General features: G+C 41.8%; 1 protein-coding gene and 1 long non-coding RNA gene across 2 annotated transcripts; both read right to left on the minus strand.

The window, feature by feature from the left end:
* Nucleotides 1-2,316: 2,316 nt before the first annotated feature.
* On the minus strand, nucleotides 2,317-50,509 carry POLD3 (DNA polymerase delta 3, accessory subunit). Its single transcript, XM_002754820.6, has 12 exons — nucleotides 50,364-50,509; nucleotides 48,951-49,006; nucleotides 36,064-36,166; nucleotides 31,897-31,936; nucleotides 30,430-30,562; nucleotides 24,786-25,053; nucleotides 23,564-23,636; nucleotides 20,704-20,869; nucleotides 16,820-16,926; nucleotides 11,810-11,922; nucleotides 9,937-10,015; nucleotides 2,317-5,621 (listed from the first exon to the last, which is right to left on the minus strand). Exons 1-12 carry the CDS (start codon nucleotides 50,421-50,423, stop codon nucleotides 5,419-5,421), a joined length of 1,401 nt encoding a protein of 466 aa, XP_002754866.2. The 5' UTR covers nucleotides 50,424-50,509; the 3' UTR covers nucleotides 2,317-5,418.
* A 14,954-nt stretch (nucleotides 50,510-65,463) lies between these two features.
* On the minus strand, nucleotides 65,464-85,589 carry LOC103796175 (uncharacterized). The gene is made up of 4 exons (XR_004730926.3): nucleotides 85,480-85,589; nucleotides 76,219-76,414; nucleotides 69,794-69,866; nucleotides 65,464-65,590 (listed from the first exon to the last, which is right to left on the minus strand). It is a non-coding gene; the product is annotated as an uncharacterized LOC103796175 (long non-coding RNA).
* Between the last annotated feature and the right edge of the window lie 32,677 nt (nucleotides 85,590-118,266).

Here is a 118,266-nt window from a genome sequence, read left to right on the forward strand (position 1 = left end):
TTGCCTTCAAATTTGACAATCTGGGATCAGAACAACTAGCTATACTTTCACTTATGAAAATGAACATCAGGCTGGGCGTGGTGGCTTACACCTGTAATCCTAGCACTTTGGGAGGCTAAGGCAGGCAGATCATCTGAGGTCAAGAGTTGGAGACCAGTCTGGCCAACATGGTGAAACCCCATCTCTACTAAAAATACAAAAATTAGCCAGGTGTGGTGATGTGTGCCTGTAATCCTAGCAACTCGGGAAGCTGAGGCAGGAGAATCACCTGAACCTGGAAATCAGAGGTTGCAGTGAGCCAAGATCGCACCAGCCTGGGTGACAGAGTGAGACTGTCTCCAAAAAAAAAAAAGAAAAAAAAATCAATAATCACTGGACAGTATGGAAATGTGAACTAATATATAGCCAACAGGCAATATAGCACAGTGGTTAAGACTGTTGATTGTGAAGCCAAATGTACAAAATGGGAATAAAAGTACCTATCTTACAGGGTTGCTATAAGGATTAAAAGAGGTAAATGTGAGTTACTCTGCTTTGCATAAGTTTAATAATACGTGTCAAAATACTGGTGACTTTCCATGCATTATTTCATTAAACCCCTAAAACAACCCTTTAAGGTAGGTGGGTAGCTCATTTTTAAAGATGAAGAAACTGAAGTTCAGAGAGGATGCATACCTTGCTTAAAGTCAGTGCCTCAGACAGGGTTTGCATCCAGTGCTGTCTCCCAAGCCTGTGAGGCATCCTGCCTCCCTAGTAGGTCAAAATTGTTGAGTGTGTACTAAACTGAGTGAAGCCTATGCTGACTTTTTATTGTATAAACTGCCTTTTGAAGTAATCCCCGGTAACTGCTTGCTTTCTCATCAATACTCTCATGCTTAAAGCACAACAGAAATAATTCCATTAACTAAAGATTCACACTAACATGGTTCACTTATACCATGAATGTATAAGTGACAAGAGAAGTTCAAATAGCTAAATAACGCCCAGTAAAATGGTGAGCCTACCTTAGCCTGTTTCTTTCCTCAATTTGTTTTTTTTTTTTACATAGAATTATAACATTTTGCCCATTAGGATTATTCTAATTCTTTCCTGAATTATTATCTCCCTAGTCTGTGACTCATCTAAGCTTTGTATCAAATGCTAAATGCTATTTAGTATATTTGTCTTGTCACTCCAAAATGGTAACTTCTGGGCTCTTACAATCCCCAAACTATCTTATCCAGGACTAAACACAACTAGCTTCCAATAACTGCTTTATGCTTTGGATCTGACTGATGCCAAACAGACACTAAACAAAGTAGTTTTTCCATTCTTCAAGAGCAGTTCAGTAAAAGACATGCCATGAAGAGCCTTGAGAAAGCCTAAAACACCAAAAGAAAGAAGTTGAAGAACTAGCCATGAAGAACTTTGAGTATTACAAAAGAAGGTGGGGGAGTCAAGGTGAAACCTCTAGAAACATGGAGTCTGGAAAGAGAAAATGAAAAAAATTACGGGGAGTGGGTGTTCAGAAAACAGGGTTTGAAGGAGAAGGGGAATTGTAGAGTTAAGGTGGATTCTGATCCAATGGAAAAATATTGGATCACAAGCCTTACCAAGTTTCTCTGGCTAAAGAGCCTGGGTGGCAATCTGTGGGTGGTCCGCACTTAAGAACACAAAAAACTGGACACAGATACAAGTGGAGAGAAGGATCATGCAGCAGGGAGTGGTAAGAGTCAATCCTAAATGCAGTCATTTGGGTACAATGTGCCCTTCAGAGAGGGCATGGTGACAGCATGGGCTAATTTACAGAGCTGCCAGGGCAATAACTCAGAAAGCAATATTGCCTTCTCACAACAGAAGGAGGCAGCCCCAGAATGTTTCATGATGGTAAAAGCTGTATTACAGCATACTGAGATCCTGGAACCAATGAAAGGAGACAAGTTTACCAAAACGAGTCTTGACACAGAGTACGTTTCTGGCAAATACATTATTAGGCACTCATTCTACTCGTGTCCTGGAGAAACTATTTAGTTTCCTTATATGGCCCTTCTCTTCAGCTCTCTCCTGTATAATAACTGATGTCTTCTTAAAGAAACAAAGATAGAAAAGGAATAGAGAACTGTTTCACTCGTTTACCAGCCCCCTCTGCCCCCAAACTCCCTCGGTTTTTTTCCAGGGAGGTGAGTGAAGGCTCATCACGGACAGTGTCAAAGAAGAAATATCAGCTTTTGAAATCACTTTAAAAAATTGATTCTGCTACAGAAATCTATGTTGACGGGAGAAGACAAGGGAGATGCTGCAATTGTCTATGCTGACTGCCAGAATTAAACAGCCTTGTTTTAACCATGATGGTTTTCTTTAATCCTGCTAGAATTTTAAGATACAATGTGCATATGCAAGGGTAGAAATACTATCATGGATACAAAATCAAAGTGAATACTAGCTGTCACTCTTAACTGAGAACCAATTCCTAATGTTACTCATCTTCTCACATTTCTTCAGTTGGCCTCCATTACCTACAAATCAAATCCAAACTGCTCAGCAAGACCCCAATTTCATTTCTCAATACATTTACCTCCCTATTCTCAAATTCTACAGTCCACCTCTCCCAAAAACCATGCTCCTCTGCCTGGAAAATCGTTTCCATTCTTTGCTTGGTGAAATCCTGCTCATCATTCAAAGAACTGCTTGCTTTCCTCTCTTCTAGGAGGACTGCCTTGATACCTTCCTATCCTCCTATGAACTCTTGGAGGACCCTGTACCTGTCACTGCATTCACATATGGCACTGTCATTTCATTTTACTGGCTTTCCCTTCTACTAAACTGTGAGGATCAAGTGCCAACTTCTATGGTTTCTATTATATCCTCTAGTGCCCAGTTCAGGGGCTTGACACACAGTAGATAAACAATAAATGAATAGTAAATATAGCCACCCATAACTCTTTCAACAGGAAAATACTCTCTTTAAATCTTTCGTGAAATAGGACAACTATCTTCCCCTTTTTACCACATGTACAGCCAGAATGACTTTGAAGAGCAAACTACCTGGGTTGTATAACTGACAACGTTTGAGGAAGTTGCTAGCTTACATCACGTATGACATCAGAAAGGAAGCCCCCATTTGTAGAGCACCTATGTGACTGCCATCAGGTACTGAATTCATGCTACATACACTTGACTTTAGTCTTGACAACCCTTGGTAACTCATTTTAGTTTTGATATAGAACCTGAGGCTCTGAAACTTGCCCAAGGTCATACGGCTAGCAAGTGATGAAGCCAAACTAATACAATGTGCTAGATTTTCTTCTAAATGAACTAAAAAATGAGGCTGGCTGAAACTAAGATTTCCCCAGGGCTGAAAAATGATGAAGGCAGCAAATAACTTGTTCATCTCAGACTATGGGTATGCAGTTTTAACAATATAAACTGAAAAGCAGCCTTCTTCCCATTCAGAGTTCAAATAACTGCAGCACTGTTACCATCTGTCAAATAATAGACTCATCAGATATTCAGTTGGAAGCACTGTTTTAAAACAACTTCCAAAATTTATTTAATTCCTGTGGATAACATGGTATTGTATAAAAAGGAAAAAAAACCCCACTACTCAATACTTACTAAGCCTTGCAGACAGCTCAGAGTTGAGGCAGTGTATTGGGCATTTGTGTTATCCCTCAAAAGATGGAACTCCAACCAGCACCAGAATTTTCCAATTCAAATTCAGTTTTAATCGAGACCCCAGCATAATAATTAAAAAAAAATTTGATTGTTGCTTTTAATTTTCCATTCCTATTTAGACAAATGACCAGAGGCAATGACAAAAATAACCGTTTAAAGGGGATTTATCTCCAGAAGTTTTTTTGTAAAGATTTAAGTCCAGGCTTTCCATCCTTCTCTCCATCCTTTTTCATTTTAAAAAGAAAGGGTTTTGGAGCATGTCAACCTTTACTCAGCTTGCTATACGAAGCCACTGCTTTAGTTCTAGACATAATGCCAGGACTCACCTCCCAAACTTCTGGTCTTAATCAAGTTCAAGCTTGGTTGCTAAAGAAGCTCATGTTAATCCCAAGGTCAGCACAATCCCAGACTTAAAGCAGAGACAGCTGACTGCATGACTTACGACATAGACCAGCCTGAGGAGGAAGGAGTTGGTCAGACACCCCTTGTTTGCTATGTGAGACACATCAGCAGTGGAGCCTGATCCCTTCCACAGAGCTCACTGTGCAAGATCACCAGCACACCACCGCAAACCACTGAGCTCACTACCTGTAGAGCCATAATGGAAGTCACTTGAAGATTATCATTGGAATAGATGATTTTCCATAAGTAACTAATAAAAATGTTCTCTTTGTTGTTCAGACCTACTAACAATTCAGTCCATCTCCTCTTGGGGAGCCTGTAATTTAAAGCAAATAGTGGAGCTAAAAATACAAAGGAGCAACATCCATGTATAAATGTATGCCTTATCTTCCTCGGTAACTTCCTAGAAAAGTGCTGGTTCTGAGTATTCTGTTTTCTTGAGGAGGAGAAATTTTATGTAAATGTAGTACACTGTATAGGAAGGGATTTCTCTATTTAGTCTTTATCTCATTGTATGGGTTTCACTCTCTAGGTATTGAAAGTGGGGGAGTGGGGACCAACAAACCACAAGGAGCAGCATAAAGCACACCCCGTGTGAGCAGCACAGCAGCTCCTTCAACGTCGTCAATGCTGACTCAAGGTAATTTCTGGTGGAGTTTAACATATCATTAAATTTCTATTTGTGTTCTGCCTGAGGCTTTTTCCTAACCACTAATTTCAAGTGAAGGTCCCAGAGAGCTTTTGCAAAAGGGACAGAACACAAGCCATGTCCTGGTCTGTAGCCAGGAGTCCATGTACTGCAATAGTGACTGCAGGATTTTCATTTCAGCCTTTAGTCCAACCAAGACTTAAAAGACTTACAGAAAACAGCTTCAGGAGGTTAAGGGACAGAAGTGTGGTACTGGAGGAAGACAGGGAGGGGTAAACACATCCAATAAAATTTAAGGATAAGAAACACCCACACCAATTCTCAGAATACGGAGGAACAAGAAAGAATTGTTCCTGTGCCATATGTGGACCAGGGCATAGGGTGAGTGGGGCACAGTGGATTAGCCACTAAATGGCTTCAGTGAGGATTCGAAACCTGTTCCAGTATAGTTTTATGGTAAATCCTTCTCCTGGACAGGTCAAAGATTGTGCTTTTTAAATGTCCTTAGAAGGTTACAGCTTTTTGCCTCCTGCTTCCAGATGATTTCCCTTTGGTTAAAAACCAGAAACAGTATAAACCTCACAGGATGAAAGAACAGTCTTTTGCTACAGGTGAGGTGGAGATCTAGATGAACTTACATAGTAAGTGAGGAGTACACTTCTTGGTCTTCTCCCTTGACCACTCCAAGTCTCTGATCTACCAGAGATGGCAGTTTATTTCCTCTGGAAGAAGCCAGTAATGGACACCTGTCTGTTGGCTTTGCCCAGAGCAGCAGTCCCTTTCTTGGGGCCCTTTCGTTCCTCTTTGGGTTCTTTTTTCACAGTCATGGCAGGGGGTCTGTGTAGTGAGGATGTCTTCATCTTAAGTTCCTCTTCACTATCTGTGCAGGATTCACTCTCGTAGACTTTTTCGGTCACTGGTAGGACAAGAAAAAAATGAAACATGGGTGGGGTTGAATAATTTACTCTAACAAGAAAATGGAATGTCTTGCTAACCCCAATCATTTCTGACTCCGATCAAGGTAAATATGGTTACTTTGGACTGAATCTTTCTCCCACCGGGAGATCAGATCTAGACTGAGGTAAGTATGTGGAATCCTGAGATCATGCAGCCTCTGTTTGATACTTAGAATTAACTAACATTCACTTTTCTCCCGCACTGCTATGTCCCAAGCCTTTAATGGCCCTTTATCAGTTAACTGCCTAAATCCTTTATTTGGGTCCTGCCCTATGCTAGCTAACTTCTGAACTCTATTATCAGAATTGTCAACATCTCAAACACTTACTTCTAATTCCATGCTTTGACTAGCTTCGTAAGTCTCATCTCTCCGACCTACAATGCCTGTCCATTCCCACTGCTGGTCTTAAACCTCTGCCTGACTCCCTTCTGTCCAGTCAAGCTCACCATGGACCCTCCTGTCTAGCTCTATCTTGATGCCACCCACTCTCTGCAAATCCCAAGTATAGAGAATTGAAGATCAGTTACTCAGCTGTTCAGTTCCTATTTCTTAATGGCTGCAAATTAACCCAAGATTTAGTAGTAGTCTTTATCATGAAGGTTAACTATCTCAAGTAAACTCTATCAGATGACACACTTGTTAGTTTTAAGGAATGACAGTGATAAAATGAGAAACAAAGTTACCAGTTTTCTTACTCCCTATCAGCCAAAAGCGTAATTTGCCTTGCCCCTTCTATTAAAACTCATTGAACCCTTCCCAAGGAAAACCTGCAAAAGAACTATACCAATAAGCAGACAATATGAGGAAGCCCTGAAGGGCACAGGTACAGATAGTGGCTTCTAGCCATGATGTCACAAAACGGAGGAGGGTCTACTTCACACTACTGCAACACACACACCAACCATAAGAAACAGCACGCCACCTTTCTATAATTTTAGAGAGCTGTGGGAGCTGTATAACCAATACCATCTAAATTCTTTCTCAGCCTTCCTGGTTGCAGCAAGTGATAGAGAAATACGGAAGGAAAGATCTCATTCTCAGCTGAAAAGAGTAACCTAATATGCATAATAAATGCTCAAATGATTAAAGTAAAAGGTGTTTTTTTTTTCCATTAAAGAACAATGATAGTCTCAAGCTCTTATTGATAATTCTTTCTAATAAAATATATCAGTCACATTGCTCTAGAAGCATAAGCTTTGGAAATCAATTTTATCTGTGTCCTAATAACCTACTCTGCTACTTAGATATCATCTCAAACTTGAGTGTGCATCAGAACCACCTGGAGGGCTTGTTGAAACACAAATTGCCAGATTCTGTTTCCCAAGTTTCAGATTCAGCAGGTCTGGGGTGGGACCTGAGAATCTGCTTCTCTAACATGCTCCCAGATAATGCTGATGCTGCTGGTCTAGGACCACACTCTAGGAATTAATGTTCTTTCCTTCTCTGTTTTAAATGTTAAAGTGCAATTGCCACTGGAGTATTCCTTCACTGTTATCCAGCTAATCCCATTAAGACTGCTAATCAACAGTTCCTTCCCAGAGAGTTCCGGGAATTTGTTTTTAATTTTGTAAGAGCCCAGAATTCACTTAGATGCTCACTTAGAGGCTAAAAAACACTGATGAACTTAAAATATATAGTAAGTGTTTTGAAAGGCCTTACTACTCAAACTGTACTCCACACACCAGAGGCATCAGAATCTCCCATGAGCTTATTAGGAATACTCTCTCAGTTCCCACTCCTGGCCTACTGATGCAGAATTTCAATTTTAGCAAGATCTTCAAGTAATGCTCATAGTCGGCAAAGTTTGAAAAATGTTGTTCTAAGATACTTAGAGAATTCCCATGGCATACCTATTCATTCAACAATTAGATCTCAAAACACCACATCCACCGCACATGCATCTTCAAAAGCATGTAACTGAATTAATGGGACAAAATTACAAGCTGTTATTTATTGAATATCTTCAATAAATTATCTTCAATTAGAAAAGCCTGAAGAGCCATCTACAGATAAAGGAAATGACTTTCTACTAGTTGGTGATATAAGACTTTGCTCCTTCATAAGCTATATTCTGTATTCAAATAGCAGCATGTCTACAACATTACACTTTAGCATCAATTAGCTCATTATTTCATTACTTATTAATGAACCCACTGGCTGTCTCATTGCCAATTTTGTGTAATACACTGCTTGGGGGAGTTAAAAAAAAACAGGGCGGCACCAACAAAATTTCTTTAGCAGCATATTCAGTATACTATAATAGCTAAACGAAACATTTTTCTATATTCAAAGCTATAGCTACCTCAAACCCCAGGACAAAGGAGGTTTCCATTAAAAATATAGGTCCTTTATTTTAGCTGAACAACATGTCACTTTCTGGGTTGCCATGAAAAAAAAAATCCAAACACCTGGTTTTCACGGGTAACATCAGATATCTTTTCTATTCAACTGCTTTGCTCTTAGAAACCCACCGTTTTGTCCAGGAGTCTACTCCAAACTTATCTCAGGGCCTCAACTCCCCACTCTCTGCTGCAAACTCACAGAGGGAAAGATGAGCTTTCTAAACCCACAGAACAAATCTGATCCAGCACAGGACAGGGCGAGCCTCCTATGCTGGTACATTTAGAACAGTGTGAGTAGAGAGGAAAGCAGAACTCCTTTGTTGGTAACCAAAGCCAAGACTCATTAGGTTGAGCTTGGACTAAAAACCTTAAAAAAAAAAAAAGTGCAATGTGAGCACAGTTTTCACTGCTGCATCCAAGGCTCTTAACAGCCCTGTCTGGAGACAGGAGTGCAAAAAAGTCCACATCCCACACCTGGCCAAAACTCGAGTACTATGTTCTAAACAAAGCAGTAAACAATTACCCACAAATTCCCAATGAACTCTCACAAAGACATCTGACTTTTTTTCTTTTAGGGCAGAAAGAAGTGAAAAAAAACTGGCACCAATGCTTTTGTCCTCTTAAATTAAAAAAATGTACTGTTGAATTAAGAAATTCAACAGTAAATACATATATTACCACCCATGGCCAAACCAAGAGGCTTGCCATTTTTGAAAAATGGCAACTATTAAAAGACTGAAAGCCAAAAAAAAAAAAAAGAAAAAAGAAAAAAGAAAGGAAAAGAAAAAAAAAACCCATTCAAAGTCCAGAATTCACAGGTTCACAAGAAATCTGGCATTGAAAAGACAGAATTCCCACATGTAAAGAATTCTACTCCCTAATCACATGCTACAATTAAAATGGCAGAGGCCTTTTCAGAGGACAGAGACGTGGGGAATAGTGGGACAGGGAAAACAGCCGACAGAACGTCTGCACTAGTTTTAAGAACCAGGAAAAGTTGATTCTTCAGAGCCAATCTTTTAAAAACAGAAATCTGAACTAGGAAAAAAAATTGAGAAGGGGGAAAATAACCTTCTCTGAAGATCCAACCTGTGGCAAGTGCCACAAAAGGCAAAATGACAACCATGGACTATCCAATAACAAAGGTAAGAGCCTAAACCCACAACTCTTTTCAAATACAAAAGCACAATACCAGGATCTGAGCATCCCATGGAACCTCAAGTGCTAAATCTTAAAAGCTCCACAGAAGTCTGGTTTGATTATGGAAAGGGTAGAAGAAGCTAAAACATGGCTGAAGAATCAGCCAATGACTCAAAGTCTGAACTCTAATTCCTCCCTAAGCCTTCATAACAAGCACATGCTTTTACCTAACATGGCTTACAAATAGGAAACATAAAGGAAGCAGTCTGGATGAGTCATACCCTTCTGAAGAAAAAATGGAACCAAATACCAAAGATGATTCTTGATACACTCTAATCATCTGTAGCTTCTTTTCCACTGTTCAAATTTATAAAAACATTCTTAAAAAAAATTTAAAAAGCTTCTCAACCTCTATGACATCTTGAGTCTGTACTGTGGTTTCCATTTTGAAAGTGTTTTTAGATATATTTATGCCACCTGACTCTTCATAACAACCCCACATATAGGCAAAATAGATATTCCACAGATAAGAAACTCCTCAGCAGAGACAACATAACTTTTAGCCAAGATCTCACCGCTTATTTTCATAGTGTATGACCTAAACAAGAACCAAGGTGTTCCGACTTATACTATGCTACTCAAAGTGTGTGCCAGACAAATAACATTAGTACCACTTGGGGATGATTCTTGTACACTAAAGTTTGAGATGTACCTGTTCTATAAGGGATTATGGTGCCTCTATGGTAATAAGAGATTCTATCTCTGGATTTGGAGCCAAATATTTGTCTTACCTATGCAGGCTTCCTCATCCACGTAAGTTTTAGATTTTAGTACACGTTTTCGTTTTCTTTTGTTTTCTCCACTTGAGCTCTAAAAGATCAGAGGATACAATGTTAAGCTGACCAATTATGTTATACAGAAAAATAACAAAAGCTTTTAAATCTATACTAATCACCCTCCAATATTCTATTATGATAAAAAGTTGAACAAGAAACACTACATTAGTTTTAGAGAACCAACCCCATTACACAGACAAGTTATGTATACATAGGCTTGATATTTCATTAATCATAAGAAGGAAAGTAACATGCTGAAGAAAGAACTATGTTCCGTTCATTCAGTCAACAAACTTTTGTTGGGTAGAGAAGGCAAAATGGTTAAACAGTAGGATAGGATAAGGACCTTAGTGGAAGAGAGAGAGAAGGAAAGCAGACATTGCAATACGATGTGGTAAGGGCTTCAATGGAGGGCTGAGGCAGATATTATGGGAGTACACAGGGATGGCCCCTAAACCAGACAAGGAGTTTCTGTGGTATATGCCCTTGCTGTAGACACCTGCTATATCAGTCTTCACATTTCTTTTTTCTTTTTCGTTTTTTAGAGACAGGATCTTGCTCTGTTGCCCAGGCTGGAGTGCAGAAGTACAATCATAACTCACTGCAGCAGTCCAACTCATGGGCTCAAATGATCATCCTGCCTCAGCCTCCCAAGTAGCTGAAATTAAAGGCATGCGCCCCACCCTGCCCAGATTTTTTTGTTTTTTTGAGAGAGAGTCTCGCTCTGTCGCCCAGGCTAGAGTGTAATGGCACGATCTCAGCTCACTGCAACTTCTGCCACCTGGGTTTAAGTAATTTTCCTGACTCAGCCTCCCCAGTAGCTTGGATTATAGATGCCAGCTACCATGCCTGGCTAATTTTTGTATTTTTAATAGAGATGGGGTTTCACCATATTGGCCAGGCTGGTCTTGAACTCCTGACCTCAAGTGGTCCACCTGCCTCGACATTCCAAAGTGCTGGGATTACAGGGGTGAGCCACCACATACCCAGATATTTTTAAAGTAGAGACAAGGTCTCCCTGTGTTGTCCAGGCCAGTCTCAAACTCCTGGAGTCAAGCATTCCTCCTACCTCAGCCTTCCAAAGTGCTGGGATTATAGGTGTAAGCCAACACGCTTGGCCAGCCTTGACGCTTCAACATTACACCTATCTAATTTGGTCTCAAAAGGTATTACTAATACCAACTTCCTTTTATCTCCACTGGTCTCTTTCATCCCATTTTCTCTTCAGCTAATGAGTAAATCAGTGTAAGATTTAAATGACAGTCTTAACACAATGAACTAAGAAAAACTAACAGCCACAAAGGAAAAAAAAAATGTCAGCACTTATTTTTTTCAACTCTTCATTATCTACACTAATGGATGTAGATAAGATGCAGCTGAAGAGCGTTCAAAGCTGTATTTCCCCATTGATTGCCAGTTTTCTCATGAGCCCTTTTCCAGAATTGCTTCTGAAAAGCAACAAACATTTGTAAGTTGTTTGTTCCCCTCTGTCTTTTATGTATTGCTCTGATGGAGAGGGGATCTCTTTTTGCACCATTCTAACAGGAGGTGTACAGCACAGCAGAGATGCTAAAGGTCATGAAAACAGAACAGCTCCCAGGTTCCACTTCTGCAGCGTTCCTGAGACTATACCCTATGGCGAAATCTCCCTTCAGGTGAGAATGGAGGGAATGTCATTATGTACAACCTGTAGGAGAGCAGAATGAGACAAGAGCCATCTACTGGCATTTGTGAAGTATACAGCAAGGGAACTGATTTAGCACAGTGGTTGCAGGTCCTTCAGACATAAAGGACACATGGATATGCAAGCATCCCAGTACAATTTTACCTTAACAGAAGGAGGTTCAGGCTCAGTCTTTGACACTGGTTCAAGAGGTGGAGACATAGGAGGAGGTGGGGATGGTGACTCAGCTTCATAAACCCCAGGAGAGTCAGGGAAGACTGAAATAATGAAACAGACTTAGATCAGAAAACTACAAGTGCTCTCTAGTATAATGCTTTCTCCACTGGTTCTCTAAATTTACATGTCCAGCAAAGGGCATTTCGCAAGCGGTAATTCCTGATAACAAATAAATTTGCAGTTATATAGTTATTTTTAAAATATATATTTTAATAATTTTATACAAATAAAATCAGAGAATCAAGAATTTTTACAGCCAGAAGTATCTTAGCTAAATGTTTTCTTTCATAGCTAAGTCAGGTTATGAAGTTGGTTTATGAATATCCAATCATCATCTTCCATATGCCATGTATTTCACTTTATTCTTATAACTCTAAGAGACAGATTTTCTTACTTGCACATTAGAGTAAATAGAGGTTCAGAGAGGTACCTAAACTTGCCAAGGTCACACAGCTTATAACTGACACAGGAGTTTTTAAGCCTACGTCAATCCAATTCTACAGCCTTGCTATTCCAACTATACTATGCCACCTTATCATTCAGAACAAGACATTTTCTCTCAAGATCTAAGTGTAGATAATTCTCAGGTTATTACAAATCTTCCATGGCAGAGTCTTTCGCTGTGACCTAAGGATTACTTTTAAACACCTAGATGCTTGTTAGACTAAAAATTTCCAGCTGATATTAAGAGTATAAACTTCTAGGTGGGGGAAATCATCTTTTAAATGATTATCATAATTAAAGCTCTAACAACTAGGACCTGCTTAATATTTTGCATGGAGACTATTTCTAGTGACTGTTCCACTGATAAGGCTTGTTCTGCTACACTGAGGTTAATAGGAAAGCACACTTTTAGGAAAAAAATACTGCTGTGGAAGTGGCATCACCCAAGGAATGAGCACCACCAAAGGGATCCCATCATTTCTCAACCATCACAGAATTGGTGATCTTAGTAAAGGGCCCATGAGAGGGGAAGTGAAAATCCTCAACTGACCTATTACTCAACCATCACAAAGAAAGTGCTGGTCAGGGGACTGGGCAGCAGCTTAGCCTCACCTGCTCCCTAAATCTCCTGGCTGTATTCAAATTCTTAACACAAGTCTTGGATCTGAAATTCTCCCAACTGATTAGGTCAGTGTTAAAAATTATGACAGTGAAGAGTTCAAGGCCAAATGACCTAAAGAGGTGAAGAAGAACAAAAAGTCAGAAAGAACAATAAATTATACACTTTAAGTATAAAATGGGCCCCCAAAACTTTATAAGCTCTGAGAAACAAGAGAGAGAAACATAAAAGGAAAGCAGTCCAGCTATTAGCCCAGCTCTGGGAGGCTAGAACATGATGGGAGCTCAGGCAAGAGAAAAGTCAAACCCCAGAAGCAAGCCCCCATTGTTCTGAAGGAACAGCTATGAAGAAAGCCGGGCCACAATGGTAATGTGTTATACGGGGAGGAGGAAAGTTTAGACAGTGAGGAAGACAAAGGAATTTTGAGATTCGCAGTAATAAACTGAGGCTTTCTTATTCTATTTCCAGTTCTGAAACCAGCTGGCTTAACCAAAGAAAACAATCCTAGTGACACTCTCCAAGATCCCTCTCACAGCACTGTGTGTGCAAATGCTTATCTAGAGCCCCACTCAGGACTCTAAGCTCCAAAAAGGCAGAGACACCACAATTTCCCTGGCATCATGAACACACAGTAAATATATATATATAAATAAGGGAAAACCACCACTTTCTGAACTAAATTTGGGATGAAGAATGTCCAGGTCAAGGAAGACAACATGTATCTCTCTCTTCCTTCCACACACTCCCTGAGAGAAACACCGTGACAATAAGAGTAAAATGTTATAACTCCCCCAAACAGGGAACAGAACAGTAGAGGAGTCAAAAGCCCTTAATGATTAAGGAATTTCAACAAATCCCTGGAAGAGAGAAGACAGATGGGAGAAAGTTGACAAAAGAAGCATCAGTTAAATTAGATGAGTCAGATAGTAGAGATTAATATCTATTGCAAAACTGCTATTTTTATCTGACTTTTAAGATTGTAAATATCTATTACTTTGTTTCACTTGCCCCCGTTCATGTACTAGAACATATGTCTGTCTGCCTTAGCCTTTACCAAACCAAACATCCTGACTCAATACATTTTTACAGACAAAGAATGTGCGATGCACTGGTGTATTTTAAACATATTTGTAGCAAATCTGCAGCTCTTCAAGCAAAAGTTAAGTATGAAACATCACTTATTCCAGGAAAGCAACCTTTGTTGGGACGGAATAAAAGTTGTAATAAAACTAATTTCAGGGATCTAGTGTGTCAAAGAGTTCTCTGGCAGAGACAGGTGATTAGAGTTCCTGGAAACAATTCACAGCTTCCTAGGACTCAGTATTTTTAAAAAATACCTATCTCTACCTAAAAACAGGGATAGTTTGCTTAACATTTTCCATAAGCAACTTACAAGGACTGAAAATATTAGCAAAGACTTAAATGTATCCGTTGAAACTACATTTCTTCCTAGCAATATAGATATTATTCTTAATGTTACTTATTTCTGGGTCTGGCCTTTTTTTTTGCTTTGCAAAGAGAATATGTAGAACTACTAATGGTGCTAATCACTCTGCAGGGGTAAAGGAGAAAGGAACAGTCCCTTGGGTAGAGAGTTACAAACAGAAACTGAAGGGAATTTTCTGAGAAAACTAAAGGTACTTGCAAGTATGGGCACCTCAGCTAGAAGAGTAGAGTAATACAAAAACTAACTGAACTTGTTTCCAGACACAGGTAAAAAGAACAAACAAAACAAAACAAAACAAAACAAGAAAACTATGTACCAAGCACTGTCTTGGCACATCATCTTATTTCGTGTTCCTAAAAAGCCTATACCATTTGTGATAGAAAGATCCCATTTTAGAGATGCAAAAACAAGGAATGAAACAAGTTAACTGATCTGCCTAAAGCTACACAATAGGTGATCAAGGTAAAATTTAAACCCAGGTCTGCCTGACTCCAAAGTTCTTGTATTTTCTCTACTCCTGCTGTTCCTCTTCTAACTTCTAGCTGAAGACAGCATATTGAACTAATATGACATTCACTGTAACAGAAATAAAGCAATAATAAGTTAGAGACTGTGTAAAGGTTTAAAATAAAATCCCACTGGCTTTGAGACAAAGATGAAATTTAAGAATAAAATAGCCGAAGTTTATAAATTAAGTTAAATGCCAAAAACTATCTTTGCCGGAGGAAAAAAAATCTAAGAACTTCTGCTCTACATCATCTGTTATAGGCTGTGCACCTCTATCACGTTTCTTCACATTCCTTTCAAAACGAAATAACCCCACTCATATTTCTAATCACCCAACAGTATTATTTTTGTAGGCTACAGATCAGAACTACAGAGACTATTTCAGAAGGATAAAATGAGTGCTCAACCAACCACAGTAATTCCTTAACTTAGAACTGACTCCTTAGCTAATACTAGAGTATCTAGCTTACCTTTTTAATGTATGTTAGGTTGATGGCTTCAGACACCTTTCCAAAATCTTCCCAAGGTCTTCTACTGATTGGATACAGGGAAAACCGTTCCAATTAGCACCTATTCCTAAATTTACTTTCTAATTATTTCCCCATGTGTCCACATGGAGTTGTTCCTTTCAGTAGCCTTGGCCAAAGCATTCTGATAAATGACAAGGGAATGAAAACACAGCATTTGCCTCTCTGGGATACTCACAGGGTCTTCCTCCTACCCATTCTAAAGAGCCACTAAAAACCATGAAAAACATTGTACTTCTCACAGGATATCAGAGGCTGTAATCCTAAACACATAGCATGAATGGTAGACTCTAAATTCACAGAAGTATCAAAGATTTTATACCTCTATCACAGACTCAACTTCCTGCTACTATTTCTTGTGTTTGTTCATTTCTTTTGCATTACTGTCATATGTATATATAATTTGGATTTTTTTCTTTCCCTCACTTGTATAGTTGAGCTAATATCCTTTTTTTGAAAGCCTCTCTTACCATTTTCAATTCCTCTTAGAGAAGTTTCTGGAAAGAGTAGAATCTTAATTGTGTCCTTTGATAGCACGGTAGGTTCATTTTTTGCATACAATATTCTTCTTTACCCTCCCTTTTAGTGTCTGTTTGTGTTTGTCTCTGTATCTTCATGTGATACTGAAATCCTTTGGATAGATTTCCCCTCATTACCTAACATGTTTTATACCCATTATGCCATGAATTCATGGAGAATTGATTAGAGCAGTTCAACCTTTTCACCACTGTTTCTCAAAGTAGGCTTTTCAGGGCAGAGTCATCTGGCGCATCAGTTCAACCCATTTAACTTTCTCTTTAGCCTCCTTCTTTTTCTATATACTTTATACAATTTGGGACAAGACCTTGGCTCTTCATTAAACTTGATATTTTTTAAAAAGCATATTAATGTTCCTGGTAAGACTCTTGCCCTTATTAGGTTTGCTCATCTTACAACATTGCCCACAGCCTAAAACTAGAAGGGTCCACAGTGTCATTCCCTTCCAACAATGACAATGCAGATTGTTCCAGTTAACCCTAGTTTTACCTGTGTGGAATGCCACCAATAATACCCTGGCTGCCTAGAATGTCACAATTCTTAAAAGATTCACATGAAGGTAGCCAAAGGAATATTCCCTTCCCTTAAAGGAAAAAAAAGAAAAGAAAATGCCTTTGATAGCATATTAATATTAATTCTTATCCTCTTTCCCTCTGTGTTATTTTGACAAATTGCTGAAAGATCATGGTTCTGGCCAAAAGGCTAAAGCAGATTTCAAACAGAAAGAGGTGCTATGGTGTCTCTCAATGCTAGAATTACTACTCTCATTGTGATCCTTAATCCATTACTTCTTTTAGCTTCTTGAGCATTAAAAGTAAAATTGATCCCCCTACCCAAAAATTAATGGTAATGCCCACCTTCATCTTCACTGCTATCAGACTCAGGAAGTTTGATTCTTTTCCTCTTTTTCTTCATGTTTTCAGTTTCCTTTGTCTCATCATCAGATAACGCTACTCGCTTCCCCCTGTTGCCATCCAGAAATAAATTAAGTATGTTGTACAGAACAAAAATGTAAGTATTCACATGCTCTTATGGTTTTGCTTTATAACTCGTGGTCTTAATTTCAGAGGGTAGAAAAGAATAGCCAAATAGTCTAATAAGGACTCTTGTTAAGGATACTCTGCTACCTGACCACAACTAGGTTACGTCACAAGGTGACTCGAATAAAAAAATTCTGTAGTTCTCTAGAGACTACTGGAAGCTACAACCAGGTTACCAAGAATCTTTCTAGATTCCTTCTTACTTCCCTGATTGGCCTGTCAATTATTCAACTATCATTAAATAAGCAGCTACTACATACATACAAGGCTCTTTGCTAGCCACTGAGAATGCAACGATACAGAAGAAAAGTGTTTCCAAGAAGCCCTGTCAAGCACCACTGGCTGTAATACAATGTGGTAGATTTAACTGGACAAATAAAATGCTATAGAATATAATTCATTTATTCTATAGCTTAAAAGCTAAATAGAAGTTCATCATGTAGAAAGGGGAAACAAATATTTTAAAGAGAAAGAACATAAGCAAAGGCATAGATATTCTTTTAAGGTGATTCTAATGACATTAAAAAAAAAAAAACCTAGACTCCATCTTGAAATTATTTAGCTCCTCTGGATGGATGGACACTCCATCACACTCCTCATACAACCAACAAGTAATTTATCAAAGGCCTACTGTATGTTAGAGACACAAATAAAAACAAGACATAATCTTTACCATCAAGTACCTTATGTCTTATATAACTTTAAATATCAACTCTTCTTTCTACCTTGAACTAGAAAGAGAACAACTAAACCCAAAGTAAAAGGAAATAATAAAGATAAGAACAGAAATCCATGAGATAAAAAATAAAATTAACAAAGCCAAAGTTGTTATTTTTGGAAAAGAGATTAATAAAATAACCTTTTATAAAACTCATTTTGAAAAGGGAAAAATATAAATTACCAATCAGGAATGAAACAGTGAAGAAATCTGCACTGAGTACAGATTCTATAAACTCAAAGAATAGGGTTATATAATGAACAGTTTTATGCCAATAAACTCAACAATTTAGATCAAATAGACATATTCTTTTAAAAACACAACTCAGTCAAAATGGATCCAGGAAGTACTAGAGAATTTGAACAACTCTAGTTAAATCCAAGTCACTATTAATAAAAATCATTCCCACAAACAAAATCCAGCCCTGGTATCACTGGCAAATTTTATTAAACATTTAAAATATATATACATATATACAAACGCCTTCAGAAAACAGAGGAAACTTCTCCCAACTGTGGTCATGGATCAAGTGACCACGTCATCCAATGACAAGGACACATTTTGAAAAATGCATTGTTAGGTGATTTCACTGTGTGAACGTCATGGAGTATATGCACACAAACCCAGATGGTATAGCCTATTGCTCCTAGGCTACAAACCTGTACACCATCGTTACTATACTCAATATTGTAGGTCATTGTAATATAATCGTATTTGTGTATTTAAATATCTAAACATAGAAAGATACAGTAAAAATACTGTATAAAAAAGATTAAAAATGATACACACATATAGGGCACTTACCATGAATGGGGCTTTCAGCACTGAAAGTTGCTCTGGATGAGTCAGTGAGTGAGTGGTGCGTGAACGTTAAGGCCATAGGATGTTACTGTACACTACTGCAGACTTTATAAACATTGTACACTTAGGCAACACTAAATTTATTTAAAAGTTTTTCTTCAATAATAAACAGCTTACTGTAACTTTGTTTTCAATTATAACTTTTTGACTCTTGTAATAACACAGCTTAACACAAAAAATTGTACAGCTGTATAAAAATATTTTCTTTATATCCCTATTCTATATGCTATTTTCTATTTAAAAATTTTTTTTTTATTGCATTTTAGGTTTTGGGGTACATGTGCAGAGCATGCAATACAGTTGCATAGGTACACACATGGCAGTGTGTTTTGTTTGCTTTCTTTTCATTGACTTTTTAAACTTTTTTTGTTGAAAACTAAGACCCAAACACACATTAGCATTGGCCTACACAAGGTCAGGATCATCAATTATCATTGTCTTCCACCTCCACATCTGGTCCCATTGGGAGATCTTATTCAGGGGCAATAACACACATGAAGCTGTCATCTCCTATGATAAGAATGCCTTCTTTTGTAATATCTCCTAAGGACTGCTGAAGGCTGTTTTACAGTTAACTTTTTTTATAATTAGAAAGACAACCCTCTAAAATGATAAAAAGTATAGTGCAGTAAACACAGTAGCAGTCATTTTTATTATCAAGTATTATGTACACATAACTATTAATATATATGCTATACTTTCATATGACTGGCAGCACAATAAGTATACCAGCATCATCACAAACACATGAAAAATGTGTTGCACTATCCTGTCATGACAGTAATGCTGACACTAGGCAACAAGAATTTTTCAGCTCCATTATAATCTTGTGGAACCACTGTTGTACATGTGGTCCATTGTTCACCCAAATTTCGTTACGCAGTGCGTGAGACTAATCTTACGAAGTTAGCACAATTTTGACACAGCAACTTGATAAAGACATTATCAGAAAAGAAAGTAACTGACCTACAGTCCTCATTAACAAGCAACAGATGCTTAGTGTAATATTAATAAATCTAACCCAGCAATATATAAAAAAGGATAATATATCATAACCAAATGGAGTTTATCCCAAGAACACAAGGTTGGCCTAACATTTTAAAATCAGTGTAATTCACCGCATTAATAAAAACACCATTTGAGCATCCAATAAATGCAGAAAAAGCAGCTGTCAAACTTCAACACCCACTCATGATAAAACCTCTTAGTAAACTTGGAACAGAAAACAACTTCCTTGATCTGGTTAAGGGCATCTACTAAAAATCTACATTTAACATCACATTTAGTAGTGAAATACTGAATGCATTCCTGGCAATAAGCATCAACAGTGAGTGCTGTACTACTCATGGTTGCGGACATTTTAATCCACCCAAGTCATATGTTCCTAGGAGGTGAGGTCCACTGGACAGAGCTTTAACCCTCTGCAATTTCACCATTTTGTTGATGTTTTCAACAAGAGTAGTCCCAACCTTGCCACAAAAGTCGTCTTTCTGGGCCTATCAGTGTTGACAGTGTCCTTTAGAATTTCTTTCAACAGACTAATTCTACCAACTATGAGGTAGTGTCTCCAATTCCTGGATCTAGTTTTAATAGCTTATGTGCTCTTTATTTTCTTTTCTAATTACATTTTACCACTTGAAAAATAAACTCATTGATATAAAAAAAAAAACAAAGAACTTTTTCTCTTAAATTTGACTGGAAACAGTAACCCTTCATTTGGCAATTTGAAGTGAAACACACACACACACACACACACACACACACTCTCTCTTAGGCATACTTATGCCACATCCACAAATTTAAAACAAAAAGTATTGAAAGTGCTAATAACAAAATAACCAAAAAATAATAATAATAATAAAACAAAAAATAATCAATTTAGAGCTATAAGACCAAAAAAATGACTTTTGTCCTTAAATCATCCAAACTGGCTGATTCCACAGTCCTACTTCACAAGATAAGCTACGGGGCTTCTCTCACCATTTTGCTTGTATAGTTGTGTCCCTAAGGCATTAAGTGGGATTTAGTACTTAAGTGAAAACTGCCTGCTGTCAATAAGCCCAAACAGACCTTCTCACCCTGAGTAGAGACTTTTCCCCAACAAGCAACAAAATTTTCCTACCTTTTTTTTTCCTTCTGCAGCATCTTAACAGGCTCTGCTTTTTTGCTGGATTTTTTCAGGCCTGCGGGAGCTGCCAGCTTTGGTTCAGTGACAGACACTGTAGGTTGCTCCACTATTTTTTCTTCTTTCACTGCTTGTTCTGAATCCAAACTGACTTTAAGTTTATCTATAAATAAAATATAGCAGATGACATATGACCCCATCATGCAATATTAATACATCATTCTCTTGACAGTCTACCATGTGCCAGGTAATACGTTAGGACCAGGGGCAAAAAGGAGCTCATGGACTATTCAGAAAACATTTCTCCTTTCCAACCACCACTCTAATTGTAACTTTTCATTTCTACCTCCTGCTAATCCCTCATTATATCACAGCCCCAGGCTAAAGGATAGTAAAAGGAAGGCTTAGAAAAAACAAATACAATGTTATGAGGTATTATCCTTCTTCTTTTTCAGATGAGGAAAATCAAGAATCAGAAGTATTACAAGATGTTTCCCAAGAATACAGAGTTTACAAATGGTAACAACAGAATTGTAGCAAGACCTTTACTTTCTATTATATTCTATCTTTTAATGCCTGGCAGAGTATGAGGGTTCAATTTCTCCACATCCTTGCCAACACTTGTTGCTGTCCAGTATTAAGTTTTAAATAGTTCAAGTCCCCACAATAAACTCTCTTCATCCAACTCTCAAGCTTGATTTTCATTGTAATGATCTTGTCTTGTGTCAAATACAATAAAAAAGTCATAATTTTACTCTTAACATTCAGCCTTCAAGAAATGTCTGTTAAATAAATTAATTTTGTAAGCAATTCTTTTTTTAGATGAATATTTAATAGTATTTTCTTTTATCCAGGTTTTCACCCTCAGTGTATTACATGCTATCGTAACACCCTATTACTCCTACCTAGCAATTAACGATCATCCACTATTTCAATGTTTTCTTTCTCCTTTCCTTTTTTTTTTTTTTTGAGAAATGGGGATCTTGTTTTATTATAGCTGGATCTGAATTCATGGGCTCAAGCAAATCTCCTGCCTTGGTCTTCTAAGTAGCTGGGATTACAGGCATGTGCCACCATGCCTGGCCTCTTTTCCATTTTATTTGTCTCAGTAGAATATAACGGCTTGAAGGCAGGGACTCTGTCTTTTTCTCTGTTGTATCACCAATGCATAACATTGCCAAGCACGTGGCAGGTGCTCAATCTATTTGCTAACTAAACACATGACTTAAATAAGCATACTTCTATATAGTTTTATTTTTATTTTTTTTAACAATTCACAAATAATCACTGTTTTATGTATTTTAAAAATAAGAATTTAAAAATTCACTGGGTTTTTAAAGTTACAATTGCATTAAAATATACATATCAACAAACAGGCAGGTCTCATCAAAGTTGCCAAGAAACCATAATCTGATTGGGTACAGTGGCCCATACCAGACAGGCCAGTGACAGCATGATGCTTTAACACAGCAGTCCCCAATCTTTTGGCACCAGGGGACCAGTTTCATGGAAGACAATTTTTCCATAGACAGGGGTGGTGGTGGGTGGAGGGGTGGTTTCAGGATGAAACTGTTCTACCTCAGATCATCAGGCATTAGATTCTCATAAGGAGCCCACAACCTAGATCCCTCACACGCACAGTTCACAATAGGGTTTGCAATCCCATAAGAATCTAATGGCACCACTAATGTGACAGGAGGTGGAGTTCGTGCGTAATAACGCATGTTCACTCCCTGCTCACCTCCTGCTGTGCGGCCTTTCCCAATGGGCCACTGACTGCTAGCCCTCAGTGGCCTGTGGGTTGGGCATCTGTTTTAACAGAAGTAGGAATCATTCCCTGGGCACCGATTGTGCCTGCAATAATACAATAATGCTTCCCAATAACCTTTAAGTAGCACATTTTCCATATACTTTTCTAGTTACCTGTGCTTTTCTAGTTACAAATTCTGAGCTGGAAGAACACAAAAATGTTCTCCGATAGCTTTTATGGTAAACACAAAAACTGTCACCCTTCCATAAGCAGAATATGAAAAAAAAAAAGCCACTCCAATCTCTCCCATGACCACCAATTTAGCCATCATGGAAAGGCAGAATTCTGGCTAATTTTGCTTGCATAGGCATGTAACAAAATGCCTCCTTTAAAAATCTTTGTAAAACGGATGCTCCAAGAGAGTGTGCCATAATTATCCTGCGGCTCCTGCATTCTTCCTGGTATTCCACCACATACTCTCTGGGGATGTCCATTTGATATGAGAAGTATGAAAATATGTGACTACTGGTTCTTTCCATATGAAAGAATTCTTATTTAAACATCTTTTTAAAAATCAAGAAGATTTTTGCTTTCTCAAAAAAGATTTTAAAATATCCATTATTACTTGAGCCCTTCTAATTCACACTGGAAGTAATCTGCAAAAAAAATTTGAAGAAAGGCAAAATATTTACTTTTGTGGCCTCTTAAGAGACAGGAGAAATAATGGTCACACTAGGCAAACTGACTCTAGCATCCATGTTATTAACCTCAACACTTTACTGCTTAGTCAGGCAGCCTTCCTTTTATTTTAATCACCCATTTGCAAGGGCCCTATGAAGCAAACATTTCATTCTCTTTTCAAGGCAGGAAATTAAACCAGAAATAATAAACTGCTCTCAAAGTGATCTTAACTGAGCCTAACTCATCCATAAAGTTCCAGCTGAGTTACTTTCATCGATATATTGGGCAGTACACTGCAAATTTATATTAGATGGAGGTAGTCTCCTGGATAGGCAAAAACTAGACAAAGTGGCTTTCACTTCAGATATAATATGTTATTATATTAACATTCACTCATTAGTCAAAGTAAGGTAAGAACATGCTTACTCATAGCAGCTTTTCCAAAAAAGTTGCTCATCACATTCCCTTTTCCTGGTGCCTTGTTGCCTGCTGAAGATGCCTACAAGCATAGAAAACACATATAATTTTTTGCTAGCATTTAGGCTGTTCATGAAGTAGCAGTCTCAAACAATCTCTTCAATAGCATAGCACATGTTGTGAAGGTATAGTCTCTATATAATCATAGCAAAATGTGTAGCCATTAGATAAAAGAACAAATCTAAAACAGTAATTGAGACCAGATAGTAACTGGTGTTAATCTCTAAAGCTTAGTTTCTTACAGATCCTAACTAAACTTTTCTTGAGCACATTTTAAAACTATTTGTTTTGACAGACAGATCAGAGGCAGTATGTACACAAAGGGGGAAAAACCTAAAACATTACATTTTTAGTCATCAGAAGTAGATCTGAATTCCTGGTTCCACCATTTCACAGCAATATGGGCTCCAGGTAAATTACTTAAATCTAGGTTTCAGTTTTACCACATGCAAAGGGAAATAGTTAACATCTCCCTCACAGAACTGATAAGAGGATTTAAACAAAGACCAACTATTGGCACACAGTTGAAATTCAATAAACTTTAGTGTTTTCCTCCATCCCTTTCTCTTCCCAAGGCAGAAGCTTGAAAATGACAGTGATAATAGTAACAATAATTACACTCTTCTGGATTTAAAAAATAGTATCTTAATGATACTTTTCTTAAGTCAATGCCCTTAAGTTAGTTCAGATGACTGAACAATAAAAAGTTAAGGGGAGCAAATGAAGCAAAAAAACAAAACAAAACAAAAAAATGCATAAAGTAGAATAAGAATGGGAAATAGTCTAGGAAGGAAGGTATATATTGCAAAGCTTGAAATATAAGATGTTCCTCAGAATGATATATTGCAAACAAACATTTTTTTGAACATAACAATTCTCAAGGTATTTTCACATGCATTTTTTTCATTTGGGTCTCACAACAATCTTGTGATGTGCACAAGGTAGACATTACCATTTTACAAAGGAAATCTAAGGCTTGGTGAGAATAATATCAAAAGCAAAAGAACTCTTTTAGATAACAGTATCAAGTATTAAAGGGTTCAAACTAAAGTAGAAAAATCAGAACTGAATATCAGAACCTTATATAAATAAACTAACACTGGAACTATTAATGCTTTTCTAGTTACCCACTCTGAGCTGCAATGAAGGGGTATCTTCAGAGAAGACTTACATTTGTTACTTCTTTTGCCTCTGTTTTCGCTTCCTTGTTGATTTCTTGGGTTTTAGCACCAACTTTGGAGGCAAACAGTCCCATAATTCCTTTGGGCTGCTGGGAAACCTGCTTGGACAGAGTGGGGCCATGACCATTGGTGGTCGGCTCATTGTTGGCTTGTGTCTCACTTGATATGTTAAGATGTGACTGCTCAAACTTTTTGGAAGATGAAGAGGATTCAGCAGGAGATCTAGGGACTGCAGATGCACATTGTATTGCACTAAATCTGGGGACAAGAATGTTGCATTAAGTTAATGTTAGTATATGCAATTCTTGGGTGGTTCAACAAAAAAAAGAAAAAAGAAAAAAAAAAACTAATGTCAATATAAAACCTTATTTTCAAACTCTTGCTTCTGCCACACAATACTTAACTCTAATATTGTTTAAAATCACTTTTAGAAAAATGTTGTACAAAACTCTGTATTACCTGAAGAAACAAATATTGGAGAGAAGTGAGTCACTTGTACGAGGTCATACATCTAGTTAGTAATTGATAGGGTTGGAATTAGGCATCTTCTACCATAACAAATTGAATATTCTTGCTTTTTTGAAAAAAGTATCCTAATCAAAAGAGTAAGAATGCAACCAACAATTATAAAAGATTTAGTAATTTTATTATCCTTGGGAAATGAAATAGCCCTTGTTTTTAAAGGCCTTCCTCTAGTAGGGCTAGATTTGCAATAAATATTGACTGAATCAAAACTAAGCTTTAAATATTAACCAATTTCCTGGCAACTCTCTTGGCCAGAGTAAATCATGCTGTAGGATTAGGTGCATTGGGTCACGCTTGTAATCCCAGCAGTATGGGAACCTGAGGTGGACAGATCACTTAAGCCCAGGAATTTAAGACCGGCCTGGGTAACATGGTGAAACTTTGCCTCCACAAAAAATACAAAAATTAGCTGGGTGTGGTGGCGTATGCCTATAGCCTCGACTACTCGGGAGGCTGAGGTAGGAGGATCACCTAAATCCAGGAGGTCAAGGCTGCAGTGAGCCATGAGCTCACCACTCAACTCCAGCCTAGGGGACAGAGTAAACCCTGTCTCAAAATAAATAAATAATGCTTTAAAACATGGGAGAAGCTGGGAGCAGAGCCACTGGCTCCTATAACCTATAGTCCTTCACAGCAATTTGTTAATAATTTCTAATAATACTAACGGCACCAGACAAGTAAGTATGCCCAAGGCCAAGAGAAGAAAGTTGGTGGAACAGCTTGCGTGGCATATTAAAGGAAACATACATCTCTTGTCTAATTGTTACAGAAGTGCCCTTTCACACAAATCCATAATGTAACATTCCACATTGTGAATGGGTAATTGATTTAGCCTTCCCAAAGGATTATACTTAAAGCAAAGTTCCCCAGCTTTTTCTAACAAAGAAAAATATTTTCTTTTTCCCAGTCTTGCTTATTGAACATAGGTAAGACCTCCTTGAAGTCTTATTTATCTTTTATATTTCAGGCGCCCAGCTCAAGACCTGGCACATAGAAAAGTGTTAGGAACAACATGTTAAAAGAATGACTAAGTGAATGAAAGTAAGGCTTCTGGCTTCTCTCCCTTCTTTAGTGTATCACCTTCAACTAGAGATTTCTAAACTATATGATTATAGTCATTATCTTAGAGATCAACTAGGCACAACTTCAAGATTAACTGCTAGAACACCTGGCTCAAGGAAAAAAAAAATCCCTGATACATCATCTCAGAAGTAACTTTAGACTGGGCAGCCCCAAAGCTAGAGTCAAAAGCTCCCAAAATCTTCCACTGATTTATTATGGTCTTCATCAGAAAACTCTATTTACACACATCTTTTGTGCATCAAAGTTAAGAACAGACGGAAATCATTTTCTTTCACCCACTGCTCTTCCTCTCTGGCCTTGCAGTGCTTCTACATACAAGAAAAAGGGTAATGTTTTATTTCATTGTCAACGTCTTAAAGTTGGCCTTAAAACAACTCTTGCTCCTTCTGGTCTGCATTCCACACCTTAGGGTCAGGACCAGGAATTGGCATGAGGAAGAGACTGAGTTTGGCTTGGAGCATGTCTAATGACAGATCTTTGCTCAATCCTAAAATTTTAACTTTCTTCGTGTCACAGCACTTCTTAAAACACACAAAATCATGAGTGAGATCTCAGTTGGCCCATAATTCTCAGGACCAAATACAAACTCATTTGTTGGAGATAAAATCACTTTTCTACTGAGAATACTTTAAGTATTTAGGTAGTTTCACTGAAGTGCTTCCTATTACCATATTTCTACTTGCCATGTTTATTTTAGTGGGTCTGGCAAATTTCATTTTGAACTTTTACGTCACTTTTTTATTCTTGTTTGCTTACTTACTAGATACAACAAAGGAACTGATTTTTAGAGCCTGAAACACCCAACTAGATTCTAAGACACATTAGTTTTGAAATCTAGTAATGTATTTCAAATAAACTTATCAGGGTGTTAATATTTTCTTAAAATCCTTCCCTAAAAGAAAAGAGACTTGTAAATTATTACTCTTTGGCTATGTATTTATTTAATAAATATTTATATGCTTATTATACTCAAGATCTTGAGCTAAAGAAAAAAAAAAGAACTTATGTCTGTTGTTAATTTACTCAATAACTACTTATTGAATCCTTACCATGTTCCAGGCACTATTTTGGGTATATAGCTAACAAAATAGACCAAATCCCTATTCTTATGGGACTTACAGAAAGTATGGCAATTCTGTATCTCTCTCTCCTTGAGGACCCAACTTTATCGGTCATCTCACCTCCCCATGATCTTCAACCTTTTCTTCTCTATGATACCTTCCTAACAACCTAAGTTCAAGTCATTCTCAGCTTTAAAAATGCATATATCCTTCCCCGTCTCAATCCCTCCTTAGCTACCACCCTCTTTTCTTTCTTTCTTTTTAAAATTATTTTTCTTAATTCTTCTCTTCAAAAAATTCATAGTCCACAATGATCACCATAAGATATTTTTGCAATTTTTTTTTTTTTTTTTCCAGTTCACAGCTATCAGTGTTAGTGGGTTTTTGTTGTTGTTGTTTAGAGGAAGTCTTGCTCTCGCAGGCTGGAGTGCAGTAGTGCAATCTCTGCTCATTACAACCTCCCCGTCTCCCAGTTCCAGCGATTTTCATCCCTTAGCCGCCCGAGTAGCTGGGATTACAGGCTCGCACCACCATGTCAGCTAATTTTTGTATTTCTGTAGAGATGGGGCTTCATCATGTTGGCCAGGCTGGTCTCGAACTTCTGACCTTGTGATCCACCATCCTCGGCCTCCCAAAGTGCTGGGATTACAGGTGTGAGCCACCGCACCGGGGCCGTACCACCCTCTTTTCTGCTTTGCAGTCAAATCTCCTGGAAAGAGCTGTCCATTTTTGCTGTCTCACTTTCTGTGTCCCCATTTACTTAGCTGACCAGAATCTGGTCACTCCACTGAAAATGCTCTTACCAAGGCCATCATTAAATCCAATGGACAATTTTCACTTCCTAACTTTTTTGGCTTCTCAGCAATGTTTGACATTGTTGACCAGTTCCTCCTACTTGAATCTCTTTCCTTAGAGGCTGAAACCCCATATATTCTCGTGATCTTCTTCTTATCTCTGGAGGCTCCCTCTTGGGCCCCTCTTTTTCTGCTCTTCCCTTCAAAAGAAGCTGTCATTAAATAGTGCTTACTATGTGCCAAGTGCTATTCTAAGTGCTTAACATGTATTAGTCCATTTAATCCTCTGCAACCCTATTTGGCTGGTATTATTGTCAGTTTTAGTGATAAGAAAATTGAGGCACTGAGAGGTGAAATAATTTGCCCAAGGTCTGTAATTTGATTTTACTTTCAGCCCTTCTTTCATTCTATACATGCTCTCTGCTTAACTCTATGGCCCAGTTACTAACCTATTCTTTTTGATTCCAAAATCTCTACCTTAACCTTAGATTTCTCTCCTTAGCTCTAGCTAGATTCACCTATATTTTGTGATGGACATCCTCACTTGGATTTCTCACAGGCTTCTCAAACACAACATGTCTAAAACCCAATTTGTCATTTTTCTATCTCTCCTACAGCCTGCTCCTCCTGTTATAATCCCTTTCTTAGTACCCAGCTGCCCAAGCCAGAAGCATGGGTATCATCCTTTTAATATCAAGAAAGGCTGTCTCCCCTCATCCCCTACCCCCACACACCTTGTCCCCAACCATTACCATACATCAAGGTTTTTTGATGGTTATGCCTCATTAACCTTCATACCTCTCCATCCTCAAGAGCACTACTTTACATCAGAAAACTCTCATCTCCACCCTAGATCACTGCCACATTCCTCTTCCCTGATGGCTTTGCCTCCAGATTATTCTCTTCTGATCTATCTTCAATACTGCAGCCAGAGCAATCTTTCTAAAATGCAATTTTAATCATTTCACTCCAGCTGCTTAAATATTTTGAGTGGTTCCCCAGTACTCTCAGAATACAGTCTAAATTTTTACCCTAGTAGTCAAATAATGTAACTCCTACTTGGCCTTTTTAGTCTAATTTTTTCCTACCTTTCACTCTAAGTTGCAGCCATAGAAAACTACCATGGTCCTGCAAAAACATGTTTTCTTTCTTAGCTCTGTCCTTAGTCTCTCATTTCTCCTTTGCCTGGCTATTTCTACTGGGCCTTCAGGCCTCAACTGAGATGTCATAACCTTCACTGTCATAAGTCATAACTGTTTTGACCCCTCACTCTATCCATCCAAAAGTCAGAGAAAAGTGCCCCCACCAACATCTTCCCACACTATTCCTCCTATTACAGCACTCTTACACTATACCATAACTGCCTGTCTCCCAAGGTACCATAACTTCCTGTTCTATGAAAAGGTACACGAGCACATTCACTCTATACTGTGTGGTATGTCATAGGTACTCATGAGATATTTACTGAATTAATTTAAATAATTTTGCTCAGTACCTATCAATAAAGTAGGTGCTCAATACATGTCTAGGGAACTGACCTGAACTCTCAATACAACCCCATGAAGTAGGCATTATTACATCTAATTTAAAGGCAAAGAAACCAAAGCTCAAAGAGTTTAATCTGTCTAATGCCACTGGGCTATAAAGCAGCAAAGCCACAACTCAAGCCTGTGACCACCAATTTCCAAATGAACATGCATTATAGTCCATTACCTCTTTGTGCTGTTAAGGATACAAAAGATTTAAAAAAACCTGTTCTTAGCTATGGAAGCTCAAGAAAAAGTTGCTTTTGGATGAAAAGTAGAGGGATATCAAATTAGGAATTGTTTTTCAAAGGACAATATTTGAACTGGTTCTTGAAGGATGGGTAGGATTTAGACAAGCAGAGACTGGGTAAGGGAGTTAGAACGGGCACAGCAAACATTTCTGGTGGCAGTGACAGGATAAATATATGAGAAATAGATTTATGGGGAGTCCACTGGGGTTTTCAATATGGGTTGTGGCTGCTATTTTTCACCTTATGATGTACTAATAAAACCAGGCATGTGTCTTACTGCAAGATAAATGAGGTTTTACTAGACTTGGCATTCACTCTTAAGAGGCAGCCACTGTGTAAACATCTTACAAAATCAATTCGTAAAGAAGCCCACAAGGAACATTAAGAAGCTTACTTGCTGCAGTTCTGCAAGTTGCTTTTAAGGATGTCATAGTCAGTATTGAACAGAGGCCCACTGTCCTTTAGCATGGCTTTCTGGATGCTGTACACATGGATGCTGGCAGTCACAGCTAGCTTGGACTTCACTGCTACAAGTCAACAGGAAAAGCAGTCTGTTAATACATAAACTTCATAACATGTAGGGACTTTAACAAGAAACCCTTCTGCATTAAAGCATTTGTAATCTGTGGTGGTCTAAAAAACTCGAAAAGGCCAAATAGCCACATATACAGTAAAACATCAACCCTTCTGTCTGCAATGGGGATATTATGACAAGGTAGGTGGTGGTGAGTCATTTCTAAGTACAGCACCTGTGAGGGTATCACTCATCCACTGGACACTCAGTAAATACTAATTAATGATTGATGACAACTATAACGATCTTTTTCTTTTTCTTTCAGTCAAAAAAGAGCCTTACACTATAACATATAATTAAAGAGGAGTAAGTAATTTCTATCTGAGAAGACTCATTTATATATTTCAATTTTAGTTTAAAGAAAGCAACTCTATAATGAAAACACTACTAACTAGCTAAGTCTATGGAAGAAAAACACAAGAGAACAAATGTTAGATTCTGTGAAGGAAGGGATTGTGGCTAACTTATTCCATGTCCCCAGTGCCTAGTATAGAGCTTGGCACATAGTAGATAATCATTACATATCTATAGAACAAAGAAATTTTGCTTTGCTTAACACTGTGGGAATTCCAAAGGTACAAAGTGGACAAACACACCACTCTGTAAACTTCAGAGTTACATTTGGTAAGAAAATATCCCCACCCCATTGGCAGGAGCTCTTTCTTTTTAAAATAGATACATTTTTTGTGTGTCCCTGATGTGGCTGCCCTCCACCCTCCTCAGGGCAATGGGGCCTTCAGGCCAAGGAGCCTTTATATATGAAGTACAACAGTACAGGTTTTGTCTTGAGATACGGGTCCAAGATCATGAGGACCCTAACTATAATTAAATTCCTTTGAATTGGGTTTTTAAACAATAGAACAGTAGCACTGATAGTCTTGAAACAGTTAGACAAATTTAATTTAGAAGTAATTTAATTTAGAAGTCTTTCTGACTTCCAGAAAAGCATTCTTTAACTTGCTTCCTAAAAAAACTGCCACTGTCTTTTTACAGTTGATGAGGTAGCTCACAGAGTATTCATAACAGTTTTTGCATGTGTCACGAGTTTTGAAATTCCATGATAAAAGTGCTTTATAAATGTCAGCAGCTATTGGCCCTAAAAATGGGAAGTTAGGCAGATGTAGTATCATATTTTAAGATGCTTCAAAAACTACTAATAAAATTAATATTGGGCTATTCAGTTAAATAGCTAAGCATATTATGTGCAGATGTTAGAGGCAGATTTTTTATTGAACCTAAACTGATGCCATTAAGAGGAAAAACTTGCTAAGTCACTAAAACACTTACCTTCCAATTTATCCTCTCTCACTACTGCAACCTTGTGGCACTGTAAAAAAATAACACTTTATTAGTGTTTAATGTAAGAATTTGCAGTTTTAGTTTTCTTGCCCCAATAATTCAATTGTGCTTAGATGTGAAATTGGAAAAACACCAGGCACTCCTTAAAATATGTTATAATTTAATAAAGTCAGCCTCACTTTTAATTTGCTTACCTTCAAGAAAAAAGAAAAAATAATAATTTGCTTATTTTAAAACATCTCAGTAAGGTTAAGGAAAGTGATCTAGTACAGATTTCAGTACCACAACTAAAAAAATACAGCATCTCAAATAAGTGTGAGCAAAGGCTTTTTAGTGACTGATTTAATAAGAATTACTCTATAATCACATGAAACCAGATAAAAATTGGATCTGTTCCTCATACCATATACCAAAGTAAATTCTAAACGGATCAGAGATTTAAATGTAAAAAATGAGGCTGGGTATGGTGGCTCACACCTGTAATTTCAAAACTTTGGGAAGATGAGGTGTGTGGATCACCTGAGGTCAAGAGTTTGAGACCAGCCTGGCCAACATGATGAAACCCCATCTCTATTAAGAATACAAAAATTAGCTGGCTGTGGTGGCAGTGCCTGTAATCCCAACTACTCAGGAGGCTGAAGCAGGAAAATCGCTTGAACCTGGGAGGCAGAGGTTGCAGTGAGATGAGATCATGCCGCTACACTCCAGCCTGGGTGACAGAGTAAGACTCGGTCTCAAAAAAAAAAAGAAAACATACACGCACATAAAAACATATGTGAATTCTATAACCTGCTATAACTCAAGAAAGGGAAAACATTTCCTAAGTATAATTCAAAATCCAGAAATAACTGAAATAATGTATTAAGAAAACCAACTTTTAGATGAAAAAAAAAACTTTAAGTACAAAAACAAATGATAAAGTGGAAAAAAATCTGCAACTTATATCACAAAGGGTTAATACACAACTTCTAAAAATAAAGAAAACAAAGACTAACAACTCTTTAGAAAGTGGGCAAGACAGGCTGGGCACAGTGGCTCACGGCTCATGCCTGTAATCCCAGCACTTTGGGAGGCCAAGGTGGGCGGATCACGAGATTAAGAGATCGAGACCATCTTGGTCAACATGGTGAAACTCTATCTCAACTAAAAATACAAAATTTAGCTGTCCATGGTGGTGTGCACCTGCAGTCTCAGCTACTTGGGAGGCTAAGAATCTCTTAAACCCAGGAGGCAGAAGTTGCAGTGAGCATCACTGCACTCCAGGCTGGCAACAGAGCGAGACTCCATCTCAACAAAACAAACAAAAAGAGAAACAAACAAAATGGGCAAGAGATATGAACAGTTCACAGAAAAAGAAAGATTTGAAGGAAGCTTTCACTTTCTTTATATTGTTAAACATTTTTTATAATAATCACTCAAAAAATAAAAATTATTTCCATTAAAAAAAATTCAGGCCAGGTACAGTGGCTCACTTCTGTAATCCTAGCACTTTAAAAGGCCAAGGAGGTAGAACTTAGAAGTTCGAGACCAGCCTGGGCAACATGACAAAACCCGGTCCCTACAAAAAATACAAAAATTAGCTGGGCGTGGTGGCAAGCATCTGTAATCCCAGCTACCTGGGGGGCTGAGGCAGGAGGATGGCTTAAACCCAGGATGTCAAGGCTACATTCAGCCAAGATTGTGCCACTGCACTCCAGCTTGCGTGACAAAGTGAGACCCTGTCTCAAAAATAAATAGAAATTTAAAAAATAAAAAATTCCATATGAAGCCTTGGCCTTTTTTCTTTTTAGACACACTAAAAATTTAAAAAGAAATTATTAACAGAAGAATTAAAAGAACAAAGCCTGATCGTAATGCTTAATAATTTGTCTTTCCTTAGGAGGATTCCCTTTAAGGAAAAAAAGCATGAGTAAGCATCCACATTTGGTCAGTTAATTCTACAGGGTTCCACAGAGCTTCCCAGCAAGGCTATTAGGAGGGCAAATCCAGGACTTGGAAATCCTCACAACCACTTTAACCACAGCAACCCCACTCTTAATACATTTTATATACAGGACTCTAGTAAAGATTTTGTTTGAAGAAGCATTCTCCTGCTAAAAAAAGATGGGCAGAATTTAAATCCCATCTTACACTTACAAACAGAAGACCTTTTTACAAGCAAGCCATGGCTGAGAAGTTTTTAACTGACTATAGGTTACACATCATTTTGAAAAACAGTATCAGAAATATGTACTGAGGAACACTATTTGAACTTTCAATGTCATCCAAGAAAACCCTGGACTCTGAAGACCAACCATGAAGACCATCTAAGAATCCTAAATTAAGAGCCCCTGTTATAATGGGTCAGTTTGAGTAAAAATTTACATTATCTTAAAACATAAATTCTTTCGGATCCTATTCCAGAAGATCTGTGAACTCAAATTTTATGAATGTCAACATATGCATTTTTCTTTGATTCTCAAGGGGATCGATGAACAAAAAAAGAATAAAAATCACTGCTTTTATGACTCCCAAGTCTTCAATATGACTACATTGAAGGTATTGACATAACTAAAGAAAGAGACAGAAGGTTAGTTGACCCTGGTAACAGAAGAAAATATGACAATCAGCTATAAACTTTGACAGTATCCATTCAAGGGCTCTACAGTGGCAGAACTCTGGAGGCAGGTTTATCTCTGCAAGTAAATGAGTCACATCTGTATAATTTTGCTTCAGAGACATAAATGACATCTTATTTTACACTTGCAAATATCTTGGTTATCATTTGGCTTGCCAAATAGCTTGCAAACAAGAAAAGAATATGTTAGCTAGAGAATATAAGGATCTGATCCCACCAGTAGTTTTGTTGCTCCTTGTAAATTACTAAATTGACATTCCAGTTTTATTTTGTATCACCCAAGCTGGAGTGCAGCGGCACAATCATGGCTCACTGCAGCCTTGACCTTACAGGCTCCAGTGATCCTCCCATCTCAGCCTCCTGAGTAACCAAGACTACAGGCGCATGCCACCATGCCCAGCTAATTTTTGTATTTTTTGTAGAGATGGAATTTTGCTAAGTTGCTTAGGCTGGTCTCAAACTCCTGGGTTCAAGTGATTCTCCCAACCCAGTTTCCCAAAGGGCTGGGATTACAAGAGTGAGCCACTGAACCCAGCCTGACATTTCAGTTTTAAATCTCACATGCTTAGGTACTCAATTGCTAAAAAAAAATCCAGTCAATATTTTGACAAATCAGGGTACCGAACTTAGGATTCTGAGGAAAAAAATCAAAGCAAAGAGGGAAACAGTCAATCTCTGAGAAGGGGCCCCCTGACCGTTGGGCCAATTCCCTTGGGGCTTTTTATGTCCAAAAGAACCTTCAGATAGGAAGTCTGAGGAAGTGAGAACAGAGGAGCTATGCCTTACTTTTGGGGGGAAGCAACAGAGGGAGGATTATTAAAGTTCCCAAGGCCCAGTTTGGTGCAGGAGAAGGAACAAGGTATCTCAGCAGAGCTTCTGGTCCCCAGCAAGGCATGAGAATAGGAGAGTGATCCCTGTGCCCAACAGAACATGAAAATAGCTAAGAGAAAAGTTAAGCTGACCTGAGAAAGCTTTACAGTTAGGATGACGAAATCCAGCAGTCACCTGTATGGCCAGATGACCAGATACCAGGTAGGACTACAAAAAGAAGAGGAAGGAGAATAAAATGTTCCCAGCCTATGCACTGCATCAGCTATGCTCCTGTCAACAACCCCTACCCTTCGAGCACTTAGACATAAGCCTACCAAACAAATGTTCAAAATTAAAATGAAGTTCAGTTAAAAAAATTATAATTTTTGAACACTTTTATTTGCGGTGTGAAATTTGAAGAGGTGGAAAATTAAGCACCATTGTTCTCAATATACCTTCAAGAAGAAAAAAGAGGTATAGGAAATAACAGAAGCAGTCTCCTAACATGTGATTGCGTAATAATGATACAGTCGCTGCATCACAGCCAAGATACCACCCAAACTTCTGTTTTAGATTTAGACTAAAAATCCAAAATAATGATCACCATCAAACAGCTCTTTAAAACTACTATAACACAGAATCTTGGTTTTTTCTCTCCCTGAACTATGTTATAATACTCTTCATAACACAAACACATTTAAGCTCATTATAAGATTCTGAGAACTTACGGAATGTCCATTCTGAATGAGACTGCCAGACACCAAATAGGTGACATGCAGTTGGGCTCCTGAATTTTCTTTTCGTTTCCTTTCAACATAATCGTACAGCATCCTATTCCAAAAAAAGAAGGTACAAGTAAGTCATCAGTAAGAGTTTTTACATGATCAACTCTTAATGACTTAAAAGATATATGAAATCTGATATTCCATCAAATTTTCTGAACAGTAGCATTATTGTTTGGCCTATGGACAGAGTTAAAAAAAAAAGATGGACTTTAGACAGGACATCGGGATTAGAGTCAACTTGTATGGAGCTGACACAGTGACCAGTACATTAACTGAAATAAGATTAATAATAAACCAAGAGGGACTGAACTTGCATTAAAACAATGGCAATGATACATAATGAATAGAACACTGAATTAAGAAGTAATTTGATAACTGTCTGAGCTCTGGATAAATTAATTTCTAGGCCTCCTTTTTTTTTGTGACGAAGTCTTACTCTGTTGCCCAAGCTGGAGTGAAGTGGTGCAATCTTACTCTGTTGCCCAGGCTGGAGTGAAGTGGCTCACTGTGACAACCAGGTTCAAGCAATTCTCCTGCCTCAGCCTCTCTAGTAGCTGGAATTACAGGCATGCACCACCATGCCTGGCTAATTTTTTTGTATTTTTAGTAGAGATGGTGTTTCACCATATTGGCCATGCTGGTCATAAACTCCTGACCTTGTAATCCGCCCACTTCACCCTCCCAAAGTGCTGGGATTACAGGCATGAGCCACCCTGCCTGGCCTTCTAGGCCTCTTAATTCCCAAGGTATAAACAGAAGGGTTATACTAGATTAGTGATTCTGTTAACCTGGAATTCACGTGGCCATCTATAACCCTCCAACCGTAAAGTTTCAGCAAATGTTTACGTGCTTGTTTGGGAGGAGATGGGTGAGGGTTTTCAACTGATTCTGAAGAGTGAATTACTTCAAAACATTAAGTACTACTAAGTATATGATCACAAATGTCCAGCTCTGAAATTCTAATTTTATGATTACTTAGATTTAATGCTAGTTCAGAATTGCAGAATCTAACAGCTTACTCACATTGCCCAGTATTCAGAATAATTCATTAACCTGAGATAGTCAAATACTAAATGCAGAAATAATGTTGCTTTTAGTAAAATCTCTAAATTCATGTTTACCCTATGACCCAGCAAGTATCAGACATTGGCTCCCTTCAATAATCTAGTTTAAAAACACCAAAAAGAGAAATAACATTTGTGTCTTTTATTTCGAGAAACATTTGCAGTTTCTCTATAATATCATACTTCTGCCAAGCACAGCTAGAAACTAAAAAATCCCCAGAGCAGCTCAATCTACATTGCTGTTCACTCTCTTCTTGAAGAGCTTCCCCTCTCAGCTTCCATAAAACCATGCTCCCCTGAGTCTCCTGCTATCCTTCTCACTGCTTCTGCTTCACTTTCCGAAGAGACTTCTCTACCTTGGTGTTCCTGTCTTCAGCTACCTTTACTCTATGTATTAGAGTGACTGACTATCCCAGTCTGCCTGGGTCTGAGGGGTTTCTTGGGATGTGGAACTTGCAGTGACAAAACACAGTCCTGGTCAAACCCAGGGTGGCTGATCACCCTACTACATATTCTCCTTGGTTTATCTCATCCATCCCTGACAACATCATCATCTGCTCAAACCACCCAAGCCAGAAATCTGGGAGTCATTATCCTTCACTTCTTCCTATCCAGTGAGTTGCCAAGTCACATCAGCTCTCCTTCCCAAGTAATTCTTGACTCCATGCCTTCCAAATGAATCTCCTGACTAGACTATTTCAATTCCAAGTATCAATTCCTCTTCTCCTCCCCACTTCATCTTTATTATCCATGATGCTGCCAGAGTGAAGTTTAAAAAATGCAAATCAATTCATCCAGTCAACAAAGCTTTACGGAGTGGCTACTTTATGTTCTATGCCTTGGGCAAGAACAGTAAATAAAGCAAAGTTCCTACCATCTTAGAGCTTACATTCTAGAAATGAGGCACACAATAAACATATAATATATAATCTCAGATGACAATAAGTCTATGGAAACAAAATTAAGCAAGGTAAGGACGACAGAGGGTACCTGAGAGAGAAGTTTTGCTGTTTTATATAAAGTGATTAGGGAAGGCCTCATTGGCAGAACCCTGCAGGAAGGGAGAGAGCCAGCACGGTGGGTATCCTGGGACAGAATGTTATAGGCAGACGGTCCAGCAAATGCCAATGTTCTGAGGCAGGAATGTCAGCGAGGTCCAAGGAACAGAAAGGAGGCCACTGTGCTGCAGTGGAATAAGGACAGTAGTAGGAGAGAGAGGGCAGGTGCACAGGGCTTTGTGGCTACCACAGGACTTTAAGAAGCCATTAGAAAGTTGTGAGCAGAGGTAATGTGATCTCACCTACCAGAAGGATCCCTGACTGCTATGTGGACAATATACTGTGGAAGGGAAAGGGAGGAAGCAAGGAGACCAGTTAGGGGGCTATTGCAATAACTCAGCCTAGAGATGATTGGTGGGGTGGTAGCAGTGCAGGTAGCAATTAGTGGATGAATTCTGGGCATATTTTAAAGGGAGGAACAACAGGATTTGCTGATATACTGTGGTGAGGTAAAGATAAAGAAAAGTCAAAAATGACTGGACTAGGCAAGTTAAAGAATGAAGCTGTAATTCACTGAGATGGGGGGAAAGCAGGAAAAGCAGGTGTTGAGGGGAGAAGTCAGGAGTTAGGTTTTGGGGCATGTTAAATGTGCAATGCCTGTTAGTCACTGTTGATGTTGAAAAGGTCGGCGAGTCTTGTCTGAAGTATAATTCCTTGTTACAAAGCTTTCAGGAGCTTCTCATCCCCTAAGGATCAACTTAAATCTCTAGCAATGATAGATAAGACCCTTCTTTTTCTGGGCCCTGTATCTCTGACCATTCCCCAACATACCTACACTACTATCATCCTTATGAAACATTCTGCAATTCCATTTATTCCTTTGTATATGCCCCTCCTTCTGCCTAGAAGGCTCTTCTCAGGCCTCATCTACCTAATTTCTCATCAAGACAGCAGCCCAGTTATAACCTCCTCTATGAAGTAAGCACCTTTCCCCAACACCATCGGGCCACCAGGAAACTCTAATCTTTTTTTTTTTTTTTTTAAGAGATATGGTCTCACTCTGTTGCCCAGGCTGGAGCGCAGTGGCAGAGCTCACTGTAACCTTGAATTCCTGGGCTCAAGCCATCCTCCTTCCCCAGCCTCCTGAGTAGATAGGACCATGGGTGCACACTACCATGCCTGGCAATTTTTTTTTTTTTCTGATAGAGACAGGCTCTTGTTATATCTCCCAGCCTGGCCTCAAACCCCTGGGCTCAAGCGATCCTCCTGCCTTGGCCTCCCAAGATGCTGGGATTACAGGAGTGAGCCATCATGCCTAGACAATGAGCCTCTAACTTCTAAGCGCTAACAAAACTTGTCCCATATCTATTATTACAGCACCTATAACCCTGTATTCTAACTACTTATTTTACATATGAGCCATCCCCTCCAGACTGTTAACTCCTTGAGTACAAAAGGTATCCTATTCAGGATTTTTGTTGATTCTTCCTCCTTGCCCTCTGTTTCTTTCCATTGCAATGATTGTTAGAAGGACAGATGAGCTAACAGATCGTGAACATTCTGGTTTACTGATGCTAGTTTGGACCATGCTAAAAGAAGACATGATAGGCAGGTACCATGCCCAAGATGCTCTCAAGCTTGCTGGCCAAATGTACTATCTTTTATCCACAACTAATAGCCCTGCCCATATCATCAGTCATTATCCTCTATTCATGTGTCTCCCCAATTCTTCTCTCTTATATTATTAACATAAAGTTCAAAGCAAACTTTTATTTTAGAAAAGAATTCCTGCAGCCAGGCACAGTGGCTCACACATGTAATCCCAGTACTGTGGGAAGCCAAGGTGAGGGATCACCTGAGATCAGTAGTTCAAGACCAGTCTGACCAACATGGAGAAACCCATTCTCTACTAAACATGCAAAATTAACTGGGTATAGTGGCATGCGCCTGTAATCCCAGCTACTCAGGAGCCTGAGGCAAGAAAATCACTTGAACCCGGGAGGCAGAGGTTTCAGTGCGCTGAAATCACACCACTGCACTCCAGCCTGGGCAACAAGAGCAAAACTCCGTCTCAAAAAAAAATAAATAAAAAGAATTCCTACCTACTTTTTGATTCTTTAAAACATGTTTTATTTAAATTAAAGCCAAACTTTTTTTGTGTGTATGGAGATGGAGTCTCACACCCGGCTAATTTTTTTGTATTTTAGTAGAGATGGGGTTTCACCATGTTGCCTAGGCTGGTCTTGAACTCCTGAGCTCAAGCAATCCGCCTGCCTTGGCCTCCCAAAATGGTAGAATTACAGGTGTGAGCCATCACGCCTAGCCTGAACCAAACATTTTTTAATAAACAAAATGTAAAATATTCTTAAATGAGAATGACAACAGGCCAGGCGCGATGGCTCACGCCTGTAATCCCAGCACTCTGGGAGGCCCAGGCGAGCAGCTGAGGTCAGGAGTTGGGAGATTAGCCTGGCCAACATGGTGAAACTCCCGTCTCTACTAAAAATACAAAAAATTAGCCAGGCATGGTGGTGCACGCCTGTAGTTCCAGCTACTTGGGAGGCTGGGGTAGGAGAACTGCTTGAACCTAGCAAGTGGAGACTGCACTGAGCTGAGGTCACGCCATTGCACTTCAGCCTGGGCGAGAGAGTGAGACACCGTCTCAAAAAAAAAAAAAAAGAATGACAACATACATGACATCTTACAATATGTACTTTCTACACATATGATTAATTATAGCTTCTCATTTTAATTCATTAATCTTTTCTCCTGATCAGTTCCACCCATAATTTTCCCCAGGATGAGTACAGTGTGTTGTCCATACTGGTTTCTCTAACCCAATTTAATTCCTTCACAGCATTTTCACAATTTCAAATTATCTTGTTTAAATCAATCAAGGGAGGGACCCCATCTGTTAGATTTACTGTTGTATGACAGCCTGAAATAATGCTAAAAAACAGTATGAGGTGCGGTGCAGGGGCTCACACCTATAATCCCAGCACTTTAGGAGGCAGAGGCAGGAGAATCACGAGGTCAGAAGTTCAAGATCAGCCTGGTCAACATGGTGAAACCCTGTCTCTACTAAAAATGCAAAAATTAACATGGCATGATGGCATGCGCCTGTGGTCCCAGCTACTCGGGAGGCTAAGGCACAAGAACTGCTTGAACCTGGGACTCAGAGATTGCAGTGAGCCAAGACCACACCATTGCACTCCAGCCTGGGCGACAGAGCAAGATCATGTCTCAAAAACAAAACAAACCCAGTATGAATTGAAAAAACACTTCTTGAATGAATCCAAGAAAATCATTAACAACCATGCCCAGTCACTGCCCTTAGTGCCAAGAGCGATGAAAGTTTCCATTATATGTAAAAACAAAACAAAAAAGGGTACAAGAGAATCTCTAAGTCTGTTTTCTCATGTTAGTAGAAAGTTGATAATACCCATCATAATGGATTGTTATAAAAATTATGTGAGAGAAATGTTTGTGAAGATACCATAGTGAGGCCAAGCATGGTGGCTCATGCCTATAATCCCAGCATTTTGGGAGACTGAGGCAGGAGAACTGGTTGAGCCCAGAGGTTCAAGACCAGCCTGATCAACACGGCAAGATCCCATCTCTATGAAATAAAAAAAAATCAACTAGCATGGCGGCGCATACCTGTGGTCCCAGCCACTCAGGAGGCTGAGCCCTGGAGGTCAAGGCTACAGGAAGCCATGTTTGAACCACTGCACTCCAGCCTAGGTGATAGAGTGAGACTCGTATCTCAAAACAAACAAATATAAACCATAGTGCTTAGTATTCATTCAATAAATATGCATTGGCATTCATTGTGTGCCTGACACTGAAGACACACTAATTGTGGCATATTGTATTTTCCAAAGATGGCTGAGACAGCATCATCCACTCCATATGCTCTTCTACATACTCTCATTGAGAAGTAGAGTCCACCCCTTGAATCTGGTAGAGCCAGCAATTCAATGCTTGACTTCTGAGGCTAGTCAAAAAAGGCAACTGGCTCTACATTGTACTAGAACACAAGCTTTTGCAGCCCTGAGCTGCTATGTAAGCATTCCGAATACCTGGAGACACTACGCTGTGAGGAAGCCCAGGCCACATAGACAGACCACATGCAAGCACTCTAGTCCATTGCCTCAGCTAAAGTACCAGCAGATGGCCAGAATCAACTGTCAGACATGTGCATAAAGATGCCTAGAGATGACCAGGTTCCAATTATTAAGACTTCCCAGCAGGGCTGCCAGACATCATGAACAGACATAAACCATTCCCACTGTGCCCTATCCAAATTCCAAACCAAAAGAATCTATGTGCATAATAAAATGATGTTTCTAGGCACTACATTTTGGGGTGATTTCTGACATGGCAATAGTAATAAGAACAGTGATGAACCTGACAAATATCCTGCCTTCATAGAGTTTATATTCTGCGGGAAAGATAATAATAAGCAAAGAAAATGCCAAGACAATAATATGAATTAAAAATGCTGCGATACCTGTATAACCATGTGCAAAAAAATGATGCTGGACCCTTTCCTTATACCATAAACAAAAAATTAAATCCAAGTGATTCCTAGAAGATATAGTCAATATTTATACATGTCAGTGATTGATTGAAAAATTAGCTTGAATTAACACCTAATCTGAAAGCTTTAGTATAGTCTTACTGTAGGGACTAAAGCATTTCTTTCTTTTTTTTTCTTTCTTTCTTTCCTTCCTTCTCTCTCTCTCTCTTTTAGAGACAGGATCTTGCTCTCTGTCACCTAGATGTGATCATAGCTCACCACAGCCTTGAACACCTGGGCTCAGGCAATCCTCCTGCCTCAGTCTTCCAAGTAGCTAAGACTACAGGTGCACACCACCACTTGTGGATCATGTTTGAAAAAAACTTTTTGTAAGGATGGGGGTCTTGCTATTTTGCCCAGGCTCCTCTTGAACTCCTGGGCTTGAGCAGTCCTCCCAACTCAGCCTCCTCAAGTGCTGGGACTACACGACTACACAACTGAGCCACCACACCCAGCCAACTGAAGTATTTCTAATGTTAACAAGTACATGTCCAGGTGCAGTGGCTCATGCCTGCAATCCCAGCACTTTGGAGGGCCAAGGTAGGAGGATGGCTTCAGCCCAGGAGTTCAAGACCAGCCTGTGCAACACAGCAAAACCCCATCTCTAAAAAAAAAAAAAATACAAAAAGTAGCTAGGTGTGGTGGCATGAGTCTGTAGTTCCAGCTAGTAGGGAGGCTGAGGAGGGAGAACCACTTGAGCCTGGGAGGCTAAAGTTGCAGTGAGCCAAAACTGTACCACTGCACTTCTGCCTGGGCAGCAGAGTGAAACCCTGTCTCAGAATAGTAGTAGTAATAATGATGTTAACAAGCACGTGATCTGTAGAAAACTAAAATATAATGATAATGATTTTTTAAAACTCCAAGTGTATTATACAATTAAATATAAGTGCAAAAACTAAAAAAAAAAAAAGAAAATCTTAGAAAAAAGCACAGGAGTAAATCTTTACAATCCTAGGTTAGACAAAACCTTCTTAGATACTACGTCAGAAGCACAAGCAAAACATAAAAAAGAAAACACAGCAAGGATATGGAAAAAAGAGAATGCTTACATACTGTTGGTGGGAATGTAAATTAATACAGGCATTATGTAAAACAGTATGGAGGTTCCTCAAAATATCAAAACTAGAACTACCATATGATCCAGCAGCCCCACCACTGGATATATATCCAAAGGAAATGAAATCAGTATGTCATAGATATTTGCATTCACATGTTTATTGCAACACTATTTACAATAGCCAAGATATAGAATCAACGTGTGTCCATTAATGGATACATGGATAAAGGAAATATAGTATATATGCACAATGGATTACCATTCAGGCATAAAAATGAATAAAATCCTATCACTTGCAACAAAATGGATGAACCTGGAAGACATTATGTTAAGTGAAATAAGCCAGACACAAATACCACATGATCTCACTCATTTGTGGAATCTGTAAAAGTTGATCTCACAGAAGTGAAAAGCAGAATTTTCTTTCCATAGGCTGAGGTGGCTGGGAGAGGGGAAATAGGGAGATGTTGGTCAAAGGATATATAATTACAGTTAGACAGGAATAAGTAAGTTCAAGAGCACTACTGTACAGCATGATGACTGTAGTTAATAATGATATATTTTTGAAAAATGCAAAGATGGTAGACATTAAATGTTCTCACCATCAAAATAATGTGTAATACATTTATTAGCTAGATTTAAATATAAGTATATATATTTGAATGTATATATACTTCAAAACATAATGTTGTATACAATAAATACATACAATTTTTATTTGTCAATGTAAAAAATCTTGGCTGGGCATGGTGGCTCATGTCTGTAATCCCAGCACTTTGGGAGGCTGAGGCAGGCAGATCCAAGATCCACTTGAGGTCAGGAGTTTGTGACCAGCCTGGCTGGCATGGTGAAACCCCATCTCTACTAAAAATACAAAAAAATTAGCTGGGCGTGGTGGCATATGCCTGTAGTCCCAGCTACCTGGGAGGCTAAGGCAGTAGAATGGCTTGAACCCCGGAGGCAGAGGGTGCAGTGAGCCAAGATCGTACCATTGCACTCCAGCCTGGGCAACAGAATAAGACTCCATCTCATAAAAAATAAAATTTTAGTGGCTCACATCTGTAATCTCAGCACTTTAGGAGGCTGAGGCGGGGGATCACTTGAAGTCAGGAGTTTGAGACCAGCCTGGGCAACACAGTGAGACCTTGTCTCTACTAAAGAAAATAATAAGGTTAAAAAATTTTTAATCTTTTTAAAATTTAAACTTAAAAAAGCACAAGCAACAAAAGAATAAATAAATAAATTGGACTTCCTCAGCCATAAAAACTTCCATGGGCCAGACACGGTGGCTCATGTCTGTAACCCTAGCACTTTGGGTGGCCAAGGCGGGCAGGTCGCTTGAACCTAAGAGTTCAAGACCAGTCTGGGAAACATGGCGACACCCTATTTCTACAAAAAAACTTTAAAAAATTAGCCGAGTGTGAGGCCGGGCATGGTGGCTCACACCTGTAATCCCAGCACTTTGGGAGGCGGAGGCGGGTGGATCACGAGGTCAGCAGATCGGGACCATCCTGGTCAACATGGTGAAACCCCGTCTCTACTAAAAATACAAAAAATTAGCTGGGCACGGTGGTGCGTGCCTGTAATCCCAGCTACTCGGGAGGCTGAGGCAGGAGAATTGCCTGAACCCAGGAGGCGGAGGTTGCGGTGAGCCGAGATTGCGCCATTGCACTCCAGCCTGGGTAACAAGAGCGAAACTCCGTCTCAAAAAAAAAAAAAAAAAAAAAAAAAAAAAAAAAAAAAGAAATTCAGTCTCAGGTATTTCTTCATGACAGCATGAGAATGGACTAATACATATATCCAGAATAACTGAAAGTATATGTTCATATAAACACTGATACACAAATGTTCCTAACAGCATCATTCATAGCAGTTAAAATATGGAAATGACCCAAATGTCCATTAATGATGAATAAATAAACATAATTTGTTATATCCGTATTATAGACTGAATCATGTCTCCAAAAAGATATACTGAAGCCCAGCCCCCCAATACCTTAAAATGTGACCTTAGTTAGAAATAGTTATTGCATGGCCAGGCGCGGTGGCTCAAGTCTGTAATTCCAGCACTTTGGGAGGCTGAGGCAGGTGGATGATGAGGTCAGGAATTTGAGACCAGCCTGATCAACATGGTGAAACCTTGTCTCTACCAAAAATACAAAAATTAGCTGGGTGTGATGGCACACGCCTGTAATCCCAGCTACTCAGGAGGCTGAGGCAGGAGAGAATTGCCTGAACCTGGGAGGCGGAGGTTGCAGTGAGCCAAGATCATGCCACTGCACTCCAGCCTGGGTGACAGAGTGAGACTTCATCTCAAAAAAAAAAAGAAAGAAAGAAATACTTATTGCACATGTAATTGGTTAAGACAAGGTCATATTAGAGTAGAGTGGACTCGTAATTCAGTATGACTGGTGTTCATATAAGATGGCCATGGAAAAATACAGATACACAGGGAGAATGCAATGACAATGAAGGCAGAGATTGGCACTATATAGCTACAAGCCAAGAAATGTCAATGATTGCCAGCAAACCACCAAAGGTGGGAAAAGGCAAGGAATAAGATTCTTTCCTGTAGATTTCAGAGGGAGCACAGCCCTGCCAACACCTTGATTTTGACTTCTAGTCTCCAGTACTGTAAGATATTAAATATCTTGTTTTAAGTCACCCATTTGAAGTACAGTGTTATGGCAGCCCTTGGAAACTAATAAAGTGTATAATGAGATATTATTTAGCCAAAAGAACAAATTAAGTACTGAAAAAAAAAAAACAAAAATAGACATTACAAGACTATATATTATTCCATTTATATGAAATGTCCAGAATAGGCAAATCTATAGATAGAAAGATTAGTAGTTGTCTAGAACTGCAGGGGTTGGGGAGAAATGGTAAGTGACCGATAGTAGGTACAACTCTGTGAATATGCTAAAAGCCACTTAATTATATACCTTAATGGGTGAATTATATTTCAATAAATCTTTTTTAAGGGAGAATTACTAAAGAAATTAACAGAATGATATGACAGAGTTAGGGAGAGGTAGAGATACTTAAAATAGAGGATCATTAAGACTCCTTACAAGTGCTATTATATAAAATCTGAGCTGAAATCCGAAAAATGAGGACAGCTGAAAAAGCATTCCAGGCAGATGGATCTCAGAGTGAGAAAATAAATTTGATATATTCGGAGAACAGAAAGGCAAATATGGCTAAAATATAGTAAGTGAGGTGGAAAGTGGTATGGGATGAAGTTGGGTAGATAGGCAGGAGCTAGACAGTGCATTAATGCTACAAAAATGATCGGCAATCAGGGTAGCTACAGTATAATTGCAGGCATCTTCATTTCACATTTAGGGACTCTAGTCCACAGTATGCATTTTTAAATCCCAACAGGCTTAGTAATAAATAGTTGCCTAATTTGACATTTAAACATCTATAACCACAATGAACAACAACTCACAGGCGTCCATTCCCAAAGTTTCCTGAATTTCTTGGATTTGGGCCAGGACTGGTCTTGGGCAAACTTAGTAAAAACCAGTCCCAATCTATCCCTAAGCTAAGACTTTCAGGTTTGAAAGCCTAAACATCACCGCCAAAATCAGACTCCTAAACCTGTCTAACACTAACCAGATAAAGTCAAATCAACCCATTCTAGAGACCAGGAACTTTCTAAGACTTATGGAATGTTCTTACGGCTCAAAGGAAGTTTTCTAGGACTCCTCCAGGCACGGTGGCTCATGCCTGTAATCTCAGCACTTTGGGAGGCTTTGGCAGGCAGATCACTTGAGGTCAGGAGTTTGAGATCAGCGTGGCCAACACAGTGAAATCCCATCTCTGCTAAAAATATAAAAATTAGCTGGGTGTGGTGGTGGGCACCTGTATTCCCAGATACTCGGGAGTCTGAGGCAGGAGAATCTCTTGAACCTGGGAGGCAGAGGTTACAGTGAGCCAAGATCGCGCCTCTGCACTCCAGCCTGTGTGACAGAGCGAGGCTCTGTCTCAAAAAAAGAAAAAGAAAAAGAAAGTTCCTATGACTCAAAGGATAGCAAAAACTCAGACCATCCTTAGGAATGAAACAAACTACATGAGCATTTAACCCAATATTTGTGTCCTCAACCTGTTCACCAATTCCCCTTTTGGGATACACATGATACTGTCTGTACCTATGCAGGTCAAAAAATTCTAAAGTTAATTCAAATGCTTGCCTTTTCCCCTCTGATCTCAAGTTGGATCACAGGTTTCAGTAAGAAAAAGTGACATGGCAAAATTCAAGAACAACAATGTTTTGCACCATCCTAAACATACTCTTTTTAGTTTTACTTAAATAGTTCTCCAATGTCTTACACTGTCATACAGCTTGTGTCAAACACCTGTTGACCTCATTATGGAAATATTTCAATAACATCCAAAACTGGGTCTAAGGAGAACATGTGAAAACATAGTGAAGATGTAAGAAACAAACATACAAATCTGAGATGTAAACAGAACTGGGCAGTCCATTTAATAAATTTGAATTAACAGGCTGGGCGCGGTGGCTCACGCCTGTAATCCCAGCACTTTGGGAGGCTGAGGCGGGTGGATCACGAGGTCAAGAGATCGAGACCATCCTGGTCAACATGGTGAAACCCCGTCTCTACTAAAAATACAAAAAATTAGCTGGGCATGGTGGCGCCTGCCTGTAATCCCAGCTACTCGGGAGGCTGAGGCAGGAGAATCGCCTGAACTCAGGAGACGGAGGTTGCGGTGAGCCGAGATCGCGCCATTGCACTCCAGCCTGGGTAATGAGAGCGAAACTCCGTCTCAAAATAATAAAAAATAAAAAAAAATTTGAATTAACAAAGAGATGTTAACCAGAGCCCAAGGCTGCAAATAAATCCAGTAAATTTGCCATCACACATTCATATATTTAGGTTGGTTCAAAAGTAATGGCAAAAACGACGATTACTTTTGCACCACCCTAATACAAGTCCACCAATCTTTCAAACGATACAAAAAGTAGTAAAACCAGTATTATTTTCATTTACCCAGGAAATCAGTTCGGCCTAGAGGCTATCTGTAGAGTTAAAAGCAAAGCGTAACAAAAAAACAAAAAAAAACCTCAAATGTGATTAAAATTGGTAGTAAATTGGACTTACTGTTTGGCCTGGTTTACATGAACCCCTAGTGTATAGCTCAGCCATTTGTACGTCACCTGTAAGAAGAAGAAATTTTTTTAATGTTTTATTAGATGACTCCAGAGTGCAGATCAGTCGTGAGGGCCTGTTCCTAAAGATTCCTATTCTTAGATAATTATGCCTTATAAATAACAATAAATGCCACTGCAGTTTTGCCAAGAACCATCTATGTAGGTAGGCAGGACCAAGTTATTTATCTTAAAAATGCTAAGCATTTGTTTCATTAACTAGTGAAAAATAATCTAAAAAGACAGACTAAACGTACATAACAGAAAAAGCTCTCATTTTCATCACATTCCTCGTTTTACTTAGGCCCTTTCCTCATGGAAGTCTTTTTTTTGGGGCCACCAGCCAAAGCTATCCTAAAACTCATCCAGAAGCTAGGTGACTTTGAAGTGTGATGTCTCAGAAACTTCTAAAGAAAGTTGCAGTCACGTAAACATTAAAGGGCGCAGGTGGTGCAGGTGTCAGGAAATGAATGAACAAAGTGGGTAAATATTTTTATAAGCGATTGAACTGGGAACTACCAGCATCAAGCCTTCATCCTTCCTAGACCCAGGATGCCTGCACTCTCTTCTCTCAAAGTCTCTTCCAATTCTAAATGCTAAGCTTCCAATAGTTGTAAGACTTGCACAGGTTAGGCAAAGACAGTGCAATGTAGAAGAAAGCAGTAGTAAGAGAACAGACCTAGGTTGAAAAACTGCCTATCCCTACCAACGGCAAATAAACAAGTTACTTGGCCCCTCAGCTTCCATTTCCTCCTCTCGGAATACCACCACTGACCTGGGATGGGGTGCGGGGAGGTTACTGTAAAGATTAAAGTGCCTTGGCACACAGCAGGCCCGCAATCATCACGGTCTGCAAAGCGCACTCATATCCATCATCTCGCTCGATCTTTACCTCACCCCTGTGAGGCGGGTCAAGCCTCTATCAATGCTGGAAATTTATTCCAGGAAGAGGAAACAGTATCTGGAGGTTACACAGCTTGTAACTTAACACAGTTAAGACACGATTTCCTCAACTGTAAACCTGAAACTTTAAACGCCAACCACCTAAAAAGATAGGTGTAGGGACGCCTTAGAAATTCTCTCAGCCAACGGCCCTCCCTCCTCGCCCGGTCTCGGCGGCTCCAGCCCCCGGCTGTGTTCCCAGCACTCCCACCCAAGGGACACGGACTTCCGTGTGTGCCGAAGGACCTCCCCGGCTAGTCCTCGCTCGTCCTGGGGCACACAGCTAGCCCAGGTCCCCTCAGCGGGACCTGTCTCCCCCTGGTCCCCACGAAGCCACAAGCAGAGAGGGAATCAAGGTCCCACCGCCCTGGCCGGGCCCAGGACCCCGGTCGCACGCCCGCGTTCCCCAGTCGTAGCTGCTCACGATCTTGTTTTGGTCCGTGACGAACTCGTCTATATTTTCCAGATAAAGCTGGTCCGCCATGGCGCTGCACCGCTGGGACCCGACTCTAGCCCCTCTCTCAACCACAGCCACAGCTCCCGCCGGCGGGAAACGTCTTTGCTCCCTCCCAGGTCCGGGTCGTTTCCCCGGCAACGGAGGCGACGCACTACGGCGGCCCTCGGAGGGTCAAACTAGTCACGGAGACGGCGCAGGCTGAAGTAGGCTGAGCAAGTAGGAAACACGCAAGTGAGGGGCCTCCTGGCTCGTTTTTTCCTATACCTACGTACCTATGATAAAGTTTAATTTATAAATTAGGCAAAGTGAGAGATTAACAAAAATAATTAACGATAAAATAGAACAATTATTATGAAAGACTGTAATAAACATTAGTGAATATGATCCCTCTCTCAACATGTTATTGGTTATAATATTTCCCTACCGAAATTGTTCGCGGGTGACTGAAACCGGGAAAGCCCCGATACAGGGGAGAGTACTGAAAACAAGAAATTTTAGTAGCGCTGCCAACTGGGGAAATGTACTGCCTGTTATAAGCCCTCAGAGTTGAGAAATTAGGGAGGGTTTTCCCAGAGGGGATGAGAGAGTGGGGCTGCTGGAAAAGAGTTCATTGTATCGCTGGAATGTTGGAAGAGGCGCATGAAAGAGATTTGGGAGAAAGCAAATCGTTGTGCCTACGAGACTGTGCAGAGGTGCATGAGCTGTGTTCTCAGGAAAACTTGGAGAAAAGTTGTCAGGTTGGGGAATTTCAACTCAAATTTCTCCTAGTATCACCACCCAAAAAATCTTTAATAATTAACTTCAGTATAAGCCGGTGCAGTTCAGTACCGTAGCCGTAGTGCATAAGTGAGCGGGCTCTAGAGTCAGACTTACTGGGTTTGAATCCTGATTTTGCTATTTGTTGTGTAACCTGTCCTTATCTATAAAATGGGAATAATAACAGTATCTACTTCAAAGGCTTGTTGCAACATGTATTCATTCAGGGCATAGCAAAATCCTGAGAAAGGCCAGGCACTTTTCTGAGTGCTGAGGTGCTGGGGCTGCAGCTGTGAGCAATAATAAACCAAACCTGTTCACATGTAGCTTACTTACATTCTGAGATATTTAAGTGAAGGATAGTGGTGGTTTAAAAGAGGGTAGCAGGCCAGGCACAGTAGCTCATGCCAGCTGTTTGGGAGCACTTTGGGAAGCCGAGGCAGATGGATCCCCCGAGGTCAGGAGTTCGAGACCAACCTAGCCAACAAAGTGAAACCCTGTCTCCACTAAAAATATAAAAATTAGCTGGGCGTGGTTGCACGTGCCTGTAGTCCCAGCTACTCTGGAGGCTGAGGCAGGAGAATCGCTTCAATCCAGAAGGTGCACATTGCAGTGAGCCGAGATCATGCCACTGCACTTCAGCTTGGGTGACAGAGTGAGACTCAGACTAAAAATAAAATGGCCAGGCGGGGTGGCTCACGCCTGTAATCCCAGCACTTTGGGAGGCCGAGGCAGGCAGATCACCTGAGGTTAGGAGTTCGAGACCAGCCTGGCCAACATGGCAAAACCCTGTCTCTACTAAAAATACAAAAAGTAACCAGGTGTGGTGGCAGAAGCCTGTAATCCCACCTACCTGGGATTCTCCTGAGGCAGGAGAATCGCTTGAACCTTGGAAACAGAGGTTGCCGTGAGCTGAGATAGCACCACTGCACTCCACCCTGGGCAACAGAGTGAGACTCCTGCACAAAATAAATAAATAAATAAATAAAAATAGGGTAGCAGTGCCAGGCATGGTACTCACACCTGTAATCCTAGCATTTTGGGAGGCCAAGGCGAGTGGATCACTTGAGCCCCAGGAGGTTGAGATCAGCCTGAGCAACATAGTGAAACTCCTTCTCTACCAAAAAAAAGAAAAAATAAAGCCATGGTGGTGGCTCAAGCCTGTGGTCTATGGTCCCAACTCTAAAGTGGGAGGATAGATTGAGCCTGGGAGGTTGAGGCTGCACCACTGCATATAGCCTGGGTGACAGGGTAAGACCCTGTCTCAAAAAAAAATAATAATAAATTTTAAAAAATAGAGTAGTGGTAGTGGAAACTCAGAGAACTGAGTGACTTGAGTTTTCTTTCAGAATCAGCAAAATTTGCTGATTAATTAGATGAGTGGAATGTGGAAAAAACAGGAATCAAGGAAAATACCTAGGTTTTTGGAATATAAATCTTTAGGTAAATGGTGATTCCCTTGAGTGAGATGTGAAAGATTGGAAGCAGATGAGAAAATCAAATAATTCTATTTGGCCAGTTACAAATGAGATAATATACATAAAACCCTCACGCAGTACCTGCACACAATAAAATCTATAATCATTGGCTATTGCACTATTATGTACCCAACACACTGTACCAGGTACTTTGAAAGTAATATTTCATTTAGTCCTCATAGCAAATGTATTATATTGTCCATATTTTATTTCATTTTATTATTTATTTTATTTTTTGAGATGGAGTCTCACTCTGTCGCCCAGGCTGGAGTACAGTGGTATGATTTCTGCTCACTGCAACCTTTGCCTCCCAGGTTCATGTGATTCTTGTGCCTCCACCTCCAGAGTAGCTGGGATTACAGGCGCCCACCACCACATCCAGCTAATTTTTGTATTTTTAGTTAGAAAGGGAGTTTTGCCTTGTTCGCCAGGCTAGTACTGAATTTCTGACCTCAAGTGATCTGCCCACCTTGGCCTCCAAAAGTGCTGGGATTACAGGTGTGAGCCACTGGGCCTGGTCATTGTCCATATTTTAGAGACTAAATTGCTGAAGCTCAAAGAGAGTAGATTTTCCAGGATTATTAGGTGGTTGCTGTGGGATCAGAACTCAGACCTCTTGTCAGTGCTCCACAGAAGTGGGAAGTAAGTCAAGATAATTGGCCAGGGAAAAGTCTTGATACTATCCCTATGCCAAAGGGAGCAGATGACAATGAAGTGGCTACGTTTTCTGGGGTATATACCCTGGGGTTCCTCATCTGGCACCAGGAAAATTTAGGACACTGACACACACAAAGAGATTAGGAGAGAAGGGTTAATAGCGAAGGTTTAATAGAGAAAGAGAAACAGCTCTCTTTATAGAGAGAGAGGGGTCTCCTAGCACTGCTGGCAGATGCACTAGACTTTATAGTCCAGTTTAAGAAGGTAGTGTCTAATTTATGTAGGGCTCACACATTGCTTTGATCAGGTATGACATTTACATAGCCCAGGGGGAAGGCTGGTAGCCCCACCCTAATCTTATGACGCAAATAAACTCTCATTGGCCAGGGCCATCTCGTCTGCTCCTTACTGACACAGAAGGGAAGATGGTGTCACCATTTTGAACATATCGAGTCCCTGGTTCCTGTTGCCATTCACCCATCCAAGCTCCCAGCTTGCTTGTCTATGTGTGCAGCTCAATTTTACAGGCTGTTCTTTGTTAGAAATGATTTGGGTCTGCTTTTCATTAGAAAGAAAAGTCTTATTGTGGACTCTCATACCCTTAGTATCTGCCTAAATGATTTCTTCTTAACTCCTATATCAATCATACTGTTTAGAGTACCCAGCCCAATCCAATGGCCATGCCAATATTAGGGTTGCATAAGCTAGCTGGAGTAGTGGTTACCTTGGGAGAGTAGAAACTGGAAGGGAGTTGCAAGGTCTTTTAGGCTGACTGACTGTGCCATGGATGGCATTATAACTTCTGTGACCTGCACGTATACTCCAGATGAGCTTCTAGAATTAGAGAGTCTGAAATAACTGGAAAACCATAAAAGGAGAAGAAATGATCAACACTTGTGGCATCTAATTAACTTTGAGACATTCTTCTATTGTTCTTTATTCCCACCTCAACTGGCAAAGCAACCGGACTTTGTAATTGACCTTGGTCAACCTCATGACTCCAGACCCTATGACCCCCATCCAGCTTGCAAAAACTGCCCTGAACTGTAACTTCTGTAACTTTCCACTGCCTACCACAAACCTATAAAACCAATTCCTATCACTCTGCTCTCTGCTAATCTCCTTTCAGACTCAGCCTGCCCGTACCTGCATGAATAAACAGCCACAGCCATGTTGCTCACACAAAGCCTGTTTAAGGGGTCTCTTCATTCAGAGCACGTGTTTTAACACATGGGTGTGTTGAGTTTGTGGAAATGATTTGGGGTATATACTTTTGATATGTACATGTAGTTTTCTATATGGATGTTTGCATTAATCAAAAGTTTAAGGACACTGATCATTTGAGGAATCTTAACTACAGTGTCAAGCCTTCTCAAACTAGGAAAATAGAAAATTGGTAGAGGTATTAGAAAGAAAGGGTTTAATCTTAACCTTGGACAAAAGAAAGGAGATTCTGGGAAGAAGGGATAATGGGCAAAAGTGGGGCAAAGCAAGGCAGTAATTGGATGATCAAATCAAGATAGGTAATGAAAGGTATCTCCAAATCTGGGTTAGGATAATGGGACTAGAAAGGAATGACTACAGCTCTGCACAGGATTGGGTAGGCTGGGGGTTGGGTGTGTATGTTAAGGCGAGAGAGCTGGATGGGGAAGAGAAGGGTTAGCTTTTCCATTTCTGTGTCTAAGGCCTACTCAGTTTGATTATTCCTATTCCAATTTGGAGGGTAATTGAATGGAAAGCATGTGGGCTTTGGCAAGTTTTTCTTTTAAAAAGCAAGCAAGCAAACAAAATCTGGGCCTGAATCCCAGCTTTACCAGTTACTAGCTGCGTGGCTTTAGGCAAATCATTTAATCTCTTTGATCATCTTAAAAGAAGAGATAATAATATCCAGTGATGTACAGATAAATGTGAAATAACAAATTTGCTAAATAAAAAGCCCTGATTTGTAGCGGTTGCATTTCTGTTGTATAAATGCTGCACATAGCAGAATTCAAGCTACTGATTTTGATGCCATAGAATGCAGAGTTAGGAAGAGATTCACAGTATCACCCCATTATTTCCACCATACAGGCACAATAAACATAAATAACCTCAAGAGAATAGATAGGCCAGGCACAGTGGCTCACATCTGTTATCCCAATACTTTGGGAAGCAAAGACAGGAACATCCCTTGATCCCAGGAGTTCAAGACCAGCTTGAGAAACATAGTGAGATATGTCTCTCTCTAAAAAAAATATAAATAAACAACAACAAAAAAAGAGCATAGATAGTAGTAAAATTCTTAGGAAGTGATGAAATTTGAAAGTTTGTTGTCTTTGTTTTTAATATAATTTGTACATTTGTATAATTTAACTTTTAGTAATGGCTGTTTAACTGACTTGCAAACTTTCTGATAATTTAGCACTCAGCTCTCATAAGCAAGTACCAGCTCTTGCCCATCACTGTAAATAATTTATCTACCTTGAATGATTGAGAAGGTTGAAAGTAACATGTTCTGTGCCTTGGAGATAACAAAGCACTCCATATATGACACACTCCATTTCAAGTGCTCTACAAATATTACCCCATCTATTCTGCGTAACAACCCTAGAAAGTAAAGCCTGTTATTATTCCCTTTATTCAGAAAAGTAAACTCTGTCACAGAGACATTAAATAACTCGCTCAAGGTCACGCAAAGCAACAGAGCTAGAATTATAACCCAGGCAATCTGGCTGCACCAGCCATGATTTAAACAGTGTGTTTTGCCATCTCATTAGTTTACAACTGTACATATGAAACCAATAATAAGTACAGGGAACTCTAACATAATTTATTGCAGAATTTTGGGATTCCTGGGCACATCAGTCGGGTGAGAATTGCTTTCAGTAGAAACCAAGTAACAAATAGGATATGTTAAGTATCACATGATATGACAACACAGAGTCCAGGCAAACAAAAGTTAATCTTGAAAGTTTTGGAGTCAGGTGTTGGAGGTAAGGGAAGGTAGTGGGGAGTATAGACATTTGATTAGATTAAGAAGGGAACTACAGGTAGCAAATGCCATGAAGATGCCTAGTACTGTGTCCAGGAGATTAGTATTTTATTTAGATAATGCCTGAAGGTTTCATGTTAGGGTCAAAAGTAAACCAGGAAAGAGGATTCCTCTGTACTTTTACTTCCATAAATTCTAGATGAAGAAAGTCTTTCAGATCGTGTATTTTGCTTGGATGATAATAACTATCATTTATTGAGCACATACTGTGTTTTGAGCACCTCACCTAGAGTGGCTCATTTAATCCTCAACCAATCCTGTCAGTTTCAATTATCCCTTCACCAAAAAAGGGCCCAAATCTGAGAACAATTTTACATTGTTAGTGAAAAGAGTGAATAGAAAACAATTCTATATAAGTTCTAAGACAAGATTTGCTTAAACAAATAAGCAGGACTTTAAGTAGGCCTCTAAGTAGGACTTTAAGTAGGACTTTAGAACTAGCCTCATCCATGGCCAGGGCTGTGGCTCACACCTATAATCCCAGCACTTTGGGGTGCCAAGATGGGTGGATCACCTGACATCAGGAGTTTGAGACCAGCCTGACCAACATAGTGAAACCCCATCTTTACTAAAAATACAAAAATTGGCTGGGCATGGTGGTGGACACCTGTAATCCCAGCTACTTGGAAGGCTGAGTCAGGAGAATCACTTGAACCTGGGAGGCAGAGGTTGCAGTGAGCCAAGATCATGCCATTGCACCCCAGTCTGGGCAACAAGAGCAAACTCTGTCCCCGCCCCCCCCCGCCAAAAAAAAAGAACTAGCCTCATCCTAATATGATAATAATAATGACAGCACCACCACTAGCATCTAATAGCTTCTTTTAAATGTTTATTGACTTGAGACTCTGTCTCAAACAAAAAACCAAACAAAATATATTAAAAATATATAAAAAACAAACAAAATATTAAAAAATGTGTGTGTGTGTGTGTGTGTGTGTGTGTGTGTGTGTATGTATTTAAGGCAGAGTTTTGCTCTTATTGCCCAGGCCTTCAGGGTTACCACAGATTTATTTGAGGTAACATTCCAAGCAGGGTAGCAGGTCAACTAAGGAATGAAAGATTAAGAAGTAATCTTAAGGCCAGGCTCAGTGGCTTATGCCTGTAATCCCAGCACTTCGGGAAGCCAAGGCAGGCGGATCACTTGAGGCCAGGAGTTTGTGACCAGCTTGGCCAACATGGCAAAACCCTGTCTCTACTGAAAAATACAAACATTAGCCAGGTGTAGTGGCTCATGCTTGTAATCCCAGCTACTTGGGAGGCTGAGGTGGGAGGATGGCTTGAACCCGGGAGATGGAGGTTGCAGTGAGCCCAGATCCTGCCACTGCACCCCAGCCTGGGCAACAGAGTGAGTCCCTGTATCAAACACAAAACAAAACAAACATAAAAAGAAGTAATTAATACAAACATATTTCTTGTTGACACAAATGTATTTACTAATTATATCACGCATTCATTCAACAAACATTGCTAAAGGCCTCTTGTATTCCAGGCTCTACATGATTAATGGGAACACAGCATGGTCTTCATCTCTGGGAGTTTACAGTCTGTATAGGGTAAACAACAATACAGTGTGAGGGAATCACAGGGTGCCATGAGAGACAACAGGAGGCAGTTCAACTAGCCCAAAGATCAGAGGAAATTAGGGAAACACTTGGGACTTGGGTATCCAGGCATACACCATGTAATCCTTCCTTTCACATTAGACAAAATATATAAGAAATGAAATCAGAGCGCTGTTTTTTTTGTTGTTGTTGTGTTTGTTTTGTTTTGAAGACAGAGTCTTGCTCTATTGCCCAGGTTGGAGTGCAGTGGTACAATATCGGGTCACTGCAACCTCCACCTCCCAGGTTCAAGTGATCCTCATGACTTAACCTCCTGAGTAGCTGGAACTATAGTTGTACGCCACCACACCTGGATAATTTTTGTGTTTTTGGTAGAGACAGGGTTTCATCATGTTGGCCAGGCTTATCTCAAACTTCTGGCCTTAAGTGATCTGCCCACCTCAGCCTCCCAAAGTTCTGGGATTGCAGGCGTAAACCACTACACCTGGTCAGAGTGCAGTCTTTATTACAGCTTTTAACAATCCATCACAAGCCTGTATTTCTTCTTTTTCAAAAAGAGTTTAGGCCAGGCACAGTGCCTCATGCCTATAATCCCAACACTTTGGGAGGCTGAGGTGGGAGAATCGCTTGAGTCCAGGAGTTTGAGACCAGCCTAGGCACACAGGGCAACCCCATCTTTACAAAAAAAGAAAAAGAAAAAATAGCTAGGTGTGGTGGCTTGTGCCTGTACTCCTAGCTACTTGGGAGGCTGAGGCAGGAGGATCATTGGAATCCAGGAAGTCAAGGCTGCAGTGAGATATGACCTTGTCACTGCACTCCAGCTTGGGTGACAAAGCAAGACCCTATCTCAAAAATAAAAGCATTTTTTAAGGTTCTCATAAAGTTTTATGAGAACATGTGTATCTTGCAGTCTATGCAAGATACACACACATAAAAAATCAATGTAAAATCCCTCAGTTACAAAAATGAAGTGGGTGAGCCAAGAGGACACTGCAATACTGGTTTTCCTGTTCCACACCTACATCACCCCATCATACTCCCAGCCACACTCACATCCCAGCCTGTTTATTCCTCAGCTCGCTCACCAGAGGTTCACATTTCTACCTTTGCTGCCTCAGACATTCAGAAAAAGAGCAGGAGGACCTCCCATCCCCACCTTGCATATGCTTTGTATTTATTTTTTCCTTTCTCCCTTCCCTTGGGGGCTGGGAGGGTGCTCGGGGTAGTGATGTTAAAAGTGAACATAATGGGAAACTGGCTATGGAAAGTTTTGTCACAAGTGCATCATTTCTTTTCTTTTCTTTTTTTTCAAACAGTCTTGCTCTGTTGCCCAGGCTGGAGTGCTGTGGCGTGATCTCGGCTCACTGTAACCTCCATCTCCTAGATTCAAGTGATTCTCCTGCCTCAGCCTCCCAAGTAGCTAGGAATACAGGCACACGCCACCATTCCCAGCTAATTTTTGTATTTTTAGTAGAGATGGGGTTTCTCCATGCTGTCCAGGCTGGTCTTGAACTCCTGACTTTATGATCCACCCACTTTGGCCTTCCAAAGTGCTAGAATTACAGGTGTGGGCCACTGCGCCTGGCCTCTGAATTCTTACAATGTGTGTTAGGTGGAATTGGCATTCAGGGCTAGAAAGAAGCTTATGATCCTTTTTTCAGAGAACATTGATTTCTGCCTCCAAACACTGCTGGTCAGGGAGACTTCCTGAGGAGCTGCTGTGTGGGCTCAGCTTTCATGTCAGGTAAAGTAGGGCAAGGGCTGTTCCAGACACAGTCTTTGATGGAGTAAGCTGCTCTCTTTGCTTCATTGTGTCTTGACATCATTGCTTCTTTCTGTATAACTGCTCTATGTTCTTCTCTGCTTAACCACAGTTTCTGTTTCCTCATAATTTTCATGTAAACACAGCCATAGTTGCTATGGCGCATCTCAACCACCATGTCCAGCTTTTGGCCCATCACTAACTACAGATTTTCTTAACAGTTCCCCATTTTGTAATTCCTAAATGGCTCAGTCTGATTTGCTCAACTTATTTCAGTTCTTGTGTTTTTTAAAATCTGAGATAATCTATCACAATTTCTTTTCAGGATACTAAGCAGCCCGTGGACAGGTTCCTCTTGGACAAGTTCTCATTCATTCATTCCTCAATTGTTCACTGAGTTTCTGTTTAGAGTTCACTATGAGATACAATAGTATACAAGAGACCTATGGCCTGGGTTGGAGACAGATAAGTTAAAAGACCATGTTATAAGTGAGGAAATGAACAAGGTATACCCAACTGGAGATGTCCAATAGGCTATGGGACATGTCTGTGCTTAGATGCAGGCTTAGATTGGGGATCCACAACTTATAGGTAACAACTGAGGCTATGTTAAGGTGGAGACTAGATCACCCAGGGACAGAGCTGAAGGCAGAACACTAGGGAACACTAGCAGTTAAAGGACATGCGTGGGAGAAAAAGCCTAAAAGGGGAACTGAGAGGGAGAGGGGGCACTGGGAGAACTCAGTGTGGAAACAAGACATGAGTCTGAAGGAGGGAGTTATTAACAGTGTCAAATGCTTCCCCAAAATGGTGTTGGGTAGGCATTAAAAGGATTGCATTGAGCTGGGTGTGGTGGCTCATGCCTGTAATCCCAGCACTTTGGGAAGCCAAGGCAGGTGGATCACCTGAGGTCAGGAGTTCAAGATCAGCCTGGCCAACATGGTGAAATCCCATCTCTCCTAAAAAATACAAAAATTAGCTGGGTATGGTGGTGGGCGCCTATAATTTCAGCTGCTCAGGAGATTGAGGAAGGAGAATTGCTTGAATCCAGGAGGCGGAGGTTGCAGTGAGCCAAGATCGCACCACTGCACTCCGGCCTGGGCAACAGAGTAAGACTCCAACTCTCTTTGTCTCTCTCTTTCTCTCTCTCTCTCATACACACACACACACACACAGACACACACAGACACACACATGCACACACACACACACACACACAGAATTCATTGAATTTGGTCTTCATAAGCTGCAGCAGTGATGGGCACTCAGAGTTCAGTCATTTAAGGAGTAAAGAGTGAGAACTGAAGATAGAAGGTGAAGACAACTGGCCAATTAACTACGTGGAAATGGAGAGGTGGAAGGGGTTGAGGATGGTCATGTGGAGTCTGCTCCATCTAGAGTGTTGTCAGGCAGGAATGCCCGACTGGAGGAATTGAAGGCTGGAATCTGCAGGAGGGGATATGGAATGGGAATTCTTCAAAGGCCTTTTCATCCTTGGTTCCCAGCACCCTGCTTGGCTAACACTGGAATGGACAGGTCCTTAGCAAATATTTACTGACTAGAAACTGAATACCTGAATGAAAAGATGGATGGGTGGATAAATTGAATTAAATATTGTTCTGCTCTATAGTCCCTTTTGTTGAGCTACAGAATATTGTTTGTGGAAGGCGTTGTCTACTTTTCCTTGCACCACTGCAATGACTATTGTCTGTTATCAAATGGTCATTGCAGATAAGCTAACGGGGAAATCCAGCTCCCTTCAAAGGTCCAGTGATCAGAAATGAGGGCAGAGAGGTGACGAGCCCAGGTCCTAAACAGGCTTGAGAGCTGCAAAGAGCACTGCTGCTGGATACCCCAGAGGGAGGCTTCACACATTCCTGTACATACAACCTTGACACACAGTATTTTGGTAAACACTTCATATGTTTGGGGTTGACTAATTTGAAATATCTTAACTTTCAGTATTTTCTTCCAAAGACAGAATCAGATAGCGGGCTTCCCCAACTGACTTCCCTCATTTCCCCTTGCTCTATGATGCCTCCACCAATCCGCTACTCTCCTTGTACCTGCTCTATTTCAGGCCCTCCTATCATTAGTCTTTTCTTTTAAGTTGTTTTTCTGCTAATAAAGCAAATGCCTGCTCGTCCTCATCTTTTCTAGCCTCATCTCTCCTTCAATCTGCCCTCCATGGCCCTGGTTCATCTTTTTACAGCAGTTCTAGGATGATGTTTCTTTTTTTCTTTTTCTTTTCTTTTATATTATTTTTTGACACAGAGTCTCGCTCTGTCACCAGGCTGGAGTGCAATGGCACGATCTTGGCTAACTACAACCTTCGCCTCCTGGGTTCAAGTGTTCTCCTGCCTCAGCCTCCCGAGTAAATGGGACTACAGGTGTGCACCACCATGCCCAGCTAATTTTTGCATTTTTAGTAGAGATGGGGTTTTACCATGTTGGCCAGGATGGTCTCGATCTCTTGACGTTGTGATCCCCTTACCTTGGCCTCCCAAAATGCTGGGATTACAGACGTGAGCCACCACTCCTGGCCAGGATGATGTTTCTGAAACACAGATCTGATGATTACTTCCTGCTTAAAACCCTTCAGTGGTTCCCTGTTGATTTTAGGATCGTCTCAATTTCTTTCTTTCTTTTTTTTTTTTTTTTTTGAGACAGAGTCTCTATCACCCAGGCTGGACTGAAGTGGCACAATCTCAGATCACTGCAACCTCTATCTCCCAGGCTCAAGCGATTCTCTTCCCTCAGCCTCCCAAGTAGCTGGGACTATAGGCATGCACCACCACACCCAGCTAATTTTTTAATATTTTTAGTAGAGACTGGTCTCAAACTCCTGACCTCAAATGATCTGCCCACTTCAGCCTCCCAAAAGGCTGGAATTACAGGTGTGAGTCACCGTGCCTGGCAAGTCTCAATTTCTCAGTAGAGAAGACAGGAGTGTTCAAGGTTCTTCAGGGTCTGGGCCCTCTTTCATCTCCCTCTTCAGCATTGTCAAACTGCAGTAGCGCCAGCATCATCCTACAGCACATGTTCTCACAGCCACATGCCTCGCTTGCTGCTTCTGCTGCAGCCTGAAATATTGTCTTTGACTCCGCTCCATTCCTTTGTATCTGGAAGCTTTAGAGCCTCCTTCCTGGCATTTGTCTCACAGCCTTCTGCTGATTGTACACGGTCCAGACAGTGCTGCTGCTTCTCATCTGGCTGGGTGAGATTCTGTTTCAGCTTCTCATTTTCACAAAATATCCAATCCCATCAGGCATTTGGGGATTTGGGTAGTATAATAAAGATGTGAGGAGTGTGGGGGGAAGGGGTACACCACACAGTTCACATAATTTACACCTAAGATTTCCTACTTGAGGTCTCTCCTCTCCAAAATTCCCTTGTTTCAGCCAGCTTCTCAGCCCAAGGTATTTTAGTCTTCCCCCTTCCCCTTGTTAGGAGCATACGCACACAAGTGTGTGTGCATGCACATGTGTTTGTACATGTGTGTGCCTGTGTGCTAGTCCATGTGTGTGCACGTCCGTGTGTGTGCAGGTGCACGTGTGTGTGCATATGTGTGTATATGTGTGTCTCATACAACCCAATCCCACCCTTTCTCTACCCAAGTACCAGGCGGCCATAGGGCAGTTTACCATAGATTATCCTAATTTCTTCTCAGGATACTTTGACACCAGTTGCTAAAAGAATTAAAGAGGCATCCATACTTTACATATCACTCTCACTGGGCTTGCTGTGAGCTCCTGAAGACCAGGCTCATGTCTAATTCATGTTTGTACATGTGTGTGCCTGTGTGCTAGTCCATGTGTGTGCACGTCCGTGTGTGTGCAGGTGCACGTGTGTGTGCATATGTGTGTATATGTGTGTCTCATACAACCCAATCCCACCCTTTCTCTACCCAAGTACCAGGCGGCCATAGGGCAGTTTACCATAGATTATCCTAATTTCTTCTCAGGATACTTTGACACCAGTTGCTAAAAGAATTAAAGAGGCATCCATACCTTACATATCACTCTCACTGAGCTTGCTGTGAGCTCCTGAAGACCAGGCTCATGTCTAATTCATCACTGGTCCCTGCTCCAGCTGGAGCCTGGCACAGACATGGCCAGAAGGGGCTGGAAGTGCAGGATACCAGGGCAGTGAGGAATGCCTTCATTTTTTCATCCTGGAAGGTTAGGTTTCTGATGAACGCCCCTACCCCTCATTGTTCTCTGAGCTAATTCATACCCAGAAATATATCCTCTGCCCCTGTCAATACATCTCGGCCTTTGAGAAGCACATTAAGCCAGACAAAGTGACCATCCACCTGTTGGGCACTTTCTTTTTCAAGACAGAATCTTGCTCTTTAGCCCAGGCTGGAGTGAAGTGGCATGACCTCGGCTCACTGCAACCTCTGTCCCCTAGGTTCAAACAATTCTCCTCCTTCAGCCTCCTGAATAGCTGAGATTACAGGCGCCTGCCACCACACCCGGCTAATTTTTGTTTTTAGTAGAGACAGGGTTTTGCTATGTTGGCCAGGCTGGTCTTAAACTCCTGACCTCGGGTGATCCACCCACCTCGGCCTCCCAAAGTGTTAGGATTACAGGTATGAAGCACCGCACCCTGCCTGCTGGTCACTTTGACGAGGCATTTCCTCCTCCAGGAAGCTGGCCTCCATCTGTGGCAATTCCCAGAAACCACATTTCCCACAGATCACCTGTCTAAGAGCAGGTGCCAAGTCTGCCCCCATCCTTACTGCCTCTCGCTGAGGACAGGCCTGGCCCTCTCTCAGCCTCCCCGCTGGTCTTCCCGTCTCCAGTTCTACCTCTTTCAATGTGTCTTCCACATTCATCACTAGAAAGATGGTTCTAGGCTGGGCACGGTGGCTCATGCCTGTAATTCTAGCACTTTGGGAGGCCAAGGTGGGGGGATCACTTAAGGTTAGACTTCAAGACCAGCCTGGCCAACATGGTGGAACTCCATCTCTACTAAAAATATAAAAATTAGCCAGGCATGGTGGTGCATGCCTATAATCCCAGCTACTTGGGAGGCAGAGGCAGGAGAACTGCTTGAACCTGAGAGTCAGATGTTGCAGTGAGCCGAGATTGCACCACCACACTCCAGCCTGTGAGACACAGCAAGACTCCATCTCAAAAAAAAAAGAAAAAAAAAGAAAGATGGTTCTAAATGCTAAACTGTCCTTTACCACACCCCACCCCAGGTGAAACTCCTTCCATGGCCCCCCTACTGCTTTATTTTAATAACTTTATTGATAAATAATTTACACACCATAAAATTTACCCATTTTAAGTATACAGTCAGGTGCATTTTAGTAAATTTATACTTGCGTACCCATCACCCAAATCCAATCTTAGAACACTTCCATCATCCCCAAAGTTTCCTTGTGCCTCATTCCCCACTTATGCAGTCAATCCCTACTCTCGCCCCTTAGCCCCAAACAACCACTAACCTGCTGTCTCTATAATTCTGTCTGCTCTAAAAATTTCATGCAACACACTGGGCATAGTGGCTCATACCTGTAATCCCAGTGCTTTGGGAGGTCAAAGTGGAAGGATAGCTGTGTTACCCAGACTGATCTTGAACTCCTCCAGACTGGTCTTGGACTCCATGAGTTCAAGATCAGTCTGGGTAACACAGACCCTCTCTCTACAAAAAATTTGAAAAATTAAGCCGGGCTCATGCTTGTAATTCCAGCACTTCTGGGAGGCTGAGGCAGAAGGAAAGCCTGAACTCAGGAGTTTGTGACCAGCCTGGACAGCATGGCAAGACCCCGTCTCCACAAAAAAAAATAAACAAATTAGCTGGACATGGTGGTACATACCTGTAGTCTGATATACTCAGGAGGCTGAGGTGGGAGGATCACTTGAACCTGGGAGGTCGAGGCTGCAGTGAGCTGCGATTGTGGCACTGCATTCTAGCCAGGGTAACCAAGCAAGATCCTGTAACAACAACAACAAAAAATTAAAAAATAAAAACAGGAACTTCATGCACATGGAACCATAACACATGTAGTCTTTGTTTATGACTTGTTTTGAGCTGAATTTTGTCCCTCTCAAATTCATATGTCAAAGTCCTAACCTCCAGTACCCGAGAATATGACTGTATTTGGAGACAGTCTTTAAAATGGTACTTAAGTTAAAAATAGGGCATTAGAGTGGGTATTAATCTAATGACAGGTGTCCTTATAAGAAGAGATGAGGACTCGTACATGTGCAGAGGAAAGACCATATGAAGACATGGAGAGAAGATGGCCAGCTGCAAGCCAAAATGAGAGGCTTCAGAAGACATCAACTCTGACAACACCTTGATTTCTAGCCTTCAGAACTGTGAGAAAATAAATTTGAATTTGTTTTGTTTTGTTTTAGATGGTGTCTCACTCTGTCACCCAGGCTGGAGTACAGTGGTGTGATCTTGGCTCACTGCCAACTTCTGCCTCCTGGGCTCAAGTGATTCTCCTGCTGCAGCCTCTTGAGTAACTGGGATTATAGGCATGTGCCCACATCCAGCTAATTTTAGCCCAGGGTGGAGTGAAGTGGCACAATGTCAGCTCACTGCAACCTCTGCTCTGTAGGTTCAGACGATTCTCCTGCTTCAGCCTCCTGAGTAGCCGGGATTACAGGTGCCTGCCACCATGCCTAGCAAAGTTTTTGTATTTTAAACAGAGACTGGGTTTTGCCATGTTGGTCAAGCTGGTCTGGAACTCCTGACCTCAGGTGATCCACATACCTTGGTCTCCCAAAGTATTAGGATTACAGGCGTGAGCCACTGCACCTGACCCTGATTACCTTTAATTGCTGAGTAGTATTTTATTGTATCAATGTACCATATTTTGTTCATTTATTCACCAGACAATAGATGTTGGATAAGTTCCAGTTTTGGTACTAAAACATTTGCATATGAGTCTTGGTGTGAATGTGCTTTTATTACCTAGTGGTACATCTCAGTTTGAGATCAAGTTTGAGGCTGGGTGCTGTGGCTGATACCTGTAATCTGAACAGTTTGAAAGACTGAGGTGGCAGGATCATTGGAGCCCAGGAGTTTGAAACTAGCCTGGGCAACATAGTCATACCCCAACTCTACAAAAAAATAAAGAAATGAGTCAGGCATGGTAGCATGCACTTGTGGTCCCACCTACAGGGGAGGCTGAGGTGGGAGGTTGGCTTATGCCCAGGAATTTGAGGCTTCTGTGAGCCGTGACCACACCACTGAACTCCAGCCTCGGTGACAGAGCAAGACAGTGTTCCAAAAATAGAGATCAAGTTTGAGCTTCTTATCCCTTCAACCTCACTTCTCATCCCTTGCTGCTTCTTACCTATGCTCCAGCAACACAGACTGCTGGTAAGTCCAGGCACACACCATATTATTTCCCACAAGTCTTTGCATATGCTGTGCTCTCTTCAGATGTACCCTCCTTAGTGTCCTCAGCCATAAAGAAGGCAGGTGTCTTCTCTTCCAGGCTAGTTTAGAGCTCCTTCTCTTTGTCCTCATAACCATCAGGTTCTATCATGCTAGATTACAATGTCAAGTTGATTTTATTTTTAACTAGGTGAGTTTCTTAAGAAAAGGAATATTAGGCCGGGCGCGGTGGCTCAAGCCTGTAATCCCAGCACTTTGGGAGGCCGAGGCGGGTGGATCACGAGGTCAAGAGATCGAGACCATCCTGGTCAACATGGTGAAACCCTGTCTCTACTAAAAATACAAAAATTAGCTGGGCATGGTGGCGCACGCCTGTAATCCCAGCTACTCGGGAGGCTGAGGCAGGAGAATTGCCTGAACCCAGGAGGCGGAGGTTGTGGTGAGCCGAGATTGTGCCATTGCACTCCAGACTGGGTAACAAGAGCGAAACTCCGTCTCAAAAAAAAAAAAAAAAAAAAAAAAAAAAGAAAAGGAATATTGTGTTATTTATTTCTGTATTCTCAGTGTCCAGGACCCATGTAGTAATTGGTGTTCAATAAATGTTTGCTTAAAAAGGGAATACATAAATGAATGAGTGATTCAGTCATTTGAAAAGTCTTTAATGAGTGCCTGCCATGGGCCACAAAAGAATTAAAAGTCCTATTATAAGTCCTTAAGGAATTTTAGTTGGAGAAACAAGACCTACTCAGGAAAACAGATTATAGAACAATGCAATAAAGAAGCAAGTTGCTAAAGGGCACTGCACACACAGATCTCTGTTCAGATTCTGGCTGTATGATCATCTGCAAGCTCCCTAAGCTCTGACTTCAGTTTCCTCATCTGGAAAACGGAGATAATTACCAGACGTGTTGCATTTGAGGTACTACTGGAATACAGTGCTAATAATTAAACAATGCCATTTCTCTGGGCAGTGTTTTATAGAAGTTCACAAAGCTGATTCACATTTTTTATCTCATGTGATCAACCCTGTGAAATAGGGATTATAGCTTAGCAGTTATGGCAGATTGTAAAAATGACCACAAATGATCCCCTTCCCTCTACCCACACCTTTTGAAAGGGCCCTTGCCCACTGACTCTGGTTTGGCTTTGTGATTTGCTGTGACTTAAAACATGCTTGAGCTGGAGGCCTGTTTTGTCTTGTTACACTTAGAATCTTGAGCCCCCCAAGTCAACGAGCCTAAGCTAGCCTGCTGGAGGATAAGAGGCTATATGGAAGAGCATCAGGGTGCTCCAGCCAACCGCCAATCACCAAATATGTGATTGAGCCAACTCACCAGCTGTCCACAAACATGTGGGAACCCAGCATAGATCAGCTCAATCAGCCAAGATCAGAATTGTACTGATTTGTGAACTAAACAAAATGATTGTTGTTTTAGGCCACTGTGTTTCAGGGTGGGTCATTTTATAGCAAAAGCTCACTGAGACAGAGATCCAGAGCATTAAAGCTTTGGAGCTAAGGAGGCTGGGTTGGAATGACAGCTCTGCCACTTTCTAGCTATATGACCTTTGGCAAGCCACTCCATTTCTCAGAGTTTCAGTGTCCTCATTTGAACAATGAGGGTAATGATAATGCCTATTTCCTGGGGCTGCAAAAATTCAGTAAGATGATACATGTCTGACATTAGCTTGTATGAAGCTTGGCTCAGCCTAAAGGGAGCCGTTGTTACCATTGCCCCATTGTTCATGTGAGAAAACTAAACTCCCCAGTGTTTGGTCACTTTCTCCAAGGTCACACAGCCAGAAAATGACTGAACTTGGGACTCACACTCAGACGTCTGAATTCCTACCAAGTATAGTGGGGTGACTGGCAGAGGGTGGGGAGGAACATTTATTGTCTACCCGGTGACAAATTTCTTACGTCCTGATTTCAGTAGGAAGCCAAAATAGGCGGGAAGTTAATGAATAATCAAACTGAAGTTCTATGATCAGTTGGTAATACAAAGTACAGTTCACTGGCAGGCACCTGCAGTTCCAGCCCTTCATTCTCTGAATCCAATGTCTTATCAAGTCAGATTTTCTTTTGCTCTTTCTCAAATCCACCGGTTTCTCTCCTTTTTCTTTTTTTCTTTTTCGAGATGGAGTTTCGTTTTTGTTGCCCAGGCTGGAATGCAATGGCGTGATTTCAGCTCACTGCAACCTCTGCCTCCCGGATTCAAGCAATTCTCCTGCCTCAGCCTCTAGAGAAGCTGGGACTACAGGCATGCGCCACCACACCTGGCTAATTTTTTGTATTTTTAGTAGTGATGGTGTTTTACCATGTTAGCCAAGCTGGTCTCAAACTCTTGACCTCAGGTGATTTGCCTGCCTCGGCCTTCCAAAGTGCTGGGATTATAGGCGTGAGCCACCACTCCTGGCCTCTCCTTTTTTAATAACAAAAAATTATCTCAGCCCTTGCCCCTGTTCCTGGAGCTCTGCAATGGCTTCCAACTTTCTTGGTGACTCAACTCCCACTGTGGTCCTCTTTCCTCTTCTCTCATCCTTCTCTAGCCACACTTTCAGCTCTGTGGCAGCACATGCCGGATGCCTACCAGAGGACAGATTCCGCCTGTGGGCTTTACCTTGGAGCCAGCTTCATGGTTTCCAGTTGTTGGGATGTAAGGCCTCCATGTCTCTGATATCCCAACCATCAAATGAACATACTGGAGATGTTCCCAACAAGGCCTTTCAGAGCTGACCCTTTATAAGGGTGGCACCTGAATCCTACTGAAGGACTGGCGGGTACATACCATCAGTAAGCAGCAGATGGCAGAGTCACCTCTTCTTTTCCCATCTGCCATCAGGAGCTACTGGCGTTCCTTCCTCCATGAAGAATAAAAACAAAGATGGGACTTCAATAAACAATTAGAAAATGCTCTGTGTGACAAACTTAATTGAATTAATTGCCTGAATTTAAAGAATAAGAGATTTCCTAGCAAAATCATATTTCAGGCTTTTAAAAAATCCAAATATCTTATGCTCTATCATGGTCCTTATCATTCCCTGTGTTCTCCCAACACTTAGACCAAGTTCTTTTGCCATTGATCAAGATGGTTGTACTATTATTTTTCTTATAACTCTTTTAGGTTTTTTTTGAGACAAAGTCTCACTCTGCCACCCAGGCTGGAATGCAGTGCACCATCACAGCTCACTGCAACCTCTACCTCCTGGGTTCAAGCTATCTTCCCACCTGAGCCTCCTGAGTAGCTGGGACTACAGGCATGTGCCACCATACCAGCTGAGGTTCCTATTTTTTGTAGAGACAGGGGTCTCCCTGTGTTGAACTCCGGAGCTCAAGTGACCCACCCGCCTTGGCCTCCCAAAGTGCTGAGATTACTGGCATGAACCACTGCACCCAGCCTAAACCATTTTTTTAAATGTGTGAAATATTTATTGATCATGTCTTTAACAAAAGTAAGAAAATAAGGCTGGGCATGGTGGCTCATGCCTGTAATCCCAGCACTTTGGGAGGCTGAGGTGGGTGGATCACTTGAGGCCAGGAGTTTGAGACCAGCTTGGCCAACATGGTGAAACCCTGTCTCTACTAAAAATACAAAAATTAACTTGGCATTACTTGGGAGGCTGAGGCACGAGAATTGCTTGAACCCGGGAGATGGAAGTTACATTGAGCCAAGATTGCACCACTGCACTCCAGCCTAGGTGACAGAGCCAGACGTTGTCACAAAAAAAAAGTAAGAAAATAAGACCTAGATTGAGAGGACCGAATGTTTCCAGAAAGGGGGAGGGGGGGAAAGAACACATTTCTTGTGAAAATGAAGCAAGTACAGTGTGTTCGTGTTGCACAAACACAACCTAAGATGCTGTTACAAAAATAAAGCACATTAAAACTATGAGAAGAATATGAAAAGGATGTGAGATGAAAAAACAACAAAATGGAAAAAAGGACTAAAATTTCAATGGAATTTGTTCTTGGAATCCAAATAAATGTTCCTGTTATAAATTGTCATTGAGAGGGAATAGGCTGGGTGCAATGGCTCACACCTGTAATCCCAGCACTTTAGGAGGCTGAAGTTGGAGGATCACTTGAGGTCAGGAGTTTGAGACCAGCCTGGGCAACATAGCAAGACCCTGTCTCTACAAAAAATTACAAAAATTAGCCGGGAGTGGTGGCACATGCCTATAGGTCCAGCTACTCAGGAGAAGGAGGTGGAAGGATCCCTTGAGCCCAGGAGGTTGAGGTTACAGTGAGCCAAGATAGAGCCACTGCATGGGCAATAGAGTGAGACCCCATCTCAAAAAAAGAAGGGAATAAATTATAAGTGAATAAAATATAATTGAATAAGTGAAAGAGTAACACCCTCTGGAGGTTGTAGGCATTTGAGATTGTTCCCTCAAATCCAACCCCTCTCCCCTCTAGCCTCCCATCTCCAACTCCTGGTTTTTGGATGAGATAGGTCAGACCTAGAGACACAGAATAACTTGTCCAAGGCCACAAAGGTAGGAAGTGGCAAAGCCAGGAGCAGGAATCATGTCTTTGGACTCTGTCTCCCCTGCTTCTTCCATATATCCTATGGCCACAGAGCTTAAAAGACAGTTGTTGAGTTAATGATGGGAAGCCTAGTGTAGAGGGAAGAACATTAAATTGGCATAAGGAGTTCTAGATTCTAGTCTTAGCTGTACCACTGTCTGGCTGTGTGACCTTAAGCAATTCACTTTCCTTCTCTGGATCTCATTCTCTACATCAATGTATAAGGAAGGTTAAATTCAACACTGAAGGTTAACTGGGAAGTGTGTCACATTAGCCAATTATAGCTAATGCTTTTGTCCTGGGACTAAGAACTTAGCCCCAAAGAAAGCAGTAAAGGCCTCATGGTTATAAAGAACAGAAGTCAATATTGTCTTATTTGAATAAGAAACAAATTTGTTAAGATAATTTTCTGTAACTCATGGAGTCACCAGAAAGCCTGAAGAATTAAGGTCAACAAATGGGCAGAAAATGAAACAGTTGTTGCCACAAAAAATTACAAAAATTAGCTGTGTGACCTTAAGCAAGTCACTTTCCCTCTCTGGATTTCATTCTCTACATCAATGTATAAGGAAGGTTAAATATGCCCACACAGAAGCTTGTATATGAATGTTTACAGCAGTATTGTTCGTAACAGTCAAGACATAGAAACAACCCAAATGTCTGTCAACAGATGAATGAATAAACAAAATATGGTATACAGTGGAATATGATTCAGCCTTAAAAGGAATGAAGTACTGATATAAGTTACAACATAAATGGACCCTGAAAACATCATGTTAAGTAAAATAAGACAGTCACAAATGACTACAGGCTATATTATTCCATTCATGTGAAAGTCCAGAATAGGGAAATTTATAGACAGAAAGGAGCTCAGTGGTTGTTCGGGGCTGGGGGTGGGTGGGGGTGGGCTGTGGGGTAGGAGGCGATAGTTAAAGGATATGGATTTTTTTTTTTTTTGAGATGATAAAAATTTCTAAAATTGAGTATGGTTATAGTGTTAAATATTTGTAAATATACTAAAAATCATGGAATTATACACTTTAAAAGGGCAAATTGTAAGGCATTTAATAGCAAAAACTGCAATTATTTTTGCACCAACTTAATATTTCAATAAAGCTGTTTAAAAAATGGCAGAAACTAAAGGAGCCAAGACAGTTACTACCTTAGCCCAAATTTGCTATGGAACCAATTCAGTAAAGACACCACTGCCACCTCTATTCCTGTCCTGAACCCTGGACCCAGAGGCCACTCATTGCTCTGCTGGCATTGCTGCCTTACACCTAGTGTTACTGCCACTGCCTCCACCTCTGCCAAAACGAACACTGTCTCTGCTTCTTTCTGGCACTTGTTTCTTAAAGTTCTAAGAGGATATACCCAATTGATTGAGCCTATATCATATGTACATGCCCTCGCTGTTAAGGGCGTGCTGGAAAGCAAATACCTGCACTGTTTCACTTCCATAGTAGGAGACAAGATCTGCTTCTTTCCAAGGCTCAGATGGTCGAGAGTTCTACTACAAGGAAGGGGTTGGATTTAGATGTTGGGCAACCAAAACAAGAAAACCAATCAACCAAGCAACAGACAAAAATTTAAAAATCTGACATCTATACTTATATACATAACCCAGATAAAATGCAAAGGCTGGGAGCAGTGGTTCACGCCTGCAATCCCAGCACTCTGGGAGGCGAAGGTGGGTGGATCATTTGAGCTCAGGAGTCTGAGACTAGCCTGGGCAACATGGCAAAATCCCACCTCTACAAAATATACAAAGAGTTGTAAGAAATTGTACATAAGGTTGATTTATCATTGACGTCTATTGAAGTAAAAAGAGGAAAGGCTGGAAGTGGCAGGCAGAATCCCTAGCTTGCTTACTGTCCTTCATTGTAAGCAGCACATTGCAACAACAATCATGCTTATGACCAATACAATCACTAGGTTGCAGTTTTTTAAAATAAAGAAAATGAAAGCAGTATTGTCCTAGTTTTAAACAAACAAAAAAAATTGGAATTCAGAGGTGGATGGCCTAGAGGTACAGAGAGAGTGAAGAAAAGATGGGATAACACATTAGTGTTACCATTTTGGGCTGACCTCTTCTTCATGTTTGGTGAATTCCTCATCTTTTAAAATATTTTTAAATTTTTTTTTTACTTTATTTTCAGAGATGGAGTTTTACTCTGTCTCTCAGACTGGAGTGCAGTGGCACAATTATAGCTCATGGCAGCCTCAACCTCCCAGGTTCAAGTGATTCTCTTGCCTCAGCTTCCTGAGTAGCTGACTACAGGTGTGAACCATCCAGAATTTCTCATCACAGGATGAGATGGTTGTAGTATAATTTAATGCCCTGGTCTTGTAAACTAGAAATGGAGAATCACTCCCCGGGACAACTCAGGGAAAAAATATTCCCGCTTCACCATCAACACCCAAAGCTGAAATTCTAAGTAAACTACTCCCTGCATTCTTCTTAGCACATACTTTAACTACTGTGCCAGTATTAATCAACCAGCACAATCAAATAGCACTAATGCATTAGTGCTAGTTGATTAATAACCAAGCTAGTTGATTAAAAACCAAGCCAGTTTCCTATCACCGGAACTGAAAATGCCAGACTCCAATTCTCCAGAGCCCCCTGCAAGCAAGACATGGCATACGGCCTAAGTGCTGCAAATCAGACCACCTGCCTTAGACAGACTTTGAATTGGAAGCTAGTGAGGCAAAGGAGCAAGCCATGCAGAATCAGTGTGAGCCATGACCAGCACAGAGTCCAGGACCTGGCCTTTGCCATCTGGATGGTGCCTGTGGTGGTAACACTTCTCCAGAGCAGCAGCTGGCATGTATTCATAGAGCCAGTTCTATATGGCGAATTTTGGAGCTGCTCTTGCAGTGAAAGATCCCAGCCTTGTTCTCTGGCCCTCCAGGAGATTCTGTGAGCTACCTAATAACCTTTCAATAACTCCTTTTCTGCTTCAGTTGGCTGGAATCTGTTTCTGTTCATGCAGGAAGGCATCCTGTCTGATAATGAGGAAAAGGAGCAGAAGCTATCAATAGCCTAGGTGGCCCAGGATGGAGACTACACCAGGGCATTTAATAACTAAACTCCCGAAGGTCAAAGATTAAGAAAGGATCCTTTTTTTTTTTTTGAGATAGAGTCTCGTTCTTGTTGCCCAGGCTGGAGTGCAGTGGTGTGATCTTGGCTCACTGCAACCTCTACCTCTCAGATTCAAGCAATTGTTGTGCCTCAACTCCTGAGTAGCTGGGATTACAGGTGTGCACCACCACACCGGGCCGATTTTTGAATTTGAGTAGAGACAGGGTTTTCATCATGTTGGCCAGGCTGGTCTTGAACTACTGACCTCAGGTGATTCGTTCACCTCAGCCTCCCAAAATGCTGGGATTACAGGCGTTGGCCACCATGCCCAGCCCATAGGATTGTAAAAGCAGCAAGAGAAAACATGACAACAGATGCGTTATCTCATGATGAAACACTGTGTTATCCCATGTAATATGCCTTCAGCTGTGGAGCCAAGGGACTTACATTTATGTCTTAGTTCTTCACCTATGTCTTAGTCTGCTTGGGCTGCTATAAGAAAATACCATAGACTGCGTGGCTGAAACAACAAATATTTATTTTTCATAAATCTGGAGGCCCAGAGGTCCCAGATCCAGTTTTTTTATGTGTGTGAGTTCTCACTCTGTCACCCAAGCTGGAGTGCAGTGGCGTAATCTTGGCTTACTGCAACTTCTGTCTCCTTGGTTAGAGTGATTTTCATGCCTCAGCCTCCCGAGTAGCTAGGATTACAGGCATGTGCCACCACGTCTGGCTAATTTTTGTATTTTTGGTAGAGATGGGGTTCCACCATGTTAGCCAGCCTGGTCTAAAACTGAAGACAGGTATTCAAACAAAAACTTGCATGATCTTTAAATGTGTCAAGCTGACAAATATGCAGGAAAGTCTAGGGAACAGTTCCAGGAAAAGAAAACTGGATCAGAATGAAAAAACACATTATACTCCCAGATGGGGCAGGAGGTAAAAGTGAAATGAATTTGTAGACTGAATTATCATGTAGGAAGCATGCTGATTTCCTTATCTAGGGGTTATGTGGTGGTTACCTGGGAGAGTGTCTGTACTTTGGGTAAAATATACTGAAGTATTTTTTGGGACACTGTAAATCAGGTACAGCAGTAACTGCTGCAGAATCTAAGAGAAGAAACAGGTTATACTTTGTACTGCTATTGGAAGTTTCCTAGAAGTATGACATTATTGGAAAGTAAATAACTTTTTAAAACAACCATATCAATACCATGCCAGGAAAGCAGACACCTCATCAAAATCTATTACAGAGGCCAAAGCTGTGACACCCTTATAAAAGTCTCAATGTCAACAGAGTCCACTTAGCAGATATTATTATATTTATCAGTATTAAGGCTACTGTGTGGATATATTAGTGTAAGGGCATGGTGTGGGTACTATATTGGTGTTAGGATATGGTGTGATTACTATATTAGAGGCCACGGTGAGAATATATATTAACAGCCACTGTGTCTTGGACATTGACAATATCAGGGTATAGTCAAAACAGTGAGATTTGAGGGTTTCATTTTTCTGGATGAATTTCTTCCTCTGCTGAGTACTCTTTAAAGGCTCTCTCCTCTGCACTCACGGCGATGGACAGGAAGCTTTTTACTCACCAATAAACGACACCAAGTTGACACGACCTTCCTGCTGCCCTGAGGAACATAAAGCTCCTTGCGCTTCTGACACCTCAGAAGGAAGTTGGTCAGGAGTGGGTACGTGCGCCCTCTGGTGGCGCCAGGGCTCAGCACAGACGCTGTTGCTCACAGTTTCTCGGCGGACACGCGCCCCCTCCTAGTTGTCCTGAAATACCTATAAAATTCAATATTCAGTTTATTCAATGTCATAATTTTGGAAATTCAAACTGAAATGAAGCCCACTATAACTATATCCTTCCCAAAATGGTAAAGGAAGAATTATTTGGAAGCTATGTTGAATGAAATGAATGTACACACAAATTAAAACACAAAAACCTACTCAAAATAGTCCAGAGATTACAGTTGAAAACGCAAAACTATAAAAAATCAAAAAGAAAATCTATGTGACACTGGGTTTGGTGTTGAGTTTTAACACACAACACCAAAAGCCAATTCATGAAAATATTCATAACACAGACTTTATAAAACTCAATTTTCTACTGTGAAAAATCCTATTCAGAGAACAAAAAGATAGACAAACTGTGAGAAGATATTTACAAAATACATATGTGATTTTAAAAACTATACTGAAAATACACAAATAACTTTTTAAAGGAACACTAAAAATTTTAAACTGACCAGGCACAGTGGCTCACACCTGTAGTCCCAGCACTTTGGGAGGCCAAGGCAGGCAGATCACGAGGTCAGGAGTTCAAAACCAGCCTGGGCAACACAGTGAAATCCAGTCTTTACTAAAATACAAAAAAGTAGCCAGGCATGGTGGCACGCAACTATAATCCCAGCTACTCGGGAGGCTGAGGTGGGAGAATTTCTTGAACCAAAGAGGCAGAGATTGTAGTGAGCCAAAATTGTGCCACTGCACTCCAGCCTGGGCAGCAGAGGGAGACTCCATCTCCAAAAAAAAAACCTAAAACTGAAAACCCAATTAAAACTGGGTATGCTGGGCATGGTGGCACATGCCTGTAATCCCAGCACTTTGGGAGGCTGAGGCGAGTGGATTACCTGAGGTCAGGAGTTTGAGATCAGCCTAGCCAACACGGTGAAACCCCCTCTCTACTAAAAATACAAAAATTAGCCGGGCATGAGGGCAGGTGCCTGTAATCCCAGCTACTCAAGAGACTGAGGCAGGAGAGTCACTTGAACCCGAGAGGCAGAGGTTGCAGTGAGCTAAGATTGCACCACTGCATTCCAGCCTGGGCAAGCAAAACACCATCACAAAAAAAAAAAAAGATATTAATAACATATCTGATATATGTTGATATGTTAATAAGAGGGGAAACTCGGTTGGGTCTACATGGGAAATATGCATTTTCTTCCCAATTTCTGTGTGAATCTAAAACTAATTTAAAATAAAACCTTATTTTTAAAATTGTTATTTCCTTCAAATATGTGCTTAATTATTTGTACTAATAAGTAGTAATTGACACTAACTACTCCTACTTTTTAAAATAAGAGCATTTATGATGCTGCAAAGTAAATTATGAAAACTAATATATAATTTCAAAGAAATGGCTCTTTTACATGTTTTATGTTAAAATAACACATACATGTAAACATATATATCATATCTTTTTTTTGTGGTGTGGTTCACTCTAGGAAAGCTGGTCACCTTAGAATAGGGGGAAAAAATCAGATTTTGGAGACTATTTCAATTTACAGCTGGACGTTTTCAAAAGTATGACTTTGTAAAAAAAAAACAAAATTCAAACAGCAAATTGATCGTGACTGGATCACTGATTCTAATGAATACTTATTTTTGTTTCCCAGCATTCCTTTTAACTATAATACAACCGAAGCAAATATTTGCCACTGGAAAAAATATTCAAAGACCGGAAGAAAGTAAACCGAATTTGTGACCACAATCATTCAATGTTTTATCTGAATATTCTTTTAAAAGCGACCTGTGAGTCTCTTCTGATAAAGTGTTTTCAAACTTGATATCTTTGATGGGTTTCACCAGCATCAAAATCCTAAATCAAATATTTTTGGTTTAAAATTAACTTTGGGATTTTTCAGCTGGGTCCCTCGGGGAGTCTAAAGAATGTATCTCTGATCTTGTAGAGATATTAAATGATTAGATTTATTTGGCAGGTTGTATGGGTGGTCATTGTCAAATGTGGTGATACTGCATGGGAGGGCATTGTCAGACGAGGTGACAGTAGATCTCATCTCAGTTACATTTATGGGTATATTGTTGATATACATGTTTCAAAAATTATATACATTTATACAATTTTAAGATGTTATGATTTGTAATTTTGAATGTTATGCTAAATATTTGCTGAAGTCATATGTGTATAAACATGTTATTAATGGCTTGGCATGGTCGCTCATGCCTATAATCCCAGCACTTTGGGAGACTGAGGCAGGTGCATTAACTGAGGTCAAGGAGTTCAAGACCCACCTGACGAATTTGGTGAAATCATGCTTCTGCTAAAAATACAAAAATTAGCCAGGCGTGCTGACACATGCTGTAGTCCCAGCTACTTGGAAGGCCGAGGCAGGAGAATTGCTTGAATCAGGGAGGCGGAGGTTGCAGTGAGTGGAGATGGTGCCACTGCACTCCAGCCTGGTGACAGAGTGAGACTCCATCTCAAAAAAAAAAAAAAGTTATTAATGCATTCTGAAGATTTTATGAAATTTATAAAAGTCTGGCCAACATGGTGAAACCCCGTCTCTACCAAAAATACAAAAATTAGCCAGGCAAGGTGGTGCACGTCGTAATCTCAGCTACTCAGGAGGCTGAAGCAGGAGAATTGTTTGAACCCAGGAAGAGGAGGCTCTGGTGAGCCGAGATCACTCCACTGCACTCCAGCCTGGGCAATAGAGTGAGTCTCCGTTTCAAAAACAAACAAAAAAAGGGCTGGTGGTCCTGATGTGATGCTGTCAGTCATGATTCCAGTTACTGTCTTAAAATGCTGCACATAAAAATAAGAAATTAAATTTTCTTGTGAATTGGGAAGTTTCATCAATTCTCATTATAACTACTGTTTCCATCATCCACATTTACCATTTTGAATTCTACTCTAAAAATATTTGTAATCAGCAATAGTCCAAATTTTCTTTTTCTTTTTTTTTTTTGAGACAGAGTCTTGCTCTGTCACCTAGGCTGGACACCTACTCTACTGCAACCTCTGCCTCCTGGGTTCAAGTGATTCTTCTGCCTCAGCCTCCAAAGTAGCTGGGACTACAGGTGACTGCCACCATGCCCAGCTATCTGGTGGCAGTGTAGATGGGGCTTCACCATGTTGGCCAGGCTGGTCTTGAGCTCCTGACCTCATGATCCACCAGCCTCAGCCTCCCAAAGTGCTGGGATTGCAGCCATGAGCCACCGAGCCCTGCCCCCAAATTTGCCTTTTATGGAAAAAACTCTAAGCAGCCCTCTTGAACACAGGTTTCTGATAACTGACATCAATGAACTACCCAGGCTTCACCACTATGTGAAACAGGCATGTGAGAAACTCGCACTTATAACCCCTCAATACATTACAAATACATATTTTTTCAAAAATCAATGGGCTGGGTGCAGTGTCTGACACCTGTAATCCCAGCACTTTGGGAGGCCAAGGCAAGTGAATCATTTGTGGTCAAGAGTTTGAAACCAGCCTGGCTGACACAGTGAAACCCCGTGTCTACTAAACACAGAAAAATTAGCCAGGTGTGGTGGTTCATGTCTGTAATCCCAGCTACTTAGGAGGCTGAGGCATGGCAATAACTTGAATCTGGGAGGTGGAGATTGCAGTGAGCCAAAATTGTGCCACCACTCTCCAGCTTGGGCGACAGAGTGAGACGCAGTCTCAAAAATAAAAATAAAAATCAATGAACTAAAAACCAATTTCTAGAACTCTAGTAAGGAAGCCTAAGGGTTCAAAAAACTGATAAGCAGGAACAAGCAAAACAAAAAATCTATTAAGATAATGTTTTTATAACTTGTATTTAAAACATTTTTGATTTATTACTTTTTTTGTTTGTTTGTTTTGAGACAGTCTCACTCTGTTGCCCAGGATGGAGTGCAGTGGTGCAGTTTCTGCTCCCCGCATTCTCCTGCCTCAGCCTCCTGAGTAGCTGGAACTGCAGGCACGTGCCACTACGCCCAGCTAATTTTTGTATTTTTAGTAGAGATGGGGTTTCACCATGTTTGTCAGGTTGGTCACAAACTTCTGATTTCAGGTGATCCCACCCCCTTCTTCCCCTCTTCGTTCCCCCTCCCTCCTCCTGCCTGGGACTCCCAAAGTACTGGGATTATAGGTGTGAGCCCTGCGCCCGGTGCCCGGCCCTTTACTTGTTTTATTTTCTAGATTTAAGAAATGTATTTCTTAGAAGTCATCTATAATTTACACTGATTTGGTAAACCACAATTTTGTGAACAAAGGTGGGTGGAAGCATTTGTTTTTCCTCTCCGTTCTTGATACCTCCAAAGTTTGGAAACTATAAATATCCTTTTTTTTTTTTTTTTTTGAGATGGAATCTTGCTCTGTTGCCAGTCTGGCCCGCAGCAGTGGTGTGATCTCAGCTCACTGAAACTGCTGCCTCCTGTGTTCAAGCGATTCTTGCACCTCAGCCTCCCGAGCAGCTGGGACTACAGGCATCTGCCACCACGCCTGCCTAATTTTTGTGTTTTTTTTTTAGTAGAGACGCGTTTCACTATGTTGGCCAGGCCGGTCTCGAACTCCTGACCTTGTGATCTATTCGTCTCGGCCTCCCAAAGTGCTGGGATTACAGGTGTGAGCCACAGCCTCTGGCAAAAACTATTTATAAATATTTTTATTTTCATGTTCATATGTTCTCTGTATCAGCAGGCGATAATCAGAAAGAGTGGTTCTATCATCAACCTTTGACTGAAGCACCCTGTTTAAGAACATGCAGAAAATACCTGGTCCCGAGTTTGCAGACTCACAGAGAGGAAGAAAGTGTCTCTCCCTGTAGGCCCGAGAGCTTTTCGGGAGCAACTTGGCAGGGAGGGTCCCGGCATTTGCTCGTGGGCAGGAATCAGGGGGCGCAGCCCTGGGCGACCCTTGACCGGCAAGAACCTTCGGCTTCCTAGCGTCTTTCTCCTCTGCCCTGCTCGCTGCTGGGGGAACGGCGGCCATCTACTCCCTGGAGGTTCCTCCATCGTCTCCTTGTGCCCTCGGAAGGGAGAGGCGGTGGCTGGAGTGGGGTGAGGGGCCTAAGGCCAGAACCCATCCGGCACCGCGGGGAATATGGCGACCTGTGTGGCAGCAGCCTCCTGGGCTGCTCCGCTGGGTTCCCTGAGAAGCGAAGGCACCTCGCAAGAAGATTCAGCCAGTGGAACCTGGAGCAGGGCAGTAGCGACTCAACGAGGAAGCCACAGGCGGGGCGCGCTGGGCACCAACGAGCACAGCAGCAACCTCCAGGCAGCGCCCACACCAACCTATAGGGGTTGCCGAGCGCAAGGCACCTGCTGCTGCCAATCCAGGACGTGAACTGCGCTGTCGCCCCGTCACACTGACCAGGGCGGCCCAGACCAGCAGCAGCTGGACGAGGAGCCCACAGCCACTGCCCCGGGTGACAAGGAGGAGCAGGACGGTGTCCCGGAAAAGGGCAAGAGCTCAGAGCTCGAGCCCGTGCCAGGAAAGGCCAGGAGCAGAAGATGGAGAGATGGAGATGGAGAAGTAGCAAGGGGGAAGGAGTGACGCTCCACTAGCGGGGTCAGCATCCACTGGCGAGTTAGAATATGAAGAGGATGAAGCAGCAGAAAGAGCAGAAACGAGAAGGTGCAATGACACAGCGGGACACAATGCAGAATCCAGGCCCAGGACTCCAATAAAGCCTGGCTTAAATTCCAGCTCACACTCCCACCCCAATCAGAGAGGATCAAGGGAGAGGGAGGACCCAAGGAACACTAGAACCTAAAGGGCGGGAATCAGAGGCCAGGACTGATTGTGGGAAATGGTGGCATCAGGAAAGGAGAAAGTGAGGCAGAATGGGGGTATCAGGGTGGACAGACAGTGAACTGGGTTAGGAAGGATTAGAAATCAGAACCTTAGGAAGGATCCAGAAAGGAACTGTTCTTAAGAAGGTGCGTGCTGGAGCCGGCGTAGTGGCTCATGCTTGTAATCCCAGCACTTTGGGAGGCCGAGGCAGGTGGATCACCTGAGGTCAGGAGTTGGAGACCAGCCTGGCCAACATGGTGAAACCTGGGAGGTGGACGTTGTGGTGAGCTTAGATTGCACCACAGCACTCCAGCCTGGGCAAGAGTGAGACTCTGACTGAAAAAAAAAAAAAAAAAGAAGGTGTGTACTGAAGATAAGGAAGGGGTTCTAAGACTCAGGGAGTGAGGGCAAGGGAGAGACAGGGGTTGGGGGTGCAGTGGGGTGCTAATGCAGCACCAAACAGGAAGACTGGAGGAAAACAGAGCCCTTCTCCTCCAACTCCAACTGCTCCTCTAAGTCCCAAGCCACCTACTCCTGTGTCTGCCGACCTACTGACCTGTCTCTGAACCCTGCTGGAATGCTGTTCCTCCTGATCTCTGCCCTGCCCCAGACTTTTCACTAACACCACCACCCCCACTGCCCAGCGCCCACCAGCCCCACTGCCCTTGACCATAGCCTGCCCCTATCCCAGACTCCCCTGCTTCCACCTCATGCCCTTGGTGACCCAAAGGGGAACTGATCTGGACATGCAGGTGAAGAGGGTGCTCTTCTGGTTCCTCCTGTTCAGGTGGCCCAGTCGTGCAATCATGAGTATGAATAATGTTGGATATGACACAGATTCTATTTCTCAAGCTGTTTCACACTGTGGGTTCCCTAACAATGTTTTCGTGAGGTCGATAGGCATTTGGTCCTCCCTGCAGACCAAGGACCTGAGCGCAGATTTTTTGAGCAGCCTAGAGAGGCTCTGGCCTCACCAGTCTACATCAGGTTCTGGGTCCTACTGGCCCTACTTGGCCCAAACACAGGTCAGCAGTTGGAGACTAGCCTGACCAACATGGTGAAACCCCATCTCCATTAAAAATACAAAAAATAACAAGGTGTGGTGGCAGGCGCCTATAATCCCAGCTATTTGGGAGGCTGAGGCAGGAGAATCACTTGAACCCAGGAAGTGGAGATTGCAGTGAGCCAAGATCATGCCATTGCACTCCAGCCTGGGTGAAAAAAAATGGAACCCCATCTGAAAAAGTAAGAAAGAAGCACAGTTATGACTATTGTCTCTAGTTGTGACTGCTGCGCTTATGGGGCAATGGCAGAGCTGAGTGTTTGGAAGGAAGCCTGCCTGGCTGACAAAGCCTCAGGTACTATGGACTGCTCGGCTCTTTAAGTTTGCCAGCCCCTGGGTTGGTGGCTGGTGACAATGCAGAAATTAACACAATGGCAGAAGAAGGAATGAACTCTGAAGAATATTCTTTAGAGCCTACAAGAATGGAGAAGAGGATGGATGAGCAGAAAAGCTCACACTTGGGATGCCGGTGCTTATTCAATATACTCACGTAAATACGTATCACTTACAAAATTGTTCTATAACAGCCAGTGGGGAAACAAAAATCAATGTATGACTTTTAAAAGGCTCATCCTAACGTGGCTCTAAAATTACCTTGTGTATCCAAGAGTCTACATGGTACATTTTGGGAAATGCAAGGTTATGGTAGCTGTCAACTGTCCTGTCTGGGAACATGGTTTCAGACCTAAGGGAACACCAGGAGCACATGTAGGATGGTAGAAGGCAGGGGTCCCCAGCTCACCTGTCCAGGGGACCAGGCAAATTTTGGATCTTTAGCATTTACACAAAAATGTGTCAAGCACTCTTTGGAATACCTAATAATTCTCAACTCCTTTCATCCTGACATCAACCCTAGGTAGATCCAATTATCAAATGATTTGCAGATGAAGAAGCTGAAGACAAGAGAGGTTGAGTAACTTGGCTGACTTTACCCAGCTGAGAAGTGGAAGGGCTGGAATTTGAACCCAAGGAGCTGGGTCCTGGGATCTAGGAGACCTGGGCTTCATAATCATTGTTAGGCATGGACTGTCAGTTAATCCTTATAACAACTCTAGGACATAGGCTGTCCTGTCCCCATTTCAGAGAACAGCAGACTGAGGCACGAAGAAGGGAACTGCCTCCTTCAGGGCCACACAAATGGGAAGTAGCAGAGCTGACTGACCCAGGCTTATCTGACTCCAAAGCTTGTTCCACTGGTAGTCTTGATGTGTGATTTATTTTTATTTTATTATTATTAATTAATTTATGTTTTAGAGACTGAGTCTCACTCTGTTGCCCAGGCTGCAGTGGCACAATCAAAGCTCACTGAAGCTTTGAACTCCTGGGCTCCATCAATCCTCCCACCCCAGCCTCCCAAAGTGCTGGGATTACAGGCATAAGCCACCTCACCTGGCCTGGCTAATTTTTTTTTTATGTTTTGTAGAGATGGGAGTCTCACTATGTTGCCCATGCTGGTCTCGAATTCCTGGCCTCAAGCAATTCTCCTGCCTCAGCCTCCTAGGTGCTGGGATTACAGGCAAGACCCACCATGCCCAGTTTGATCTGTTATTTTTGTCTCAGCAGGTCTGCTAGTCCTATCTAACCCTAGAGGAAATTTGAAGTTTCATGGACGTGGCCTCTCCAATTCTCTCTCCGCTGTCTTTTTACTCCCTATTTTCACAACCCACCGGATGTGCAAACTCTAACTTCTCTGTGCCTCAGTTTCCTTCCCTGCAAAAAGGGGATAATGAGACTCTACCTCTATGAGTTGTATTAAATGGATTAGCAGCAGCAAAGTTCATAGCCTTGCACCAAGGCTAGGAGCAGAGGCGCCCTCAATTCATACCAGCTTATTGCTTCATCTCCCTGGCCCTGAGAATGCTGGGAGCTTGCAACCCCCCAACCCCACCCCATGAACTCCACTCCCTGGAATCCTTTGCTAAGGGCAATGGGAAAAGAAACCAGAGAGGTCAGGGCTCTCTGGGGGTAGGAGAGCTTGGAGGACCCACTAGCTTTCCGCAAATAAGCGTCAAAGCCCCTAGTAGATGGGAGGTCTGTTTAAGGGTGGCCCCTTAAACAGAGCTGGGCTCCTGTGGGTGGGTGGGGGTGGAAGGCTTGTTGAAAGAGGTCCAACCCGCTGAAGTTAGGGGGCTAGAGTAAGTCTCGCTTCCCGGGTCCAGGAATTTGGGGGTCTCTCTTCTCTTCAGTATTGCAGCCCTAGAGATCTGCGGCCAAACTAAGCCTGGAAAAGGAAAGAGTAGGCGCGATGGGGGGAGCACTCACCTCCTGCCCTGCGCAGGGCTCGCCAGGAGCGCCATTGGCGCCTCGGTTGTCCTGGGTCCCAGCGTCTGTCCGTCCGTCAGTTTCTGGAGAGAGTGCTCCGCCGTGCTTCTGCCAGGGAAGGGGCGGGGCTGGGCAGTTCCCACTGAAATTGGAGCTCCGTGATCCAGAGGCCCTCGCAAGGTTCAGCTGCATGGTGGGGGTGGGGCCACGATGGGTGAAACAGGCGAGGTGGGGGTGGGAGGGGGATGTACCCGGGGAGCTGGGGCAGGCACCTGGGTGGGGGATCCCAGAACCCCTGAAAGTTCAGTGACACCTCCATAGTTCCCTCTTCCCCCTGCAACAAGAATCACTCCAAACTTACCAAACACTTTGGACCCAGCAATTCCAGTTTCTCCTGATGAGATATCTCAAAGGTCTGCACACGTTAGTAAAAAGGAGAGCTGATGACCGCCTACGTGTCCAATCGCGGGGACCACCTGGTCAAGGCAGAGAGGATGGGGATCGCGTCACAGTCATCTCACTGCTGGAATGGACACTGTCTACCTGCAGGGTGGTGGGGAGGACTCAGGTAGACTATGCCAGGATTTAGAATTTAGAAGATTATGCAATGGGCTAGCAGGGCTGGACCCAGCTTTTCGGAGAAACAGAGACTCCAGAAACTTCTGGGGTCCTCTTTTCTGGCCGTAGGATCCAAGAGACGAACATGGCTCCTTGGGGGTCTGAACAGAAGGGCGTGGGAGCGAGGGCCGCACCCCTGCGGTCTTATTCTACAACTCAGACCCCACCCTTCACGCGGGCTCCTGAGTTGGCAGATTCGGCACTTTTTAAATTGTATTTTAAATACGTGTTTTAAACTTATCAGATCTTTGTCCACATTTCAGTCCCTGCCCCTCTACCTCTTGCTGTGGCTGCTGATTTAACCCTGGGGGGTTACCCTTTGGTCAGTCCCAGGAAGAGACTGTTCCTAATATCCTAGGGAGGTATTACTCCTAATATCACAGTGAATGCACACCTTGTGATGTTATTCATAGTATTCTAGGGCGCTATCACTTCTAATATCACTGTGGGTGTATACCCTTTGATATTATTCGTAATATCCTAGGGAGATTTTTTTCTTATCACAGTGGGTGTACACCCTGTGATATTATTAATAATATCTTAGGGAGATATTAGTTCTGATATCACAATGGGTGAACATCCTGTGATATTATTTGTAATATCCTAGAGAGATATTACTGCTGATATCACAGTGGGTTACACATTGTGATATTATTCATAACATCTGAAGAAGATATTACTTTTAATATCACAGTGGGTGTACAGCATGTGTGTATATTCCATGATATTATTCGTGATATCCTTGGGAGATACTACTTATAATCTCACAGTGGGTGTACAACATTTGTTTACACCTGTGATGTTGCTCATAATATCCTAAGGAGATATTGCTCCTAATATCACAGAGGCTGTTCACCCTGTGATATTATTCATAGTATCCTAGAGAGACGTTATTCCTAAATCATAGTAGGTGTACACCTGTGATATTATTCATAATATTTTAGAAAGATAATACTCAATATCGCGGTGGGTGTACACAATGCATACATGTAATATTGTTCATAATATCAAGGCGGGATAGAATGATATCGGTCCCAATATCAGAGGGTGCCTACAGGACCTTGTGATATTGTTCGTAGTCTCCGGAAAGGAAGAGGATGACGTTACTTGCAATATCGCAGGAAGTGTACACCCTACTGTGATATTTTTTGTAATATCTGAGAGAGAGAGGATATTACTCCCAATATCGAAGGAAATGTTCACCCTTTTTTGATACTTTTTTGTAATAGCCAAGGGGGGAGAGGATGATATTACTTCCTATTTTGCAGGGGTGTACAGGTTTCTGTGATAATGTTTGTAATATTTAGGTGGGGAGAGAATGATGTTACTCCCAATATTGCAGGTGGTTTATACTCCCCTGTGATATTGTTCCTAATATCCAGGTGGCGAGAGGACAATGTGACTCCCGAAATTGCAGGGGGTATACACCCCTTTGTGCTACTGTTTGAAATATCCAGTGGGGGATAGGATAATATTACACTCAATATCACAGGGTGTACACTTGACTATGATACTGTTTGAAATATCCAGAGGGGAGAAAGTGATATTACTCTCAGTATCTCGGGGGTGTACAGTGCAATTATTCCCAATGTCGAAAGGGGTGTACACTTCCCTGTGATACTGTTGGAATATCTGGGAGAGGCTGATACTACTCCCAATATCGCAGGGTTGTACACTTCCCTGTAACACCGTTTGAAATATCCAGGGGGGAGACGATGATAGCATTCCAAATATTGCAGGCAGTGTACACCCTGCTGTGGTACTGATAGAGATATCCAAAGGGGGAGAGGATGATACTACTCCCAATGTCAAAGGGGGTGTACCCCCACCTGTAATACTGTTCAAAATATCCAGGAAGAGAGAGGATGGCACTATTCCCAATATAGCAGGGAGTTACACCCCCCGGTGATACTGTTGGAAATATCCAGTGAGAAAGAGAATGATACTTCTCCCAATATTGCAGAGGGTGTACACCCCTCTGCGATACTGTTTGAAATATCCAGGAAAGGAGATAATAATACTACTTCCAATAACACAGGGAATGTACACTGCCCTGTGATACTGTTCAAAAGATCTAGGGGGAGAGAGAATGACACTACACCCAATATCGGAGAGGTGTACACCCCCCTGTAATACTCTTCGAAATATCCAGAGAAAAAAAAAAAAGAAAATGATACTACTCCTAATATCGCAGTGGGTATACATCGCCCTCTGATACTGTTCAAAATATATAGAGGGGAGAGGATGATACTACTTTCAATATTGCAGGAGGTGTACACCACCCTGTGATACTTTTTGAAATTATCTGGGGGTGGGGGGAAAATGATACTGCTCTCAATATTGCAGGGGGTGTACACCATCCTGTGATACTCTTTGAAATATCCAGGGTGGGGGAGGATATTACCCCCCTCAGTGTTATGGTCCAAAATATCCAGAAAAGGAGAGGTTGATATTACTCCAAACTTGCAGGAGGTGTACAATCACCTGTGATATTGTTTGTAATATCTGGGGGTTGGGGAGAGGATGATATTACTCCCAATATCATAAACACCCTCTGTGTACATCCTCAGTGATATTGTTCATAATATCCAGAGGGAGAGAGAATAATATTCCTCCCAATATTGCAGGGGGTGTACACTCCCTTGTGTATTGTTTGTGATATTTGAGGAGGAAGAGGATGATATTTCTCCCAAAGGCAGAGGAGGTGTACAACTTCCTGTGATATGTTTGTTCTATCCAATAGGGGAGAAGATGCTATTCCTCCCAATACCGCAGAGGTAGACACCTTCTTGTGCTATTGTTCGTAATATCCGGGGCGGGGGGAGAGGAAAATATTTTTGTCAATATTGCAAAGGGTGTACACCCCGTTGTGATACAGTTCTTAATATCCGGGATGGGAGAGGATAATACTGTTCCCAACATCTTAAGGGGTGTACACCCCCATGTGATATTGTTCATAATATCCGGGGGGGGGGGAGAGGATGATATTCCTTTCAATATCGCAGAGAGTGTACACCCCCATATGATATTGTTCATAACATTCAGTGGGGGAGACGATGCTATTTCTTCCAATATCGCAGGGCATGTACACCCCTCTGTGATATTGTGCATTATATTCAGGGAGGGAGAGTATAATATTCCTTCCAATATCACAGGGGGTGTACACTCACCCCGTGATTTTGTTTGTAATATTGAAGGGAGAAAATGATATTCCTCCCAATATCGCAGGAAGTGTACACCCTTCTCGGATATTGCTCATGATATCTGGGGAGGGAGAGGATAATATTTTTCCCAATACCACAGGGGAGGTACAATGCCCTGTGATATTGTTTATAATATCTGGGGTGAGGGGAGAGGATACTATTCCTTCCAATATTTCAGGAAGTGTACACCATCCTGTGATATTATGCATAATATCCATTCAGGGAGAGGATGATATTACTCTCAATATTGCAAAGAGTGTACACCCCCTATGATAATTGCTCATACTATCAATAAGGGGAGATGATATTACTCCCAATATCGTAAATACTTTGTGTGCACACTATGATATTTTTGTAATCTTCAGGAAGGAGAAGATGATCCTACTCCCAATATCGCAGGAGGTGTACACCCACCTGTGATATTCTTCATAATATCCAGGAGGTGAGATGATGATATTCCTCTCAATATCTCAGGGATACACATTTCCCTGTAATATTGCTCATAATATCCAAAGAAGGAGAGGATGATATTCCTCCCAATATTTCAGGGGGTGTACATTTCCCTGTGACACTGTTCATAATATTTAGAGGGGGAGAGGATGATATTCCTCCCAATATCACAAGGGCTGTACACTTCCTGTGAAATTGTTCATTATATCCAGGGGGAGGCAGGGAGAGGATAATATTCTTCCCAATATCACAGAAGCTGTGTACCCTTCTGTGTTATTGTTTGTAATATCTTGAGGGGGGAAATGAGAGGATGATATTTTACCCAATATTGCAGACAATGTCATCACCCCTGTGATATTGTTCTCAATATTAAGTGGGGAAGAGAATGATATTTTTCCCAATATCGCATAGGATATACACCTTCCTGTGATATTGTTCATTATATCCAGGGGGATAGGATAATATTCCTTCCAATGTCACAGAAGGTGTACACTCCCATGTGATATTGTTCATAATATCCAGGGAAGGAGAGGATGATGTTCCTCCCAAAATTCCAGGGGTGTACAACTTCCTGTGATATTGTTCTTTACATCCAAGGGGGGAGAGAATGACATTTTTCCCAATATCGCAGGGGTGTACACACTCTTGTGATATTGTTCGTAATATCCAGGTGGGGAGAGGATGATGTTAGTCCTAATATCACAGGTTGTGTTCAGCAATATTGTTTGTAATATCTAGAGTCACGGGGAGAGGATGATGTTATTCCCCATATCACACAACGTGTATACCCCTCTGTAATATTGTTTGAAATGTTTAGGGGGAAGGATGATGTTACTTTTTATATCATAGGTGGTGTACACCCCTGCAATATGGAAACATACACCCATATTGTGATATGGTGTGCACCCCCTGCAATATTGTTCATAATATCCAGGAAGGGAGAAAATGATGTTACTTCCCATATCCTGTCCACACCTCTGAATATTGTTTGTAATATTCATGGGGCAAGAGTTGATATTACTCGCCATGTCACAGAGGGCATATACCTTGCTGCGAAATTGTTCATAATATGCAGGGGGTATGAGGACATTTTTCCAATATTGTAAACAACTTGTGTGTACCACCCCCTGTGATATTGTTTGTAATATCCAGAGGGTGAGAAGATAATATTACTTTCACTATCACATGAAGTGTACTCTCCCCTGTGATATTGTTGATAATATGTGGGGGGAGATGAAGATACTACTTCCAATATCGCAAGGGCTATACACCCTCCTGTAGTATTGTTCGTAATATCCAGGCAGGGAGAAGATGATATTACTCCCAACATCGCAGGAGATGTACACCCCCCCCGTAATATTGTTTTTAATATCCACAGGGGGAGAGGGTGATATTACTCCCAATATCGCAGGAGGTGTAACCCCCCGTGACATTGTTTATAATATTAAAGGACGAATGACATTATTTTCAGTATCACAGGGGTGTACACCCCTTTGTCATATTGTTTGTAATATTCATGGTGAGAGAGGATGATATTACTGCCAATATCACAGGGGCTATAAACCCAAAATCATCCAGGGGAGAGGATGATATTACTCCCCATATCGCAGGGGATGTTCACTCCCCTGAGATATTGTTGTTAATATCCAGGGGTAAAGAGGATAATATTACTTTGATAATTGCAGGGGGTGTACACCCCCCTGTGATATTGTTCATAATATCCAGGGGGGAGAGGATGATATTATTCTCAATATTGTACACACCATGTGTGTATGCCCTCCTGTGATATTGTTCGTAATATCCAGGGGAAGAGATGAGGATACTACATCCAAGATCGCAGGGAGTGTACACCCCTCTGTGATATTGTTCATAATATTCAGGGGGGATGAAATAACATTACTCTGAATATCACAAAGGGTGTACACCCCCTGTGATATTGTTAGTAATATCAAAGTGGGGGGGAAGATGACATTACTCCCAATATTGCAGCCAGTGTACACAGCTCTGTGACATTTTTTGTAATATCCAGGGATGGAGAGAATGATATTACAACCAATATCCCAGAGGGTTTACCTCCTGGGATTCAAGTTATTCTCCTGCCTCAGCCTCCTGAGTAGCTGGGATTACAGGCACCCATCACCACACCCGGCTAATGTTTGTATTTTTGGTAGAGACAGGGCTTCACTATTTGGCCAGGCTGGTCTCGAATTCCTGATCTCAGGTGATCTACCTGCATCGGTCTCTCAAAGTGCTGGGATTACAGGCATGAGCCACTATGCCTGGCCACTTTAGATTTTTTTTTTTTTTATCTTCTATCTCTCTTTAGCCACACTTCAGTTTTTTTAAGTTGAATTTTGAAAATGCATTCAAGCTACTCTGTGGACTGGAGGAAGCAACTCCTCAGGCACGGAACCCAGTGGAAAAGCTGCTGGAAGAGTAGAGGCACCTCCTGCTTTTTCGTGTTCTACTCAGCATGCTGTGTGCTTTTTGATGGCTGTTTCTTCCAGGCAGGTTAGCTAAGCTGCTGGGAGAGGCATAATAGATAGAAGGGGCATCATAAGTAAGGGGTCTCAAATAAATCAAAAACAAAAATCGAGACTTGGAAATCTTTTCCACCCCACCTCCTCTCTGAAGTCATTCTGGCCATAGGAACGGATGGATGAAGGTTAGAGCAGGTGAGTCACTTGCTCCCTTAACCACTGAGAATATTTTCCCACTCTGTGCATTCAGCCTCCCCCCACTTCCCAGACATGGAGCCTTAGCTTAGGATAGACATCATGCATCCTTTCCCAGAGACTCAATCTTCTTTTCTTTCACCTCTTTTACGTCACCTATGTCCTTCTGGATCCTTAGGACAGGAACTGAGGCCCTGGGGCTCAATGACAAGGAAGGAGCTGCTAAGAGAGGTCCCTGTCTACTGGGCAGAAGGGATCCTTCAGTCCAGAATGTGGCTGAGCACTTGGAAGCTGGGAAGTCAGCCAGCATTTCATCTTTTGTTTTTTCCTCCTGGGGCTTCCTGTCCCAGAGGTAGATAGTGAGGGGTCATGGGGACTTCCTGGCCTCTGCAAATAAACCTTTCCGTTGTCGTTGGCCAGGCAGTAGTACTTCCAGGCCAGACAGACCAGGTTGATGGGCAGTAACCAAAACAGCAATGCTGCCTTCAAAGGAAGCTTATTCCCAGTCCCATCAAAGGTGCCTGTGGACTGGGAATGGTGGCTTACACCTATAATCCCAGCACTTTGGGAGGCTGAGGCAGGAGGATCAGTTGAGCCCAGGAGGTCCAGGTTGCATTGAGCCCTGATTGCATTACTGTACCTGACAGAGCAAAACCCTGTCAGAAATAAATAAATAAATATCCCTGCAAGAGGAGGCTATACACTGCTGAGGTGGAAAAGTAATCATGTTAGCAGCCAGAACTTGACCACTCATTGTGGGGTGAGTGAGAACAAGGTAGGGGAGAAGCATCAGAGAATATGAAGGCTGGTAGGGCCTGGGAAGTCAGCTAGTTTGTTTCCTGATGATTCCTCACACCCAGACAGTTCCTGACACATAATAGGGACTCAATAAACATTTACTGAATAAACGAGTGGATCCTGTCTTGTATCTTCATTTAAGTGATCCAGGAAAGCGAGGCCTGAAATGGAAAAGGAAGTTTCCCAAGGACACACAGCAAGTTGGTATCAGAACCCAGACTAGAGCTCAGGGTTCCTGAATCCTTGTTCTTTCTGTTAATATCTGGGTGACAATTGGTGTACAGGGAAGGGGAGCCATATTCTCCTCCTTCCTTAAGCCAAAGGAAACTGAGGACTACAAGAAAACCACTCAGAGAGCCGGAAATGTTACCCTGCAGTTTGGGGATCATAAGATACGGAGTTTGACATATCCTTGAGGAATTTAAAGACAAGAGACTGAATGGAATTTGTAGGACAAGGAGAGAGTGGTTGGGCTGAGAGCAAACTCTTCTCCCACTGGCCATGGGGCAAAATCAGGTTTTTCCTAGGAACTGAGGTTTACCTGGAAGAAGAGAGCTAACCTAGGATCTTCCTAAAAGAGATCTGTCCTCAAAAGAATTCCTCCAAGGGCACTGGGACCCCAACAGAGAAAGCAGAGGAGAAGCTTTGCTTCTCAATGAAAGTGTAGCTGGGGGCTCTAACTACATGTTGGTCAAGACCAGCCTGGTCAACATGGAGAAACCCATCTCTACTAAAAATACAAAAATTAGTCAGGCATGGTGGTGCACCCCTGTTAATTCCAGCTACTCGGGAGGCTGAGGCACTAGAATCGCTTGAACAGAAGAGGCCGAGGTTGCAGTGAGCTGAGATCGTGCCACTTCACTCCAGCCTGGGTGAAAGAACAAAACTCTGTCTCAAAAAAATAAATAAATAAACTACCACCCAAAACACAACTTCTTCATTGTGTCACTGCTATGCAAACAAAGTCTCTGTCTCCTTATACTTTCCAAAGACCACTCTTCCTCGTTGGGACAAGAGAGAAGGAAAACCCAGATTTGCCCCTGTAGTAGGTTGACAAGTAGCCTCTAAAGATGTTAGATCCTAACCCTTGAAACCTGTAAATGTTATTTTACATGGAAACTGTGTCTTTGCAGGTGTAATTAAGTTAAGGATCTTGCAGTGGGGGAGATTATCCTGGGTGGGCTCTAAATGTAATCACATGCATTACCTGTGACCTTGCCCTGACACCTCAATTCTGGCTGAGTAAAAATTATTTCAGATTTCTGACCAACAGAACTGTGTGAGAATAAATTTCTGTTTTTTGTTTGTTTGTTTTTAAAGAGTTCAAATCTTTTTCAGTCACCCAGGCTGGAGTGCAGTGGTGCTCCACTCCAGCTCACTCCAGCCTCAAACTCCTGGGCTCAAGGGATCCTTCCTCAGCCTCTCAAGTAGTTAGGACTACAGGGGTGCATCATCATGCTCAGGTAATTTAAAAAAAATTTTTTTTTTTTGCAGAGACTTTTTTTTTTTTTTAATTTTAAAATTTTTTTTCAGAGCTGAAGGTCCCATTATGTTGCCCAGGCTGGTCTCAAACCCCTGATCTCAAGCAATCCTCCTGCCTCTGCCTCCCAAAGCTCTGGGATTACAAGCATGAGTCACTGTGGCCTGGCCCATGACTTAACTCCAGTTATAGTCCTTGTGGTTAGGAAGAGAGGTGGGGCAGATCCTGAGGTGTATGGTAAACACACCTGATAGCAATAACTTAAGCATACACTGAGAATGACCCCGTATGGCAAACACACCTGAATGTGTGTTCTGAGCTAGGGAATTGGGAAGTGGCCAAACCAGACTCCTTTCTCGTCAGTGAGGAATATTTGAGCCTCTGGCACAACCTGAGGAACACTGGTCGTACAGGGGATCAAAGCCTTGGGTTTTGGGTTAAATGAAGGTTTCCAGGTGGAGGTTGTTAGTGGGAGGGTACTAAGTGAACATGCCATAGAAACTGCAGGCCTTTTGCAAGCAGTTGCAATTCTCCTGCCCAGCCCACTACCACTGTCCCAGAGGTTCTCTTGTCCAGCCAGCCACCACTGGACTCTCCCCTGTATGTAAGCCCCCAATAAAACCTCATGTCTCATTTGCTGGCTCTGGGTGTCTTTTTCAGCCTCTTGAACCTGGTGCCATCCCCACTGGAGTTGATAGGGGTTTGTCACAACATCAGGGAGGCAAATTTTATCTTGAGTGTCTATCTGCATTTCCGAGCTAGCAAGGGAGGTGGGGATGCTAGCTCTCAAGAGGAGAAGGGCACTACTTCTGAATACTCAGAGGATTTAGAGGAGTCTGAGAGTTCAAAATACATCCACATGTCCCCATCCTAAGTGTCAGAGTTCTACTAACCTTAGCATATTGGACCTGCCATGGGATTTAATTTTCTCTAGAGCTTGACTGCTGTATTAATTCCTAGCTCAGGTCTTCAACTTTTTCTGCATTCTTGCTCTAGGAAATGAAAGCCTCTTTGTAAGCTTTAACATTTGGCTTTCATTGCCTGTTAAATGCCTGCAGGTTTTCATTGTCCTTTTCTAAGATATCCATGAATTTAGCAATAGTCACTCAATTCCATTAAAGTCACTCAATTTCCAAAATAGAAATAGTTACTGTTTTTTCTATACCACCCAAATGCTGAATACATCGCACCAGCTAGAGAATTCCTCTCCATGTCTGTACAACCCTAATTCATCTCTAGTAAGAGGTTTTTGTTTTTTTTTTTCTTTTGAGATGGAGTCTCACCCTGCCGCCTAGGCTGGAGTGCAGTGGCGTGATATCAGCTCACGGCAACCTCCACTTCCTGGGTTCAAGAGATTCTCCTGCCTGAGCCCCCTGAATAGTTGGAATTACAGGCATGCACCACCACCATGCCCAGTTAATTTTTGTATTTTTAGTAGAGAAAGGATTTCACCATGTTGGCCAGACTGGTCTCGAACTCATGACTTCAGGTAAACTATCTGCCTAGGCCTCCCAAAGTGCTGGTATTACAGACATGAGCCATTGCACCTAGCCACTGGTAAAAATTTTAACAATCGAACCTCCACCTTCTGCCAGGTGTTGTCGCTGCTCCTTCTATCACCAGTGATATGGTCCTTATGACCAACAAGGTGGTGAGTGATCCAGGTTTAAAATCCTATCTTACCACCTATATTTATGGGCCATTCCTAGCACCAATTCTTTAGAATGAAGAAACACTGAACAGAGTGAGAGCTATATATGTCTGACAAAGCTTCAACCAATCCATGGGGACCTCTGGAGCATACATAACCCATCAGTGTTTCCCATGGTGGGCCAAAATGGCCAAACTTTTATACCCATGCTCAGTCACCTCACATGGGCTTCTCCAAGAGGGGCAAGGACTAGAGTAAGGCAGCTCTCTACACAACTGGGGCAAATCCTAAAGGAGATGACAGCTAGAATTTGTCTGGCAACACCCCCATCAATTGGGGCAGCTAGTCCTCTTTGAAGAGGGATATAGTGTAGCATGTTCATGTCTACCGCAGATAACATGCCAGTCATCTCACTTCATCCTCACAATAACCATCAGACATCCATAGTACAGGTAAGGAAATTGAAGCGCAAAGAGGCTAAAGAACTTGCCCCAGTAATTAGCTTGCAGAATTGGTATTAGAACCTATGTCCATCCTATTTCATACATGAATGTAGATTTCTGAAGACTATCTAATAATTAGAGTGCTTGGAAAAGAAATGGGTAGTGTACCAATCAGGCTCACAACAGAAAATAGCACAATCAGGATAATCTGAGGTTTTTTGTTTGTTGGTTTGTTTTGCTTTGTTTTTCACAAAGGGATGATTTTAAAGTGTCATGTTCTAACCGAGGTCTGACGGGAGTTGGTGGACAAGTGGCAGGCAGCTGAAAGAACACTTGAGGAATCATAGGGCATTTCGACATGGCTTTTTCTCTCTGGACATGAGTGAGCCTGGGCACAAGCCATATGTACAGCGTCAGCTGGGTAATCATACCTTTTACAGACAATAGTGGCTCCGGGCCAAGCATGAGTGCACCTGGTTACCTAATGTACCTCACATAGCATGGTTACACCTGTGCTCCAAACCCGCTGAGAGGGCCACCTCAGCTCAGTCCTAACTAAAGCACACCTTCTAGGCCAAGAGGATCCTCTAGGCAGGAACATGTGCCCACAGAATGGAGTCCTGAATCCATAAACCACAACAACAATACAGAGAGCAATAGCTCACTACTAAGATGCCAGCTTGTGCTACTTATGACTACTAGGGCCCAGCATACGCCTGAGCCCAGGGATGCCCCCAGTGCAGGGGGTCGTTAGTAAGGCTCTTGACCACCTTAATCTCCTGTGAGACCCCTTGCAGGGCTGCTGCTATGTTCTGCCAATTGTCAGGGATAAAGGTACCACATTGCGTTCCTAAAAGAGCACAGGTATCTCCTTGGGCAGCAGTTATTATGTCTAAGGTCATTCAGTTTTGCAACACCAACTTTCTGATCTATAAACCTTATCTGTTAACAGGAGAGGGCCATTCAGGTGTAATTCAAAGCCTGAGCGCTGTGCTCTGCAAGAGCAGTAACTTGTGCTTCTATATTTATGGCACCCGCTCCAGAAATAGTCATTGCCAAGGGGTAGAACAATTGGGGGCTCATTGCACTGGCAAAAACTGAGAGTGTAGTCCCTCTGAGTTATGCAGCGTGGGCATCTGGGAAGAACAGTGGCAGGTACATAAGACCACCCCCCTGGGTACAATATTCAGTCCAGTCCACTGGTAGGTAAGGCCACCGTGTTCCCCACAGACCCATAAACTCCCAGGGGGCACAAAATCCACTGGGGCCTGACCTTGTCTACTTGCCACCTGGGTAAGGGCACTCTCCGTATCATTACTTGTTGTGTAACACTGAGTAGCCGTCTCTGTTTGGGGGTGCCTGAGTACATGCTGGGCATTTCTGACAAGCCTCCCAAATATCTTACCAGTGCAGGAACAGATCCCAATGCTTATTGACCTGTTCCATTAGTTTAACACCAGTTTCCAGTGTAGCCACAAGCCACATCTCATGTCAGTGCTAACTCTAACCATTAGACTTTGGCCAAGACATCTGTCTCATCATCGCCAGGGTGGCCAAAGGCGTATGACCTGACACATGATAAATACTTACCTCTTTCTGATGACTCATGTCCCAGAGATCTTTCCACATGGCTTAGCTTCATATGGGTCAGTGGTCGACTAGCCCCTTCTGTATTTTCCAGGTAGTTAACCACAAGGTTAAGCCTCAATAGACCACCCAGCTGTCAGTACAAACCACCATAGTTGTCACCTCCTTGGTGATCACCATCCATACTGCTCTAAGTTCAGTTCATTGACTACTCTGTCCACATCCAGTTTCAAACCACATGGTGTCAGTACTAGGGTGGACCGCAACAGCAGTCCGGGCAGCCGTAGAACCTCGGCTAGACCGATCTGTGTACCATGCCTCATTGGGAATGGGGGATGCCCTTCCTTACATGGTGAAAGTCCACGGTCTAAGGGTGCCTTAGTCCCCATGGTCTTATCTTGCATTAGGACTACAGTTCCCAAGACCTCTTGCAACTCTGCTGCTAAGGGACTTGTACTCAGCGTACTCCACCGTGCCAAAGTGGAGGTCTGCACCATCCCGGTCCAGGGGGTCGTTATCCATGAATGCATCCATCCCACCCTTGGGTAAGTTGTTCTCACGACGGCTGTAGCCCATCCTGCCATGCTCTCATGAGCCTGAAGGGCAGCATATGCAGTTACTAACTGCTTTCCCTGTCCAGGGGGAAAGTCCCACTATCAGGAATGTACAACAACTGTAGCCTGTCCTGCCATGCTTTCATGAGCCTGGAGGGCAGTATATGCATTACTGACTACTTCTCTGTCAATGAATACTGGATCTCAGCTCCTTTCCATAGTTGGGACGAAAAGCCTGCTGGCATTCTCAAGCTCTCCATGTGCTGCTATAAGTCCCAGCCAAAACTATCTGTGGTCACACGCACATCAAGTTTAAATGGGTGCCCCTGGTTAATTACCCATAGGGCCTGTCCCTGATGAATAGCCTGCTTGGCTGCCAGAAAGGCTGTCTCAGCCTCATCATCTTAATTCTCGGCAAGGGAGGATTGCCATTTCTAAATCTGCAAGAGAATCAGAGGTTAGCATAATATCATTAACAAGACCCTATGGTGAGGCTCTGCATATAGCCCTGTGGCAGCACTGTGAAAGTCTACTGTCACCTTCCCATGAAGGTAATCTGTTCCTAGCTTTTTGGAAAAGAATGCATTAGCCAAGTCCACCACATAGTGGTACTGTCCCAGTTCCATCATCAAGCAGTTCATCTAATCCATGATTGATGGCACAGCTGCCAAGCTGTGTAAAACATCCACTCCCAGAATATATCTGCACTCGTGTTTGCCAGCACCAGCACTTCACTGTCCCAAAGGCCACCTTGGCCTGTTCCTGACTAAAGTGCAGCCATTTCCCTTACGTAAAGGTATATGCAATCTGTAGTGGAGTCACAAGGGATAGTGAAGTAACTACTTCTAGCCAGAGAGACAGGGAAGGGAATGGCAATTGGAAATGAGAAGGAGAGAGTCATGCACAAAGGTTGCACAATTGAAGGGAGCCAAGGGAATAAACACTGATCTCCTCCTTCCTTCCTCCAGTCTCCTACTGGGGCATTTACTGGCAACTGAAAGCCTGAATGCATGGAGCCTTATTGATGTAGCCCATATATCTCAGCTTCCTAGAAAAAAGAATCGAGTATAAAAGGGTGGAAAGTATATTTTGCATGTTCAATGAGAGGTTCCACTTCTGGAATAGTGGAGTAAGAAGCCCCCACAGACCCATTACCCAGTGAAACAACCTTAACTGGTAAAAATTATTAATCAATCATTTAAAGTCTCCATGAATCGGCCAGGTGTGGTGGCTCACGCCTGTAATCCCAGAATTTTGGGAGGCTGAAGTCGGAGGATCACTTCAGCCCAGGAGTTTGAGACCAGCCTGGGCAGCATAGTGAGACCCTGTTTCTATTTTCATTATAATTTTAGATTTAAAACAGTGATAAAAAGGAAAAGAAAATAAAGTCTATGTGAATTGTCCTAAGACATACACAAATGAAGAAATGCTTACTCAAGAAAATCTACTAAATCTCAGTAATAATAACAAGAATTTGTGGCACTTGAACCATAACCCCCTCCATTTCTCTTGCTCCCTGCCCTGCCTTCAACTCAGAGTGATGGAAGCTCCATGCAGAAGGTGTCGCCAGGAAGATAAGTGTCCCTCTTCCCTCAGCTCCAAGTGAAGAGATACAGTACATTAACATGAGGAACAGTCCACCAGCGTTTTTCATCATTTCCAGCTCTGAATTGCAGAATCTAAATACCTGGCAAGTGTAGCCAAGAGGTCAGGGGCTTTCTTCTTCCACTCAGTCCTCACTCATAAAAAGAGGCCCCTCCCCAGATGCAGCAGGCTGAGAATATTGGGACTCTGATTACCCTCATTCCACCTTGGAGAGGTTCCATTCAGGAAGCAGCAAGCCTAGAAGACCAGAAGCTACCACCTCCACCCAGCATCTCAAGCCATGACTCAGATAGTTTGCCCTGGAGGAGAGGCAGTCTGTAAGAACAGAAATCTCTGAAGCTCTTCCCGAAGGGACTGGCTTTACTTGAAACAAAATGTGGGAAGTTCAAGTCTAGGGTGCTCTTAAAAACAAAAATTTGGGGGATAAGCAATTAAGAGGAGGCTGGAAATTCTTGATAGCAACAAACTAAGCCAAAGGCCTGCTGTTTTATCTGAGAGAGCCAGGGATAGAGCAAAAAGAGCCTTCCTGGGGTCTGAACAATCTTCAAAGACTAGCTTCAAAATCTACTCCTGCAGAGACCTATATTTAATTAAATCAGGCTGTTGCACTATTTATGCTTCAGGGCATAAACGAGCAATCAGCCAGCAACTGATAGAGCCTAAAAGCTGGGTGCAATAGCAAATAAGACAGACAGTTTAACAGGTCAGGAAAAGAGACAGAGTCTTGCTAAAACCCCTGTTACTCAAGGGTAACTGGGTACATACCCAAGGCTGTATCCTTTGAGGAAGGCACTAGAGGTTTCACATTGTAGGGAAATTAGCCTTCACTAAAATAGTCTGGCCAAATTACTAAGCAAATAACAACAACAAAACAGGCCCCACAGAGGGAGAAGGGAATCGGTGCCTATAGTAGTATGTAACTGAAAGCATCTAGTTTTCAACAAAAAGTTATGAGACATGCAGAGAAACAGAAAAGTGTGATCAGCCTGCAGGGAAAAAAAGGAGGCAACAAAAACTATCTGTGAGAGGGCTGTGATGTTAGATTTATTAAAGACTTCAAAGCAACCATTATATTCATACATTCAGTGTTCAAAGATCTGAAAGAAAAATAAACATGCTTAAAGAAGTAAAGATATGATGATAATGTTTCATTGAATGAAAAATGTCAATAAAGAGATAGAAAAACCAACAAAATGGAAGTTCTGGAGTTGAAAAATACAATAACTAAAATAAAAAAATTCACTTGGACACAAGCCACATGTACAGCATTAGTGGGGTAGTTATACCTTTTACAGACTATAGTGGCTCCGAGTCAAGCATGAGCACATGTGAGTGATTACCTAAAGCACCTCACGTGGCGTGGCTACATAACATGTGGAGTTGTGTGCCTGCACTCCCACACCTGCTTGAGTCATGCTGCATCAGAAGGTCGCCATAGTCTATTCCTGACTAAAGCAGTAAAGATTAATTTTGAAAGTGGCAAGAGCTAACGACTTATCACGTATAAGAGAATCTCAGTAAGATCAACAGATGACTCCTAATAAGAAATAATAGACCAGGCATGGTGGCTCACACCTGTAATCCCAGCACTCAATAGTAGGTCTAAACTGGCAGAAGAAAGAATCAGCAAACTTGAAGATAGAACAATAGAGATTATGCAATCTGAAGAACACAGAGAAAGAAGAATAAATAAGATGAACAGCCTCAGGGAATATGGATCACCATTAAGTGCATTAAGTGATAGTAGTTTCAAAAGGAGAAGAGATGGCCAGGCGTGGTGGCTCACGCCTGTAATCACAGCACTTTGGGAGGCCAAGGCAGGCAGATCACTTGAGGTCCAGAGTTCGAGACCAGCTTAGTCAACATGGTGAAACCCTGTCTCTTCTAAAAATACAAAAATTAGCCAGGCATGGTGGTGCATGCCTGTAGTTCTAGCTACTCAGGAGGCTGAGGCAGGAGAATTGCATAAACCCGGGAGGCAGAGGTTGCAGTGAGAGGAGATCGTGCCACTGCACTCCCACCTGGGTGACAGAGCAAGACTCCATCTCAAAAAAATAAAAAAAGGAGAGGAGAGAGAGAAAGGAACAGAAAAAAGGTTTGAAGAAATAATAGCTGAAAACTTCCGCAATTAAATGAAAAATATTTATACTCATATCCACATAACTCAATGAATTCCAGGTAGGATAAAAACAAAGAGGTGCACACTCATATGTCATGGCAAAATGCTGAAAGACAAAGATTAATTTTGAAAGTGGCAAGAGCAAATAACTTATCACATACAAGAGAACCTCCGTAAGAGCAACAGATGACTCCTTAAAGGAATAATAGGCCAGGCATGGTGGCTCACACTTGTAATCCCAGCACTTTGGGGAAGCTTTGGCAGGAGGGTCACTTGAACCCAGGAGTTCAAGACCACCCTGGGAAACAAAGTGAGACCTAGTCTCTATGAAAAATAAAAAAATTAGCCAGGTGTGGTGGTACAGCCTGTGGTTCGAGCTACTCCAGAGCCTGAGGTGAGATGATCACTTAAGCTTGGGATGTTGAGGCTACTGTGAGCTGTGATCGCACCACTGCACTCCAGTCTGGGTGGCAGAGTGAAACCCTGTCTCAAAAAAGGAAAGACAAGAAAAGAAAGGAAACAATAGATATTAGAAAAAAGTGGGTGATATATGAAAAGAGCTAAAATTTAAAAAATCTGTAAACTAGGAGGCTATATTCCAGCAAAACTATCTTTCAGAAATGAAGGTGGAATAAAGACATTCCTAGATGAACAAAAAATGAGATAATTTTTTTGCTAGCAGCCCTGCCTTATAAGAAATGCTAAAGAAGGCCGGGCGTGGTGGCTCACGCCTGTAATCCCAGCACTTTGGGAGGCCGAGGTGGGTGGATCACGAGGTTAAGAGATCTAGACCATGCAACATAATGAAACCCCGTCTCTACTAAAAATACAAAAAATTAGCTGGGCATGGTGGCGCATGCCTGTAATCCCAGCTACTCGGGAGGCTGAGGCAGGAGAATTGCCTGAACCCAGGAGGCGGAGGTTGCGGTGAGCCGAGATAGCTCCATTACACTCCAGCCTGGGTAACAAGAGCGAAACTCCGTCTAAAAAAAAAAAAAGAAATGCTAAAGAAAATTCTTCAAACTAAAAGCAACTGATCCTATATGATAATTCAAGTTCAAATGAAAAAGCAAAAAGTACCAGTAAAGATAATTATGTAATTATAAAAGACAGTTTATTTTTCTCCTTTATTTTATTAAATGATTGAAAAAGCAATGTATAAAACTATATATATATTTCATAGATATGACAAGAAAACACAAAAGAAAAAATAAACTGGACATTATCAAAATAAAAATGTGCTTCAGAGGACACCATCAAGAAAGTGAAAATACAACACCTAGAATGGAGGCATTAAATAGTTCTTCCCACTTTTATGATTCTCTAAGTGCTGTTCTTATTTATTATTGGTTTTATTTTTATTTATGAATGGGTCCTGGCTTCCTTCAAGGACAAGTATGTCTTCTTAGTCATCTTAGCTTAGCCCAGTGGCTACTTGATAAACAATTGTTGATAGTGAAGATAGTCTGAACCCACCACTGCAAGGAGAAGAAAATTTGAATGGGAGAATAGTTACACATGGACTTGATGAAGTACTTTGGAAAGTTTGCCAACTTCTATTGTAACCTCCTGTGGGAGCCAGACGGGAGGCACCATGGAGCCAGCTATGACTCCATCAATGTTAATGGATTATTCAGTTAAAAAAAAAACAATCCCACAGGCTAAGGAACCTTTCTTTCCTGATAGCCATCTGGCTACTTTAAAGTTCCTGGTGAAATGCTTTACAAAGTTCAGATGGAGATAAAGAGCACTGGTCCTGGGTTCCTGGGAGTATATGACAGCAGGTGCCATGACTTCCTGGTGATGTCATATCTGCAGCACTCACTACAAACATGGCACCATGTAGACAGGTACAAACATGGTACCATGCAGATAGGTTTGTGCATGGGGCATACATCTATAGTCCCAGCTACTTGGGAGGCTGAGGCAGGAGAATCACTTGAACTCCAGAAGTGGAGGTTGCAGTGAGCCAAGATCACACCACTGCACTCTAGCTTTGGTGACAGAGTGAGACTCGGCTCAAAAACAAAACAAAACAAAACAAAACAAAGTCATCTTCAGGTGTTTATAGCCTGGGAACAGCAGAGCTGGTAAATCTGAGGGAAAAAGTCCTCATTTGTAGGTTTGCTAATTCCCATGGTGTAAATACTCCTACCAAGGCTGATTTCAAACTACTAACATAAACACAATCAGCTCTGACAGCCAGTTCACTGTGGGCTGCACCATAAAGTATTGCAACAATGGAGCACATGTGTGTGATCACATTATTTTTCTTTTTTTAGTTTATACCATTCCAGACTCTCTCACTACTTTGCATTTTGAGCTCCATGTTGTCTTTTGCCTCTAGCCTAACTTTCCATGTCTTTTAACATTCAGTTCAGGAATCTCCTGCTTTGGAGCAGGCCATGTCTTGACTACTCCAATTGGATTAGGTGCCTCCCTCTGCATTCCTACAATCCCCTGCTGCTTCCTGTGTCACAGCACTTATCACAGCTGTATTGTTAGGGTTGCTTGCCTCCCTTTCCTGACTCTCCCTCCATGCCCACTATGCAGTCCTGGTAGAGCTGCCCATTAGCATACACCTTCCCCATAGTTAGTCCAGGAGGCAGCTGTGCATTCTAAGTTGGAAGAATTCGAGTCCTATAATTTAATTTTTTGAACTGGATTGCAAAATTAAGGCTGTGAGGTATAAAATGAGAATTTTGGCTGTCAGGGGGAAGCTTGTCTGAAAAAATACAATATGCAAATAAAACAGAAATTGATGAACACATGTGATAAATATAGCAAAATGTTAACAGTTATACAATCTAACTAGTGGTAAATGCAGGTACAAATTTTTCAACTTTTCTGTGTATTAAACACAAGACCTAACACCATAAAAACAGTAGAAGAAAACCTAGGCAAAACCATTCAGGACATAGTCATAGGCAAGGACTTCATGACTAAAACACCAAAAGCAATGACAACAAAAGCCAAATTAGACAAATGAGATCTAATTAAACTTAAGAGCTTCTGCACAACGAAAGAAACAATCATTAGAGTGAACCGGCAACCAACAGAATGGGAAAAAATTTTTGCAGTCTAACCATCTGACAAAGGGCTAATATCCAGAATCTACAAAGAACTAAAACAAATTTACAAGAAAAAAACAAATAACTCAATCTAAAAGTGGGCAAAGGCTATAACAGACACTTTTCAAAAGAAGACATTTATGCAGCCAACAAGCATATGAAAAATGCTCATCATCACTGGTCATTAGAGAAATGCAAATAAAACCACATTGAGACACTATTTGAGATACGCCAGTTAGAATGGTGATCATTAAAAAAGCTGGAGACAGATGCTGGAGAGGATGTGGAGAAATAGGAATGCTTTTACACTGTTGGTGGGAGTGTAAATTAGTTCAACCATTGTAGAGGACAATGTGGCAATTCCTCAAGGATCTAGAAATAGAAATACCATTTGATCCAGCAATCCCATTACTGGCTATATACCCAAAGGATTATAAATGGCTCTATTATAAAGACATATGTATGTGTATGTTCACCGTGGCACTGTTTACAATAGCAAAGACTTGGAACCAACCCAAATGCCCATCAACGATAGACTGGATAAAGAAAATGTGGCACATATACACTATGGAACACTGTGCAACCATAAAAAAAGATGAGTTCATGTCCTTTGCAGGGACATGCATGAAGCTGGAAACCATCATTCTCAGCAAACTGACACAAGAACAGAAAACCAAACCCCACATGTTTTCACTCATAAGTGAGTGTTGAACAATGAGAAGACATGGACACAGGGAGGGGAACATCACACACCAGGGCCTACTGGGGGTGGAACAAAAAGCTCAACAAATACCAAGCACAAGGAACATGAAGAAAACTGTATCAGTCACATCATAGTCAAATTATAAAAATCAGTGATAAAGAGAAAATACAGTCATGCATTAATTAAATATGGGGATACAGTCTAAGAAATGTGTTATCAGGTGATTTCATTGTTGCGTGAATATCATAGCTAACTTACACAAACCCAGATGGTATAGCCTACTGTATACTTCTACTACGTGGTATATCTATGGCTCCTAGGCTACAAAGCTGTACAGTATGTTACTGTACTGAGTACTGAAGCCAACTGTAACAGAAAGGTAAGTACTTGCATATCTAAATATATGTAAACATAGAAAAGGTATGGTAAAAATATGATACAAAAGATTAAAAAATGGAGCCAGGTACAGTGGTGCATGTCTATAATCTCAGCTACTCAGGAAGCTCAGGCAAGAGGATTGCTTGAGCTCAAAAGTTCAAGATCACCTGGGCAACCTAGCAAGACTCTGTCTCAAAAAAAAATATTTAAAAATGGTACACCTGTATAGGTCACTTATTATGAATGGGCTTTGCAGGAATGGAAGTTGCTCTAGGTGAGTCTGTAAATGAGTGTTGAGTGGATAGGAAGGCTTAGGCCATTACTGTATACTACTGTAGGCTTTATAAACACTGTACACTTAGGGTACTCTAAATTCATTTTTTTAAGTAATTGTGCTATATTAGGATGGCCATGACATCATATCATTGATAAGATAAAGTGATAGAAAATTTTCACAAGGTGATAGAAATTGTTCAGTTCCATTATAATCTTATGGAATCACCATTGTATATGCAGTCCATTATGCAGCACATCACTATCTTGACAGCAGCCAGAGAAGAAAGGTGCTACATACAAAGGAACAAGCATAAGGATGACAATTGATGTCTTGTCAGAAACAATACAAGTGAGAAGACAGTGAAGCGAAATCTTTAGGATACTGAACAACAAAAACACTTGTGAGCCTAGAATTCTATACTCAAAATAATGTTTCTATGGAAATATCATTTGAAGAAATCAAAACAAAGTTGTTTTCAGACACATAAAAACTTAAAGTATTCATCACCAGGAGACAAACTTTGTAAGAAATGCTAAAGAGAGTTCTTCTGCAAGAGTAAAATGATACCAGATAGAAATATGAATCTATACAGAGGAACGAAGAACACCAGAGGCCAGGGGCTGTGGCCCACACCTGTAATCTCATCACTTTTGGAGGCTGAGGCAGGTGGATTACTTGAGCCCAGGAGTTTGAAACAATCCTGAGCAACATAGTGAGACTCTGTCTCTATAAAAAAAATTTAAAAACTAGCTGGGCATGGTGGTACCTCTCATCCTATATACTCTGCAGGCTGAGGTGGGAGGATTGCTTGAGCCCAGGAGTTCAAGGCTGCAGTGAGCTGTGACTGCTTCACTGCACTCCAGCCTGCACTTTAGCCTGGGCAACAGAGTGACAGAGTGAGAACCTGTCTCAAAAAAGAAATAAATCATCAGAAATGTCATCTATCTGTGTAAATACAAGAGAATTCTTATTACTTATATTTCCATAACAGAAAATTAACTATTTAATAAAAATAAAATGTGTGATAGCATAAGCACAAAGGACCAGAGAAATGAAGTAAACTGTTTGACAATTCTTACATTGTATGTGAAATGGCATAATGAATGTCACCTAGACTGTGAAAGTTAAAGATGTCTACTCTAAATTCTAAAGTAATCACTAAAGTAAGAAAACAAAGCATTCTAGCTGGTAAGCTAACAAAGGAGATAAAATAGAATCATAAAAAAAAAATTTGATTCCACCAAAAGAAGAGTGAGGGAGAAAGGCTCACTTCCCATAAACAAAAAAGCTGATAATGGTGATTTTTAGATTAAAAAAAAAAAAAAAAAAAGACTTCTTTCTACTGATGAATATGGCATTCCCTGGAAGACAAACATAACTATGGGAAATTTTGTTTTCAATATCCGTTTTTCCCCTTCTTCTTACAATGTGTGAACATATACTAAAATAATCTCAGGAAATATCCTGTTCCAAGAAATTTAATCTGGCCACAGGTCTCAGGCTGATGTTCTGCTACAGCTTTCCAGACACAGAATGTTAAAGATTGGTAGGACTTCACCAAGCACCTAATCCATACATTCCCCCACCCCATTTTGCAGAGCATGGGGCCCAGTGAGGCAAAATGACTTGTTCAAATCACACTGTAGTTGCCGGACAGGGCTGGAGCCCAAATCTCTTGGCTCCATTCAATTCATTCAACATAACAAACACCCAAGTGAGCCCCTGGGGATCTGGCCAAGGAAAAGGAGTGGTGGGGTTTTCAGGGAAGAGGCTCTGGATGTGGGTGACTTCACTGGGTGGAGACTCAGAGCCCCGTCATTCGATTCTTCCCAGACCCCGATAATTTGCCTCCATCCCTCACCACCCCAAAAGGTTGTGTCCTGGGTAAATTGACCCCATATCAGGCAAAGCTAGATTAAATTCCTGCAATCCATGAGGCCACGCAAAAGGTATGAATGAACACACAGCAGGAGAGCTTAATTCTAGTAAGGGTCTCAAAGGCAGGCAAGATTTTCACAGGTGAAGCAGATAAGGCATGAGTAACGCATGTGCAATGGTTACAGCAAAGGCAGTTCACATGTTTGAGAGTTAACTTTGACTTTCAATTCAGTTATTAGACAAACCCCCTTCATCTTTCTAAATTTTTTCTTGAGCTATAAAATTAGGATAAACAATCTCTGTGTAGACTTATTGGGAGGATTAAATGAGAGAAAGTAGGAAATGTGTCTAGTGTTAATGATGGCTATTCTCATTTTTTTTTAAGAGATAGTTTTGCTCTGTCACCCAGTCTCGAGTTCAGTAGTGTGATCATAGTTCACCGAAGTCTCAAATTTCTGGGTTCCAGCAATCCTCCCTCCTCAGCCTCCTGAGTGGCTAGGACAACAGACATGTGCCACCATGCTTAGCTAATTAAAAAAAATTTTTTTTTTGTAGAGACAGTCTTGTTACATTGCCCAGGCTTGTCTTGAACTCCTGGGCTCAAGTGGTTCTCCTGCACTGGTCTCCCAAAGTGCTGGAATTACAGGCAGGAACCACCTCACCTGGCCTGGAATTATTATTGCTGTATCCTGGCATTTACCCATTTGATCTTCACAACAACCCTGAGATGTAACGTATTATTAGCAGGACTGCTTTACAGATTAGTAAACTGGAGCTTGGAGAGATTAAGAACTTTACCCAAGTTTTAGTGAACTCTGCTAGGGTATCAACTACATGGCTGCAGCAGAGGGTGCATGTTGGGGGGTGGTAGTGGAAAGTGGTAAAGTATGCATCAGCTGTGCCTAACCCTGGAAGATGCAGTTACCCCATAGAGGCCCTGTGCACGTTTTTTTTTTTTAGCTGTATGATAATAGGTTCTGGTTCTTCTTTTTGGAGGTAATTTTTACCTAAGGTGGCAGCATGAAGGACTCCCATTAAACTTAAGGAAGAGATTCTAAACAATGTGGATTGCTAACCAAGAAGCTAACATAATGTTTCTCAAACTCAAGTAATGAAGGTGCCTCTGTTCAAAATTTCAGACTCACCCCAAAGTTGACTTATTTTAATACCACTTGTATATTTATAAGCACAAAACTCAGTATAAATTCCTTATGTGAATAGCTGTTCTATAACTCTAAACCAAGACAAATGGAAAATAAACACAATTACCAACCCTATAAAATTCAAACAAACATTCTAACTTAGTATGCCAGAAGAGGTTTTACTGAAGCCAAATTGCCATTTGAAGCCTGAGTATGGGGCAGACTACTATGGCACAGGTTTTTTTTTTTTAGTACAGCACATCCAGAGCACTGTGGACAGCAAGCAGCTCCCACCATGCTTCTCTGGTCAAACTCCTGGAAAGTCTTCATTTTGACAGTACACCAAGTCCCCATTTGACTTTTACTTGGCATAGAAGTATCGTTTACATGAAGCCCACTTCTCCATTTTCCTTGGCTATAACAATTAACGTAGCACTATCTGGCTTCAAAGTGATCAGAAACACAAATTCAGTGCCCAAATGCCATGGCAGGTGGTAGCCTTCCAGACAATTCAGAATATGCTGATTTTGTCTAGATTATCATCAAAATGTAACATAACATTTAAAAGTTTTCATTCAAAAAATTTCAGGCTCCTGACAATACATTTATTTATTAACCTTTGAGGGGTCTCTAGTCTCAGGTCTGAGAAACTCTGGTATAATCATTTCCAAAACCCTGGGATGTGTTTACCTGAATTGCTGTAGGGCAGACATTGGTGCCCTGGGAATGCAGCACTTATGTATATATGGTTCTGCTGTTTCCCCCTTTAGCTACCTAAAGAAATTTTACTTATTGAGTAAATTCTTCATCTGGAAGCCTCTCTTGGCATCCTCAAGCTGAGCAGGTCTCACCCATGCTGCACCCCTACCTTACCCTACATGTTCAGACCCCAGTTCATAGCCCTTGGTAATCAGTTCCCTTCCTGCCTCACCCCTAGGTTCCCTAGATTGAGAGCTCCATGAAGGAAAGGAATGAGTCTGATCCATTTTTCATCCTCACTTCCCTACACAGGGCCAGGCTCATCTACTGAGTGGGTAGATGATTGGATGGATGAATGGATGGATGGGCTAGGTGATCCCTCAGATTCTCTTCCAACTCTGGGACATTCAGTTCCACCATCCAGCTCAGCATTTTCTTTCCTCACCAACTCCACCATTGTTGTTTTCTCAAGGGCTTGAAAAGAGTATATCCTAGACTCATGAATATTAGAGATTTTATCTGAGATGGAAGCACCCTCAGAGGTCATCTGGTGGCTCTCCTCATTTTGCAGATGAAACAGGTGCAGTGCAGAACAAAGTGCAGAGAGGGAAGGTCACTTGTCCCAGGCCACTCAACTAGGACATGAACATGCCAGGGCAGAAGCCATGTGCCCTGATACCCATTTCAGTGTTTCTTCCAGGACATTGTTTATTTATCATTTATTCATTTATTTATTTTTGGTCACGGCTGCCTTGGGGAAAAGCAATGTTCCCTCGTGACCTCAGCTCCCCATGGCAGTGTTTTGGGAACAAACTGGATTCTCACGGTTTTCCCAATGGTGGCAGGGTGCCCATGTCAGGCAAGGAATTTTTCATAATGAAAAAGAAACAAAGATAGCGTCAGACCTCATTTGTAATTTCCCCATGGCAGCTGGAATCTAAAATCTCTTTGTTTCCCTTCTCAGCTTATTATGCTGCCCTTGTCCTTGGTGAAGTAGAGCAAGAAGGTGGAGTTGAGGACTTAAAAAAAAAATCTGATGGGAGGAGATGGAGACAGCAAACCACCATGGCATGTATGTACCTATGCAACAATCCTGCAGGATGTAGGATGTGCACATGTACCCCAGAGCCTAAAGTACAATTTAAAAAATATGTACTTATTTACACATGTATTTATTTCTAGATGCATTTGTTTTTGCAACATAGGCCAATATAGACATCCTGCAACCCCCTCCTGCCTTTCCTCCTTAATTTAGATATCTTACTTCTCTCTCATGGCCAAAAACACTAGTGTCATCCCTGACCCCCGGACATCCTTCTTCCTTTCAGGAGGACGGAGCTCACCTCCTCATGCCTGGCCTTTCCAGAGGGTAGTCCAGATTTTGACACCACAAACACCATATCCTCGTTCAACATTTAATCACTTCCGCTCCTGACAACCGTCCTGCTCTCCCACATCCTGCCTCTTGGCTATGGCTCTGGAACCCAGGTGGAGAGAAATCCAGAAGGAAGGAGGAAAGAAACTCAGATGTATGGATTATCTGCTATGTACCTGGAACCAGGCTGAACGCTTTTTGGGCAGAGGACGAGGGAAGATCTTTTATTCAGTGTATTTATTTTTATTGTGGTAAAATATACATAACATAAAATGTATCACTGTAACCTTTTTAAGTGTACAGTTCAGTGGCATTAAGTAGATCCACATTGCTATCAACCGTCACTACTATTCATTTGCAGAATATCTTTATCATCCCAAACTGAACCTCTGTACCTATTAAACAACAACCCTCATTCTCCCTCCCCCGTCTCCCTGACATACTTTATATACGTTATTTCATTCAGTCCTCAGATCTATCTTGTGAGGCAGGTACTGTTATCTCTATTCTCTCACCTGAGAAATCTAAGGCTCAGGAAAGTGAAGCAATGTCCCTGAGGTCTCCCAGCTCACTAGAATCCAGGCTGAAATTCCATTCTGCCTGACCAGGTTCAACCTTGCTTTTCATTTGTGTGCTTTTTCTCAGGCTGTGAAGGAGTAAGAAGTGATGTGGAAAGCAGGGTTTTTGCTGTTAACGAGCCTATTCTTTCAAGAAGACCAAGTTTAGTTGGTCTAAATTTGTGACTTCCACATGCACAGAAGTCATGGAGTGAGGGTGGGTCTGTGGTAAACCCAATCAGGATGCTGCCTCACCATCTAGTCCTTCAAGATTTACTGGAACTGCTCCATGCTAGGGCCTTGCTTGGCCCAGAGAGCCACCAGCCCCTGACCTGGAGGAGTTCATGGCCTAGTGCAGAAAGCTGGGATCCAAACAGAGATGCACAAGGCAGGGTGCTCTCCTCTGTGTAGAGGAGCCCTGGAAAGCAGGGTGGGAGGCCTCAGGAGGAAGAGACATGTGAGATGGCCCTGAAGGACAAGGAGGAGGGTGGGCAGTGGAGAAGGTATGAAAGGGCATTCCAAGTAGAGGGAACAGTGGGGCTCAGAACAGAGTGATCAGGAATCCTGGCAGGGAGATGGAGGGAGCCACATGGAAGCTGAATGATAACCTAAGGGCACCGCAAAGCCAACCTAAGGGAGTTTGGACTTGATTCCGCAGGCAACAAGAGTCAGCAAGCTCCATCTCCAGCTCAGACCTCCCCTCTCGACTTCTATCCATAAACCTTTGACTCACATGCTGCCTTCCCCAATTCTATCAGTGGTGAAATTTAAAATATTGAGGGTTACAGGCACTAGTAAGTGCCCCTGGATTTGAATCAACATCTGAAGACTCATTACTGGGCCAGTGATGTATCAGGTATTAAACATTTAGTTGCTAGAGAGTGGGAAGATCTGAGGATTCCAGGGTAAGGGCTAGGCAGCTTGGTAGCAAGGAGGCTCAGAGCAGCAATGGTTTCTATCAGTATTGCACTCCTGGAATGCACCCGCTGTATACCAGCTCTGTCCCCACCAAGCCTAATCCTCCTGGGCTTCCCTTATCTCTGTAAATGGCATCAGCATCTGTCATTTACCTACTCCTGCCAGAAACCAAGGCATTATCCTTGGGACCCATGGTGGAAATACAGTGGGGCCCACAAACTATAAGACTAAATATTTAAAAGTTATTCATCAAGTTAAATAAATTATTTATTAAAAGATAAAGTTGGCCAGGTGTGGTGGCTCACTTTGGGAAGCCAAGGCAGGTGAATCACCTGAGGTCAGGAGTTCAAGACCAGACTGGCTAACATGGTAAAACCCTGTCTCTACTCAAAATACAAAAATTAGCTGGGCATGGTGGTGGATGCCTGTAATCCCAGCTACTCTGGAGGCTGAGACAGGAGAATCACTTGAACCCAGGAGGCAGAGGTTGCAATGAGCCAAGATCATGTCACTGCACTCCAGCCTGGGCAACAGAGTGAGACTCCATCACACACAAAACAAACAAACAAAAACACCTAGGGACATGCCATGAGTCCTCCCACCCTCCCCTCGTCCCTTACACCCCCAGCTAAAAGGGAGGGTCCCGAAAGGATCTGGCAAGTGGGCTATGCTTGGCTGTGGACCTGGCACTAAAGGTCAGAACAACACTCAGAACCAGGGGACAAAGCATATGGTTCAATCTGGGGGCATGGCAGCCAGCAAGAGCACCAGGATTCAGACCATGGACAGAGCTATGGACTCCCCAAGGCAAGATTGCAGCCAACAACTGGAAGGACAGGCTGTTCTGTCTCCAGCTATATGGGCTGGTGTCAGGGAGGACTTAGAGATAGATTTTTTAAAACCAGGTTGAATCTCTGTCCCATAGATTAAGCAGCGCCTGGGCAGAGTTGGTGGCTCTGTCTTCTGTGTAGCTCAAGTGATGCTGTACTGCCATTGCCTGTGAATATGCCCATCTCTGTCTGTGCCAATTCAGTTTTGTAGCCCTGGTGCCCAAAGTGGGGTGGGGGAGGGGTGGGGTAACTATTCATTTAATGGATGGGTGGACAAATGAGTGGATGGATGGAACAACAAACTAACTCAATATGCTGAGGAAAGGTTGAGAGGCCCAATAGGCAGATAGGTATTTGGGGGAAATCCATGCCCTTCTGATAGCCTGCTTCCTAGCTTACGGCATTTGTTTATTCATTTATTTGGCAAACATTTACCGCACATCTATTATATGCCAACCATGGAATGTTTATTACAGGGTATTTAAAGACGAACAAGACAGAGAACTGGTTAAGGACTCTGGAGACTTACTACCCAGATTTGAATCTTATCCCTGATGCCACTTACCAGCAGCCTAATGATAAGCAGGTTACTCACTCTGTACCTCAGTTTTCTCATCTCTGAAATGGGATAATAATAGCACCTACTTTCTGGGTCATCGAGATATGAAATGCACTGATGATTTTAAACCTTTTGGAACACTTGACACATGGTAAATTCTACCTAAGAGTTAGCTTCAATGTGTGTTCTCAGGTCACAGGCCTGAAAAGGTAATGAACTCAACTGAGAATAATCAAGGTAGAAGACTGTCAGCAGAGGCACAATTTGTTAAGGGAAGGAGTAGGGGAGGCATTATAGAGAAGGCAGTCTTTAAGCTGAGACTTGGGGAGGCATTGTGGAGGAGGCAGTCTTTGAGCTGAGACTTGGGGAGGCATTGTGGAGGAGACAGTCTTTGAGCTGAGACTTGGGGAGGCATTGTGGAGGAGGCAGTCTTTGAGCTGAGACTTGGGGAGGCATTGTGGAGGAGACAGTCTTTGAGCTGAGACTTGGGGAGGCATTGTGGAGGAGGCAGTCTTTGAGCTGAGACTTGGGGAGGCATTGTGGAGGAGGCAGTCTTTGAGCTGAGACTTGTGGGTTGAGTTCAGAATTGATTTCACATGCTATGAGGTGCACTTCTTCGCGTGACAGTGGCCAAATATCAGTCCTCATATCCTGAAAATCTGAGGTCACTAGAGACCTGGCAGCCACCTTGACCCACTGTTTCCTTTTAGGGTTAAGACCCCTGGTAAAAGGTCTTGTTTCAAGGATACACAGTAAGATATTTAACAAATTGTTCATTGATTCTGTAAGAATTTACTAAGAACTTACTAAGTGCCAGGCACTAGGCTAGGTGAGGATCCAGAGATGAAACTACGCATTACCCACCCCGAAGGAGCTCACATTCTCAAATAATGATAGAGGCCAAACATGAACCTAGATTCCTGGCCTCTCTGCTAATAGCTCCTACTTCATGTCAGGATAGTTCTCAGGCTGGAGCACTGGGTTCATCTTCCACAGGAAACAGGTCATTTGAGTTACTTTCCCCACTTTGGACATATTTATTTATATATTATAGATGTCCTAAGGCAGGACCTTGTGTAATTCAACCTCTTTTTCCTTTAGAGCGCAGGGTTAACTAGACACTGTTTCTTTTTAAACAGCACTACCATCGATGACTCACGATGACTTTCATAATCTGCTCTGAAACCTATCATTGTGCATCTTTGTCCATGTTATTTTGTCTTCCTTCCCAATTTCTTGGCCCTGAGTCTCATTCTAGTTGTTATTCCCTTCTCCCTGCCTTTGCCTGCTTTCTGTCCCACTCTCAGCCCTGTGGACTATAACCCCAACTACATAAGGATTAGTTGATATTTGAGTGTCTACACTCCCTTAACCTCACAAATTGCATACTAAATCTAGCCTATCTGCTTCATAGGGGCTGCCTTCCCACCTAGAAGGGGGACCAAACAGACAGCAATCACAGTCGCCCTGCATTCCTTCTCTGGATAGTAGTCTCATGATCCACAGAGATTTTGTATCTACTAGGCACAGCACTTGGAGCTTTTCAAGGGCCTAAAAAAATGTTTAAGAATAACCCTCCCACTTTTTTTTTTTTTTTACAGAACCAAAATATAAAAATCTATACAAAATCAACAAACTTTTAATTAAATGTCTACCAATGTAAACTTACACCAACTTCATTACTTGCTTATGAAATTTAATTATGATAGTGACTTCCATATATCCCCTTCTTCCTCTATTAATAGAACTAGATTTTAGGAAGGTGCAAGGTCACTCAGTAAAAGACTATACTTCCAGCCTCTTTTGAAGCTAGATGTGGTCATGTGACCAAGTTCTCAGCATGGAAGTGAGAGTACAAGTGATACCTGCCACTTCTGGTTGTGGAATAGGGGATGAGCTCTTCATCATTCTCCCTACACACTTGCGAGAGCTACTACTATGGACAACTCCAGGGGGCACATTTGCACTGCAGTCTGTGTGAATGATGCTCTTTGTCATTGTGCAAAGTGGCTGCTTTGTCCCTGGCTGTGATGCAGACCTGAAGGCAAGAGCTGGAGTGGATGCTGAGGTGGAAACCTGTTTGCCAGCCCTGTACTCTCACTCTACTAAGAAGTCTCTTTGTAATATCAGCTTAGGCTGTACTGAACAATACTATCGTATTTATAAACATTTAATTACATTTGAAAATAACTTTTAAGTTCCAGTTTCTCACTTTGGAAACATTCCACCTATGGACTGCAACTGCCATGAAATCAAATCCTATAATAACTTGAGTGCATGTAGCCAAATGATTTCAAAAGAAAATAATTTTTAATCCCTTCAATATTTTTTCAGCAAAAAAATACTTGATTTGGAATACAGACACACTTTAATATGGGATATGACCTACAAATATAAATGTATCTAGCATCAGTGAAACTCTCAAAGTTTCTCAGTTCCCCCAAGGTAGAAATTTCAGAATCACCTGTGATCTTTTCCTGTTAATTTATTCATTCAATAAATAGCATGTAGTAATAACTTTCAGACTATATATGCAGTAGAGAATAGCAAAATTGTATTCAGACATACCTAGGTTTCAGTCCTAATTCTGCTACTGTGGAACTTTGAGCAATCAATATAGGTCTCTATTTACCTCTAAAATGAGGACAATAATAATGCCTACCTACTGGCCAGGCATGATGGCTCACACTTGTAATCCCAACACTTTGGGAGGCTGCAGTGGGAGGGCTGGTTGAGATCAGCAGTTTGAGGCCAGCCTGGCCAATATAGTGAGACCATGTCTTTTTTTTTTGAGATGGAGTCTCACTCTGTCACCCAGGCTGGAGTACAGTGGCCTGATTTTGGCTCACTGTAATCTCTGCCTCCCAGTTCAAATGATTCTCCTGCCTCAGCCTCCTGAGTAGCTGGGATTACAGGCACATACCACCACACCCAGCTAATTTTTTATATTTTTGGTAGAAACAGGGTTTCACAATGTTGGCCAGGTTGGTCTCAAACTCCTGACCTCAAGTGATGTCAGGTCAAACATCTTAGCCTCCCATGCTGGGATTACAGGTGTGAGACACCATGCCCGCCCCCATCTCTATTAAATAAAATAATAATAATAATGCCTACCTATTGTGTAATAAATAACTTGACTGGCCTTTGTCCCTCGTTTCTGGTAAACAGAGTTTAAACTCTTAGAACTTCCTAAGTAGTGGGAGTATCTTTGTTATTC

The sequence above is a fragment of the Callithrix jacchus genome, chromosome 10 (genome assembly GCF_049354715.1).
Source record: "Callithrix jacchus isolate 240 chromosome 10, calJac240_pri, whole genome shotgun sequence".
Taxonomy (NCBI): Eukaryota; Metazoa; Chordata; class Mammalia; order Primates; family Cebidae; genus Callithrix; species Callithrix jacchus.

Excerpts from the sequence above, each read along its gene's own strand:
- POLD3 (XM_002754820.6), bottom strand. The coding sequence starts at position 50,423 with ATGGCGGACCAGCTTTATCTGGAAAATATAGACGAGTTCGTCACGGAC. Across the intron at positions 31,937-36,063 it reads TCATTCAGAATGGACATTCC|TGCCACAAGGTTGCAGTAGT; the intron begins GTAAGTTCTCAG and ends ATTTTTTTACAG. Across the intron at positions 25,054-30,429 it reads AACTTGCAGAACTGCAGCAA|ATTTAGTGCAATACAATGTG; the intron begins GTAAGCTTCTTA and ends TCTTGTCCCCAG.